Below are 141,063 nucleotides of genomic sequence, written 5' to 3' on the forward strand. Positions count from 1 at the left end.
GAAACATGCCATATCATCCACCCATCAGCAAGGAAACACCGGCCACAATTCCACGTGAGAGTGAGAGAGAAAGAAAGAGAGAAACTACAGAAAGAAAAGGCAAAGAGGAGAGGCATGCATGACTACTTCCATGTATGTTTGAACACGTTTAAGTAGCCGCTCCATAGTGTAGTGGTTTACACATTTGCCTAACAAGCAAAAAAATACACAAATTCCTTTGGGGTTGTGTGAGGTAGAGCATTTCCTGTAAACATTCCACAAAAAAGCATGTGGAGCTATCTGCTGTGAGCTCTTGTGAATATGATTAATAGAGTGGCTAAAAATGGCATTATTTTTTTCCTGCACATGTCTCAATAAAACTCTGCACCTATTTTCCATTTTGCTAACAAAATACAAAAAATTCTTCATTCACTATATATGAATATCTGATATTTTAATAATTCTATTTATAATTTTTCTGTTTTATATTGGTCTAATAGTAGCTCTGTTATTGTTGTCGAGATAGTTTACTTACTAAATAGTAAATACTTTTTTTTATTTAAATACTTTTAAAAAAAGTTTTAAAATCTAAATTGTCCATAGGTGTGAATGCGGGAGTGAATGTGAGTGCGAATGGTTGTCTGTCCCTGTGTGTTAGCCCTGCGACAGACTGGCGACCTGCCCAGGGCGTACCCTGCCTCTCGCCCTATGACAGCTGGGATAGGCTCCAGAGGATAAGCGGAAGCGAATGGATGGATGGATGCTTTATATATCAATGGACACTTTTATTACATTTTTATTGTTTATTATTGATAAAAATAACATATTTTTTAATATCTTCAGTATATTTATATATAGACTTTTTTTTAGATATTGTAATAATATATACAATCAATCAATTCAATGTGCAACTACCAGAGGTAAAACTCATTATCTGGATGCAGTATTTTTACTGTCAGATATCAATATACCTGAGAAACAAAAAACATCTGAGTACCAAATTAAAAGCCTCCACATTAACCGCGCACCTGAGAGTCTGAAATCAGGGGAAAAGCCCCCGGTCGAGCTACCTTGCAGACACGCGAGAGCGCGCCTAGTTGATAGAGAGCACCAGCCTTCACACAGCAAACCGACACAGTTCCAACTGCCCTCACCTAACCACGTGCCTCCGCTTAGAGCTTCTCCTTTACGTAGTTTTTGCGCGCGCAGTTTCCGGCTGTGAGAAGCGTCAGGTGAAGCGGAAGTGAAGTGAAGAGGCTTGTACTGCTTACCTGTCGTCAGTCAAACTGACAGAGAAGAAACAAGGGAAAAAAAGTAAGTTAAAGATAAAAAAGTAATTTAAGTACACAAGGAGTTGTTTTATGTGTGTGCCTGCTGTTTCCGGTCTGTTCTACCTGTCTGCTCTACCTGGATACCTACAGGGTTAGGTTTAGTAAAAGAAGACCAGTTTTACCAGGAAACGTTCTTACAGTTTAATGTTTACTCCCTTATAAACGGCAGTTTTATTTTTTCTGGCTCCCAAACTGAAGAGTAGGACCCCCCAGAGGGTCACGGGCAGAGGGATATGTGGGTTAAGGGAATAAATATTTGTTTATTAAAATATGTGTACACAAAAAAAAAAAAAAAAAACTTTACAAGACATCTGACAGTTTGTTCGGGTTTTTGTTTTTTTTTAAGATATTTTTCCATATATATATATATATATATATATATATATTTAATTAAACTTACATGCTGCCTATTTTGGCCTTGGCCATAGGGTTAGATTGGGTTGGGTAGGGTTGCTCATGTTGTGGAGAATCTGTGACATCTAATTAGTGTTAATGGGCTATCGTTAGCTGTTAATCAGCTGTGAGTGACTGCTTCTCTGTGCTGCTGGGTTTATGTTACGTCTGAAATTAATAAGATTAATTATACTAGTTTATTGCCATTGGACCTAGTCATATGTGACCAGAATCTTATGAAAAATAATCAGCACTTCGTTGTGGAGGTAACAGAAGCAAGAAATCTGTGCTAATTTCTAGCAAAAGCTCCTCATTTACATCTAAAACCTCTTTAAAGACAACCCAGCTCCTAAATAACTAAAACCTAAAGGACTTCTGCCAAAAATCTGACTGTTCTTATTAATGACTAACTAACCAAGACAAGTTAATCCTGTCTGATGACTATAGCATGGATCAAAACCATAAACCACTAGAAACTACTAAGAGGAACTCCATCATCAAGAACAGCCAGAGAACTGACCAAACCAAGAAACATTCCCAGCTTGACCATCATAACTGTGTTTTACTATCCTACATCAAACCATCGTGTTCACATTAAGCTATTTACCTTGTTGTTGTGAGCAGTTGTGATGTCATGCTCCTTGTATACCTACGCCCACTTGTGGTAACTGTAGCCTCTCTCATTGTATTAATCAAGCTAATCCACATACCTATCTCACTAGATAGGTTTGTGGATAAATGTTGCAATGACCATTATAAATAACACCAAAACTAAACTTAATTACAAAGCTGTTGTTTTGCTATTTTTTTTTTGTCAAGTATATCAAAAGTAATGCAGAACCTATTAAAATATGATAAATTTATCTATAACACGATCTAGTTCATGACACACATGGTGGAATTTAAGCTTCCTGTAAGCCATATACTAATCCAAGGTCTCAGAATTTTATGTTGGACTTCAGCTACATTTTCAAAATGCCATATTCCTGAGGGCATAGTAATAAATATTTTGATTAAAAATTTGAATGACATAGGTTAAATAGTTCTCTAGATATAGCTATTTAAAAAATAGCTCAATTGAAAGGCTTGAAAAGACTTGAAATTACCCCTTCAACGTTTTTATGAGCAAATCACAGGGAAATCACAGATCATCAGTTGACATGCAGTGACTTTGGAACCCTCCCTAGTGACCTATTTAGACATCCCTTTAACAAACTGTACCATCTTAAAGTCCAAAGGAACATTGTTGCAGGCATAAGGAACACCCATAGCCAACCAAAAAAACAATTAAAATCCTGTATAACCGCTCCAAAGATGAGTCAAACTTCTATGTAGATGATCACAGTCTAATTACCAGAACTTCTGACCAACAACTAGAACATAAAGGAATGTTTCAACCTCCTTAGACACTAATTAAACTTGCATGATTGACTAGAATTGTCTAAAAAGAGCAATAGAACTTCCATACACAGGTAGATTCTGTCTGAAAGATGGCTATAACTAACACCACCTCAGTGCTAGCCCTGTGGAGTCTAACTGAAGCCACTGGATTCACGTTCAGAATGGAGGATTGGGCGGTTTCTCGGAGTCAGTGTTTTCTCCATCAGTGCTGCAGGCTGTGATGGAGTCTAGGCGATGCTGCAGGAGCACTTGGCCATGTTGGCGTGTTGTTGGTCAGCGGCACGTTTGGATGTGCTGTTCAGGCTGTGTCATGTGTCAGGAATTTGCTGCTGCAGCAGGAGTGCATTTTAGCATGTCGGCAGACTGGTCACAGCTCTCTGACTCTCACTGCAGAGATTTCCTGGAAAGTCTTATGACATGTGACCTGAAGAAGAGTCATCTAATCTTAAAAATCAAATACAGAGAAAATGGGAAGAAAATTAATCTCTTACTGTTTTCAAAAGCAGAAATACAAATTCATTTTCTGGTATTAACTTTTAAAAATATATTTTTTAAATGTGAACACTGAGCTGCTGTTTTCAAATAAGAGTTCAAAGAATCCCCATGACTTGGTAGAGAATAAAACACGATCATAATGATATATGTGTGTGAATGATTCATTTAATTCTTTCTGGAAAAGAATGTAAAGGTCCTGCACCTGCAGACTTATGTGTCATATGTGTTATCATCTACAGGTTTAGACATCCATCAATTAATATTATGATAAATCATTAGAGGTGTGTGTGTGTGTGTGTGTGTGTGTGTGTGTGTGTGTGTTATACTATATATGAGAAAGATTCTATTTTCAGATATTTTGTTATATTTGTTTTCTCTGAGATAATTAAAACATTTTTGACTTTTTATTAATGTATTTAATATTTTAATTATATTTTATTTCATACTTAATATATTTTAGACTTTAATGTTTTAAGAGTAATAAGTTTTAAGACTTGTTTTAAATCTCTTTAAATACTAGAAAAAATTATTAATATTGTTTTTATTTAAATCTCTTTATATTTCAGATATGTTCTCTTTTTTTTTTGTCTGTGAACAAATTTAGTAGTTTAAAATTTATATATTTAAATAATAGACTTAATTTTGATATTGTGAAAATCACATTTTATAAATGTTACACACAAATGTAAAAATTAGAGGGTTTAACTACACAAATATTTATGTTCTAAAAAATTTGTTTGTATTGGCAAAAGTTTCTAAAAAACAAAATTTGCTTTTACCACTGCAGTTACAGAAGTTTTGTCTGTTTTCTATTTTAAGGTAAATAAATCCAAATATAGAAAGTAGGGGCAAAAAAATATTCAGTGCATTAATTGGGTAGTCCTCCTTAATGGAAATTTATTTGGATATGCACATAAGTGTTGCTGACATTACACTAATGGATTAGTTATTGGCCAGGAAGCTGCGTAAAAAGGGAATTCCTTTTATGTCACAGAAAAGCTCATATCTGTCCTTATTTCTTCTTGTTCTGGACTGAATGTTCCTCTTCAGCTCGTTTCAGCCGTGAGCAAAATGATTGTTTTTTTTTTTCTAATAAGTAAACATGTCCCTTAAAATAACGTGCCAGTTATCAGCATAAATGAGCTTTTGAGCCTCACAGTGAAAGCGTAATGGGAAGTTTGTTTGCTGCAGATGGAGATAAGATAAGATCAATTAAAGTGAACAGTGAGCTCATTGATGAATGTTACTCTTCGGTTTGTTGCCAGGATGATAACTTTTCAAGCTGTTGAGGAAGGTAGGGTGGAAGGGGGCAGCTTTGAATGAGCTGCTGATGCCTTTAATGAGCCATGTAATTTGGGTGTTTGCAGTGAGTAACCCAATCCCATCCAACCTGAAGTCTGAGGCCAAGAAAGCTGCCAAGATCCTGAGAGACTTCACCGAGATCTCCAGCAGAAATGGGCCAGACAAACTCATCCCCGGTAACAACCTGTCATATTGTCAGCTTTATATACTGAGGGCTAGTCCAGTGCTCTTTAAATACTTGGGTTTTCTAATTATTATTATTATTAACCTTTATTTAACCAGGAAAAGTCCCATTGAGATTAAAAACCTCTTTTGCAAGGGAGTCCTGGCCAAGAGGCGACAACACGTTGAAATTACAAAGTTACATACATATTATAAATAACAATTACATTTTAAAAACATTTTTCTCTGGCTCTCTCAATCTGGACTTAAAAGCATTTAATGAAATAAGATCTGCTATCTTCCAGTCTTTTTGCATCATGTTCCATGTGAAAGGGGCAGCATAAGTAAAAGCCCTCTTTCCCAGTTCAGTTCTGGCAAATGGAACATTGAGCAATAAAAGATCGCTTGAACGCAGGCTGTAAGAAACAGTACTTCTCCGTGTGAGCAGATCGCAAATGTAGGTGGGCATTTGTCCAAGCAGGGCCTTATAAATAAAGATGCACCAGTGAGCAAACCTCCTGGAGGACAACGAAGGCCATCCCACTCGAGCGTACAGATCACAATATATTTTAAAATGTGAAGTATTTTACTGTAGTGTAGCTAAAAGTGTGTACTCTACCATATTTTTGTTGTAGCTCACGTAATAGCTAAGGCTGAGGGTCTGGCCATCATCTCTGTCATCAAGGCAGGCTTCATGATCACAGCCAGAGGAGGCAGCGGAGTAGTAATCGCCAGGCTTCCTGACAAACGTAAGATCACCACTCCTTCCATGCTCTGTAAAGGTTTGGAATTTTGCACAGGCAACTGTCGGTGTGTTTCAAAAAATATAAACTTTAATTAAGAAGGCTGCTCAGGTAAGTCACCAGATGCCAAAATATGTGGAGACTTATGTTGTCTTTCTTTTTTTCATCTGTCAGATAGAACAAAGCCGTGCTCGATCAAGCCACAATTGTTTTGCTCCTTCCAACCAGCACTTCAGCCTCATTGACAAATAAAATGATTCACTCACAAGCATCAAACTCCAGTCCTGAGAAATTAAGCTATTCCAGAAAAAAAAATTAAATGCGATTGAGGCATCAGCAGTACTAGCATGGTGTTCCGCAAAGCACGATTCTGAGTCCTCTATTGTTTGTTTTTACTTGTGGATATAACAGTTTGTTTTTCTACACAAAATAAATATGGTTTTGCAAGCTTGTATTTGTCTGAAGGATATAAGCACCAAAAGTCTGGAGAAATTGAAGACATTTTACAACAGAATTTAACATTTTTACAGCTTGCTTCAAAAAGTAGATTTGGTTTTTATAGCTAATTCCCCCCTTTATACAATTTTAGTGCTGTGAATTATAAAATCACCAGTTTAAATTGTATAAAGGCTTAAAGTTCGCATTTTATGCCATTATGTTCTTTGAAAGATTGATAGTGGCACAGTGGCTGTAGCTACTAGCTGTCTGCTAGGCTTCATGTTAGCTAATTGGAGTCCAATTAAACCCTGGTCTATGTTTGTACTGTTGGCACCTTTTGGGGGCATTTCGAATCCAAATATCTGAGGAAAATTACTTGCTGTGCAGTACTACGAGGACAGTCCAAGAACTCTGTGCTTAAACTGTAGTGGAATTCTTGGAATTTATATGCTCTTATCTCTTAGCATGTGTCTGTGTGATGTAACAGTTGTACAAAGCAACTGAACTTCAAAAAAAAAAAAAGATTGTAATCAATTGTAGATGGCATTTTGACAGTAGTGTACTTTTGTTACCCTTCCAAGTAAAGTCTTTGTATGTTTGTAGAAACATGTTGCTTCTGGAATTTATCTGCATGATTGATCTGAGTGACTGAATTATTATTCCTCTGTTATTTGATTGTCACAAAGTATAAGATGAGTACACATTTTTTTTTGTGTTCTAGAAAGTCTGTACTCTTTATTAGTAAGGTAAAGAGAGTTCAACAGCAGAGGTGTCATGTTGGAGGAGGAAATAATAGCTGTTTTTTAATCATGGATTTAGCCGCAGTCTACGAAGCAATTCTTGTGATTTGCTGCTGTTTGCCTGTTGTCCTGTTTTTTCTTCTTATTTGGTTCAGTTTTTGCTGTTTTTGATCTTCCTGAGTCTCTCAATAATCCTTTTGTTGTTTTGTTTTGTCTTGTGACATTTTGGGCTCCTGCGGTTAAAAACCAGGCCTCCCTGCAGTGTTGGGAGTGTGCTGTAGTCATCTGACACACCGGCGGTGGCGGATGTTTGAGTTTGCCGTGGTGCCAGAACCCACCGAGGGTCACATGGGCCTTACTGAGTGGTGCCACCACCCCTGCTCTTCTTCTTCAGGCTCTTTTGTTGGTTTTCTGGATTTTCACATTAAAGGAGCAGTTCACCACATCTGAAAACACTGGCACCAGCAGTGTGAATAATCCATCCTGGCTTCAGCCATAAATATTATCCATGCTTGAGCTTTATTCTGTGTGTTTTTGTGTCTGCAGGCTGGTCAGCACCTTCAGCTATTGGCATCGCTGGTCTGGGTGGAGGCTTCGAAATCGGGGTGGAGGTATAATCCCAAATCTTATAATTTTATTTATTTGATTTCTGATTTGCGTTCCAAGACGAAACATTTGTATTTGTGTTGAATTTAGGGGTTCACAATAATTGCCATAAATGTATCAATAGTGTTTTTAAAGGTTGTGAATGCAGCGGTTTGCATCACTGAGATGTCAATTTGTCCTTTAATGCACCACATCCCTTTTTGGAAAGCAGAAGTAAAAGCTAATTTTCTGGTCCCCCCTCAGGTGTCAGACTTGGTGATCATCCTGAATTACCGGAGGGCCGTCGAAGCCTTCACAAAGGGTGGGAACTTGACGCTTGGCGGGAACGCCACTGTCGCCGTGGGACCTGTTGGAAGGTGAGTCTACTCCCCACCTCTCCTAACACAATCTGTCTGTCTGTCTTTTAATTGCCTTGAATGCTTTCTGTTTATGTAAATTACAGCTTAGGTTTGATTGTCCTATTCTGCTTAGAGATTTATGAGACATTTAATGACAGTTTGTGTTTTGAGGCCTGAAGCAGATAGCCAAACTGTCTGAGGTGGGGAAAAAAATCACCCGTGATTTACTTTAGAGGCCAATTAAGATGTTGAGGTTAATTTTAGAATAAGGTGGTTTCAGGGTGGGTTAACCGGTTTTGGTGCTCATGTATTGGCAGGTGTTTGTGGGCGTGGCGAGTTACATGTCAGTCGGTTCATTCTCAATAAATGTTACAGACAGACAACAAATGGTAGCCAGAGCTGAATTAGTTTGAAGAAGATGGTCAGTTGTTACAGTTAGTTTATGTGTGAGTGTATATGGTACTATGAAATTAGTCACATACACAGTGATTGAATAACCCGCAACCAGCTATAGTTTTACAGACACAGCAGGAAATAAACCTAAAGAAGACTGCAGGTCCTTGGAGAAACCAAGGACTGTGATTTTTATATATATATATATATATATATATATACACATTCCCCTATACTATGCTGGGGTTTTGTAGCCAGAAGTGGCCATCTTTGGATGAGAGATTGAAAAGCTAAGGTATCAACTAGCGCCAGCTAACTGTACTAGCAAGCTACATTACAGAGGTACAAACTGCTAAATAGTCATAACAGCCAATAAAAAGCTATAGCTTCACTCACAAAAGCTGGAACACAGATTTATTGGTCATTGAAGCAAGTTTTGCAGTTTTTTTTATTTTGCTATTTGATTGTGTTTTTTGTTTTTTTGGTTGTTGTTTTTTTGGGGGGGGGGGGGGGGTAGTTATGAACCAACTTGCAGCTTGGTTTGTTTGGTTTTTGTTTTTATTTATTTCTTGTTTGTTTTTGTTTTTTTTCATCCAGTAAAACAAATCTGTGCTTGGAAAAACATTTATTTATTTATTTTTGTGCAGAAAAAATGTTTTTAAAATTAAAAAGAGCATAGGACCCAGGATCATGTTCTGTGAAACATATCACTAGTGCTAATTAACCGGTCATTAGGTGTTAATGTTTTCAAATTCTGAAATTTTACTTGACCATTTAAACTTCACCTTTGCCAGTTTGATCAATAGAATAAATTCTGCTTGTTAGGAACGTGGAGGCTGATGTGGCTCTGCGGAGTACTGCAGCTGTGTACACCTACTGCAGGTCCAGAGGTTTGTTTGCAGGTATTTCTCTGGAGGGATCCTGCCTCATTGAACGCAAAGAAACCAACCGCAAGTATGGGGGAAAAAACACGAATCAATCTGCTGCATGTCAGAAGTTTAACTAGTTCTCTCTTTTCCAAACAAGTGCTTGTCTTTAATCCAGTAGTGTTGTTGCAGATTCTACTCCCAAGACATCCGCGCATCTGCCATTTTGAATGGTGATGTGGAACCGCCGTCAGAGTGCTATGACCTCTACCACATCCTAGATGTCTACACTGAGGCCTACACCACCGACTGGACAAGCAAGAACTTGCAAACTAGGGTACGCAAACCAAAAGCTTAACTCAAAAAGGAAAGGCAGCTATGTGTGAAGTGAGGATGGTTTCAAATGATGCCCTAAATAGTTTCCAGTGTGCTCACTAAAGGGTAGGTGAGTGCAGGCAGCTCAGTTCAGCACACAGATTTTTCTAATACAAAGCCATGCTGTTGGAATAGAGGCAGTATGCAGTTTAGCATCCATCTAAAATACCCTGACAATTACTGTGCTTTATTTTTTACATAGTGGTTCAATAGTGTATTGGTTTATGCATTTGCCTAACAAACAAACAATGGAGACACAAATTAAGTGTAGCTCAGTGACTGTTATACTGAATGTCATGTGATTTATTTTTTTTTAATTTATTTATTTTTTGCCTTTATCTAATATGCAGTACATAAAGTGTACATTTGTGTTTGTCTCCAGTCATCCGTTCGCCCAGCCAGACCACCAGCTCCGATCCAGTCAAAGCCACCAAGCTACTCCGAGGTGTCAGCAGCCAGTGCCGGTAAAGCTCAGAAATACAACTGTTCAGGTGCTATTAATTTATGGACGAAATTGTCTGTAATGGGGTGTGTGTCTGTGTGTTTTTGCATCTATGTGTCTGAGTACAGGAGCTGGAGTAAGGACTAAAAACACTCTCTACCCAAGTGTCTCTGTCTATAAATCTGAAACCTCAAGTGAGTTTTACATTAACTTTCATTATTTACTCCTTACCAGCTATTCTTTTTTTTTTTTTTTTTTTTTTTCTTTCATTGTCATTTTGTGAGGACCGCTGTGACTCCTTGAGCTCACTTTCAAACTCAGAGGCCTCTGACTTGGTTTTGTTGCCCATGTTAGTAACTGGTTTTGGGTCTGGAGAATTCAAATCAACCAATTAGTACAAACATATTTTTCTTTTCTTTGGGTTTTTGCTTGCATCTTATTATAGTCAGAATTTGTCATTTTTCTTTTTCTTTTTTTTTTATCCTTTTTGTTGTCATTTTGTTTTAAACCATTTTGCGTCCCATTTCAGGCAGATTTCCATGCCTTTTGTGGCCGTATTGTGTTTCTGTGGTCAGTTTGTGTCCCTTCATAATTGTTTAGCACGGCATTGTGGTTGTAATGGACGGCTTAACAACATCCTGGGGTTTTTTTGCTCGAGAAATGGTTAAACTGATGCAAAACAAAAAGAACAAAAGTTGTTCGTGCTCATTTTGTATCCCTTTTCTTTCAGTTTGTCAACTCTCCATGTGGTTGTTTAGCATCGTTTTCAGTCATTTTGTCTCCCATTTGTATTTACCTTGTTTTGTATCTCCATGTGGTCACATGGCACACCGTGTATTCAAGTCTGTTATTAACCCACGACCTTGATGCAGCCAGTACCAAAACCCATTAATAATCCTAGTGTTTTGTGTATGTACGTATGTGCGTGTGCATACTTCGGCGACACACACCTGTTCAAACAGGTACGTTGCGGGGACCTGACCCCTTTGTGTTGATAAAAGAGTCCTCCAAGGTAAATGATTAATTTTATGGTGAAGACGTGGTTTAAGGTCAGTGAGTCTTCAGCAAATTAATGTAAGTCAGTATGATTGCTTGTGCAGTGACATTAATATATTGTTATCAACTTTGGGGCTGCAGCTCTCTCTAGTGTTCACAGCACATATCTGCAACTTAAACTGCAGCGCTATTTATTTTAAATAAGTTCTTTATTTAAACACTAATGAATAAATTTTAATGGAGGAAGATGGAAAAAGAGCATTAGTCTTTCATATTTCTTGTTTGAGAACTTATTTTTATTAATGTTTTCACAGCTGTAGATTAATTTTCTCCAGATTCATTAGCCGTGACTCAAATTGATGTTTTGTTTCTCTTTCAGGTAAGTTTGCCTCCAGAAACTCTCAGATGAACGGTATGAATATTTGACACATCTCACACAAAAAATTAGTCTAGTTAACAAGAAAGTTGAGGTGCTGTGCAAAAGTTAAATAAAAGTCAAATGAAATGATCTGCAAATTTCATAAACCCATATTTTATTCACAATAAAGCATAAAAAACACATCAAATGTTTAAACTGGAAAAAAAAAAAAACATAAGCACATTTTATATTTGATGGCAGCACCTCTTCATTTAACAGTAGTCCATAAAACTAGGAATTGTGGCAATGTATTGCCTGGTAGAAGATTCTAGCTGCTCAGTAGTGCTGAGTCTTTTTTCCCCCCAAGGTTTAGCATTGTCTAGATAAAATGTGTAAAAATATATGTTGCTTTAAAACTTTTAGATACCTTCAGCACTGATGGTGCCTTTCCACATGTGCAAGTTGCCGGTTCCAAAGGCACTCATGTACCCCCATACCTCTTGGACTAAATAGTGATAAGGAGCCTGTTTATCAAAGTTCTCTTAAGTTCCCAGGTTGTAGTGCCCATATACTAGAATTTCAAGAATTTCAAATTTGGATTCGTCTGTCCACAAAACAGTTTTCTACTCTGCCTCGATCCCCTTTAATTTAACTTTGGTCTAGACAAGACATGGATTATGTTCAGATTTGTGGATGGCACAGTGAGTGTTCCTTAGTCCTTGCAGTGATTTCCATGACAGCACTGCCACCTGAGGGCCTGAAGATCATAGGCATCCAATATTGATTTTCAGCCTTGTCCCTTAATTTTTTCCCAGATTCTCTTAAGCTTTTGATGTTTTTATGTAATTTAGAGAATGAGATTTTCTCATGATCTAATTAGATGAAAAATGTGCCTCCAGCTGTTTTTTTTTTTTAGTAACCCTTACTATTTCTTTCGTAACTAATTCAAAAGTAGCTTTTTTTCATGAAATAGTAAAATGTCTCAGTTTCAACATCTGTTTTCTATGTGTTATTGTAAATAAATATTAATATTCTGAATTGTACAACATAAATATATCAGACCTATGTTAAACAGTGAATTTGCAGTAAATTAAATCTGCTTTTGTCAAATGTTTGTTTTGTTTCTGTTTTACTTTCTTTGTTTTTGTTAATTGTAGCTTGGGGATCATCAGAGGGTGGAGCCACTGGGCTGATGGTTGTCACAGCGACACATCCCTTTGCAGGGGAGCAGCCAGGTGACCTCAGCTTTGTTCCAGGCGACCGTATCACTGTCATCACGAAGACAGACTCCCAGTATGATTGGTGGGAGGGGCAACTGGAAGATGGTCGGGTTGGGATCTTTCCTGCAAACTTTGTTACATATTGATACTACTCTCTGGGTGTCTGACAGAAAAACATCTGAAAGAACCAATATTGGGTAAAATGAGTTTGGAACGTGGTTGTTCTGTTGGGCGTAAACACTCCACTGCATGAATATACTTGTAAATGAATTAATAATCCTTCGGTTTTTCACATAGTAAATGTAATATTGGAAATTTTGAAACATTTGTCAGACAAAATACATTTTGACATATTTCACAAAAATATTTTAACTGGCATTTTTAACCATTTCAAATGTTTCACATTTAATATTGAAGTACCACTGTTTGGTTGTTTCTTGGTACAAATTTGAATCACAAAAAGACAACCACTTGGATTAAATGAAATCAACTATTCCATTATTATTGTGATTATTAGTTTCATCATCATAATTATTATTATTTACATTTAGTTTGAAATTGATTGGGAACTTTAGGCTGGTTGCCTAAAGGCTGGCTGCCAACAGAAGCGTTTGTTTGTTTGTTTTTCTTTTAGTTTAGTTTAGTTTCTTTTATAGTTTAAAGTCTTGATATTTTAAGATCAGTGGCACCACCAAAACTGCTGTAAAGTCTAAAAATTGAACAAAAAGTTGAAATTTAACTGTCAGCTGCTGTGATCAGGGAACTTTAAGGGGCTGTAAATTTCAACACCAACTGTTAGGCACTTTCTTTAGCTCTTTAAGTCAATGTGTTACAATTATCGTGGAGATGGTTATACTGACTTTGCTGCACCCTTGTTCTTTTTTTTTCTGCATGTAAATATGGTTATGCATGATGTTGTAATAATGTTAAATGGAGCGGGTTACAAGGTGGATGAAGGAATTTTTAAGGAGTTTAATATATGCATATCAGTTTAAATATTTTGTTTTTCTTCACTTTGCACTTTTTTAAAATGACATTTAAAGTATGAGTTTAGGGATCTGCTAATGTTTTAATCTTAACAATGTCTTCAGATTAATAATTGTGGTGTGGGTGGGTATTCTTTTTGGGGGGGGGGGGGGGGGGGGCTTTTTCATAGCTGTAGTACAATGTACTGTTTGGATCCTTTGCAAATGTTAATAAACCTTATGTGTTCTAAAATATGCGCTTGTTTTTATGCAGAGAGAACAACAGAAATTTTTTTTAAAAAGCTAACTGGGCTGACATTTGAATATTTCCTGCTTAATCTCACAGAAAAACATTACATTACTGAAATCCCTCACATCATCACAAATAGTCACATTTATTTAAAGTCATTGTCAATGACATCAAAGTAAAAACAATATTTATTTTTTTTATCACAAACTTGTTTACAGTAATACAATAATTTTTACTATTATGATTTTGTTACTGTGTATAATAATACATAGTGTCATAGTGTCTGCTCCTGTTATGGTCAATTATATTATATTTGCACAAATTTATTTAAAAAAAACACATTTAAAGATTAACACCCACAACAAAGGCACAATACTGTAACATACCTGCAGTTGTTAAAAACATTTAATTACATCTGAAATCAACATTTTTGTTGTTTTTGTCTGTTTTTAGTTTTAAATCTAAGAGAAACTGATACTAGAGATGATGAAGATACTCTAAACCTACTTGTTACCCTTGTGGCTCCTTTAACATGAAACAGCTTTTTTATTTTTTATTTTAAACTTTATTGGCAGCTTCACATTTCAGCTGTTTGTTTCCACTTCATAACACCCTGCTTCTGTCTCTCTTTGTTTCTTTGAGAAAACTCCAAGCAAACCAAAATGTGTTCCTACAAAGCATGTGACATTCACATGTCTGGGACAGGACCAACAAATGAAACATGGGAAAATAGTGGCATCTCCTGGAATAGTGGATAACATAGAGAATATACTTGTAACAACAACTAGTTACTACAGTTTGTGTACTCAGCACATCTATGGTACTCAATGGCCCAATGGGATGCAGCAGAATCCATTAGTGGAAGCTCAAACCTGCATTTGTACACTTGGTAGTGTGGAACTAAGTATTGTCTTTTTGTGTATACAAGCATATATTTGTGGTCTTTGGCCATAAATATATTGTAAGTATCAAACTCAAAATCAGACAACATGTAAAACTGGGATAGTGGCAAAAAAAAGGACTGGAAACGCTACATAAAGCTAACAAAAAGAGAACAAGGAAACCACTAAATATGACCATTTTTCAAATATGTCCTTTTTTCCCCTTAATTGAGTACAAAAACAGGATAAGAATGAAATAAAGAGATGGATGAGTTTTTCTGGATGTTGTCATTTACAGTTTGTAACATTGTTAAAAGAGTCAGAGAAATCCCTGTAAAAACCAAATCTAAACGATTCTCATTAAATAGAGATTATGATTATGCACAGCACTGGCTCAAGCATACTTATTTCAAAACTCTAACTTAAAATGTCTTTTTACACTCATAAAACAATGAATGAACCCAAAACTGCTGATTAACAAACATAAAAGGAAATCAGCATTTGGTTCAATTTATTTTCACAATAATAAAAACGCAAAGTGGTAACAAATAGGAAAAAAAAACAGCATAAGAATAAAACACACTGCCTTTCAAGTCTTGGAAATCCTCCAACATCCTCTAAGAGGGAATAATTTCAACCTGCCGGCTGGTGTTTTCAAGGTATGAAGTTTCTCTAACATGAACTCATGTTTGTTTTTGGTCTAATTAATATCAAAGCAGTAACTGAAAGCTGCCGGCTGCATTCATATCAGCAGTGCTGAAATTGTGCTGTCTTTCTCCACAGGGAACGTTTCCACTTTGCTGGTTTGGCTGCTCACCAGTGTCCTGAAAAATCACACAGCAGGAGATGCTGTGAACGAGCCAGGCAACTCACATGTGATGTCATATATTTTATTTCTTTATATTTCTTTGTATTTTACAAATGTAGCTGTTTTTCTGAAAAACAAATGTACATCTCTGGGTTTTACAGCCATTATTACTGGTTTTTGTAAACTACTTAAAAAAATAATAACGTTAAAGAAAGTTATTGTCACCAAAACGACCAAAACTCACTCTGTCCTCCAGAGCGCATCCATGGCAGGTTGGTGGGGCTGTAGCTGCCTGTTGCAGTCCGCCACAGAGTCAGGAAGTGGGACACCACTGGTTTCCGGCAGCAGCAGGCACAGTCCACAGCATATGATTGGTCCACTGCTGTAGATAACCATAGCAGCCAAGGAGATTGCTCCGTCAGGGTTTGCGGGGACGAGGGTGTTGACCAGGCAACCGAGCCGGAAAGACAGGTTGACCAGTGATAAACAGCGTTGCCTGGATTTAAAAACAAAAAAATATATACTCTTATTGAACAATGGCTAGAGAAGATTTCTGCTATGCTGTTTAATTGCCCCGACATCTCAACATCTAATCTCAGATGAAAAGTAGCTCAAAAACCAATAGGACCAATTAAATTTGCAAGACTTCAATATCAGCTAGAAGATCATACATAAACAAATCGCTCAACTAAGTATTGGAAGTAAGAAGCAGATGGTGTGGAAATATATGCTTAATGAGAGTAAACCAACCTTACAACTTTTGCTTTCAAGTTAAATCATACCTCTATAGGCTAACTAATGTGTACAACTGGACGGGGTTTATGGTGCCCTTGGTTCACCATGCAACAAAAGAGAAGTTTCATACAGAAGATACATGTTGTTAAACTGATGTTTCGTTTCCAGAAACTGCTCGTCTGTGTACGTGAAAAAGATGATGGGTAGATTTCAGTTCACAACTATTTAGTAACCAAATTGCCAAAAAACAGAAAACTATAATCTGACTGATATTTTCGCTTTGGTAAGGACAACATCTGCCGTGGCTCATAACACAAACACTTTGTAACAGCAGAACCGGTTACCATCCTTGATCCATCCTTGGTCCAGGGGTCCAGTCCAGAGACTGCTTAGCTTAAGTGAAGTTTAGCAGACAGCTAGCAGTTACAGCTGTCTGTGTCTTTACCTACTTGTCAGTCAAAGAGGCCACGCCCCTATTTTTAAAAAACAGCAAATTTTTAATACAAGCGTTATAAGACATGTACCTCCACCCCCATAAGGCTGTTAGAAAGAGGTAAATTAAACAGGTTATAAACATGTTTATTTTGCAGTAAATCTGGACATTTTAAGTTTGAAGCCAGGCTCAAGTGAACATTAGAGGAATGTCTGCTTGTGGAAAACCTGCATTAAAGAGTGTTGTGTTGTTTTCTACCTGACCACAGTGGGGAACAGTTCAATGCTGTACAGAGTGGAGATAAAGATGGCAGCCAGGACGCAGAGTTTCCCCAACAGAGCCAGACTCATAACCAGCATCGGCGTACCTGCATCAGAGTACCAGTCTCAGAGATGGTGGTCAGATTTGATTGGAGGCTGCAAACTGCATATAGAATGATTCCACCTACTCCCACTAATGTTATGTTTTTTCTACCAATATTAAATACCAGTATTTTCTCCCACTAAAAATATTGATTAAATAGATTAAATAAATCGACTGCCTGGGACAAAGAGCAACTGTCATCAAGAGCTTTTAACACAGTCTCCTATTGTGGCGTTCAAGAATAGAATCCTAAGAACAGATGCTTTTCTAATGTTTTTATTTAATGTTGTGTTCATTTTAGTTTAATTTAATTTAATATTTAATGTCTCTTAAAAGTGATTATGAACTAACCTAAAATACTGAAAATGCGGAGGACTCACCATTGTACCTGGACAGGAGTAACGACACGAAGCAGGCAGCTCCACTGAGGAACAGAGCGAGCATGCTCATTGGCCGGCGTCCCAGACGAACCAATGGGACAAGCAAGCAGGGAGCTTCTGATAGCCCGGAAAAGAACTGGGCGGAGTAAACGCCAACACCGAATGAGCCGATGTTCAAACAAATTCCATAGTATGTCAAAGCTGATGCCGCACTGGAGGATGACAGGACATTTATTTATGTATTTATTCATTTATTTTATTATGTTTTTAATTTACCAATATTTTGTTTTGTGAATTTTAATTTTTGCATTTTTATTATTATTTATTTTCCTTTTATTTTATTTTCCTTTATTTTGTTTGATGGATTTGCATTTATTTTATTTATTTCACCTTATTTATTTATTTTATTGTATTTATTTTACCAGTATTTTGTTTTGTGAATTTTCTTCTTTTTTTATTTCACTTTCAACTTATTAATTAATTAATTAATTAATTAATTAATTTATCTATCAAGGTTTCCTCTGGACTTGTAAGTGAACACTTTAAACAATGATGAATTTTAAAACAAAACTGTGACAATGTTTCTGATTAAGGTTTGTTTGACATAAACCTGTAAAAGTTTAACTCAGCATATTGAAGGGGTTTTTTTGTTGCTCAAACTTAACCACAGTTTGGTTGTACTGCACACAGAGTATTACACTTCCTCCATTTTGTTTCACAGTTTTCCGTATAAATAGAAATTAGTAAATACAAATTTACCCTCAGCAGCCTTTTATCCATCAAACACTCACTCAAGTGTAGGACTTTTAATGATATCAGCTTAAGGTTCCTGTGTGCCTGGTGTTATAACTCACACAAACCAAAGCTCCCTGATGACGAAATGCTGTTACTTCACACCGGTTGTTTATGTATTATATAACCCTGTTACCTTTGGCCACAAACAAGAGGAGGCTCAGACTTATTGAGAACAGTCTATTCTCGTTCCTTAAACTCCCTTATTCCAGTTTTACAAATTATTCTGCATGCAATACTAAAAGATTCATCTATCTATCTATCTATCTATCTATCTATCTATCTATCTATCTATCTATCTATCTATCTATCCATCCATCCATCCATCCATCCATCCATCCATCCACACACATACATATATATATACAGTGGAACCCCGACTTACGAAATTAATTCGTTTCTTTTGTAAGTCAAAATTTTCGTAAGTCGAAGCACCTTTTTCCTTCGCCTTTTGAGTGAGGCGATGCTGGCTGAAGACAAAGTTCTTGGTGGAGGCTGAAGAAAGCATACGTTTGCATGCACACATACGTACGTGTACATGTAAATAACGGTATGGAATTTAATTCTAAACACTAAAAACTAAAACTTACATTTACGTTAATTAATGTACGTACAGTATGTACACTGTGCAATGATATTTTTTTTAACATTTTTTTAAACTCACTCATATTTATGCCTCATGCCGGCCCCATTATGAATGAACAAAATGCTAATTGCAAACAAAAAGCACACGAAATAGCGCACTGCAACAACAATACGTCTTTCACGTGGAACACATTTCGCAAACGGATTTCGTTACACGGGCATTTTGTCGTACCACGTTAATTGGTTAATTGCCTTCTATTATACAACTATATTACAAATAGTTAATAATTTTATCTCATATATTTAATATGAGATATAATTATCCAAATATTGTGACTTTAAATCTAATAATTTGATGTGAAAATATTCATATGTTTATTTATCTTTGTTATAAAGGGCTGTGTCCCATATGGAGCGTGTGCAGTAGGTACCTCACACAGCTCATGACAAACAATCGCATCAGGACAGTTGGGTGCTTCAAGTGGATTATGTCACTGGAGGCATGATCTCCAGTCACAGGGTCTTCTCTCTGAGCTTCGGTGGCTTTCTGCAAGTCTGACCAGGCGGAGTCCAACAGCTGCACACAAACACAGCTGGATTATTTTATATATGTTTATTCATATACACACATATATATTAGGGGTGCAACGATATTCGTATCGATATTGAACCGTTCGATACAGTGCTTTCGGTTCGGTACACATATGTATCGAACAATACAACATTTGTAATTTATTTTATCAATTTTCCTTCTGACGATGCTGTCTGTGTTGAGCGCTCAGTGAATCTGTGTTCGACTACTCCGCCTAGGCTGCACTGTCCAGCGCAGATCCACTGAGCGCTCAACACAGACAGCATCGTCAGAAGGAAGAGCGCAGGGCAAGCTAGCGAGACAGAAGTTAAGCTCTCCTTTTAACATGGACCTCCCCCACTCTCATTCAGATCTGGCGTTTGGAATTATTTTGGTTTTCATGTGACGTATGACCCTGAAGGTAAGCGAGTCATGGACTAAAGTAAAACAGTATGTTGGATGTGCCACGCAATGCTCAATTACATTGGTGTGAACTAGTATGTTAGCGCAGTTAGCTCGTTAACGTGTTGGCCGTCTAGCCCCATGCACGGGGCGATCGGCGGTAGCTCGTTAACGGAGATTTGCCGTGTTGTGGCGTTAAGGTCATTTCAACGAGATTAACCTGAAAGCACTAGTGGGAACACAACGAATATGACTGCACATTTACGCCGACATCATCCTAGTGCAAAGACAAAAACAACAAGCATGCTACTAACTTTAGCCGAGTCATTTAGACAGCTGTTAGCACATGATTCTCCTTATGCTGCTGAGAATATAGCCCAGAAGAAGCGGATAGTATAGCTTTTATTTTGGAAAGAGCCATTTCTCTGTAATAAACTCTCTTTTCCAAAGATGAGTGATTCCTCAATCAGATACAGGGCTTGCAATATCGCTAGCCCGACGTCCTAGCGATTTTTTTCAGACGGGCTACCAAAATTCTATCTCTTCCCTGCCCGTCGGGCTATTGTAGGAAAAATATGTGTCAATGCTTTTGCATTCTTTCAGAAATGTAGCTGGGTAATTATGTCATTGGCATCGGTGAGCCACTGTCAATATGTGACATATTGAAATCGCGTTTGAATTTGCGCTTGTTTTTTTGCTTTCACTTTGCAATCGTGCGAACTGTGTATAGAGAGCGACAGCACTGATCTGTGAGTGATGATAATTTGTGCACCAATTCCTCTGACATCGTCTTATTAATCGTTAGCTTACTATGGAAACATGACAAGTGAAATCTCCCGCAGCTTAAACATGTGAGAGGTTGATCGCGCAGAGAATCGCTGAGCTTATGTGAGTGCGTGTGTAAAAGCATTTCAGTTCTGCTGAGCCAAATAAGACAGGTCAGGGTATAGAAGTGACAGCCAAAGAAAAGCTTACCACAAAACGGAGAAGTTATGACAAATCAGACTATAAGGCAAAAAGAAAGTGCAGCTTTATGGTTTCATGGACAAAATAATTTCTGTGGCTGCAATATGACGAGCTAAATAACCAGGGCTGCACATAAGTGGTCCGCAGGTGTGCATTCGCTGTCAAAATAAAAAACATGCACAAGGGTTAGGGTTAAATTTAAAAACTGTACTTTTGAGTTAAAATATATATTTATAATTTTAATAAATGACAAATTAAAAATGCTTGAACATTTTTTTGTATCGAAAAAATATCGAACCGTGACACCAAAGTATCGAACCGAACCGTGAATTTTGTGTATCGTTGCACCCCTAATATATATATATATCCCACCTGATCCAGACTGAACCAGCTGTAAATTTTTGAATTTTAAGTTACTGTACAAAAATCACTGATTCGGTGGCTATCAGCTTGGAAGCACTTACAAATGATCCAGCTGTTGATTCAAAACTGTTTGTTTGTTTTTTGACCTAATGTTTGAAAGAAAAAACTCCCATGAGAACAATCGATTTGTTAGTCTGTGTTTCTGATGCCAACACATTCAAAAATGCTGATACAGGGAATGTTTTTCACCACACTGAATCCCCTGTTATGTAATAGCTGTGCCGAAAAGCAGCTGCAATTTTTTCCCCCCTGCATGAGTTTGGAGCCTGTTGTTTTTTGTAGTTTTCAGTAGAAAAATTCTTCAAATGTTTTCAGGGTTCAGCTAGTTTAACATCTGGACTCTTCGCTGCTGGAGTATGAGTACGATGTGGTTTTGTCTTCCTGAAGAAAGCAAGGCCTTTGCTCAAATAGGCATGTCTGAATGACAGCATGTTCAGGCTGTCATTCAGACAGCTGTCATGTGATACTAACACCCCCACCCACCCACTCACTCCCCTATCATCAGTGATTTAAACTGTGTGCTGATAATAAGCAGTATGGTCCCAGAAGACCATAATTTCCAAAGAGAATCTCAGATTCTGGTCAGACCAGAGGGTGGTTGTCAGGTCAGCCTCAATCCATCAAACAATGGTTTTAAGCAGTGTTCCTGCACATTAGTGCTACAAGACGTCATAGACACCAAAGCTCTACAGCCTTTTTACAGACCACAGATGACAGAATTCATAAACAGTGGTCGACCCCTCTCCAGTTTACCTCTGATAGAGTTAGTTTCCTTGAGATGTTCTTTTAAGAGCATCGTAAAGAGTGACGGCAGAAGTTTTAATGCACCTTTCTCATTACATAACCTTTCCATCTATTGTTGACCATTTTCCAACTTATTTTAGAAGACCATCTGTTTCTTTATATCTTGCAGTTAAACATTATCAAACTAACACAAAGAGGAGCTGGGTTATAATAAGGAATAATCCTACTTGTTAACACAAGACATTTATGATTTGAAATGAGGCAAATGTTTGTTTACCAGGTCCAAGCGCTGGTTATCTGCAGGGCTGTTGCTCCGGTAACGGTCCAGGATATCTGTCCTCTTCTTTAACAACAGCCATCGGGGAGACTCTGGGATTGAACTTGAAGGAGAAAAACTGTTATTGCTTCCTTTATTAACGGTCTAAATGAGGCTACCACAGGTGAACAGGTGTGTTGGCCTACAGGTAGAGTGGCAGACAAATGATCTGAGGCAGAGCCAGTGACAGGTGCAGACGTGTCCAGGTAGGGTTGAGCCAGGCCAAAGGAGCTCCACCCATTGTCCCCAGGCTGAAGCAGAATGGCAGGAAAGCCGGCGGCCACAGCCGAGAATCAGGGGGAGTCCACTCCACTGCTGCAACGCAAACAGTTTAAAACAGTCTACAATTTAAATTCTGCAGGTTTCAGTGCTATCTTCAATGTGAACTTGCTCTCCAAAGCTTCTAAGATTTATTAGAGTAGCTTTACCTGATTTATTATTTAAAAACTACCCTTCTTTATGTTATACTGAACCTTGCTGAAGCCCAACTGTTTTAGCTCCAGTCCCTAAATGCCCACTTCCTTCTGATTGGCCAACTTAAATATACATACATTTATCTCATAATTTAAAACTCATCTTTAGCACACAGCACTGTCAGATAACATGCATAAGGAAAAAGATAATAAATCTATAATAAAAAGTCTCCATAGAGTCATCTTTAAACATAATGACTTACCTTAGTTAGCTAAGGTAATTAGAGTTAGATAAAATTAACTGATAATAATAATAAACAATGAATAATAAACCAAATCTCTGTCTGTGTGTATTTGTTTCTTTGACCCACAACACCACTTACAAAATGTGATCATTTCAAAAAGAAAAGGTGTTAAAGGTACCCCTCCAAAAGTTGATTCTGTTCATCTGGACGTAGCATTTTGTGGGAGAAACGTTTCGTCACTCATCCAAGTGACTTCTTCAGTCTCAGCTGACTGCAGGTTTCCCCAAACTTATAAACAGTACATTTGCATAATGACTGAAACCAGCCCACTGAAGGAACAATGGGCTGGGAGGTCAGAACTGACAATAAATGCTGACGCAATGGATAGAAATATAATACAATAAATACAATAAATATTGAATTAGCTAAATTATAAGACCCTGAGTCTTCCTACACTTTGGGTCCATGACTTACTATGTAAAGGCTAGCTGCTAAATTAAATCAAAGCTGAAGGAATAGACTGCTTCCTCCAGTCTGCACATAACACTGTAGGGGTCAAAGGTTAGGAAGTTGCTGGAAGCAATCCTGCTTCATTAGGCCTCAACCTGGTCAAGATGGCTTTATCTGTAACACGTGCTTTTTATCAGCCTTATGTAAGTATGTCCCACCACGGTCCAATTAAAGTCACCATCCAGCCAGTGACCCAAAGCCCACTGAGGGCTGTCTGATAACGAACCACCTTCCAGCTCGCACAAAACACTGCAGGCTCCCCAACATACTTTGTGAGACACTTCTAAAAACATTTTGAAGTTGGATACTCATAGATTTAACTGACTTTCTTTAATTAACTTATTAATGGTCAGAAAATGTCCAATGAAGACCACAGCTCAATATAACGGGATGAAAGTAGATCTGTGATACGACATTTTAATCATGCTTTTAGGTTTCTTGTGTTACCTAAACTGAAGGCGCAGATGTTGATGCAGCAGCAGCAGATTCCAGTCAGGCAGCGAAGAATAAGGAAGAGGAGTGGTTGAGGAAAGACAGCAGGAACGAGGCCACACACGGCGTGCACGCACATGGAAATCAGCAGTACTGGACGCTTTCCGTACCTGCACAGAAACCATCAGCGAGATTTTTCTTGTTTGAAGATGAGTGATGACTAATGTTTATTTTAACTTAAACTTGACATATACACTACAAGTCAAAAGTTTGGACACACCTTCTAATTTTTTATGTTTTTTCTTTATTTTCATGACTATTTACATTGTAGATTCTCACTGAAGGCGTCAAACTATGAATAAACACGTATGGAATTATGTAGTGAACAAAGACGTGTGAAATAACTCAAAACATGTTTTATAGTTTAGATTCTTCAAAATAGCCAACCTTTGCTTTGATTACCGCTTTGCACACTCTTGGCATTCTCTTGATGAACTTCATGAGTTAGTCACCTGAAATGGTTTTCCAACAGTCTTGAAGGAGTTCCCAGAGATGCTGAGCATTTGTTGGCCCTTTTGCCTTCATTCTGCGGTCCACCTCATCCCATACCATCTCTATTGGGTTTAGATCAAGTGACTGTGGAGGCCATGCCAACTGGTGTAGCACTCCATCACTCTCTTCTTGGTCAAATAGCCCTTACACAGGTGCTGTTAACTTGTGATTTCTGAGGCTGGTGACTTGGATGAATTTAACCTCAGCAGCTTTCTTGGGGCGGTCCTCATGTAAGCCAGTTTCATTGTAGCGCTTGATGGCTTTTGCAAAGCACATTTAAAGTTTTAGCAAATTTTTGGACCCACTGACCTTTAGTAAGTGATGATAGACTGTTGTTTCGCTTTACTTAGCTGATTGGTTCTTACCATAATATGAATGCTAACAGTTGTCAAATTAGGCTGCCAGTTGTGTACCAACCTGACTTCTACACAACACTGATGGTACCAACCTCATTAAGAAGGCAATAAATTCCACAAATGAACCCTGACAAGGCACACCTGTGAAGTGTGACTACATCATGAAGCTTATTGACAGAAAGCCAAGGGTTTGCAGCGCTGTCAATAAAGCAAAGGGTAGCTACTTTGAGGAATCTAAAATATAAGGTCCAAACTTTTGACCAGTAGTGTATTACAGACTGTCAAGTGTTGTGTTGTACCGGTCAGATATGGCTCCTCCAAACAGAGATCCCAGCAGCAGACCAGTCATGAAGAGCATCTGACCATAAGACAACCAGTCTGTCCAACCACACACTGACTGACACACACACACACACACACACACACACACACACACACACACACACACACACACACACACACACACACAGGCAAATATAGATGTTCAAGTCCAGAATACACTCAGAGAACCAAAATATAAGATGCAATGAAACAAGTTTCACAAAGATTAACTTTTCTGTTTACAATGAGAGACATGACGTGTATGTGTAGCTGTGGGGGTTTATTAACTTGGCCATAATCAGTTTGGATGTGTTTGGATGTGTTTTACTAGTTGAATAAGAACTGAATCAAAAATCCTTTTATCCTGTTGAGACTTTTCAAAATAAACTGAATCACGTGGAAGATGCAGAATATTTACTGATGAAAAGCAAAAAAGAGCCGTCAGGTGCTAAAAAATAAACCTTAGACTCAAACGTTAGAACAGGCTTTTCCCCGCAGCACGCTGTGTAATAATACTCACAAAGAAAACGGCAGCCGTTAAAACTTATGTCTAAAATGTATAGTTTCATGCATCGGTTAAAACACTGGACTCTAGGTACACGACGCCCAGCTGGAAACACTTCACGCAAGTCGAGCTGCCCGAGATTCACAGAATTTACAGAGAATGTTAAATTTTTGTGATTTATATCGTTATCAGGACGATAAATGCCTTATCAGGATATGAGATTTTGGTCATATCGCACAGCCCTATTCAGCCGGGTTAGTAATCCGTGGTATGTTGGTCTGCTTTGGATTTCCGAGTGGGAAATGCAAGTTAAAGGGGCATTTCATAAAAAAAATTCCAATTGCAAACTCAGAATTTGTGACTTCTAACATATTCAGGAATGCACCTACATGCTGTACATTCCAAGATCTTCCTCTTCACCTAGAAAACTGCAGTGTTTTTCAGACCATTCTCTGTAAAGCCTAGAAATGGTTGAGGGGGAAAATCCCAGAAGAGCACAACACAACAACCACATTCAAATTCACTTAAATCACCCTTTCTTTTCGATTGTGATGCATAGTTTGGTGCTGGCCCAGCAAGTTGTCTGGACCATGTCTACATGCGTAAATGCATTGAGTTGCTGCCACTGGTTGATCAGAAATTTGCTTTAATAAGCAGTTGAACAGGTGCATTTGGAAGACGGAACTAGCAAATTTTTGATTCTGTGCTTGAAAAATACTGAAACCTTTCTTGGATTTCCTAGATAGAGGTCCAGACATGACTACAAATGTCTATAACGAGTTAAAAAGATTACAACACGTGCTTATGCTAAGCATGGCTAAATTCAGTTACGATTAATGACAGACGATTTACAGAAAATTAGCTTTTTTTACTTTACCCTCAGAAATGGTTCATTAACAGCTTCAAGTTGATCATTAACACCATGTTAATCTCTAGAGTTGCTGTTATGTAATGCAGATTACTGTCCAGTTAGCATGTTGGCTGAGACTTTAAACCGATCATTTAATGTTGAAACAATGTTTGGTGAAAGAGGCCCCAAGCTGGCCTTTCAGTGGTGTCAAAAACTGAAAGTTATATAACTAGAAAATCTAAAGTTTATTAATTGCACGTTTTTCATTTCATTACAGTTCATTTCTAATGTGTCTGAAACTATATTTAGGCCTACACTTTAAACCATGAGATAACTATAACAGTAAAGGGAATAAGAAACACGCACTTAAAAATATCCCCAGGTGTTGCACCATCACAGTATTCATGACTGTGTTACAACTTCAGACCTCTCAATGAAAATAATCTTCACTCACGTCTCGGATCCCGCTCTCTGTCCTCCAATCGGCGTCGTCCTTTAAAACCTTGCTGAGCGCTGATTGGTTTTCCTCCTTGTTCGGTGCCAACTTTTCAAGCCACGAAGCAAACGTGCCAGTATCATTGCCATGGCGACATGTCTCAGCGACCACAGCGGTGGTGAAAATGTCCAGAAAAAAGAGGAAAGCCGTGAAGAAGAAGATTAGAGCGAGGCGCCAGTAGACGGAGAGCTGCAGCGGGGACATGAGCGGGCCTGTCTGGTCTCCCACAAGCTGATTCATCCTGACCTTTACCATGCTGGAAACTTCAAAACTCACAACTTTGAACTCTTCAGGAGCTCCACATGTTGTTCCAGCAGACCTCTGAGCAGCGCGTGCCGGTCAGGTCTGAACAGCCGCTGCTGTCACAAGAAAGTGGTTGACCTGTCAAGCAGGAGGCGGCTTATATTCAGGGCCAACTTTATTACGCCTTCTTTTCTCCATAAGGCCCGACAGCGGGGACTATTTTCAGTACAGCGGTACAGCGACACCCGGAGGTCATGTGCGGTCCGGCACCAGGACCACCTGTACTGGAAAAGAGAAGGTACAGCCAGAGGCAATGAAAGAAAATAAATTAAGCTCTGCAGACAGTGGAGAAAATTACTGAAGAAGGAAATGAGGGGTTTTGTAAAAGTAAAGGAGGATATGGATGCTGGAGAAAAAAAGAACCAAGACAAGGGGTGATGTTTAAATAGAAAAAAGGATGATGAAAGATGGAGTTTAAATAAAAAGGGAAAGATGATGTAACACTTACTGTGGAGCATAAGACTGCTCCGTTCCAGTTTTAGTATTAACTCTTCAGTTAATGTCCGACACCCTGAGAGTCCACAGGTGAGGCATGTTGGATAGGCATCATAGATGTCATACCAGGCTGCTGATAGTTAATATTATCAGTATTTGACTAGCTGACCACAGGTCAAATGCAGCTTGCCAGCAATGGTGTTTAAGCATCTAGAGGCCCATTTAAAGAGCTAATGTGGCATCCTACACCCGAAACATGGCTGAGAAAATCTAATCGATATCAGCTCATGTTTTGAGAGGGATGCAGTTACCTAAAATAGCCTTTTACAACTCTAGTGCCTAAAAGCACCAAAGTTTAATTATACAAGCTTTAAGGGGTGTCCATGTAGAAACACGCAAGCAGCAATGCGTGGGGGGGGAAAATACATTTTTTCGTTTTTACTCTGTCATATATGATGATGTGAAAGCTCTACTCTCTTTTGTGTAGCTGCTGTAGAAGCTTTTTTATTCCCTGCATCGTCCACAGCTATGGAAAAGCGTGTGCTACACCTCCTGCGTTGTATTACAGATAACTTGTCAACAAATACGCCCACTTAAAAACAAATGTTCTCACACTTTTGTCATATTTACATTTATTTTTCAATAAGCACTTGTGAAATGCACAAAAAGTACCTGACCTTTGATTATGTAAACAAACATCATGAAAGACAAATTAGTTAGTTTTTTTTTTTGTTCATTCTGATTATTTTAACAGCATTTACTAACTCTCCTAACCTTGATAAAAACATAAAAGAGCAGAAAGGAGAGGAGTGTGTCAGCGTCCTGTTAGAGCATCTTTACTTCATCCAAATATGGTTGGTTGACTGGAAGAATATATCTGTTTAGTGCTCCAGAACCTCGAAAATTTATCTCTGTCAATGAGTTTCTAAAGTGCAGTTGTGGAGAAGCACCACAAGGTGGAGCTTCCTTTGTTATCGTTGAGATTTGTACACAGACATTGCTAGTTGTTTGGTTGCCAGTGGTTACCAAAGCCCACACGGAACAGAAAGCTTCTTAACACTGTAAATAAACCCAAAGTGTTCTGAAGGGTCTGCTTGAGGTGAATTTTGAAACATGAAAGACTATTGTTTAATTTAACACAACAGCAGGGTTCGATTCAAATTTGAAAACTAAGGCCATAAATGTGACAGGTATCAATGGTTTTCATAAATCGAGTAAATATACAGTTTATATCTCAGAAATAGAATAAAAACAAAACAGGCACAACAGAGGTGATGAATTCAAAGTCAGCTTGAACACAAGGAATAAGGGGCTACACTCCTGGTCCCTCCGAGTCCCATCATGTCTTGCTGCCACTGGCTTGGTGAACATTTGTTACCACGGTGGCCACAGCTGAGAGAGGTGTGGAGTACACGGACGCCATGCTCTGCAGACCAGTTACCAGGCAGCGCCAGCTGAAGCGTAGTGCTTTCCCCACATTCTGCAACAGACCAGAGAAGAAGAACATTAGTGCTTTAATTTTGTTTTTTCTGTACCCACCACGGGTATTAAGGTCAATTACAACTAGATTAAAAACTATCTTGTAATATACAGGAACTGTCTCTAGCATTGGTCTTTGTCAGCTTGGGCAGTTTTTTTTTTTTTTTTTTTAGCCACAGCTTGCCGTTGTTGAAGTTGTATAATGAGTAATACTAGTTTATGGTCATTTCCTGTTTTGTTGTACTCGTTATGCTAATGCAGATGCATATTGTTCATCAGCAAACATGTGCAAAGACCACTATGAGGGTAAAAGTTGCACCTTTTTTTTTTTTTAAATGTGTTGCCTACTGAAGCAAAATTAGTAGTGCTGAACCAAATATGTAAACAAAGCAGCTATTTATTTCATATTTACCCAGCACAACAAAGGCTCAGTTGTTGTGTTGGGTAAATACTAAAGGCGGTGGCTTTGTGACCTGTAGATTAGAATAGAGTTTATATATTTGGAATATGGATTTTACTGCAGGACTGACCAGCTACATGATGACATAACAGAAGTAGTGGCTGGAAATGTTTAGAAGGAGAGAAAGATACTGAGCGAGACAATTTGATGCAACATGTCGTTACATTTCAAGGAGGTGGATACCAGGTTAAGTTGCAAGGTTTATAGATTTAAGACAGGGGCAAAAATCCCCTTTATCTCTGCTATTGATAGAGAAGAACAGAACAGGCAAAAAAGGTTCGCGTCTGGTGAGAAAGGACAATGAACAAATGGGATTAAGAAAGGGAAGGGTGTGGAGCATAAGAACAGAAAGCTACTCTGTTCCAGTTTTAGTATCAACTCTTCAGTTATTACCAAACAACCTCAGCTCCGTAAACCATCATCATACTGAGTTGTTGTCTATTATTGTTTGACTGACAAACCACAGACCTACAGATTTATAAAAGAAGAACTTCATTTCAGCTGATGAGATATTTTCAAGTTATTTCTCTGCTTAACACTGGTAGTTCTCTTCCCATAGATGTCCATTACTTTATATTACAATGAAAAATTTGTCCCTAGTTTGTGAAAATGTTAAGGTTCAGAGGGTAAAACATTTTCCACAATATTTGAGATATATACATTTATAAATTTATCGAAATTGAAATTTTGTGGTTTTGCTGGGACGTCAACTTTCTGCTTTACTGTCTGCAAAATATAACAAACTTTCAGTTCAGTTCAATTCAATTTTATTCACATAGCGCCAAATCACAACCATTCTTGCCTGAAGGCACTTCATATTGTAAGGTAAACCCTAAAATAATACAGAGAAAAGCCCAACAATCAGATGACCCCCTATGAGCAAGCATGTGGCAACAGTGGGAAGGAAAAACTTTTTAATAGTAAGAAGCTTTAATTACACTGCTCATTGCAGCTTAACTAAGGGCTCACCTGACACAGCCCTAACTAAATGCTTTAGCAAAAAGTAACGTTTTAATCTAAATTATAAAAGTAGAGATAGTGTTTGTCTCCCAAATCCAAACTTAAAGATGGTTCCACAGAAGAGGGGCCGGAAAGCTGAAGGCTCTACTTTTAAATGCTCTACAAAGAACAATAAGCCTGCAGTCTGAGAGCAAAGTGCTCTATTTTGGTGATACCACGCTATGAGGTCATTAAGAGAAGATGGTGATTATTGAAGACCTTGTATGTGAGGAGCAGGATCTTGAACAGTAGTCTCAGTGCAGCATTTTGGATCTGTTGATAACTTCTCTGAGGTTTTGGGACATCCTGATAATAACGAATTACAGCTGTCTAGCCGAGAAGTAATAAATGCTTGAACTAGTTCTTTTATCACCAGGAGGCAACGTTTAACTTGTGAGATGTTTCCAGACATTAACAGTAACATTCTTTAATATTGGTGAAAAATGTCTTTTTAGCCTTACTCAAAGCCAGTGTAAAACACAGATAACCTCTGAGTTTGGTAATAAAGCGGAAGTGCCCTAAACCTGCATTCTGCATGGTAGCCACTAGGGGGTAACCACTGTAGTTGCAAAAAGATATAGAATAGAATGCCTTTATTGTCACTCTACAGATGTACAATGAGATACAGAGCATCTCCTACACAGTGCAAACATGTGGGAGAATAAAGGTGGTGAGATGCACAGTTTCTGCAGCTCTATATACATATGAACAGTATTTAGAAAAGAAAAAACATAAATAAAATGTATAAATATACAAATCTGGGAAAACAAAATAAAAAAGATAAATAAGTAAACAAATAGTGTTGTGTATTTACAGTGTAGGTTATTGCGTGTAAAATTAAGTATTGCACAGTGGTTATGGTAGTTGTGTAGTCTGTTTATAGAGGGAAGTCCTTGGGATGGGGGTGGTACTGTGTTGTCAGTGCGTGTGGGAGTTCAGGGTGATTATGGCTTTTGGGAAGAAACTATTTTTGAGTCTGTCTTTGAGTCTTTTGGTCCTTAAGAAATTCATATGCTCCTCGGCTCTGACCTCTATATCGTAAACACTTTCCTGCTGAGATAATGAACTAGGTCAATCCTTTCAGGTCCTATTTTGTCAATTTTGGTCATTCAAAGAATTTGAAAGGAGGATTTACCAGGATATGCTCACTGACTGTAATGTCATGAGTACAAAGTGGTAATAATGAAAGTACAGCCTGGCCCAACTTCAACTTCTTTAGATGGTTTTAGTAAATTTTGGAGAGTTTTAGACTCTTTTTAAATAAATAAAGAGGATGTGAAAATAATGAATCTAATGACTGCTTGTGGTCCTCTGCTTCAGTGTGGACTCAATAGTGTTATTTATCATTTCAACTCTTCATTCTGAGGCTGAATGAAGGTGTTTGTGATAGTAAAAGTTCTGTTTTACAACTTCCATGTTTGTCTGTTCTCAGAGGGATACAATCATCACAGCACATTATTTTGGGGGCCAAAGGCCAGAACTGTGTAGTGACGCTGAAAAGTCAATAATTAACTGCAGAGAGCTGAGACTAAACACCTTTGCACTGCAGGCAAACAACTCCATGTGTGGTTACTGCCTAAGCTACTTTGTATGATGTCATGTTTTATATAAACTCTTATATATCTTATAAATCTTAAATGTTAATCTTTAATTTTCTTTATTTTTATTTGTACCAGGCTTACTTTAATTCATTTATTCATTTTAAATTCAATTTATTTTGCGTATTCTTATGTACTTTATTTATATTGTACACAGTAGTGAGTAAATGTTTTGAGCCACCCTTCATTTTTTTTATATTTTACTAGGAAAATTGAAAATAGGTGCAGTAATTCATTGAAACATGTAAGTGCTCATGGAAACAGTATAAGAAGCAGAAATGGAGTTTGTACAATTCTAATGAGCTTCAAAGTCAATACTGGGGAGGCCAAACACTGTTAGTGTGTTTATCTCGGTCTCGGTCGTTGTGTCCTTGGGCAAGACACTTCACCCACCGCCTACTGGTGTTGGCCAGAAGGGCCGATGGCGCAATATGGCAGCCTCGCTTCTGTCAGTCTGCCCCAGGGCAGCTGTGGCTACAACTGTAGCTTGCCTCCACCAGTGTGTGAATGTGTGTGTGTGTGAATGGGTGGATGACTGGGTGTGTAAAGCGCTTTGGGATCCCTAGGCAGGACTAGTAAAAGCGCTATACAAATACAGGCCATTTACCATTTACCATTTATCTATCCAGGTATGCTGTTACTGCATTGCCAGTGTGTTTGGGATCATGGTCATGTTGAAAAAAAAAGCTATTGCCAATCACATGCTTTCCAGATGGTACTGCATGGTGGATCAAAGTCTGATACTAATACTAGCTCAAGAGTTCATAATTCCATCAATTTCGACAAAACCACTCTGCCACCACTGTCTGAAATTCATTCCCATGACAGCATAATATAGCAGTCATTTTTAAACTTGGCATTTAATATAATACAATTTTAATTCTCTTTTAATCTGGTATTGAATAATATTTTTGTTCATTTCCTTATTTATATATTTATTTAAAGATACATATTTGTTTTTTTTCCTTTTCTTTTTTGTTTTGTTTGATAGAAGTGATTTAATGAAATTTCAATTACAGTAATACATGTTGTTAATTTTAAATATAGGTTACAAAACTGGTAAAGGTTTCATATAACTCATTTAACTACCTATATCTGGTGAGCTGTTTTTTAGTTCTGTATTTTATTAAGTTAGATCGTTTATTTACATCATAATGCATCATGTTTTTATTTCTATGTAAACTATATGAACTATATGTATTTTCTGAATGTAATTGAACTTGATTGTACTTATTAGTCTTTAACAGTCTGTTCTAAGCCATGATTTCATCAACATGCCACTGCTGTGTAGAGGGATCTTTCATACACAGGTCAAAGGTCATGACTTCTTACCTTTCTGTACTTCTTGCATGTATTTTTCCTTTTCTTTTTCCTCGCCTCTTTCTTCCTCTTCTTCTCCTCTGCAGTCTCCTCTCTCTCTTCATCATCCTCAATCAGAGGTTCATATTTATCTGGCAGGACGCTGAAATAAACCTCCTTGCTGGTTTTCTGCAACTTTCTCCCCACTGAAGAAGCGTCTTCCTCCTCCCTCTCCTGTGCTCCCATCCCTTCCTCTCTGTCGTCTGACTTTCTTCTCCTGCTTTCGGGCAGGGAGACCTTTGGAGCAAGGAGGAGTCAAACTTTATTAGTGGCCCCAAGCTCAGCGCAGACAGGAAACTCTGAGCTTTGACATAAAATCAGGATTAGAAGAAGAATGTGGAGGTTCCTCAGTTTTGAGGCTGAAGTTATCTGAAGTTTTGTGCACAGCAGCGGTTCCTCCCTGTTTGCTTATCTGCTGTTTGTTTTAGGTCAACAAAAAAAAAAAACAGAACAAGAAAAACAGATGAAAGTGTAACATGGCTGAGAGGCAGATTTCTAAATGGGAAAATACTGGAAACACTCCTCTCCTTTGACTACGATGACCTGGATGACTGAGAACCTTCACAGACACACTGGAAACACTGACTTTTGTGAGTTTTATTTTAAGCAATTAAGTAAATAAATAAGAGGAAGGAAAAGGAAGAAAGCTCAAACAGCTGAGCGGACTTCAGTCGTTAGTTTGAAAAACACAAAACATTTCCACTTTATCTCAAAAGGAGATAAACTAAGTGCTCAAATTGAGTAGAAGAAAGTGCTTTATAGTAATCTCAGACAAAACAACTTTTATGGAATTGAAGTCTTAAAGGGAAAAAAAGGCAGATGTACTCAAACATTCATGAAGAACAAGCCCTCCTAGATACATGGACATCACTGTGCACTCTGAAAACCTTTAGCTTGGATCTAAAGAGCTTGGAAAGGAAAGCGTCTGGACTTCTTTACGTTTCTTGAAGACGTTTCACCTCTCATCCAAGAAGCTTCTTCAGTTCTAAGTGCAATTGGTGGAGAGTCCCAGATTTTAAGCCCTATGGGAGTGTCCACAAGAGGGTCATGGACCCCCTATAGATCCTCTACCTAAACACATGAGCCAAGGTGTGAAAGCAGGTTCTGGTCACAATCAGCCAAGGTTTCAGGTGAACCCATAGTGAAACCTAGTCCAACACTATCATTTATGTATTGAGATCTGGGACTCTCCACCGGTTGAGCTTAGAACTGAAGAAGCTTCTCGGATGAGAGGTGAAACATCTTCAAGAAAACTTAAAGAAGTCCAGACGCTTTTCTTTCCAAGCACCTTAGACTACGATGACTGAGTCCCTATACAAACTTTAGCTTGGATATTTCCTGCTTTAGTCTCGATGATAGACTGACCTGATGGAATATAACATGATGTATATTGTCAAATATCATAGCCATCGCACAATGTCAGTAACATTGTGCGATGGCTGCACAACTGCACAACTGAAATACTCGGGTAATATTCATGTTAACTTTTACTGTCTTAATTTTACTTCGGGCTGTAAAGCTTCAGTTATTATAAGTTAACCAATTCAAAATTTTGAGTTAGTTTCTAATCCATGCCAGCAATAAGCTATAGTCCAAATGATGGCACAGAATTTGTTTTGTATTGTTTGTTATGGTACCATTGGTACACGCTATATGGATTCTTTTCTGTTCTTTTTGAGTTACCTGGCTGCCGCTCCAGTCCTTCCTTTTTTTGAGTAAAAGAGGAGGCTGAGGGTGGAGCTAGTTTAAATGCAGAGGCCAATTGAATGGACTTAACCATCTGTTGTGACCACGCAGGGGGGGGAATAGGGTCATTCTTGTATTATGGTTAGCTATTATCTCTGTAGTTTTCACCTTTGGTGTATACAATAGTTCATTCAATTGCTATATAACTGGAGCTGTCTCTCAGTTAGGCAGGTCAGTTTGCAGAGTTATGGTTTGTAAAGTGGTTTTTAAGTAGAAGTTCTTAAGTTGTCCTCTTCTATGGGTCCACTTGGTTCCTAAAATAGCTCATTTTTGTCATTCTGAATTTTTGTAATGATTTTGTCCTTTCTGCAGAATAATAAAATCCTTTTTTTTATGATTACACCTGTATATTCTTTTCTGCTTGGTCTGCTTACACTGTATGTTGTGTTTCATGACTGACCTATTTCTTGCATAGTGTATACTGAATGTGACATATTGTGGTTAATTAGGTGAGTAAGTCTGATAAAGGTGAGAACGTGAGTGTGAATGGTTCTTTCTCTCTCTCTCTCTGTTAGCCCTGCATCAGCGACCTGTCCAGGCCTCTTGCTCTGTGGTAGCTAGACTTAGGTCCTCAGTGACCCTGATAAGGATAAGCGGAAGAGAATGAATGAATGGAAGTTTGATATTTTTCTAATCAACTGCATATAATTATTGTTTGTTACATCTTGGATTAAACATCATGCATATCTTTCCTTCTATATGTTTCCAGGTTTGTAGAGATATCATCCTTTATTTACTTGTTCTTGTAAGTTTTCTTTTTGTCTTTCTAGGCACTAATTTTCACATTTATGACAACACAGTGTGTATTACTCAGATTTATTGACCTGTGTAAGACATGGTTCTGATTGGATATTACTGTCACTGGTTGTTGTCATGTGACCTGTCACACAATGCTTTGGCATGACATGCCATTTCACACAACTTTGTGGTAACAGCTTGTAAATATTTTGGTCTTATATATTATTATATATTAAACCTGCTACATAAAGAATGGGTTGTCCCACTATGGTGTGGAAGACCAGTCTACATGGAATTTATTGCTGGTCACAGGTCAAGTACGATTTTTTGGTTTTATTCTTTTGACCTGACTTGTTGCTCTTGACATGTCTTGATTTATATCTTCACCTGGGACTTGTAGGTTTCAACAAGGAACTTTTTAGCCTTGACTCAGTATTTGATTTTGGGCTGACTTGCATATAACTCTGACTAACCCTAACCTAACCTAACTGTTGGTTTTGATGCTACGTTTGCATTCATACATGCACCTTTGTCTAGTCTTGTGTAGAAAAATCTCAGGTCTGCAGTGAATGTGTGAAAACAGCTTTTGGGATAACCTCTGACACAATAGTGAGGGTAAAACCTCACCAATGTGTCTGACACCTTGTTACTCAGGCTTATTATCATCCACTTATTTTTAGCATGTTCCTCTGATGTTGAAAAAGAGGACATTGATGTGAAGAGCTGTACTCACACAGAAAGCCTGCGGCCCCATGTGTTTACTTTTCTGCTTTGTCTCTTTGTTGTTCCCTGGTGTGGTAATAAGTGGAGCTCTACTGAGCATCAGAGGCCCAGAGGCAGAAGACTGACAGGATTAAGGAAGAAAAACAATATCCCAACATGCCTGAGCTTAAGTCTGGAGGTGCTCTCAAGTAAGACTCTTGGCTTTTCTTAGTTTGTGGGTTTATTAACTGACAGTAATTTAAAACACACACACAAACACATTTACATTTAAAATACCATATTGTACAGTCAAAGGACATAACAGAAAAAAGAAAAGCTACAGTTTGCAGAACGGATTGTAAAGCTTTCAATTCGATTTCAATTCAATTTAATTTATACACCTCAAGGCGACTGTTGTTGTGTCCACCAGAACACCCAAGGTGAAAGGTTGTCCTGGTGGAGTTTTCCTTTTCAGCTCATTTAGTGATTTAGAGATGGTTTTTATCAAATTAGGAGCATGCCTTGTGATTTTGTGAACAAGTAAGCCAGACACAGTTTAGCTGTTTTGGTTCAAGCCTTGTGTTGGTAAGTAGTGTGTAGCTCCAGAGGGCGATGGTCCAACAGTTCATGAAGCAGCCTGAGATCTTGACGACCTTTGACCCTGCATAAATAAAAAGAGGAAGTTAGAAAAGAAGGTGATACTTGTTATCACCAAAATGAGTGTGTTAACACAATGCAACAGTCTTCCAAGGAGTTGATGTCCCAGCAAATTCACTGCAAGGTGAGACCATGTAATGCTCAGACAAAGTGCAAAACACCCAAGAGCTACATTTCAGATTCTACAGGCCTCGGTTAGCATGTTAAATGTTTAAGTTCATGATAGTTTAATTAGAAAAAGGCTGAACAAGTTTGGCTTGTTTGGAAGGGTTGCCAGGAGAAGGTGTCTTTTCTCTAAAAAGAACATGGTAGCAGAGCTTAGGTTATCAAAGTTGCAACTAAATAAACCACAAGACTCCTGGAGAAATGTCTTTTGGACATGCAAGAGCAAAGTGGAGACATTTGACAATAGTGATTTGACATGATGAACTGGACTTGTTTTGCATCCACAGAACCAGGTCATTCACAGCTGATGCTTGGCTGAAATTGGGTCATGCAGCAGGGCAGTGATCCCAAGCACAGCTTCAAATCTACAACAGAATGGCTGAAAAAGAAAAGATTCAAGATGTCGCAATGGTCTGAGTCGAAGTCTAGATCTGAATCTGATTTAAATGTTGTGGTGGGACCTTAAGAGAGCCGTGCGTAAACAAATGCCCACAAGCTTCGATAACTGCATGAAGCACCATTGTAAAAAGCTGCAGTCATGATTGTGTTTCTTGATAATGATGTAAGAAATTGTTAAAGTTATACAGAAAATGATTACTGCGAATTGCTGCAGCTAAAGATGGCTCTTAGAGGTACTGAATCTTCAGGTGTAGATAGTTTTTCATAGGACTGCATAGATTCCACTAGAGCACTCATTAGATTGGCATTATGATAAGAAAAAGACCCCCAGTCAGATCGTAACTCCATATCACATGACCAATTGCCCCACGCCAGTCTCACCACTTTTTAAATTAGAATTATATTTGTAGTTGTAGGAAATCCCCTTTACAAACATAAATTTTTATATTCAATAACCAGCTGATATTTATAAATCATCATGGTAAATAATCAAGCTACAATGAGGCAGACCTAGTAGAAGGCTGTATGGGGCATATTAATTATCTATCATGACTCTGACTAGTGGCCTGCCAACTTCAAATATCTGTAGCTGTAAAGTGTGCAGTCTTTCATCTCCAAAAACATCCTGTAGAAACTTCACACAGCTCAGGTGCTGCCTGTAGACTTGGATTCTGAACAAGATGTCACTGTGTGTGTTCAAAAGATCAGCCTCCTGAGTAACATGGAACAAAGTAAAGACACATTTACAGATTCATGAAACAGACTAAAACCACAGTGTACCTACAGGAAGCTGAAATGAATCAAACTGATGGAAATCTAAAACACGAAGCCGATGATAAAACTCTAAATGACACCAATGGAAACTTGCTGAGCTCTGACCACACTCACACGGTGGCTATTTGAAATGTCATGTCACAGTGTGTTCACAAACGTGACGGCTCTTGACAGGAAGTGGCTGTCCGGTGTGTGTTTTTGTGTGTGTTTTGTGCTGCAGTGTGTGTGTGGAGTGATAACAGGAATTTGGTTTCTGTGGTTTTTATTCGCACAGCCTTTAGTTTCATATCTGTTCACTGACCTGAAACTCTGAGGCGACTGACTCTACAGGAACTGCACCTGACATTTTACTGACTGATCACTAAGATTACAGAAAGGGCCTGGTTAAAGATTTAAGTAAACTTTGAAAGCCCAAATCTTTACAAAAGGACTCTTTTCCATACTTGATTATAAAAAACCCCCACACACAAACAGAGAGAACTTTAGAGCAATTAAAAGACAGCATAGCTAACTCCAATAAAGTCCAGCTTAAAAGTCTAAATTAGTCCTAATTCTAGTCCCATGAAAACATCACAAATCCCTAATCAGGCTAAATACCAGTAAGTCCTGAGTCAATTCCCAAAGACACAAAAGATAAATTGGTATAAAATAAGTACTTGAATGAGGGTAGACGTCCTGCTACATTACTGTTTGATTTAGAGAAGTAAGGTTTAAAAGCTGAATTGTTAATTCTGAAAAACGGGTCAAACAAACTGCAGTCATCAATGTTAAAGCCCAATGTTTTAATCAACCCATTCATCCACCCTCATATCTTATTATGCCAACAACTGAACTGGTTCTTCTGTTTGAACTGATTTGTGTAATTCTGGAATATAAAGAATCACATTATCAGCATATAGCAATAGCTTAAGATGATCAGACTTGTTAATGTACTTATCTAACCAATAATATGTCTTGCTTTGCAGTTTATTTTACTAAGAGACCATCCAGAAGTGTCCCAGTTGTGATGAGTAAAGTAACATTCAAATAGATTTTAACACTTAGCGGATATCTGCGTATGTGTCTTGCTAGCATAAGCTAATAACGTATGACTTCACTTTCCTTAATGGGATCAAAGGGTTCACAATATGTTAAAGTTGGAATTTAAAAATTGGACTTTACAAACCAGTGGCAGACAGTCATTGGTTTGTCCATAAAGTTTAGGGGAATGAAAAGACTTCTGGGTCACAGCAGTCCATTTCAGTAACTCAGATATACTAAAAGGGCCACTACAGCTATGATAACCCTTCTGATTTAAATCATTAAAAAAAAAAAAAGACTTTTTGTTCCTTACATTTGTGTTGGGCAAAGAGACTGTCAGGCTAGTTGATGTCTTGGTGCTCAGACTCAGCTTCTTCTTCCAGAGATAATAAAACTCAACACACTCAGAGAGGGACTTTGTTTGAACCTGAGGATACAAACATCATGGAGATACATCATTACTTGTTACAGACAAACAGCAATTGTAATTTACAAAATTTGTCACTTTTGGTTCACCCACTGGTGGCACTGCAGAAAGACATTAACACTAGTTGGCAGGAACTCACAGTTTTCTGGATGCTACTGAAGTCTTTCTGATGGAGCTGCAGAGATTTCACCAGTGACCTTTTCTCTGCTGCACTCCAGCTCACACCTACAGTATAAATAGGGATATTAATTAAAATGTGCTGTGTTTTTTATATCTGTGAATTTCTGAGTCTGTGGTTAGATGGAACAACAGCTGACCTGTGTGGTGACGGTGGTTGTTGGGTTCAGGAGTCGATAGCAGCTTCTCTACCGTCAGCTGAAAGACATAATAAAGTGATGTCATTTTAGTCATGCCTGACATGGTAAGATTAAGTAGATTTTTATAGTCCCATTAATATTTTTGCTTTTTCAGATATACTTTTTTTAAATAGTTTTTTGGTTTGTGGATTTTGTCTTTTTGGTGTTATTTGAGTCTATTTGGGTCTTTTTTTGTGTGTTTGTTTTGTTTTGTTTTGTTTTACAGTAGCTGTTTGTGTCTTTAAGGTTGTTTTTGCCTCTTTTTGGTGTCCTTGTGGTGGATTTTGTCTGTTTTTTTGTCTCTTGTTTCTTGCCTCTTTGCAGTTGGATTATATGTCTTTGTTGTCACTTTTTTGTCTTAGTAACTGCTTTTTGTGGCTCTCTGATGTTTTTGTCTGTTTGTGGGGATTTTTTTTGTCATTTTGTAGGAGCTTTATGTATCTTGTGGTTGTTTTCTGTCTCGTGGTGTGGTTTTAATTATGTGTATGCGATCATGTTTGTGTCTTTGTGGTAGAATCTAGACTCTGGTGTCTTGTTGTATTTTGTGATTATTTCTATGACTTTGTTGACATTTTTGTGTATTTTTTATTTCTTTGTGGTCTTCTTGTTTCTTTGCAGGGTTTCCAATTACGTTGTTTCTTGTTCTTCCTGAGCATGTTTTATTTTCACCTTCATTGTGATGTTTTTTGAAGCTTTTAGGCTTTTGTTGTGTATCTGAGCATTTTGGTTCACCTGGTGCTGTAGAAAAAAAGGCCCATTCTGTAATCTATTCAGAATGTTGTATTTTTCATGTTAATATTCTAAACAATAATAACACATTTTTATGTAGCCCACACTGAAGAACCAAATAGTCAAAGAGATTTTACCAGAAAGTCTCCTTTGCACTCTGATAAGACTTGGAGAGTGTACTCTGCGCTGGCTCCACCCCCTGGGACCACGCTGGATCGAGCCATCATAAGCAGAGTTTCCACTGTTTGAAAAGTGGTTCCATTTCTAAGATTAGTTCCAAGATCATCTAAAAACAACAGCAAGATTTCTGTGCATTCTATGTGTTTGTGTACCTCTGTGCTGATTGACGGGACGCTCTAGATCATCCCATGGAGTCCACTGTAGCAGTGCATTGTGGGAGTCAGAGTGGGCATATTTTTGGTCTTGAAGCGGTGGGATCTCAGCTTGGAAGCCCCGCCCTAAATTGATCTGCCTGTGATACAGTACCAGGTTACCAGACGATCAGTAGATAGAACAATAACAAAGATCTTTTGGTAAGAAGCAAACATTACGTACGGCTTAACGATTCCTGATGTTAGTGTTCCAGGAGGAAGAAAGGCAGTCTCTTTGGCACCAAGGTCCCTGGCTCCATCTGCCAGTCAGATGCTAACTTTAGCATTGTGTCATGACAATCATCCAATCATACTGCTCATTGTTTGTTTTTTCATCGACTCAGGATGAGCGCGATGCTTTTGTTTTTATCGTAACTGTTGAGTGTTTGGAGGCTGAAATGGGCTAAAATTAGATGGTTATAGATTTCAGGTGCTCGTCAATGCGATTTTATGACTTACTGTGGAGCTGAACAGTCTGCACTCTCTGCTGCCTCCTGGTGGTAAGGGAGCAGTACAACCCTGGCCCCGCCCTCTGAGGACACAGCATGGGTGGAGGGGTGTAGTGACGGGTGCCTTTGTTAGGTGCAGAAGCAACTCTTTTTTCACCATCTTTAATGCCTTTGGCAGCATCTTCCTCATCTTGCGGGCGCATCAGGCTGCGGAAGAGTGCAGTGCTTCCAGTAGCTGGAGGGAGGCGGCTGCTTCTTGTCTGACCACCCCTACTTGCCTTTGACACACTTCGTGATTTCACTGGGACAGATACAGGCAGCACCATGGTGAATGGGCGCTGAACCGATGGGGCAGAGTCCTAAACAAATGTAACAAAGAAATTAATAAATAATCCATCCATCCATAAATATTAAAGACTTACTTTGTATTGTTTTGCATGAAGAGCCCACTAGGGGCAGCCTAGATGACAATGTATAGATGGCAGTGTGGGGACCTGACTCTCTTGTCCCGATAAAATAAATAATTAGATTTCAGAATTATGACTTGGTTAACTTGTTGGTATCTTTTCTATATATGATTTATAGATTTGATTTGTTTCATTTATTTTTTTTAGATGTTACTGAGGACCTTTTTCAAGCATGTAGATGATCTGAATCCACTGTGTGAACGCATGTGACCATTTAATGCTGGCAGGCTCCTGAAGTCACGCTTACACACCATACACAGCAGCCTGTGACACACATATTGGAATCATTGACATTAAAATGTATAAATAAAGATTTAAAACTATAAACATGCTTATTATTGATAGGGATTGGGGTTACCTGGTGTCAAGACTCTCAGCGGTATGCTCTTTTTGCATCTAAAAATTAACAGAAGAAAAATAAAACAACAGAATAAAGGTATGGTGACATTATTATTTATTTCTTGATTGTTTCTAGTTTTAAACACCTACTTTTTTAAAATTAACTTTATATTTTTTTATATAGTTGGTGTCTGTTACTTGACTGTTTTACCCATATTAGTTATAGAGATTTATTTACCTACTGTCTTCAGCAAATTGATATTTACTGTACATACTTCCATATTTACTATAATCTTTAATATAAATTAAATTAGCATAACAACATACCCAGTTCCAGTCTGCATGACTATCATCTCCTCCTTTCCCTCCTTTCCCTCCTCCACACTCCTCTGTCCAGTTCAGCCCAGTAGAGAGGCTCATAGACTGGGCAGCATTCCTGACATGCTGGCCCCGTCTTGGTGTGGACAAGCTGGTCTCAGACGTGCCAGCAGTGTGAAGTAGGCCTGTCAGGTTCTGCATCTGCTCTGTTTGGCTTGAGAGGAGGCGCTGGTGGTACTGACTTGGATCAGAGGTCTGATCACTGTTTATCTGGGTGTGAAAACCTGTTCTTTCCGTCCTGGGGTGCATTTGAGGACTGGGGCTGGAGACTGCTGGGGTTTGGGGGTAATGAGGACTTGGACCAGGAGTTGTGGGGCTACAGAAAGGCTGCGGAGCATTCAGGTAGCCATCCTGGAAAAACTGGGTGCTGGAGAAGTCTTCAGCCGGGTTGAGCTCTGTGGCACTCCACCCTCCCACAGAGAGCCTGTGGGGAGATGGATCAGCTTGATGGGCTCCTGCAGATATGGAGTCCAATGCGGCACACTGAAGTTGGGAAACGGTTGGCTCCAGGTGCCTCCAGCTGTCCTCACCTGGATTAGACGTGTCACTATGTGTGCACACACCACTGAAAAGAAGCGTTTGAGCATCGTAAGATCTATGTGTGTTCTCCAAGGAATCTTCATGTTGAGGTAAACCAGAACTGAACTGGTTCTGGTTCTGAAAATCCAGATGAGCTGAGGTTTGGTTCTGTTTTAGATCAGAAATAGAGAGAGGTTATTGATCAATCTGTGTTCAGGATGAGAGAAAATAGTTCCGTTTCTGTTTTCTTACCTGGTAGGAGAAACTGTTGCCATTAAGAAGGCAGGAAAGTTCAGAGTTGGATTCGCATTTGGCCCAGTTTGAATGATCCAAGTCTGGATCGGGATTCTGGCAGAAGAAGTTGTGCTGAGATGAGGAGAAGAGGTGAGGGGAGGATATCTGTGGCTGCAGTTCAGGATAAAGGGCGTGCTGAGTTGGGGAGAGGAGGTGAGGGGAGGTTATCAGTGGCTGTTGTTCAGGATGAGGGGATGTCACCTGAGCATGGGGTATAAGGTGGGGAGAGGTGACAGGAGGATAAGCAAACTGAGGGGAGGTCAGCTGGGGAGGAGGGAGGTGAGGGGATGGAGTCTGAGGGGAGTTTATCTGAGGCTGATGGAAGAAAGGGGAAGAGGATCCCTGCTGCTGGGGGAAGAGGTGAGGGGACGTAACCTGAAGATGAGGAAATCAATAAATGAGTAAATTGATGAGTAGAAGTTAGTAAGATGATTTTTTTAACAGTAATAATTATTATCTAAATAAGGAAAGAAAAAATAAAAATGATGACCTTGGCGTGTGGAGGATTTCCATGGTTCCTGAATGAGTGGGGGGAGGAGAGGGAAGGTGGGGTCTGGGAGGGGTGGTAGGTGATAGGAGGGGTAGATGATGAAGAATATGTCCAACAGTCAGACATGATGTCATGCGCATGCACACTTGTTTGACCTGAATGTGTGTGTGTTTCTGTGCATGATTGTGGTCAGTAGATGGTGCTTTATCTGGATGGCATCTTCATGAGAATCTGCAGTGATGCAATTGAAGCCTGGTTAGTGACACTCTGGGTTCTGTGCAGAGAATGAATGCAGATGTGTTCTTAGAAAAGATAAGGAAGAGGAAAATTTGCTTACTGTTTTGTGGAAAATCTCAAAAAACTCTATTAGCAAACTCTTTTGATGTCTATTTTTCTGTGAGTGTGTGTGGTCTTATTTTGAGAATATATAATAGAGGTTAAAAAAAAAGATTTAATTCATTTCTTTTGCTTTTTTTACATCTAGATTGTTGTTTATTAGTCACAATATCAATTGAAAACCTTTACTGTTACAGTAGATCTGAATCTGTCTTGATAGGGGTTGTCTGCTGAGTTTGAAATGCAGCTATACTAATGTTCAAAAGTTTTTGGTCAGAATGAAATGTTTCTGTCATTGAAATAAATTTTGAAGTCAAATAACATTAAGTTGAAGTGATAATGAATGATTAATGAGAGTTTGTGTAGGCACACAGACATACTAAAAACCAGATGTGGGGCAACATCTGGTTAGCCTTTATTTAACTGTAAAACAGTCACTGAAAACTGGGCAGTGTTTAGTTTAGTTCAAATTTAGACAAAGATTGATGTGTTTTTGGAGCCCTAATATAGCCTTGAATGTATGATTCCATCCCACAAAGCAAAAACATCAGGAGCAACAACTCAACAACTTTTAAACGTGAGAAGGCATTTCCTCTTTACACTAAAAAGATATCAAGAAAAGAGAAAGGTCTGCCCTTCCATCCATCTTCTTCTTAGTAATAAAGCCTTTCCACACAGTCCAATGCAGTCCTACTGTATTGCAGGTGGTCCTGGCTTACAGTTCCTGATAACTGGCTGACATGGAAGGAAGGAAGTTTATTTCTGATAAATTCTATTTTAAGTAAAGCACTCTTTGCCATATACCTAGAGCCAGTTTCTGGTATATGGGGTCTCATCCGGGATATTCAAACCAGTTGGTAAGGTTAGAGCTTTTGAACTTGCCAGTGGTCAACTTAGCTTGCATTTGCTGAAGCCTAAACTCATTTTAATTGTTTTTCTTGAGCGCCAAGATTGTGAGGAGTTTCACACAAGATGTTGTTGTCTTTGGATGATGACTTAAACTTGTTTTGTACCTTTGATGTTAGAACACAACATTAGTTCTCTATTTGTTTGTTTGTTTGTTTCTCTATTAGTTTGGATAAGCAATGCTAAGACCTTGCAAGATTAAAGTGGTTGAACTCTATAGGACCCATCAGGATAGTTTTTTACTTTAGCAGAGCAGAAAACATGGCTAGTTGAATCATTGGCTAAGTGCCCACCACAAGTATCCATGTAGGGGTTGAGATTTGTTGTGCCTTCACCTTTGCAACTTGTAGACTGTGGCTTATTTGTGTTACTTTACACCACTAACCCACGCAAGCAGACAAATCTTTTAACATTGTAACACCTCCACAAATTCCAACAAGAAAGTCCCCAGTTCATCAACAGATTCAAAGCCCTTGTAGCTGCAAGACATCATTTTCTAAGAGTCTTTACAACAACCTGAAAATGCCCACATAATATGACCACCTTGAGTGAAATTTGGTTCAAATCAGATGTACTAAACACAGCCCAATTTCCAATTACTTTTGGGCTGCACAAATGCTACCTAAATTTGGCACTGAAAACATCATCAGTAGAGGTCCAGTGCTTGGTGGGTATGTACACCCATTTAGATACTCCATGAACTCATTCATCTCTCCCAGAATGGATCTAATAATTTTTTCTGGGTGATATTCTGAGGACCTCAGAAAAAAATGTGACAACTTTGTTTTCCAGCACAAGCCTGATTTTATAGACGTGTATGAAAAATTAGTCTACAGCTCACTTGGTCTCTGAGCTTAGTGAACACTTTTCCAATGAGTTTATATGTCAGTCTTACTTTCAAGTCCACTCCATCAAGTCTTCTTTTCAGTATAATCAAACTTTAAGCTTACTTTGGAAATTATGGTCCAATTAGAATTGCATGTTTCAAGTGAAAATCCTTATTTCTAACTTCTTTGTTGTTATGGTATAGGGCACGTGTTGAGCATTTTAGCTGTTGCCGTCATCAGGTCACACTATAGCTTCCTAATTTTAACAAATATAGCTCTTGTTAAGAAATGCTGCCTCTTCAATGGCTGAAACCCTGTACGAAAAGAAAGTTAGCAGTCAGAAATAACTGTGTTTAAGCACTGTTAGTGTGCGTAGAAAGGCTCTGCTGACCTATACTGTGCAATGGAAGATTCAACTAAACTCAAAGTAGACCTGTCATTACTAAGTAGACCACACGGTGCCTATATGACTAAGTGTGAATGTGTGATAACACTTCTAAGAATTCACACCCAGAGATGATTAAAATTCATCCTTTCTTAAAGTGACACCTCCAAGTTTTACATGAAGGTCAACACCAACATTGTATTTCATTCTTTTTCTTCTGTTTTCACATCTGGATTTTAGTTTTTTTTTTAATGTTTTTTTTTTCAGAAAAGATAATGAAGCCTTTTAAAACATGTACATTTTTATATAGAGACAGAGAGTTTCCACCTTAACTGTAAACCTATGCATCATTTAGAGCGAAAACGTCTATGCTGAAAAGGTTAATGTGACTGATGCACAACAGTAAATATTACAAACGAACAAACGGAAAGTAAAAATCAAGAAGAATGACAGCAAACATTTTGTTTGAAATGCAAAAATGAGCGCTCACCTGAAACATCATCCACTCAGACTGACTGACTCTGACCGTGTGTGTGTGTATGTGTGTGTCAGGATGTGGTCACACTCTCTTCCTCTCTTTGGTCGATTCTTCATACTCTGCGCTTCTTCCTCATGATTACGAGTTTAGAGGCCCGAGGAGACCAACGCGTTCAAAGAAGGAAATGTAAGACACAAAAACTATCAAATGAGAATCTTAAAGAGCGCAAAATATGTGAATAAATGAAGATTTTTCAATCTTAATGCTGACTGAATCGATGTGGTTAACAACTTTATTCTATTACAACAAAGTGGGTAAAATAATTTTATAATCTCAGCAGATGTTGCTGCAGATGTTCGAAACACTTTGTTTTTTGGCGGCTTTGTTGACCATGTTGGTGCTTCCTGAAACGTCTGAGTCCAGATTAAAGAAAGACAGTAAAACTGCACAGATTATTCTAATCTGAAGTTTACTTTGAGAATAATCAAGCACTCAGAACATTTATATTTATATTTTTGCATATGCAATTTTTGTTAATAATGGCATTTAAAAAAAAATATACACGTATATATAGTTCTGTGTTATAAAACAAGACCTCAGTTGTCTGTATTCTACTATCTACGTCTGTGTTAATTAGAGTTAAAGCACATAAAGTACATTTTAATTCGGGAAAATGAAGATAATAAATAAACAGAATACTAAACTTTCGGTGGAACTGTTGTCAGCTATGTTGCAGTGCAGCACGGCCGCTTTCTCAGTGAAGGACTGAGTTCAAGTCAAGTCTCAGGAAAGGCGGAAATACATAAATCTGAACGCTTTGTATTTCCAAAATAAAAGCAGTTATTCAGCTTCTTTCTGTCAGCAATTTTTAAGTGATAGAACATCACGTATAAACACATTTATAAAAGTTTTTTTTTTTAAAGAAATTAGATTTAGATTTCGTAACTATATTAGTTTCCTTGCTACCCTTTTGACAGTTTGTGGCAAGGCTTTTTTTTTTCGCAGTAGGATGCGAAGTCCTTTGTCTTAGTTTTTTGTTACGTGATAAAAGTCAGTCAGATCAAAACTTTCATTTCATAAATGCATTAGTTACATTCAAGTTAGTATTTTCTCTTAATAAAATGTTAAACAGACATAAGTGGAATTTGTGTTCAATTCATGTCTAAACCTGTTAGACCTAATTTTGCTTAATATCTGAGTGTTCCTTAGTTTTACTCTGCGTTTTGTTCTCATTTAGTCGACTAAGAAATTAGTTGCCAGGAACTTCCCTAATATTAAATTATGGAGGACATGCAAATTCATAACCAGTTAAATGAATTATTTTGTGATTGTGTTTTTTTCCTCGTTGTCACAGATATTTAAATTTGTAATTATTGTTTTAAGTTATATATTTATTTATTCAGTTATTTATTTACTATTATTATATATCAATTATGTATTTTTAATTAGTTTTTGTTATGATTATTCATATTGTTTGTTGTTTATTTCGTTGTTCTTGTTGTTTAAGGATAAAACCAAATATATACTGTGACAATAAAATAAGGTGTATAAAAATCTGTGTAAGGCTTTGCGTAGTTTTACTTTGAAAGTTCGAAGCGGAAGTTGGTTGCAGTTCGTGTCCGTACCAGGAGCTCATCTCCGGTCCGGGTCTGCGGAGACCAGCATCCGCTTTCAATCCCGGTAAGCACGGTCTGTGAGTGGCTGTTTGTGCACGTGAAATGACTTACAGCTGCAGCTCGCGTTTTAAAAACAGCGCGAGGAGTTAGTGGTAAGCTAACAGCTACAGGACGTTCGGAGAAGCAGGGGTCTGTGTCGTCAGACGTTACGTTGTACGTCGTGAACGTGGTGCAGTTTAAAAAACAATGATACAAAGTGTCTGTTTATGTTGCTGCTTCTGGTCCTTTATGGTTTTTGTCATTAAAATAACTTTGTTTCCAAATTTAAAAGGAAATGTCTCAAAGTTATTAAAGAAAAAGGTTTAAGAGCTCAATTTCTGCCAAATGACAAGGTTCAAACAGTTAATCAATTACCAGAAATATATTTCATATTCCTTTTCTGAGTAAAATATAAAAAATATTGAGATATTAGTGAAATGTTACAGATGATAGCTATTTTAAGCTAAGTGAGTTTTCCATCAGTTTTTTTATTTTTTGTCCTTCCACCTGAAACGTTGACAATAATATCTATGATGGAAAAAGTGCACACACAAAAAGACAAATTCATTTCCTGTTGCTTTTATTTTGACATTTTAGATGTTCCTGACCTCCTGACATGAAGTGATGTCAGAAAGCACAATGATGTCACAGATCAAAAGGACGTTTTCTCTTTTAAACCAGCGAGCCTGCTCCAGATCCAGCTCCAGCTTCTTCACAGACTCTGACAGTGCAGGATTGGTCCTCCAGTCTCACTCCACCGATGTGTACCAGAATCTGGCTCTGGAGGACTGGATTGACGCCAACGTAGAACTGCAGGGGCGTGGCATCTTGCTGCTATGGAGGAATCGGCCCGCCGTTGTCATCGGGCGCCACCAGAACCCTTGGACCGAGTGCAACCTGCCGGTCATGAGGAGAGCGGGCATCCCTCTGGCTCGCAGGCGGAGCGGCGGTGGGACGGTCTTCCATGACCTGGGCAACCTCAACCTGACCTTTTTCACTTCCAAGAAGGCGTACGATCGGCAGAGGAACCTGAAGGTGGTCACAGACACACTGAGGCGCCTCCGGCCCGGACTGGACGTCCAGGCCACCGACAGGTTTGACATCTTACTAAACGGACGATACAAGATCTCAGGTACGAGGCTAGAGGGAGTGAATCAAAGCACAAGAAAGCAAAAAAGGGAAGAAGATTAATTAATTACAGTAGAAATAAAAGACATACAGACTAATTAATGATAAATGATTTTGAAACCCCTGGTCTACTGTAATCAACACTTCATTGGCAGCACCCAATGGTGGTGGTTATTACAGTGTAGAGAGCTGGAGGGTCTAAAGTCTTCATGTTTGCCTGATGAGCAATAAATAAAGATTATTTATTCCTTCATATTTTTTTATATCTGTTTTTAAATGTTGTTTTAATATATTTTTCTTTATCTGCTCTCAGACTATTAAACACACCGACTCTGCAGCTGGATTAATAAAAACTAAAAGTAGATGTTTCCATGTTTCTGATTGGTCACATGCTGCTAGCTCTTCCTCTTTCATAGCAAATTCAGAATCCAGAATTGTTACTGTGTTTGTTACTGTTCATGTTTGTTGCCTATTCTCTGTTTATTTTTGTGTAGCTTTGATGTTTACATTCATGTTTCTGATTTTTATTTTTTTTTATTTGTTATTTTGTTTACTTTCAGGCACCGCATCCAGACTGAGCAGGAAGTCGTCGTACCATCACTGCACACTGCTTCACTCTGCCGATCGCTCCGCCCTCTCCTCTGTGCTCCGCCCTTCCTGCCCCGGCATCCAAAGCAATGCCACTCCCAGCGTCCCCTCGCCTGTTGCCAACCTCCTAGACCATGCCCCCTCCCTGCAATGGGAGGAGCTCCTGGGTGCTCTGGTGCAGCAGTATAACACAGGTACGGTCTTCCTGCACCCCAAAGGATACGCTCTGTCTGTATTCAAACGTTTCTGCTTTATTTATTTTTGTCTTGTTTCAGAGTTTGGCCTGCACTCTGCGTTGACCGTCATAGACCCAACTAACGAGTCCATGTTTCCTGGTGTCGGTGAGATGGAGATGGAGCTGCGGAGCTGGGACTGGACATTTGGGAAGACGCCTAAGTTCACCATGGAGACGCAGCTGGAGCTGACGAATGAGCAGCCGCCCGCTCGCTGCTCTGCTCGCTTGCAAATGGAGGTGAAGAACGGGCAAATCGAGAGCTGCCACTTGGACGTCCCTGTGGAGTGGGTCCCCGTGCGGCTAAGCAGCGAGCTAAGCAGTGTGCTGATTGGAGAGAGGTTCTGTCCACATCGAGCCGCCGCTGCCTTCAGCGCACTGCTACGCTCAGAGAGCGGGGCAACGCACACACGACTGCACCGCCTGTGTGATGCCATGCTCACTGTGATGGGCTGAGACGAGGCAAATATGAAACACAAGTGAGAGGCTGCAGGCCACATTACAGCCGGTTAAAACCTTAGAAATGGAGGAGATGTCTGTATGTCTGATGGGCAGATCATCTGAGCCAAAAAACTAATCAATTAATAAAGGAAATGATCGTCACAGCTGAGAGGTTTTCCTGGAACAGACATTTACGGACATCTGAGTTTTCATTTTTTACCCTCTTGAGTGAACAGAGCTGCTTTTTCACTTCATTTGAAATGCTTGAAAGGAGCTGCTGTAATTTAGTCACAGCTGTGAAAACTGTTCATGAAAATTCACACAGGTTATTATTTTCTATATTTTATTTGGTAAAATACAAAAACAACTACAACAAAAATACAAAAACTCATATGTTATTATCGCCTTCATTTTTCTCATCAGCTAATGCTTTTTTCTTTATAAATGCATAAAACTACATTTGAAAAGGTTTTCATACAGCAAAACAAGATCTAAAAGAGGCCTAAACATTTAACTTTAACATAACTTTAGTATTTAACATCTAAATATTTAGACGAAAACACAATTGTTTTAGGAAATTCACAAAAACAATAAATCAAACAGTTTTTAAGCACACAAATCAAAACATACAGGTAAAAATGAATTTACTGTAACCTTCTCCGTTAACTTTAATTATTTTATTATTATTATTTTATTAAGCATGTACTGTAAAATAACACCTAACTCTCCCGATAAATGTGCCAGCACTGTTATCGTATATATTCATTTTCTTAATTAAATATTTAAATGCAAGTTGATGTGTATACTGTCGGGTAAAAATCAGCCTAAAACACCATATCATTACATGTATTTGAACCAATATCAATTCAAGCACAAAAATATGATCAGACTTTCAAAATAAAAGTCTGTGGGACAAAGTTAATAATGATGAAAAGCATGTGGCTGAAGGAAACGAATGTATCATCAATAATACAGTTTTATTGTAAGTCGTCAGACCGAAGGCGTACAACGCATGCGCAAAAGTACCGATTCAGCCACGCGTGCTGACCAATCACTGGAGGGGAATATAACAGGAGGTGTCACTCTGACAATTTCTCCGTGAACAGACGGTCACGTGATATCATTATTTAGGAGAGAAGCAGGTATTAAATAAAATAATAAGATAAGCAATAGAAACTGATAATAGCGTAATTAAATCTTTGTTGTATGGAGAGGAATGGCATTTATACATCACTTTTATTCGCCACTTTAAGTATTTAGACGTTTTGACATTTTCCAACTTTGATAGTAAAAGTTAATTAAATCATCAACTGTGGAAAATAAACCCAAACTCTTGTGGAAATGTGTCACTAGGGTGACCATATTTTGATTTCCAAAAAAGAGGACACTTGGCCCAGACATGGAGAACTTACTGTTTGCTTAAAGAAAACTTTAACATATTTAAACGATGCCTTCTCTGTGCGGTTAATAAAAGGTGAAATAAAAAATGTCATATAAGCTTTTACAAGTCAACAAGTGCAAAAAGAGGACGGTTGGTCACCCTAGGATGTATGGCATTAGAGGTGGAGGAGCGGAGTGGCCCCTCCTCGCGGACAATAGGAGATCTTTGCCCGCTGTGAGTCGTCGTGTGCGTCGGCCAACACAGAGCAAAGTAAGCGGAGACCTGAAGCTTCAAGATGGGGAAGAAACAGAAGAAATCCGGAGAGGACAGGTAGGGAGCGCACCGGCTACCGATAAACATCACTGGTCCGCACTGACACCGAGCCCCATCGGGGCTCTCCCGGCCCGTGAACACCCCCAGACTGGCCCGTTTTCCCGCTGCTTACACTGTTAGCTTAATGGCTAGCCATGCTAGCGGATGCTAACCACGAGTCTGTGAGGGAGTGAGGCAGCGAAGCTTTAAACAGCCTGAATGTGGCTTAAGGAGAATTACAGAACAGCAGGCGGGCTGACACGGGCGAATCCGGGTTACCCTAGGCCTGGGTGGGCCTCCCGCCGCCAGCTGCGGGGCTCACGGGAGCCACATGTGTCCGCGTTAGCCGCCTCAGAGCCGGCTGCTCTAAGAGGCGGCCTGCAGTTGCTGTAACGGAGACACATCACCTGTGAGCAAAGACCTGCTCGATGACGCAAGCCTGGCTGAATCACCTGAGCCGCTGCGGTCACGGCTATCCCCAGGTACAGCACAGATGTGCTGCTGTTGCTCCTTTATTGACGAGTAAACTCTAAAACGTGATTATAGTAAATATAAACAGAGCAGGCAGGTACAGACACGCCACAGTCTGGGAGCGATCACCTGCTTGTGAAAGGAAAGTTTGATCGGGTTTTGGTACGCTGATGAACCCGATCACCTAATCTTTCATTTATAATCAATACTAATAATGCACTAATAATAGTCGAGAGGCTTCAAACTAGTTTTAACCCTCCATGGACACCGTTGCACGAGAAACGCTCTGATCAGATTAAACGGCTCAGGGAGGGAAACACACTAATTAGCTGAAATAAACATTTAACTCAAATATAGATATAACGGGAGTGATGATGCAAACACTGACGTCACAGATGGAGCATGAAACTCCTGCCAGATGTTGGGTTTTAATATTATTGTTTTCTGTGTTAAAGCGTATTGAGGTAGTAATGCCGCTTCTAGCAAAAACTTATATTAAATTCATTTGTAGTTTCTTGTCTGCTGATTTTTACTGTCTGTCTGTGTTTTTGAACTTCTCCTTACACCTTTGCAGGTTTTATGTTTGTTTGTTTCGTTTTATTTGTTTGTGTTTCGTCTTTGTTTATGACTCTTTACTCGCTATTTGTGCACGTTACCATTATTTTTTTATACTTCATTTTTTCTAGTTTTTCCTTAAAGTTTCTCGTCATAACTTTTTCCATTTTTCTTCATTCTTGAGGAGGTTTTTTTTTTCTTTATTTTAAACTTTGCATTTAACGTTTGGTTCCTTTGTAATTTTTGTTTTACCTTTTTGTGCATCTGTGCATCTTTTTCTGCACACTTTGTCTCTTTATGAACTCTCTTCTAAGGTTTTCCCTCACAACATATTAACAGTCTGTGTGCAGCTTTTTGAGGCCTACTCAGTAATCCAAATGTGCCTCCAGCTCACTTTGTAGATGAATTTAAACTTTGAAAGTTTGATCTAAAATGCCAGAAAATCTCAGATGTAATTGATAAATCAGCGGTTTGCTGTTGCCATACTTCATCTTCAGTTTCACAGAGCAGATTAGATGTCTTCTTTTGTGAGTCTGAAGCCAGATGATATTTGATCTACAGTGACTTGAGGGAACGCAATCCGTGGTTACAGCACTGCTGTCGCTCTGTGCTCGCTGTGCCTCAGAGGGCTGATGGGAAATGAAAGGAAATGAGGAGTCAGCAGCTCTTCACATTCACATTCTTCTGACACAAAGAGAAACACAGTCTAACTCGGTCTCCTCTCGCAGCCCGTGTTCTCAGTGTCTGACCAGGTTTTAGTCGGGTGTCACTCTCGTGCTCTGACCGTTTTTCAAATCTGTGCTCAGTGCCAAAGATGACATCGACGCTCTGGCGGCGGAGATCGAAGGAGCCGGAGCTTCCAAAGAGCCAAAGGGAAAGAAGAAGAAGAAAGCAGGGAAGAAAGATGACTTTGAGTGAGACATTCTTCCTGATCGTTTTTATTTTAATCAAGCTTACTGCTTTGAAATTTCCTAAAACAGTTCTTTCCTCCTCTTCCAGTGAGGATGACATCATGAAGGAGCTCGAGGAGTTATCGCTCGAGAGCACAGGAGGAAAGGGGAAGGTAAACGCATCCGAGGGGCACTTCAGCTAAAAAATGCTTTTTCAGTCAGAGAGATTGAAGATTTGTTCTGATACAAAGAATCTCTCTCTGTGCAGAAAACAGACATCACAGAAGAAGTAGAGAGTTTCGAGCCCCCTAAACCGGAGAAGAAGAAGACCAGAAAAGGAAAGAAGGGCGGAGCCAGCCCCGAGGATGAGGAGGGTGATGATGCTGAAGGTCATGTTGATGGAGAAAGGAATGGAGAACAAAAGGAGAAGAAGAAGGTGAAATAATGAACATAAACGTCATATCATAGAAATAAGAGCACAGACTCTTTAGAAAGTGTCTAAATTTCTATTCTTTGCTCCTCCAGGCCCCACCTCCTACTCCTGCTTCAGAATCTGACGATGACAGCAGCTCACAGTCTCGCCTGAAGACCAAAGGAGGAAAGAAAGGAGGCAAAAAACCTTCAGTGTCCGACGAGGAGGAGGACCAGGACAAAGGTATGAGGAAAGGAGAAGAAGGAGGCAGTGTTGGAAAGGATGACTCCGAAGACGATGAGGAGTTCACCTCCAGGAGAGACAAGAAGAAGAAGAAAGGGAAGCCTTTGAAGGCCGAGAGCGAAGACGAGGAGGAGCAGCAGCAGGAGGACGATGGTACCTTCAAAATCAAGACGGCTGCACAGAAGAAAGCAGAGAAGAAGGAGAGGGAGAGGAAAAAGAAAGAGGAGGAGAGGATGAAGCAGAAGAAGCAGAAGGAGAAGGAGGGCAGCGTGGAGCCAAAGAAAGAGCCAGAGAAGAAGACTGAGTCCGCGCCTCCACAAAATGCGCCTCCTGCAGCAGTGTTGGAAGAACAGGAAGGGGCAGAGCCAGCAGCAGAGGGTAAGTTATTATCAGGAAAAACAAGAAATCGTGTGATGCCATTCAGTGTGACGGGTTTCTTCTCCTTCTGCAGAGGAGCCGGAGGGCGACAAAAAGAAGAAAGACAAGAAGAAGAAGAAAGGAGAGAAAGACAAGGATGAAGACAAGAAGAAGAAGGGACCTAGCAAGGCCACAGTGAAGGCCATGCAGGAGGCCCTGGCCAAGATGAAGGAGGTGGGGCATTGTGGGAGACGTAGTCATGGAGATCATGATGGGATGGGTGCTTGATATCTGAAAATGATTAAACTGTTTTTGCAGGAGGAGGAGCGAGCCAAGAAAGAGGAGGAGGAGCGGCAGAGGAGGCTGGAGGAGCTGGAGAAGGAGAGGCAGGAAAAGGTAAAACACAAAGCTCCACCACCTCCTTCTTGTTCTTCTTCACTTTTGTCTTTCCTGTCGTCTCATCGCGAATCGCTGTGGCATCGGTTTTGCTGCCCTTGTAGGAGCGTCTGGAGCAGGAGCGCAAGGAGAAGAAGAAGCAGAAGGAGAAGGAGAGGAAGGAGCGCCTGAAGAAGGAGGGGAAGCTGCTGACGAAGGCCCAGAAGGAAGCTCGAGCTCGTGCTGAGGCCACGCTCATGTTGCTGCAGGCTCAGGGTGGGTGCTATGAGCAGGACAGACTGGGAGGGGCGCTAAGGAGGGTTACAGAAGTATAATGCAGTCATTCCAGTACAGTCAGCTCTGTACAGCTAATATGATTCTGTGTGTGCAGGTGTTGATGTGCCATCCAGAGACAAAGAGGTGCAAAAGAAGAAACCTGTTTATGGAGACAAGAGGAGGAAGAAGCCCACCACCCAGACTCCTGAAGGTACAGCGCTGCTGCTCGCACCAGCCGAGAGACGCTACAGTCCTCCTGCTGGTCATATAATAAAAATAATTTTGTCATTCCCCTTCCCAGAAACATCAGAAGTGACCTCGCCGACTTCAGAGACTCCAGAGCCAGTTGCAATGGAAACAGAGGCTGAGGCACCGCCTGCAGAACCAGGTAAGAGCTGCAGGTGTGAAGTGGAGGTATCAGGGTGGTGTTTTATTGCGCTGAACAGAAGTTAACTTGTTTCTGTTCTGTCTCTGTGTTTAGAGGTGAAGCCAGAAGCTGCTGTGGATAACTGGGAGGCCATTGCCAGTGACGAGGAGAAAGGTGAGAGCCTTGGTCACCTGAAATGATTAGATTCTTTCCTCTGTTTTCACATCTAATAAAGAAGGGGAGAAAAACACTGCAGGGAAAAAAAGACAGTTTCACCTCCAGTCAGAGGGTCGGTGGTTCGATTCCCAGCCTTTTGAGTTAAAATGTCCGTGGCAGGATATACTGAAGTCCAAAAAGCAGCTGTAGCATGTGTGACTGTTGGCTTTGAGGGAACTAAATTCTTTATATGTTGCTTTTATTTCATGAATAAAAAGAAAGGAAAATGGGGCTCAGCAGGACACGACGAGAAGCAGGTACTGAAACTGTGCTGTGCAGGCAAATGCTTGTTTTAGTACCCGAAAGGCATGGCTTAGATTTGTGCTTGTTTTAGTACCAACTAGGCATGTCACATATGTGTTTCTTAAACATCAAAGTAGGTCTAAGCTTGGTGTGTGTTAGGTGTGCCCTTTTGGTATCACAAAGCATGTGCAAGCTGTTTTATAGTATGGGTTAGGCATGTGTGATGTTTTTCAGTAGCAAAAATGGTCGTACTAAAACAGGCTCTTTTGGTAGAGACTTAGTATCCCCCCTTTTTGTGTGTGTGTGTTGTTTTTTTGGGTTTTTTTGGAAAGGCTAGACTAATTGTGTGTTTTTTCCTACTTATGGCTAGACTAAGCCTGAGGTGTTTTGGTATTGAATAGACTTGGAGAGAATCGTGTATACTTTTATCAGCACTTACTGATTGAGGTGTTTCTGTTTGGTACTGACCAGACTTAGACAAGTTCTTTCTGCTCATTACCAACTAACCGAGGCAAGTACTGTTGTTTGGTACTGATTAAACTAAGGATGTACTTTCATTGGCACAGACTAGCCTTCTTTATTTTTTTGTTTGTTTTTAGGTACTGACTAGACTGAGAGTTCTTTTATTTTTATGCACTAGGCTTGTTGGACTTAAGACTTTCAATATTAAAAACATACAGTGGGGCAAAAAAGTATTTAGTCAGCCACCGATTGTGCAAGTTCCCCCACTTAAAATGATGACAGAGGTCAGTAATTTGCACCAGAGGTACACTTCAACTGTGAGAGACAGAATGTGAAAAAAAAATCCATGAATCCACATGGTAGGATTTGTAAAGAATTTATTCGTAAATCAGGGTGGAAAATAAGTATTTGGTCACCTCAAACAAGGAAAATCTCTGGCTCTCACAGACCTGTAACGTCTTCTGTAAGAAGCTTTTCTGTCCCCCACTCGTTACCTGTATGAATGGCACCTGTTTGAACTCATCATCTGTATAAAAGACACCTGTCCACAGCCTCAAACAGTCAGACTCCAAACTCCGCCATGGCCAAGACCAAAGAGCTTTCGAAGGACACCAGGAAAAGTATTGTAGACCTGCACCAGACTGGGAAGAGTGAATCTACAATAGGCAAGCAGCTTGGTGTGAAAAAATCAACTGTGGGAGCAATCATCAGAAAATGGAAGACATACAAGACCACTGATAATCTCCCTCGATCTGGGGCTCCACGCAAGATCTCATCCCGTGGGGTCAAAATGATCATGAGAACGGTGAGCAAAGATCCCAGAACCACACGGGGGGACCTGGTGAATGACCTGCAGAGAGCTGGGACCAAAGTAACAAAGGTCACCATCAGTAACACACTACAACGGCAGGGAATCAAATCCCGCAGTGCCAGACGTGTTCCGCTGCTGAAGCCAGTGCATGTCCAGGCCCGTCTGAAGTTTGCCAGAGAGCACATGGATGATACAGCAGAGGATTGGGAGAATGTCATGTGGTCAGATGAAACCAAAGTAGAACTTTTTGGTATAAACTCAACTCGTCGTGTTTGGAAGAAGAAGAATACTGAGTTGCATCCCAAGAACACCATACCTACTGTGAAGCATGGGGGTGGAAACATCATGCTATGGGGCTGTTTTTCTGCCAAGGGGACAGGACGACTGATCCGTGTTAAGGACAGAATGAATGGGGCCATGTATCGTGAGATTTTGAGCCAAAACCTCCTTCCATCAGTGAGAACTTTGAAGATGAAACGAGGCTGGGTCTTCCAACATGACAATGATCCAAAACACACCGCCCGGGCAACAAAGGAGTGGCTCCGTAAGAAGCATTTGAAAGTCCTGGAGTGGCCTAGCCAGTCTCCAGACTTCAACCCCATAGAAAATCTGTGGCGGGAGTTGAAAGTCTGTGTTGCTCGGCGACAGCCCCAAAACATCACTGCTCTCGAGAAGATCTGCATGGAGGAATGGGCCAAAATACCAGCTACTGTGTGTGCAAACCTGGTAAAGACCTATAGTAAACGTTTGACCTCTGTTATTGCCAACAAAGGTTATGTTACAAAGTATTGAGTTGTATTTTTGTTATTGACCAAATACTTATTTTCCACCCTGATTTACGAATAAATTCTTTACAAATCCTACCATGTGAATTCATGGATTTTTTTCTCACATTCTGTCTCTCACAGTTGAAGTGTACCTCTGGTGCAAATTACTGACCTCTGTCATCATTTTAGGTGGGGGAACTTGCACAATCGGTGGCTGACTAAATACTTTTTTGCCCCACTGTATGGGCAAGGCCTGTGTTGTTGTTTTTTTTTTTGGGGGGGGGGGGGGGGGGGCGTTTGCTGGCATTGACTAGTCACGTGATGGTAGAGCTCGGTCTGTTTCACTATGACAACATTCATTTTAGACAAACATGTTAAATTTAAGACAAAACCGAACTGAAGCATTAAATGTTATAGCAGTAGAATTAAAACTTCCATCTGTCACCTTTCAGAGCTGAAAAAAGTCCACATTGAGGTGAAGGAGGACATTGCTGCTCCTCAGCCTGCTGCTAGTGAGGATGAAGAGGAGGAGGAAGAAGAGGATGAGGATGATGATGACGAGGAGGAAGATGAAGACGATGAGGACAGTGAGGAAGAAGCTGAAGTGGAGAAGCCAACGGTCGCAAGCCAGGGTAAGAGGAGGGCGCCGAGCGAGGATGAAAGCAGCGAGAGCGAGGACGATGATGGCAGGACGAAAGAGGAGCGACTGTACGACCGCGCCAAGAGGAGGATAGAGGTGAGAGACACTGCAAAATCAGGGGGAGTGACAGGATCTCTCTCTATACCCATCTCTGACTGACAGGTTCTGTTTGTCTCCTTAGAAACGCCGAGCGGAGAACATGAAGAACATCGACTTGGAAACGCTGAGGGCACCAGTGGTGTGTGTGCTCGGACACGTCGACACCGGCAAGACCAAGATCCTGGACAAGGTGACGTTTACTCTCTGCTTACAGAATTTTTACCAACTGTTACTGACGTTACGTTTACTTATTGTTGTTTGTTTTGTTGTTTGCGTGCAGCTCCGACACACCCACGTTCAGGATGGCGAGGCCGGAGGAATCACTCAGCAGATCGGCGCCACAAACGTCCCGAAGGAGACCATCGAGGAGCAGACAAAGATGGCTAAAAACGTATGCCATTTCACTCTGAACGATGAATAAACTGTGTTTATGGTTACTGTGTATTAACCCCTGTGATGTTTGTGCAGTTCAACAAAGAAAGCATCAAAATCCCTGGCATGCTGATCATCGACACACCTGGACACGAGTCCTTTAGGTAACGCCCGTCTCTCCTGACTTGCCTGTCTCACTCACCTGATTCTGTCTGTCACTAACTGACCTCTCTCTCTGCAGTAACCTGAGGAACAGAGGCAGTTCACTGTGCGACATCGCCATCCTGGTGGTGGACATCATGCACGGCTTGGAGCCTCAGACGCTGGAGTCCATCAACCTGCTGAAGGAGAAGAAGTGCCCCTTCATCGTTGCCCTCAACAAGGTCTGCCAGCTCCTCGACATCAGCCTCACCTTTTTCTTCTTCTCTTGCAAATTTTCTGAGATTGATTTTTTTAAATTTTTTTTTTATTGCCGTTACCAGATCGACCGCCTCTACGACTGGAAGAAGAGTCCAGAAACCGATGTCGTGGCTACACTAAAGAAGCAGAAGAAGAACACAAAAGACGAGTTTGACGAAAGAGCCAAGGCCATCATTGTGGAGTTCGCACAACAGGTGTTGAGCATTACATCATCATTTATCATCCAATCACAGCACAACAATGAGAAATACTTATTCATTATGGTCATTGTGCCATTTACTTCCATTCAATTTCAGATGATAACAGTCCAATAGCAAGTTTTTCTAATGTTTCATTAAAGAGCGTGAGTTAGACAAGAAAATACATAATGTACTTAGTATCTATTTTGTATTTATGTATATACTGTATGTAATATATACTCACTACTTATATTTAATTATAAGTAGGATAATATTCTAATCAAAATGTTATTCAAATGGGTAAAACAAAAGATTTTTACTGTTTTTATTCAACAAAATAAGCTTCTCAGCAAGTTTTATTATATTATAAAGTCTCCCTAAAAAGTTCAGAAGCTGCATTATATAGTAATCTTTTTCACAGTCTGAAATAACATTTTGTAGTTTAGAGCATCCAGCATTGAGGCTTGAGGAACACCAAAGACGACATCAAGCTCAGTTTCCCTGAACTTTGTTTTCTGTGTGCTGTTTGTCCTCAGGGTCTTAACGCCGCCTTGTTTTATGAGAATAAGGACCCCCGTACATTTGTATCGTTGGTTCCTACGTCAGCCCACAGTGGTGATGGTATGGGGAACCTCATCGCCCTATTGGTCGAGCTCACCCAAACAATGTTGGCCCGGCGGTTAGCGCACTGTGACGAGCTGCGAGCTCAGGTCATGGAGGTGAGTTCAATTTTATCTGTTGTCTCTACTTTTTCCATTCCTCCACCGTCCAGACACTAACTTCATGTGATCTTTGTGTGTTTAGGTAAAAGCGCTGCCCGGTATGGGAACAACGATAGATGTCATCCTGATTAACGGTCGTCTGCGGGAAGGAGAGACCATCATCGTACCAGGGGTGGAAGGGCCCATCGTCACGCAGATCAGGGGGTTGTTGCTGCCACCTCCACTGAAGGAACTCCGAGTGAAGGTAAACATGTCTAAAATTTTGTTAGAGCAGCTTTTAAACATGTATCTGGCTCAGATGTAGCGGGAAGATTTTTTACTATAATGGCTTTGAGTTAAATTACTCATGGTGTTTAAAGCAGTCAGTTCAACAAAAAGAGCTGCTTGTATCTGTTTCATGCAGCTTCCCTCACGTGTATATGAGGGAGGTGACTGTAGTTAATTATTTAGCAGATAACGATTTGTGTGACACTTTCCCAGACAAAGCGCTTTATATTAAAAGCATTAAAAAAGGAATTTAAGTAACACAGTCAACGTTTAAAAAATAAATAAATAAATAAAAACTGGGGAAAAATGTCGGCTTTAGAAAAGATGTGTGGTTCGACTGGGTCATTTTTATGAAGGGCCTGCTTTGTCCTTATTTGATTTATTCCTCAGATTTAGGACTTTTTATTTTTATTTCTTTGTTTTCATTGACCAGTACAAACCATGAATAGAATGTGGATTCCTTTGATATATGATGATGGGGCTCCCCCTGCTGGCACATTATACATTTGTTTCTCCGCATTTGTTCAGTCTTTGTGTGATTATTTTTCATATTTGATATAAAACTAAACGCACAAAAAATTGTTTGGCGTTCGTAAAAGATTTTTCTTTAAAACTAAAAACAAAAACTTAACGCTGATTTAAAAACGTTATCCTGTACAGACTAATCCTAAATAAAATTGCCCACAATAATAGTTGTTATATTTTCCTCTAAATCTAAAAGATTGAGGAATGAGAAGACTTTACTTTGAATTTTCTAAAATGATGCTTTTAAAGTGAGTTATATGGTGAGTTTTACTAATGGGGTCACATTAACTCATGCAAAATGCACACTTTTGTTATGAAATGGTTTTTAATGACTGCATACACACACGTCATATGTCAGATTAGGTCACACAGTCTTTGCCTTTACTGCGGAAGACCAACTATACACACTGTTGTTGTTTTTCCAAGTGCATCAAATCCCTCTCATTGAAGGCTTGTTCATCTAAGTCAGCCTGCGGCCTTTTCCTGTCAGAAATAAGACTGTGCTGTAAATTTCCAGCAGAGCTTTGTTTATTCTCTCACATTGAGAGTTTTAATCACTTTTAATTATTTATTTAAACAAAAAATGAAAGAGAAGAAAGAAAAACAAGAGCGGCCGAAGCTCGAGGATTTCATTATGGAGCTCTAACTTCTTGTACATATGCATTGTTTTTCAGCATAAACATGTGTTTTTGACATTTGTCTAAAAAAAAAAAAAAAGACAAGTCAAGTATGTTCTGCAATCCAAAAAACCATCCTGGTTTTAATTGTTTTTACACTTCATTGTTCTTATTAATGTTTTTAAGCACTCAGGTTTACCAAACTCAGCATGAGGGACTATGTGTGAAGAAACAAGATCAAGCTTTAGTGGTGGTGAATGATGGAGAAGTGCACTTTATCATTAGACATGAATTCACTTCTACTCATAGGCTACGTCCACACCAGCCCGGATAGATTTGAAAACGGCGTTTTTATCTGAAAAAGCGTTTTCAGTTGTTTTCACAGAGTTGTGCGTCCACATTGAAACGCCCGAACACGCTTACTGTACTGTACTGCGCATGCTGTACTGCGCATGCGTGAAGCGCAAGAAGATTCGACCTGCCTCATTTCTGTCTGCCGTTTCTTTACTTTCTGGTTCTTTGAAACGTTGCAGCAGAATGTTGAGTTTTTTAAATGGACTAACAATGAGGTGGAGTTGTTGCTGCGAGTAACACAAAAGTACAAAGTTGCAAAAGCGAGTGAGAGTTAAAGAATTTGAAGAAAAGCCATCTGGAGCATGTACAGACTGATATTAATCTTTAATAGGGCTGTCAAGATTCAGAGCAAACAAAACAACTGCTGTATAATGCCCTCCGCTATCTTAGCGTAATTGGTCACATGACTAAAATGTGTCATCATTTTCGAAAAGGCTCCGGGTTCGCTGTCCACACTGCGACGCCAAAAGGGCGTTTTCAAATGTTCCGCTTTGGAGAGCATTTTCAAAATATTTGAAAATGCCGTGTGGACGGGAGGACAAAACTGAGAAGAAAAGATGCATTTTCATGGCCATAGTCTCTGCTTTTTGGACTTCATAAATGTGGTTGACGTGTTGATTGGTTGTCGTGTGCAGAACCAGTACGAGAAGCACAAGGAAGTGTCGACGGCTCAGGGAGTGAAGATTCTGGGGAAAGACTTGGAGAAGACGTTGGCCGGGCTCCCCCTGCTGGTGGCTCACAAGGATGACGAGATCCCCGTCCTAAGGGTAACAGTGCTTTTCCCTTTAGTCCAAGTTAAACTCCAAGACTAGGACTGAACTGGTCCTGTAAGACTCCCGGTTTGCTTACACGTGCTGGTTTTCAGGATGAACTGGTGCGAGAGCTTAAGCAGACTCTGAGCTCCATCAAACTGGAGGAGAAAGGTGTTTACGTCCAGGCATCGACGCTGGGATCGCTGGAGGCTCTGCTCGAGTTCTTGCGGACATCCAAAGTCCCTGTAAGTACCTGACAGTACAGCTGAGAGCTCTTATTTTGAAAATCTACAGGAAGTAGAAACTAACAGTCCTTGACCTTTGAACTCTGTGTGTGTGTCCCTGCAGTACGCTGGCATTAACATTGGCCCAGTTCATAAGAAGGATGTGATGAAGGCGTCAACCATGTTGGAGCACGACCCGCAGTACGTCACAGTATAAACACACACTCAGCCAAAATGAACACAAGTTAGTTAGTGCAGAAACACTGTAGAATCTGCACCCACAAATATCTGGCTAATTTTAATTTAAAAATATTTGGGACAACTATTAAAATATTTTATGATCCAAAAAAAAAAATCTGAATACATTTCACAGACGTCCTTGTATCTCTGTTGAAATTAGTACTGGTGGAGCACTGGTGTAGAACCTGTAGATGTGACAGAGTTTTGGGGGGTTGGTGTTGGCAGGTACGCTGTGATCCTGGCCTTCGATGTGAAGGTGGAGCGGGAGAGTCAGGAGATGGCTGACAGTCTGGGAGTTCGCATCTTCTCTGCTGAAATCATCTACCACCTATTTGATGCTTTCACCAAGTACAGAGAAGACTACAAGAAGGCCAAACAGGATGAGTTTAGGTAAGAAAAGCTCACGTTTGTGTTAATTGTTCAGATTTCTTTGGGTGTTTTTGACTTTTTATTGACTGGAATAACAAGCAACATACTATAACATAGTGAAAAACTCTAATTAAATAGTTGATGGAGTCCAAAAGGCTTTTATTTGTCCATTGCAGCTAATAAGCCTTTTTTGTATATATGCAAATATATGATGGTGTCCTTTCACAGAATAACTTCTGTTTAACTAACCCTGTGTTTTGTTATGTGTTTTTAATGATCTATAATACATTTGTAGATGATTCTATTTGTTATTATTGGTTGTAAAAGTCAGTTTATATGCAGATGATGCTCTTGATTTATTTTCACATTCTTCCAGCGTGCCGCTGAAAATGGAGCAGATCAGTGTGATAATTAGGCTTCAGTAACAATGTGACTGTGATCGATTAATTTAACTTATGGGTTGTTCGAAGGTTAATGTGTTTTTTATCTGTGTCATCAGGCATGTTGCCGTGTTCCCAGTGAAGCTGCGAGTTCTTCCTCAGTTCATCTTTAACTCCCGAGATCCCATCGTGATGGGGGTCACAGTGGAGGCTGGAGTCCTGAAACAGGGAACGCCCCTCTGCGTCCCCAGCAAAGCGGTAAGACCCGCTTACAGTCTCTGTGGATGTTTGTGTGAATTATAAAATGAACTGTAAACTAACCCTTTGTGTTCACATGTCAGTTTGTGGACATCGGTGTGGTCACCAGCATCGAGATAAATCACAAGCCCGTTGACAGTGCGAAGAAGGGCCAGGAGATCTGCATCAAGATTGAGCCAATCCCAGGAGAGTCGCCAAAAATGTACGGGCGCCATTTTGAAGCCACAGACATCATCGTCAGCAAGGTGAGGACACGCCCTTAAAGGAGGAACAGAAGAACGTTAGACGAGAGGCTTCACAAAAATCACAATTACCGTGAACACTGCTGTTCACTCCGCCGCTAAAAGGTCGATTTCAGTCAGTGTCCAGGTAGCAGTGTTAGGAAGAGGAGACAGAAAAGCAAGGAAGAAATAACGAGCCTAAATAGAGGCTAAATAAGGGGAAAGAAGGAGAGGAAGGGTAAGAATATCTTCGTGTCTTTCGAGTTAGTCAGGCCAAGAATTTCATGTAGTCTTTCTGTTTTCTGTACAACAAAAGCAGAGACGTCCAGACAGTGAAATAAAACCTGGTGCTGTTTTTCAACTGTGTTTAAACTAGTTTTACGTTGTGTTCACTTTAATTTCTGTTTGGTTTTACTGTCAAAAAATGGTTGTAGCAGCAGGCAAACTTAAATGTGGGCTCAGAGCTTTTAGAGCAAAGAATGAAAGGCTGTTTCTGGTTATTTTAACAACCTCTTTGTTTTTGTTTCAGATCACACGGGCGTCCATCGACGCTCTGAAGAACTGGTTCAGAGACGAGATGCAGAAATCTGATTGGCAGTTGATCATGGAGCTGAAGAAGACCTTTGAGATCATCTGAGGGACCTGAACTACAAAGACACACACTCGCTCTTCCTCCATTAGACGACAAGGCAGCGGCAGCGACCAACGGAGGAACAAAGAGAAAAAATTGAAAAGAGAAAAAAAAGCAGATAAAAGACGTGACAGTGTTTTTCTGTGAGAAACGAACAGTTTTTTCCACTGTTGTAAACAGTGATAGTTTAGACATAATACACACACACACGCACACACACACACAGTATTCCAACGTGCCTGTTCTTCAGCATCAACGTTTTTGGTTTTTTTTCCTTCTTGTTGTCTGCTCTGATATGTGGCTGCTGCTTCGTATCCCAGGCTCCGCCCCTTCTTACCCAGACTGAGGCTCACGAGCTTAATGAGGCTGATGTGCCACCTGAACAGGTGCATTGTGGGATTGTGCTGTGCAGCGCCAGGCCTCAAAAGGGAAACAGTTTTTCTGTTTCTTCTTTCAGCATCAGTGAGGACGGCGCCGACTTTACAGACATTGAAGAGTTGACTTTCTCTTTGCTGTCCTGCTCGGCGGCCATGTTGGGAGGCCAGGGTGGCGTGGGATGGTGGGGTGAATGACAGATTTTAAACTGTTTTTGCTGCAACTGCTGATGTAATAAATTCCCATGATTCTGACGAAACATGCAGAGTTTTCGGTTCATGTGTGCCACAAACACTAAAGATACAAATCTGTCTATATGGAAGTCTGCTGATGCCAAAATAAAGTAATTAAAAATAATTATTAGAATTAAAAATACTGTTGTTTTCCTTTCAAAATGATGCTGTATTGTTTGCAGAACATTCTTAATATAAGTGTACAAGTTTGATACGTGGGACTTTTCTGATCGTATATTCTAACTAATGGTTAAAAAGTTGCATGAAGGCTGGTGTACATCCTACTTCAGTGGTCTTTATCTTGGAGTGGACGCTTAATTAGTACCAGTGGTGTCGGAACTAACTCAGTGCTAGCTAACTAAAAGCAGCTGATCTTTATCAGGTATTGAAATTATTGTTGCACTGTTTTGTGTTTTATGTGTGATTGTTTTCACTGTAGATGGTGACTTATTAGCCTCACAAGTGGTCAGAGGATTGAATGGTTGAAAACATTTACAATCTTGTGCTGCTAGCCAAGCAGTCACATTTCCAGTGAGTTACTGAGGGTTTATGCTTCAGCAGGAAATGTACATTGTAGCGATGTCATAACTGGGAACCCCTCTGAAACCTCATGGTATAACCTGATGTGCACCTTCCTGAAAATGTAACTATACACCTGTTCAGTGCCGTCTGTCTTCTTTGCATTTCCTTTTTTTTTTTTTTTTACTGCAGTTTTTGAATTGATCAGTGAGAGGATCAATCATTCTCCAGCATATAGAGTAACAATTATAGCATCAAAATAAGGATTCAAAACTGTCAAATTCCTGGAGAGCAATTGCTGAAACTTGAAATGAAGGTGAGGGAATGAAAATAAAAATATCTACCTCTGAAGGAAAAACTGACCATAACAAAGACAAAGCACCCAGGAGGGGAAAAAAGTCCCTGCATTTTATTTGTTTCAGCTGCCACCGCATATAAAACACCCAGAGATGACCAAAAGAATTAACACATAATGAACCAATGGAAGCATGAATGCTTGTAACAGGGCAGGCCACCATGTCTAAATCAGGGCTCGTCCTGTTCAATTAAAACACTTCTAATGTTGTACTCTTAAACAAGTAAGTGTGCTAATGAAAGAATCAAAATTAATGTTTACAATCTATTTATAATAGGCACACACAGACACAAACATCCATTCCCACCCTCATGCTCCGCAGCAGCAGGGAGGCCCCACACTCCAGACCGCAGTCGGACGGCCAACTCCTCCTCCTAGCCCCCCCGCTCCAGCAGGTCGCAGAGAATGGGGGTGAGAGAAGACTCCAAACCTCCCTCCACCCGCTCATTGTAGTGTTGATGCATGTGTGTTCTAAGGTGCATTTAAAACCCAGGAGGGCATGGAGCTACCTGCCAGAGAGCAGCAGGTAAGCGCATGGTCCCTCCTGCTAGCCCTCAATGTCTACGTGTATTTAAAATTGAGAGGTGGGCAACGATGCCAGGGGTGGGGTGTACACCCTGATGGTAATTTGGACTCCGTGTATCGTGCCCACCCCCAAGATCCTATATGTATGTGTAATGAGAGTGTGAGTAATGTGAATGTCTAAGTTGTGGGATAAAATTGAGGCAGAGGCAGCCAGAAGGGGACGGGGGGGGGGTAGCCTCCTCTGCACCCTGGTGACATACCCCTACTCCAAGGTCCTGCATGTGTGGGTGGTTGTGGTGGAGCGGGAAGAGGGAGGCAGCTGGAGATGGGGAGGGAAGGAAGGGAGGGGCAAGTGACCCCTCCCTTCCTTCCCTGACCCCAGTAGGCACCCCCATACTCCGCGACCCGCCAGGGAAAGGGGGCCCAGGCCCATCCAGACCGGGAAAACTGGAAAAACTGTTGCCTGCTCTGATGAGACACGCTGCTGTGAGATTCAGATGGCAGGGTTAGAATTTGAGCAATATGGAAGCATGGATCCGTCCTTCCTTATATCAAAGGTTCAGACTGGTGGTGGTATAATGGCATGGGGTTATTTCCTTGGCACTTTTTCTAAACACCACAGCCTACGTGAATATTTTTTGCTGACCATCCCTGTATGGCTTCTTCCAGCATGATAGCACAAAGCTCAAATCATCTCAAACTGGTTTCTTGAACACGACAAGGACTTCATTCTACTTAAATGGCCTCTACAACCATCAGAGCATCTTTGGGATGTGTTGGAACGGGAGATTTGCATCATGGATGAACAGTTCACCACATTATCAATAAATGAAGCATCAGGTGCTGTTGTGACTATAACTTACTGTTCAATCATGATCAACTGTATTGGCAAATATCAAAATATGGTCATGCATAAATAATATGGAAACACAGCAGAAGGAAAAAAAGACAAAATAACTTACATTTAAGTCAGATTAGTTTATTTATATAGCTCTGTATCACAAAATACAAATCTGTACAGCCAACAAAAGCCTCCATCCTTAGACTCTTGATTTCGACGAAGAATAGGAAATAACACCTCAAAAGGAAACATGGAGGAAAACTTGACTGATTGGTGGGGGCACCCAACCACAGGGCAATATTTGGGGTCTGACGAGTATCTCGTGTTGGTTCATTTGGGACATCATAACAACATAACACACAGTAGCCATTTTCTCTTGAGACCCCTCGGGTCATTAGGTTTTAAATTAGGGCAGCAAACAGTAAGTTTGTTGTTTGCATGAGAAGACATATCTCAGTCTAAAAGTTGAGTAGTTAGAGCTTTTATGTATTAAAGTAATTGTGTTTTATGCTTAATTTCTCAACATTTTTATGTTACAAAATAAAATCTCTGGAAATAAAAAAAAATGTTAACTTACCATAAAAGTTTCTACACGTGACTGAGGTGGAAACTTTGTGCAGCTATAATGAGATTTTCAAACATTGCTGATCTCACTTCATTTGCATTTTTAATGCTATACATTCCCCTAAACCTGTCTTTTAAAGTGCTTTAAGATTAGCAAAGGTAAAGCGAGTAACAGTAGATTTTTTGTGTCCACTGTTAACACTGGACATTGCTTAAAAGGTTTTTTAAAAATAAGTTTGACTTCATTGTCTACTTTACTTAAAAGATTCAATTCTATGATGAATCAGCAGCGGGAATGAAAAGTCCGTGGAGGTCCATGTGGACAGTGGTGGGGATGGAGGCTCGGGCGATCTCCTTAAACGTTTTGGCATCGAGCACGAGCATGAACGGAGAAATGCTGGGATCCGCAGAAACAATGGATGACAGGATGACTCCTGGATAAGGAAAAGATACAATGGAAATACACATTTTGCTCTATGCACATCAACCATTATTGTGGTTTCTAAATATATAAGTTTGTGTGCTTGACAGCGTAGCTCTCACCATCATCTTCCTCCACAGCTCCGGGAGATGCGACGAACACTGGCTCTGAAGGATAGCAGTCTTTCTGCACCCATTCAACGTGTTTCCTTTCAACAATGTCAAACTTGGCGATCTGTTGGGTCATAGTGTTAAAGTAGCAGACCTCAACAACCTTAGAATAGATCATCCTAATTTTGGTTCAGGCATTCACTGTCCTCACAGATTTGAGTATTCAGCACCATACTAGGCCAACAGTAACTGACATTTTCACTTTATTTGTTTGAAAATGCTGACTGAATGATTTAGTTTGATTAGTCTAAGATTAAGATTAAGATTGTTCATCCTCATATGTGCATCTGTGGAAGTTATAGTGCATAAAATACAGCCAGCGTCGTAGTTGTTTCTAGCACTTGAAGATACCTATTGTCGTTTTCATGTAAAGAAACAGAATTTGCGTTACTGACTGATATTCAATTAAATTTTCCTACAAAACTTACAAAACTTTACCCAAAGCTGCCCCCACCCCCATCCCCCTGTTTCCGATGTTGAAATGGAGGCCTGGACCATAATTAATCCATGAAATTGGGTACATTTAAATTGGAGGGACCTTGCTTTAATTCATTTGAATGCTTATTAAAATGTTTTGCTTGTCTTGTCCTGCTTGCATATAGGTCATTTAAGGCTGGAAGAAGGAGCTGGTTAATGCTTTGTCTCTGGCTTTGCATTTTACGCAAGTTGATCTTAAGGGAATCCTACTTAAAAACAAAATCCAGACCATTATTTTTTCAGGCGTAAAACTGGTCAAACTCAGGACTTTGGGGTTCATGTCTTAGACTAGCTGCTTCATTATTACCATGAAATTTCATTTTCAGATGCTTTATGGATGCATTTTGACAATTTAAAAGCTTGATTATTTGAAATGAGCTTCCTCCAAGTGACAACTGAGCTCACCTCCAGAAAGAGTGGGGAGCTTGGATGCCCACATTAAAAGGAACTAATTGAGGTGGTTTAGTCATGCATCCTGGGCAAAAAAGCTTCTAGGTGCATGCCCAACTTGGAATAGACCAGCAGGCAGAACCAGGTCGTGCTGGAGAGAATATTTCTCTCAGCTGGTGTGGAAAAAGCTTGATATTCCCCCTAGGAAGGATGAAGGTAGTGGCCAGTAGAGCGAGAGCTCAACTGCTTAGACTCCTACCCTTATGACCCAGGCCCCAATAAGAAGCAGAAGATAGAAGGATAAATGTTTAGGAAAAAAATCACATTTGGTGTCCAATGTTAACTACATGGAAATGTGGTTCATGTATGTATAATTGTTCACCCCAAAAGCAATCAAAAGCGATTTAATAAATCGATAATCAATAATGTTGCTTCACCTTGTTGGGATGAGGAGACCACTCTAGCCTGGACCCATAGAAATATCTGTACTTTTTAGCGTTGAATTTGTAGTTGATCCCAGGCAGCTCCAAACCTTCAAGAGGAATCAGACTCGTTAGGTGGATCAGACAGCGTTTAATGACAGTCACTTTGTGGATGACTAACCTATAAAAAGGGTGTCTGGCTGACAATAGATTGATCCGTCCTCCTGCAAAATTGCCTGAGCCGTTGTGTCAGTCAGAGTCACCAGATTAGATCCCCTGGGAGACTCCTGAAGAGCAGGTACATTGTTATTTATTGATGAAATAGAATGTAAGTGTGAGTGAATCTTCACTAAATACTAACTATACCTTGTTGATGTTGAGCGGAATAACAAATCTTTGGCAGGATGGTGGGGAGAAGCTCTTATGGCTCTGGATGAAGTTGCTAGTCTCTTTTTTGATGTTCTCCAGGTAGAACATGTTGTACAGGTTGCTGTCCTTGTAGCTGATCAGGTCAAACACCACATGGCCGTCATCCTCATAGGCGTTGATGTGGTGAAAAACCACCAGGGCATCGGCATGAAAACATGTGGAGATTTCCTTTCCTGTTTTTCTATTGATGATATGAAAAAAAGTCTGGAAAAGAAAACAGGTAACAGTATTACGGAAAACCTCAAATACCTGTTATAACCAGAAATGTACTAATCCATTGTTTTTTGGTTTCTTGGGAGACTTCAAATCAGCAATGAGCAATTTCTTGTTGTGGAAAATTTAAATCAGAGTCTAGTTTTACATAATAAGTAAATCCAGCAAAATAGAAAATGACAAACTCGGTATTTGCAGTATCGCTTCTATTCTGTGTTATTTCATATCTTAAGATGATTTAAATTTGTATAAATAATTTTATACTATGTTAGTGGTGCTTTTGTGCAGCGTACTTTTGTAGTACACTGTTGCCTGTTCTATTTTTGATGGCAGTGCATGCAATTATTTGGTTGGTTTCCTGGCATTTGTTCAGGCTAGAATAGATCTGCAAAAAGAAGATCTGCAATTTTTGGTACTTCACCACTGGCTTCATTTTTCAGCCCAGACGTTTCTGCTTGGTTTTAAGGAGGCAGCATGCTTTAACAGAGTGATGGTATGTAACATTTCATGTTTTTCAATTTGTTCTGGTGCCCACAGTGGCACAGAGAACCAACATTGCACCTTAAACTACAAATGTGAAGGGCCAAGGAGAGAGCCAGGTGGAATCCCACAAATAATCAGTATATACTGTCGGTGTAGTTTTTCTCCAATGTTCCTCTAAGCTGCGCGCATTCGCAATTGCGCACTGCTGACACGGTCTCTGCGCACAGAAAATCTGCATTGCGCACCAAAAAAAAAAAAAATCTACCTGAATTGAAATTAAAATTAAGACTAACAATTCTGTTTTGCAGTGTTAGTCAGTGAGTGACTGGCTGCTCCCCTATGGGATTACAACAATGCCACCTTATCCCATAGTCCAGCCAATAATGCGATTTACATTCATATGCAGCTAATCAACGTTGTTGACAGGCTATGACAGCGTCCTTATGTGCGACACCGGTGTTTTAGCGAGCAAAGCGGCGTGGCTGATGTGGAGTGAAGCCACGTTAATGACAACATGTACAACAATTGGAGATGTGAGCAGGACAGACGGAGAAAGTGTGGACTTTACACCAGTTTTTAAATCGTGTTGATAGGCCACGTAAAATCAGAGTTATGATAAAAGTATATGCAATGTTTGGTTTTCTTCCTGAATACTGTCGTTGTTTATATTTACTGTGGGAAGAAACAGTAAAAACAGCGTTTTATAAGTAAAACGCTCAAAAGCACTCTCCGCCTGTGAGCAAAAACAAAACCAAAAAAACCCACCCTTTCCTGTTGGTGGAAAAATGTACCATGTCACCAATCAAAAAAATAATATGGCAACATGGCATTTATTGTTTAGGAAGGGGGAAGTTTTAGGAGTGACGGCGGTGTTTTGATATGTGAGATATTTGTGACGTTTAGCGCAAATCTTGTGTAGTTAGTGTGTAGTGTAGTTTTTGTTGTGTGTGTCAGAACAATGAGGCGACTGCTGAATGTTACAGGTGATACAGGAGTGATACATCTCCTGTTGTCAGGCCTGCAGGTATCAGGCTGTTTTTCTCCTTTAGCTCATAGTGGACAGAAATTATTTTTGGAGTGGCACAAATAATTTCCCAGATAGCAAGGAAACATTGAAACAATGTTGAGTCAATATCAGGCTGTGTCATTGAATCAACGTTGAAGTGTGACGTTGACCTAACGTCACTCTTGCACCCTTTTTTAACGTTGAAACAACGTCAGGTTTTGATGTTGAATCAATGTTGAAACCTGACGTTGATTCAACGTTATATTTTCTAATACTGCTGACATTGAAACAATGTCAGATTCTGATATTGAAACACTGTTGAGCTATGGTGTTGATTTTCCACCTCTTTCGCATATTTGCTTTTTATTAAAACAACAGTTAAATCATGACTGGAAATCTACCTTTCTTTATAGGTATTTTAACAAATACTAAACTACTGCATGTTTCCATCAATACTTCAACCACCTAAACACATAATTGTACTTATTCCTTAAATTGGACACCCTTTATAAAAAAAAAACCCAAATGTCTCACAATGTATCATGTCAATATTAATATCCTAAAATAAGAAAGCATTGCATGTGATGTAAGAGAGAAAAAAAATAAACAAAAAAAGGTCAATAGGCATGTTTCGTTTGCTAAATACTTTATTAAAAGACAGTTTCCTATTTACGTTTATATGATTCACAGAAGTTTGTAATTTTTTGCATGATGTGCGTCCTGCACCACCCAAATGATCTGGGGCGTATCGGAGCCATTTCTGCACTGCTTGTGCAAAGACAAAGTCGGACATAGAGTTTGCCCCTAACTGCTGCGTCAGGCTCCAATCAAGGCAAAGCGTCTCACCTATAGACACATTTTAAGAGATGGAATTAGCGTGTCTCATGTCTTAAATGTGTATGCAAGTGCTTGTGTGTTTAACCAACAGGCCGTTGTTATGTATTTAAATCACATCTGACAGCTATTACACTTTATAGTTACAAAGTGTACATAACCTTTATATACTTACCATTGCCTTATTTGCCTCTTGTGATTGAAGAGCTGGCTCTGCATTGTTTAGCTCCTCAATGTTGTGCAAGGGCAAATCCAGAGGCAGTACCCCAGCATCTACCGATTCATTGCAGCCGGTATTGCGGATGGCTCTGACCTCCTCACGGAGTTCGTTAACAGCTCTCGTCAGGTCTGACAGAAAAAGATAATTTTTTTTAAGTATTTAAGAATACAGACAACTTATCAAAAGTTTCCTTGTGTCACACACAGATATGTACAAAGACACTAGACAGTATTTTATTACCTGGTATTTTCACTCGAGGGGCCTGGGGAAACCATTTCTTTGTGGGCTGCTCATCCTCTGAGTCACTATATGTGTACAGGGGATTTGGTCTAAAGAAAAAAAGTTGAAAACGGTCATAAGTAATTACAAATGTGCTTTTGGAATATTTTTTCCTAAAGTTACAGTTTGATTTATAACAACACACACAGGAAACGGAGATGTGCAAGAAGGTACAGTATACACGGAATTTTTTGAAGTGCACAAGTGTATACGGCTTTGCATTTATAAAAAGTTTACAAGCTTCCACTTTTTGGACTATATTATGTGGTGATATTGCAGTATGCAAGCACCAAAGATATGTATAAAAGACAAGATCATAAATTCTTAGCAATCAAAGATATGTTTGTGAAATAAAAAAAAAAACTTGTTATTGTTACATTTATACAACACCAATCCAGATGATACCCACCATGGCTTATTAGAAGTCGGACTGGTGCATAGGTGAGCCATGTTGCACCAGGATGAACTCTCCTCTTTACTGCGTCGTGGATCCTGAATGTGTCTCACGGAGGATATGGAGGCCATGACAATTTCTCCCCATTTATCCATGATCTAGGGACTATTTCTGTACCACCAGTGCTAAACTGCACAATGCACCAGTCTTTCATTTTTATCTTTTTTTTAATTTGGAGTCCTTTTTTGCCCTGTCTAGGATAAACAGGAAACAGATAATTACAATATATTTCATAGTCACTACAAAACTTGATCTATTGATTGAACTAAATAATAAATAATAGCTTAAAATGTATATAGGCAACAATTACAAGCAAACCCGTATATGTAAGCATTTAAACACTGAAGATAATAACATTAACAGTATTTTGTCTAAGTCTGCCATTGTAGGAATTCATGGCACCGAGACAAAAACTTGGCGCACAGTGTGGCGTCAAAATAGGCGCACACCTTTGACGCTGCGTTTTCTCCGTCTTCCTCGTCCACACGTAAATGCTAAACGCAGTTTACGTGTGGACAAAAGGTGCAAACGCAAGTTAGGTGAGCGTGCAGCGTAAAGTTTGAATTGAGTGCGAATCGAAGCGGGTGCTCTCCAATCATTAAAAGTAACAAAGTCATTGAACACATTTATACAGTTACCTTTACGTTTATCAATCATATATCACAGATTTACAATTTTTTGTAGTACTATGCTAAAAAGCAACTACAGAGCGAAAGTCTGGGTCAAGCGCCGAGGCGACGGCAAGAACAAAGGAACCCTCGAAGCGTTAAAGCTAGCTTTGTAAGGGAATATAACGGAAAAGTATGAAACGAAAATGTTTTCTTTGTTGATAGACTTTGTTTGCAGTGCAATTTACTTGTTGCCGGATTGTAAGATGAAAGTAGACACAATTTCGGGCTCCCACATTTTATCCGAAACTTTACATTAACAATTTTTTTTTTTTTTTTTTTTACTGTTATCCAAATGCGACCGTGGAAATAACGAATAGAACAAAAGTCATTCATTCTTACCTTATACTAATCGTGGTGCAGGCCAGTGCAGTGCATGAACTGATGCCTTCTCCGGTCAATTCCGCTGAGAGTAAATCTAATGTCCCGCTCTACTGTACAAGACAATGGTTACCTGGAGGGATGTACCAATGTGATAGGGGTGCTGCGGAATAGTCCAAGTGGTAGCAGCTTTAATTTCCCGCTCAACCATAAATCGATGGTTTTTCAACGTGATTGTTGTCACCTTGTCAACTATAAATAGATCAACAATCAACGATGACAGAACAACAGTGAATCAATGTTATTTCAATGTCAGTGTAAGGTTTCATCAGTATTTCAATGTTGTTTCAACATTGGTTTAGTGTTGACATTTCAATCCTGACGATTCTGATGGTTCAGATGGAAAATCAACATCTGTTCAATGTCTCCTTGCTATCTGGGTTGTGTGGCATCAAATTTGATGCAGAACAGCTGATTGTTCTGTAAATAGTTTGAAATGTTTATTTAAAAAACCGCCTTGGCTGCATTTTTAGGTAAACAGCTGCAAAAACCTTTGTTGTTTGCAAAACTCAGTTACTTTTTTGAAAACAACTATATAATTAATTGCCCAACATTGGTCATTATACACTGTATTTTGCAGACAGAGTTACAGGACTCTCTCCCAGACCACAGACTCATACTTATAATACAAGTCAGAGCTTTATAAAGAAAAGAAAGTTGTATTTTCAAAACTGGAGTTCAAGTTATTTTTAACTAGTGGTGTAACGGATCACGGTTGATCCATAATCCGAACCGATCCCACTCCACGGTTCGACACGCACGTGATATGAAGATTCGAAAAAGAAGGAAAAAAAGTATGTGTATGGTGTGGGTGGTCAGTCTGTCAAGCCATAGTTATGATCAGTGCTAGCGGTCCAGGTGGAGGAGCAGAGGAGTTTGCGGCATTTAAGCAGCCCTTTGCTGCCCAATCCGACCAGGCTAAAGCTATTACAAAAGCTACTGGGGTGTTTAGCTGCAGACGGGAGGTCATATTCCCTCGTGCAAAACAAGGGGTTTAAACTATGATGAACATGCTTGAGCCACGCTATGATGTCCCGTTGCGCGTCCACTTCAGTGACAAGATCGTACCGTAATTATTTTAATAAACCATGTGTGACCACAGTGCACACGTCTGCTGTTGCTCACAGTGGTCCAAGGGACCGCTCAGGGAGTTAGTGTGTTCGTTTAGACACATGAAAAATTAGAGGGAACATTGTTTTTCTCTGAGTAGATTTTTTCTTAATAGCTTAAATGACAACTTATATATAATTTCACTATTAGGAGTTGATAAAAATGTGGAAGACTTACCATATCATCTTGATCAAATTTGAGGCAGCCTCCCCAGTTGACCCCCCTGAAGTAGGCAGTGGCAAGTTTGACAATATCCAGTTTGAAAGGTTGCTCCACAAACACAATGTAGTTCTCAGTCATGCCAAAGCTGTGGAAGTAGCTTGGAAAAAGTGAGGAGCGAAAAGGGACTGAACAGATCTGCTGCACTTTCCTCAGCGCTGACTTTTTGTGATTTTTATCTGAAACAGTCAACACAGTGTTGTAAGCTTCACTTTAATTGCTTGTTACTCTGTTCACTTGTCTTCATTTCTTGATTTTAAAAAGGGAGAACCAATAATTTAAAAATCATTAATGAAGTAAATGAAAGTAAATGAAGCAAATGAAAATAAAGTGAGCTACTGTGACACACACTTTGTAAATGATAGTGTAACAGTTCATATCAACTGTCTTCTTTGAGAGGTCTGATTGTGGTGTCATAAATCAATTAAACCTAAGTTGTAATCAAATGAATACGTGGCTCATGGAGCACACAATGGCAAATAAGTAACTTTACTGCTGTGCGTAGGTTTACTATATTCTCAGAATGATATCTAATTACTGCTAAATAATTTATCTTGAGGATTTAAAGTTTAGGAACAGAAATAAACAGGACAGAATGAATTACTGCAGACACCTGAGGCATCAGCTGGGACTTTGAAGATCATATATTTTGGCTGGCCAAAACCAATAATAGCAGTCCCCATATTGTACGTATTGCCCTCCTCATCGTAGTGTGGATGAGCCGTTGCTAGGTTCAAGGCAATGTGGTTCCTGTAGTTTTTCTGAAATTAATACAGGGCAGTACATTTGAGGAAGGACAAATCTTTCACAGAGATGCTTGTTGCCATTATATCCAACTGTGGTGCTAAACGAAACTCATATAGTTACTCTTTACCTTTGGGTATTCAACAGTGGACCATTTAACGAAAACCTGAACCTTTTTAAAATGTTCCCAGGCAGAATGTGCAGACTAACTTACCCTGCCGATAGTTTCCAGGGTGTCAGGGTCAATCTGATTTATGTAGTTGACCTCGGAGGAAGCGTAGTAGTCCTGACCATAACGAATTATGTTGATCAAGTTGTTGTCAGTAAAGTCAGAAATGACATTCTGGAGGTGTGTGAATGCCCTGGTGAGAGAGCGTGGAAGGGTTTTTTGGGGCACACAGCTGAAATAATTCAGTATTGGTATACATTCCTAAGAAAACAAATATCCAATCAACCAAACGTCTTTAGGTAATGGTTATGCAAGTAAACCTCTTACTAACCCAGAGAATTGCATTTTGCACTTTCATGAACTGATGAATTGAAGCAGATATTCTGATTAAAAAAAATAAACATCAGAAAAACCTCAAGTGTCTTGGTTAGTCTGTCCCAGTTTACTTAAAGTGGTCTGTACATATCTGAAATCATCAAACCCCAAATGGACCAATAACACAAGACTTGTAAGGTTTGATTCAGATTTCTATTTTCATCCATCCGTCCATCAGTCCATCCATCCATTTAGCTCTTGTTGTATGCTAGGTAAACTAACACAGAACTGTGATATCCATCCATGATAAATTGAAGCAGAGACTTTAGATGTACTACACTATTCGGTTCCAGATTTAAAATCTCTTATGTCTACTAAACATAGAAAGCTAGAGTGGACAAAAGCTGAATGGGCTGAACTTGAGCTTTTTAAGTCTGTTCTGGACTGAAACTAGAAAGATCTGAAATCTGAGTATTATATATTCTGTAAGATCATGATCTGGATGGGCTTTACCTGGAGAAGATGTTTTTGCAAGGATCAGGGTAGATCATGGTGCCAAACTCAGAGACAACAATCTTGTTTGCCTTGATGTTCCTCTTATAGGTGTCGCTCTTCAGAAACTTACTTCTGTAAGTCACCTCACCTGAAATAGCAATATCAGAACATTGAACATATTCAGCAGTTACATGGACAACTGACAGTCAACAGTTAAATGATGCTGAAGGTTTATCAAAGTCTGACCATTGCTGAAGGTGAAGCTGTGGATGAGCGACAAGCCGTCAAACCAGTGGTTGTACTCAGAGTTACCTACAGAGAAAAGCCCAGGCCCGTTCCTCAGCAGGGTGCCCTGCAGCCAGGAAGGGACAGATCCTGCAGGTCAAAGGTTACAAACACCACTGTTAATGGGCTTTAAATCCATTCTTAACACAGAAGCTTTGTGACAGCAATCTAACCAAAAGGTCCATTGTGGAGTTGTGGAACTTTTTTATCTTACTACACATTTGGGGTTTGGATTACTGTGAAGTGATCAAAAGGTTGTAAACTCCTAACTTGAAATTTTAATGGACGTTAGGCTAAGAAAGAACTGTTAACCTGAAGAGCTCAGTAAAAATAAGTGATAGAGGGCCACAATCCTAATTTCAGTGATAACTGAAGCAAAGTCAGATCCACCAGAAATTAATTTATGCAAAATTAAAGCCCCATGTGTCCTTTAAATATCTCCATAAATCCATGTTTTAAAGATACCACAGTCATGATTCTTATATATAAAATGGGAAAATGGTTCTGGTTAAGGTATTGATATAAAGGAACATTTGTATTGAAGAATTTTCACTGTGAGGTAATTTTGGAGGATAATGAAATGTAACTACTAATAAACTACTCCATGATTATAATCATTAAATGGTCAGCAACTCCAGTGCCACACAACAGGTAAATAATAATAATAATAATAATAATAATAATAATAAATACAGAGCTTATGACTTGAGTCATCCATTCAGTCTGACACATGCAAAGCACATACAACAAACATCTACTCAGGATTTCCTCTATATGACCAATAAAAGCTGCAAAGTTTCTAATTTAACATAAACAAAACATAACAACAAATGAACATTATAACTCTGGAGGCAGATGCTAGAAAATACTTTATTCTACAGAGACTTAAACCTACACTTGCAACAAGTGGAGGTTCAAGTCTTCAGAGTTTGGCACTGCTCCCTGTTTGCTATGCATTTATCGGTGTCACATTCTACTTGCTGCAATAGAATATGTTGGTAATGTCAGCAGACAGTCTATTTAAGCCTATTCTAACCTTTTGAGCTGTGTGTTTTCTTTTTGTTTGTTCAGGTGGAAACCTTCCAAAAGAGCAAGCTGAATTTATTAATGACTCTTTAAACCAACAGACTCAACATTTTACAAACTCTTTAATGGTTCAAACTCACCTTTCACTTCGGTTTTCACTGGCTCTGGAGTTTCACATCCATTTCTTGAAATAATTGACTGCATGCTTTTCTTCCTGAGCTACAAGCCTCCCAGAGTGCACTGCTCCGATTGAGTCCCACCTCTGATTGAAAACACAGACAGCAGCTGACTACGTGATACTTGCAGGCTTCAGGAAACATAAGTGCAGCTGATTATGTAAGTAAGCTGGAATGGACTTTACTGGGCTTTTCATAATAAAAGTCTGCCTGTTGGCTTACTTCAAGCACCATTTAGATGTTAATAACTGGGCTTATGTTGTCCACAGCTACATTACATTCATCAAATCAGACAAATCAAAAGAACTAAAACATAATTTTTAACTATATTTTACATTTTTATTTAATTTGATCTATAGGCTCTGTCACTTTTTTGTTTTTACACAAAATTCAATTGAAACAACATATTTTTTTTAATTTAAAAATCCAAACTTATTTGAATGTTTTATACTATCACTGCATCTCTAAACTGTCTTATTGCCAATTTTTCTTTTGCATTGTAGCTGGATGAATCTTTAAGCTCAGGTCTGATTGATAATCTGTAAGCCAGTGATAAGAATTCTCATTATCTAAATATGAACTGTAAATTGCTGTGTTGTTCAATAGTTATGTCTAGCTTTATAGCTAGAAATATATATTTCACTTTTACAGTTTACTAAGAGGCATGACTTTGACTAACAGCAAACATTTGGATCTTTTTGGTTTAGAAACAATAATTGTTTACAGTTGATTACAGCATTGGGTGCTAATTAAATCATTGCAGCACTAATCATCATAATCCAGCTGAAACACATTTTGACTTTGTACACTATAAAAAGTCCAACACATCCTGTTTATCACCTCCACCTGCGTGTAATGTAAAGTAACAGATGTAATCTAAATCAGTTTACAACTTTACAAATGCTCTTATCGGGATATTTCTCCAGGTCAGAGTGTGTCCTGGCACTGTGTCCTAGAAATTACTCAACCTAGAATAATACATCATAGTCTAACACCTATTAGAAGCTTTGACTCAGCATTTGATTGTTATATAATGAATGACACGATTTAATCCAATCTACTTAGATTCTTTATTTACCTTTTTTTTCTCCTTTACATCTGTTAAATAGCTACTTTGCAGATTAAAATATTCATTCAAAATCAGAACCTCATCTTTTGGTATATAAACATCATTACAGTGATGTAATGTAGAAATGTTTTGCATATAGACCCTACTTTCACAGATGCATCAGCTGTGGACCAATACCTAGATTTGAATAAACAATTTGGCTGAAATTGATGGCAAGTCATCGGTTAGTTGAACCTCAGATTCAGGGGTTCCTGCAGGACCATTGGGTATCTGGCTTGCTGTTGTAAGCTTTGGTCTCTGTACAACTGCAATGAAAGCTTCATCTCCATCGCTTGCTATAAGGCCTATTTGTTCCTGGTAGACAGTGAACAGTCAAGGTATGGAGGGTGTCACATTTTCAGATTCTTATCTTTGCGTTTTGTGGAGGATGTAGGTCTGCTGTCTTCAACAAACAACGACTTCCACTGGGTCGATGTACTGGGATGGTAGCAGCTGACTGTAAAGTTGTTGAGTTACGAATCAGCACCTCCAACTCTGAATTCATTGTTTTCAACTGGAAAAGAGTGCAGTGTCTCTTCAAGTTGTGAGTGAGAAGTATCTCAGGTCTGTTCATGAGTGAGAGGAGAGCGCAGTGAGATATTGACAGACTGGTTACTGTACCAGTCTGTTGTGGTAAAGAGACCAAGATACCTCTTATGTGATTTTTATTTTAGCATGTCCAACTGGGAGTAGACCACAGGTAAGACCAAAGACATACTGTAGAGATTACATCTCTCAGAGGGTGGCTGGAGAAAGTCTGAGATAGGCCACCATCCATTTTCTGCCAAAGCAGATGCTGATACTTTGGTCCTGCTTTTTTAATTTATTATTTGTTGTTAGTTATTCAGCCTTTGCATCAGAACAAGAAATTAAAAATAATATTTATAATTACTTACAATGTAAATAGAGAGTAACTTCTCACTCACACACCAATGTCTGACTTTCTTATGGCTACATCAGGGGTGTCCAAACTTTTTTTCACTGAGGGCCACATACATAAAAATATAGGAGGGGCTGGGCCACTTAATAGAAATTAGGTATATAACCTTAACTTTAGTGTTAGAAAGTTAGAATAATCACTTAAAAGTGGTCAAATGTTATATTGTTGAATATAATTAAAGACAAAACTGCCTTCACCACAGCTTTCCATAAATGGATCTTTATTGATTTATTCATAAAAAGCTTTGGTAGCTCATTCTCAGAACAGCAGCCTCAGATTTCTTCTTAGACAGAAGATTTACAGAACAGAGAAAAAACAAGGGGAAAATTGTCACAGATTTGCAAACCCCAAAAAACGTTGAAGCTGTTTGCGGTTTGGGGGTGTGGGCCACTCCAAAACCGCTTTGACCTTTCCAGGATCCGGTCTCAAGTTCCCCTGCTCAATTATGAATCCAAGGAAAGAAACAGTGGTTACATGAAACTCACACTTCTCTGCTTTGACAAAAAGGCGGTTTTGCAACAATCTTTGTAACACCAGTTTGACATGTCTTTCGTGCTCTGACACTGACCTGGAGAAGATGAATAGAATAGAATAGAATAGAATAGCCTTTATTGTCATTGTACAGACTACAACTAAATTGGAGTGCCACTCCCTTGGTGCAAGTTTCAATAATAAATAAATGTAAAATATACAAAGTACAAAAAAAAAAAACAATCGTAAGTACTCAAACAATAGTATGTACAATATATACAGGATAGCAGCATAATATAATGACAGTGACGGTATGGAATAGGTTCAATTGTTTTTGTGCTTATTTACTACGGTGATAGCTCTGGGAAAGAAGCTATCCCTGAATCTGTTTGTCCTGGTTTTATGTGACCTGTACCGTCGGCCTGACGGTAATAGTTCAAACAGTTGGTTGCTGGGGTGAGAGTGGTCATTGATGATATTGCCAGCTCTGCTGAGGTACCGAGAGTTTGCAGTGACCTCCAGGCTGGGCAGAGAGCAGCCAGTGATCTTCTGGGCTGTGTTGATGACCCTCTGCAGTACTTTCCTGTCTGCAGCTGAGCACCCTGCATACCATGTTGTTATGCCGTACGTTAGGATGCTCTCTATGGTGGCTCTGTAAAATGTCACCAGCAGCCTCTCCTCCAGGTTGTTCCTCCTGAGCACTCTCAGAAAGTGGAGACGCTGCTGGGCCTTTTTAACCACCGCCGTAGTATTTGCAGTCCAGGAGAGGTCATCAGATATCTGCACGCCCAGAAACCTCATGGAGTGTACCCTCTCCACACAGCTCCCGTGAATGTAAAGTGGGGCCGGGTCTGCTCTGCCCTTCCTGAAGTCCAAGATAAGTTCTTTAGTTTTCGTGGTGTTCAGTTGGAGGTTGTTAACTGAACACCACTCAGTCAGTCTGTTGACCTCATCTCTGTAGTCCGACTCATCCCCCCTTGAGATGAGTCCAACCACTGTGGTGTCATCCGCGAACTTTATGATAGTGTTTGAGAGATGGGTAGGGGAGCAGTCGGATGTGTAGAGCGTAAACAGGAGGGGACTCAAAACACATCCTTGTGGAGACCCGGTGCTGAGTGTGATGGTGCTGGACAGGTGGGGGCCGAGTCTGACAGACTGTGGTCTATTTGTCAGGAAGACCTTGATCCAGAGGCAGATGGGGGTGGAGAGTCCCAGGTGAGACAGTTTCTAGACCAGGATCTCCGGGATGATATGATTGAATGCTGAGCTGAAGTCCAGAAAGAGCATTCTCACATAGCTTCCTCGGTGCTCCAGGTGACTCAGCGCAGTGTGGAGCGCTATGGTGATAGCGTCCTCGGTGGATCGATTTGTCCTGTAGGCAAATTGGTGGGGGTCCAGCGTGGGAGGCAGACCGGCCCTGATGTGCTGACAGACCAGTCTCTCAAAACACTTCATCACTACAGGCGTAAGTGCAACAGGCCTGTAGTCATTTGGGCTGACCACAGCTGTCTTCTTGGCGATGGGGATGATGGTGGAGGTTTTGAGGCAGGGCGGGACGGTGTTTGATGACAAGGAAAGGTTGAAGATTTTAGTGAAGACTCCGGTCAGTTCGTCAGCACATGCTCTGAGAACCTTTCCATGTATTCCATCAGGACCTGCCGCCTTCCTGGGATTCACTGACCTTAGAACACACCTCACTTGATGCTCCCTGAGTGTTAGTGTGCCAGTGCTGGGGGCGGGTGGAAGTGGTGTGGCAGCTGAGGGCCTGGTCGTCTCAAAGCGGGCGAAGAAACTGTTTAGATCCTCAGCCAGTGAGGTATCAGTCCTAGATGTTGCCTGGTTATTGCTTCTGTAGTTGGTAATGTGATTGATCCCCTGCCACATTTTTCTGGGGTCGTTGTCAGCAAAGTGATCTTCAATCCTCCTCCTATAGGCAGCCTTAGCTTTCCTGATGCCTCTACTCAGGTCTGCCCTGGCCGCCCTATACGCAGCCCTGTCCCCTGACTTGAAGGCAGTGTTGCGGCTTTTTAGGAGGGATTGCACTTGGGATGAGTATATCGTCTAGGTAGACGAAAATAAAGTGGTTGAGGAAGTCTCTGAGGACGTCATTCACGAGGGCTTGGAAGACTGCCGGTGCATTTGTTAATCTAAAAGGCATGACAAGATATTCAAAATGTCCCAGATGGGTGTTGAAGGCAGTCTTCCACTCATCCCGTGCCCTAATGTGAACCAAATGGTAAGCACTCCGGAGGTCAAGTTTACTGAACATTTTCATCCCGTGGAGAAGCTCAAACGCCGAGGTCAGCAGGGGCAGCGGGTATTTATTCTTGACAGTGATTGCATTCAAGCCCTGATAGTCAACGCATGGCCGGAGGGACTTGTCCTTCTTGTCCACGAAGAAAAATCCCGATGCCAAGGGAGAGGTCGATGGCCGAATGATTCCTGCAGCCAGTGCGTCAGTAATGTACTCCTCCATGGCTTCTCTTTCTGGCTGTGACAGGCTATAGAGTCGGCTAGTAGGCAACGGAGCTCCTGGTAACAAGTCAATGGCACAATCATAAGGCCGGTGTGGGGGAAGAGAACGGGCGCGATCCTTACTAAACACCTCCGTTAGACACACAGCCCGCCTGCCAATCAATCAGTGGGTTATGCTGCAACAGCCATGGATAGCCCAGAACCAGAGGCGTCAGCGGAGCTTTGAAAACAAACAGACTGATTAATTCAGTGTGATTTCCAGACAAACACAGGGTGACTGGTTCAGAAACATGGGTGACATCAGGCAAACGCTGTCCGTTCAGAGATGAGGCTCAAAGAGCATGGGGCAGAGGTTCAATAGTTAGGCCCAGTTTCTTAGCGAGTGATGCATCAATAAAACTCTGTTCGGCCCCTGAGTCTATCAAAGCCTTGAGTGAGTGAGTAGTGGTGTGAGCAGTGAGCTTAGCTGGTAACAAAAGATGAGGGGAATGAGAGATGTTTATTTCGCCCACCAGTACCCCCGTTTCTACTGGCGGGCACGCCCTTTAGCTCGTGCGGGGCAAACGGCGATGAAATGTCCGTGACGGCCGCAGTATAAACACTCACCAGCCATGAAACGGCGCTGCGTTTCCGTTGGTGTAAGCCGGGCACGTCCAATGTGCATCGGCTCCGCCTCGCCGGGGCTCACATCCATCGAGGCCGGCTGTTGTGGTGAAGCAGCACTACCGGCAAAAATCCCAACACTGGGAGCACTCTGGGAAACTGAGTGTCACGTCCCACGGCGCATTCGCAGGCGCTCGTCAACATGAATGCACAGGGACATTAATGAGCTGAGAGATGATGGTAATTCCCTCGTCATGAGCTCATCCTTCAAATCCTCCGCAATATTGTTGAGCAGAACCTCCTTTACTGCCTCTTCTCTCCACCCGGTTTCTACAGCGAGAATGCGGAAGTCAACTGAGAAGTCAGCCATAGTGCGTTTACCTTGTTTCAGATTTAGTAGACGCTGTGCAGCAGCAGAGGGCCCGCCATCCCTTTCAAACACGCTTTTGAATTCAGTCAGGAAGTCGAGGTAGGAGATATTCGGCAAGGTTTTCAATAGTGCCTGAGCCCACTGGAGCGCGCGGTCTCGTAACAGCTGAACAAAGAAAGCAATCCAGGCACCGTCGCTGGCATACGTCCTGTTCTGCTGGCGGAAAAACAGGGAGACTTGGGCAAGAAAACCCGAACATTTCTCCAGCTCACCTGTAAACGGCTCGGGGCTTGGCATCGTCCTCCCCGGGGCCTCTAGCCAGGCAGCGGGAGGGTCGGGGGGTGCAGCAGCGGCCTGGGGACTTGGAGATGGAGAGGGACTTACACGCGGAGATGGGTTTACGCTCGGAGAGGGCGAGCTTACCAGGGGTGTGCGCTGGGCGAGAGCCTGTGTAAGGGCGGAGAGCTCTTTATTGATATGGTGGAGCATCTTCTCGTGCCGCTTCCTGAGTGAGGAGAGCCCGTTGAACAGGGTCAGAATCCGCTGAGTCCATAGTGGCTGGATCGTTCTGTCACAGATTAGTAGGCAGAGGACTCACTCGCAGGACTCTGAAGTTTAGAGAGAAGGTGAGGGTTTATTTGCAATGTGACACCAAGTGAGAATATATACATATATTCAGTGGAACAGATAACACGGGGCTCCAGGGAGTAGGGCGGGGTCCGAAGGGAAGGTCCAAGACGGGGGTACACACACGCTCTTCTTCCACTTGATCCATAACTCACTCAAAATGTCCACACCAAAAAGCTCACTCACACACATCCACAGAAATCCAGACGGCAGGGAAGACGGGCAGGGAGTCTAGAAGGCCTGTACACAGAGGAAAAAAAAACAATGTCAGGAGGAAACTCTAGGAGATCAGAGGAACACTTTCATAGGCTAAGCTACACTGACGCTTGGTAGCGTGACGATCCAGCGAGGAAGCAGCCTCTCTTGCCATCTTAAGTAGTCTGCCAGGATCAGTGTGAATGAGCCACAGGTGTGTGTTCATGGTGGGTTCAGAGGCGGGGAATCAAGGTCCAGTTCCGCCCTGGTGGGAGAGGTTAAGATAAAAAATACACACACACCACGACCTCTCCAGATCTTGAGAACCATGACAAAAATGGGACGGGTACATTTCAAGCTTGTTATTTTAGTTATTAGACTTAGCAACACACCTATTAACGTTCGTTTGAAACGATTATCAACATTAACAGACTGAATTGGACCTAATAACAGGAGTCCATATAATTTTAGTAAATTATTCTGGTGAGTATCAGCTGCGCTGGGTATGTAAATCAGGCCATCCAGCTGCGGTGCTGATCGTACGCCACTTGTGCCAAAAATCCGGACAAATGTCACTTGATCAAGGAGCAGATCTGCATCAGATGAGATCAGCTGACTCTGCGTGTGCGTGCGCTGTGCACAGCGGTGTGTTAACAAGAAAAACGCATATAAGAAAGTGGTGTGCATTATTGATATTTGAAGCATGTGTACCTGCACGTGCATGCTTATTAACACATGGGTACTGTTGAATATATTTTTTTACTCACCTAAAGCGCTCGTGCTCTCGTCCACTCCCCGCAAAAAAAGTTAGCAGCTGTGCGGTGTCTGTGGCATTGGTGCTCTCATTGCATGCGATGGAGTAAAAATCAAAAGTACAGCTTTATCAGACAGTTGCAGTTTAATGTTGGCTGACGAGTCTTCGATGCGTCGCACAACTGGATTTCTGGACACGCTGACGTTGTTCAAGTCCTGCACTTTTTCCGCGCACATTATTTCGGTGACTTTAACGAGGCCGTGTTTTATGAGGTCTCCATCTGAAAAAGGCTTGCCATGTCTTGCCATGAGTTGGGCGACCTCATAGCTGGCTATTGTAGCCTTTTCCTGGACAATTTGAGCACGAAAAAGATACTGTTGCTGACCCTGCAGGAGAGCTACCCTTTGCTTTAATTTCTGCTCTCTCCAGTGTCGGATGCATAGGCCTGATGTTTGGTTTCATAATGAGCTCGTACATTATACTCTTTCATAACTGCCACAGTTTCAGATCAAACAGACACACGTCCCCTTGAATTCTTTGAAGAAATATTCACTCTCCCACCGTGTCTGAAATTTTCTGCATTCACTTTCTACCTTTCGCTTCTTTGGTTCTGCTATGTTTAGTAACTTGGGGGTAAATTTCTTCTGTGATTGTCCTTTTTGGTGGAGCACCTGCCTTGATCAACAGAAGCTCCCCCTGGTGTTAAAACTAAGAAGTGCAATACACTCCAGCAAAAGTTGAAGCGCGGCCATATTCTATTCTATTTATAAAATTACTTGCGGGCAAGGGCGTAGATTTGGTTTTGGCATTGGTGGGGACGGATGATTCAACCACCGAACCCTGCCCTGTTTCCCCCCCCCCCCCTTTTTTTTTGTCTTTGCTTCTTGATAATAAAAAAAAGGAGAAATATACTTGCCTACATATGCTATTCTACATGCTTTTAAACCATTTAAAATTACAATTCTTTTTTTTTTTTTAATTAATTAAAAAAAAAAAATTACAATTCATAGTTTTATATGTGAATTGTATAATGTTAAATTGCTTAAGTATTTTAGACTTTAGTTTACTTCAGCCATATTCCATATAAATCAGGTATCATACAAAAATAAAAATAGAGTCATGACAATAAAAGAATATGACTTAAGAAATTAACAACATTAGTTCAGTTACAGTACACCAACATCTCTTATACATTAGCACTAAGGGAACACTGAATGACCTGGTGGTTTTTGTCCATAAAACTACTCATCTAAGATTACCACAAAGTAAAAGATCTCTCAGCAAAATTATGCAACATCTTAGGCACTATTGCTCCTATCAACTCAGTGAGCTGGGATTTTTTATTCTAAACATGAACTACTGTTACAGCAACAGACACGGACTATTGGTGTCAACTCAATGTCCGCTATGTGAAGGAGCCAAACACATGCCTGCTCCTCTCACTAACTGAGATAAACTGCTGGCATATTGGTTTTACATCTATACTGTCCAGTGTCTCCTGGTGGACATACAGCAGCATTGTTTAGTCTCATTTGAGTCACTGTTGACCTTACCCATGTTTTTAGTCTTCTGAGAGCACTGAAGCTTCTTCCAGCATCAGTACATGCGTTTTATCCTCAGATTAAAATTATTACTATGTGCTTGATGTGCCTCACCTTTGGCCCTGGCTCTTCCCCTCTGACTGCACTAGGACATATTGCCACATGATAAAATAACACATTGATTCGTGCCATATAAAAAGTGAGACGTGTCAATTCAGATTCTTTGTCAAACAAACACTAATGAATCAATTTACACCAGCAGCCTAACAATTGTTAATAATTATTTAGTTGTTGTAGAGACCCACCCTTTGGCACATCCCAGCACACCCACTCACTTCACCAGATGCACCTTGTTTAGTTCTCTCACCTTTGATTGGGTGTGGTGCTTGTCCTCGATTGCACTCACCTGTCACACATTATATGTCACACATTATATAAGGACTGCATTCACTTTTGGCTCACTCTTTCTTCACTTCCACACGGGGCGGCAGCTGAGCTGTGGCAGTCCATGTGTGTCTTTGTTTCCTTCCTTCTTTGCCTTATTTATTTGAGAATAAAAGGAGAACCCTGAGAATAATTCTGAATTAGATGGCTGCTTTTTCTTATTCTAACCGGATGAGCCCATGATGCTGATTGCTTAAGCCCTGAATCTTCCTTCCTTCAAAACATGGTCCTCCGAGCTGGAGCAGTGTTAGCGTCATGGATTCAAAGCAGCCATTGACTGAAGGTTTGAGAAGATCCAGTCGTGATAGTCGACCTCCTGCCTACCTGCAGCAGTATGACGTTCAGTATCCTGGAGATAGAAGAGCTACATGTGAGACAGAGAGCCAAACCGAATGCCAGCATAGTGACAAAGACACACATGGGCCGCAGGATCCTGTCGGAGAGTCAGAAAGACAACCAGAGACATCCCCTGTTCCTTTACCCACCAACCAAGATGAGGTCATGAAGGAACTCCTGACGACAATGAGGGAGATTAGGCAATTTATGGTTCAATCATCTCCTTCCCATTCTCGTAGCTCCAGATCTTCAATTCGCACAGTCTCATCTGATGGAATCAAATCTTCTGTATGCAGTTTACGAGCCAGTCCTCAAACACATCAACAACATGAGCAGCTCCCAGTGATTGATACAGCAACCTGTCAATCACCCTTCCAGCCCCCGCAGATTAGCCGTCAGTCTGGCATAGTTACAGCTGCCAGCCCTCCTTTACCTAATTCAACAATACTAGATGCTGCTATCCCTTCAACTGGTTTGCCTAGACCAGTCCTTGCTACAGAAGATGAGACTCCCTTTGATTTCCTGGCCTTATCACGGCAGGATCCCCACCAGATCTCATGTGTTCAACCTGCTGCTCCTTTAGCTGAAGACCCTGTTCAACCTCTCATCCGCATATCTGACCACAAGCATTGCCCTCCTCTAGAGCAGCAACCAGCTACATCCAATGCCTCATATGAACAGAAACCTTTGATACCCGGTACTGCTAGCTCAGGTCACTCCTCTAGCACGAGAACACATGTATATAAGCTTGAAGGTCCTTCGTTTCCAGACCTTAGTAGAGAAGACGAAATGCAATACAGGATGTTACGGATGGCCCTTACAAACCTTCTTGATCCTCATGAGACAGAGCACTTCAAATATCATGTCCTTCTTGATCACCTCAAAGTAGACCAAGCTAAACGATTAGCTCTTGCCTTTTCCTACACTCCTGACCCATACACTCAAGCCATCAAAGCCCTTGATGAGCGTTATGGGCAACCAAGACAGCTGGCATTGAAAAAGCTAAAGAATATACTGGAACTGCCTCCTATCAGAGCAGGTGATGGTCAGAGTCTTGATAATTTTGCTCTTCGTGTACAGGCTTTAGTTGGGTTGCTTAGCACTATGGGAGAACAAGGACGTGCAGAACTAGATTGTGGCTCCCATGTCGATCGCTTGTTAGCGAAGTTGCCTGCAGAGCATTTCAGTCGCTTCAAACGGCATGTTTACAGGGAACAGGGAGAAATGACGTATACCTTACCTTTGTTCTCATCCTGGTTGCAAATGGAATCCAAGTGTCAACCAAGGAAGGCCAGTCCTGTTTCATCCTTCAACCAGCCACGACCTGCCCGTAAGTACACCTCTCCACTTACAACAATATTACATGGGGCAAATACATCTGATGATCCTGTGCAGGCAGCACAACCGATCATAACTAAGGCAACATGTGCATATTGCCGCTCACCTGAACACCACATTAGTAAGTGTCCCGAGTTCATTCAGAAGACAAAGGATGAGAAAATAAACTGGATAAAAGCAAACAAACGGTGTTGACCAAGATACAGCCAGAGGTTGGCCATAAGATAGACTTCTCCTCTTCAGCTGCCCAAAAAAAGGCTCTCAATCAAAACATAAACAGACCATCTGTAGTGACAGGGAAAAGGAGCCGTCCTCAAAACAGAAAACTCCCACCTGCTACTGTGGAGGAGTTGTCACTGCTATTGGATACTTTGCTGGAACACAGTAAAGCTGTGGGTCGTGGGAATGACCCATAATGTTTTATCTAGGGGTCTAGATTTATGCCTGTAGTGCACTGCTGTGTAAATAATTTGCATTTACTGAATATGTACTGACTGAGTCCCACTGTTCAAAAGTTGAATAAAGAAACAAACTAATTTTTGCCTCTTTTTTTTAAATTTATTTTTTATTAAAACCACCTTATAGAACATCACATCAGTTACAGTGTAGAATCCATATCATTTATAGTTTACAAATGACAAAATGTTTACATAAAATCATGACAGTGTTCACCCACTACTAACATTACTTTATTTACTGTATCTTTTGAAAAAATACAGCAATTTTAACAGCACAAGACTTAAGAATATTTAACAGGAGCAGGTTTCATTTTTCCCTGGTTTTATTATCACACTGTTCACCAAACGCAGCAAACCTTCACCATCTTATCCAGGAGGGTCACCTCTTCACCCTCACATGGAAGAAGTAATCTGATTGGCATGGTGGTATGTTTGAAGCAGGTCCCTTGTGTAGCGCTGGAACCCAGTCACGATGTTTCATCCATTTCATAGGCTGGTTTACTGCAATAATGCCAAATAATTAGCAACTCTATAAATAGAAGGTAGTTCTGCAAAATTACTCAGTAGGATGTTTGTTCTAATTTGCTATGACCTCAGAGCGCATAGAAAATAAAACTAATAGGCTATAAAGAGTGATATGAACATATTTAGAACTTACCGGAATGAAAATGTCTGGAGCACCAACAGATATCTGGAGATGGAAGAGAACTGGATATCAGCTCGTCTCACAGCTGCTATCCAGACTCAATGCTGGGCTCAGATCTACCCCCCGGCCCAATCCCTTTTTGTCCCCCATAAACCCCCCACCAGAGCGGCCAAAGGTTCGCCATCGAGCCCTGTGGTGATGTGTGGGTGTTCATGTGCTAATGGGGTTTTGCCAGTAGGGGGCGCTGTATTTGAGAGGGCTCATGAATGCCTCTATAAAAGAAGACTGATTTGTGAATGAGATAATAAAAATGTTTGGAGCAGACGCTCGCAAAACACAAGTGGATACTGTGTAATTATTCAAAGCTATACGAAGACAACACATGGTACCAGGAGTAAAAGTGGGAGAGCGGAAGCGATAGTAGCTCAAAGTTCTGTTTGAGATGGAAAGTTTGAAGCCTCCGGAAGGACTGAAACTGGTGGGGAATGTGGACAGCAACTGGCGGTGTTTTAAGCAGCAGTTTGAGCTGTACATGGCTGCCATGGGACTGGACTCTAACCCGATGCCAGGAAAATTGCATTGCTGCTCACGGTAGCTGGTCCTCAAGCCATTGAAGTCTTCAACACGTTTGAGTTTGAGGAAGTTGGTGACAGGAATAAGTATGACAGAGTGATTGAAAAGTTTGATGCCCACTGTTCACCACAGAAGAACACAGTATATGAAAGGTATGTTTTCCGATCTCGGATGCAGCAACCAGAAGAGACTTTTGATTGCTTTGTGACTGATTTGAAGCTGAAGGCACAGTCATGTGATTTTGGAGAGCTGAAAGATTCTATGGTTCGTGATCAAATTGTGTATGGGATCCATGATAAACTGACTAGAGAACGGCTGCTCAGAGATTCCAAGTTAACTCTGGATGAAGCAGAAAGACTGTGTCATGCAAGTGAGTTAGCCCTGCAGCATGCAAAGACATTTAATGAGACGAGCGTCGCTGCAGTACATGATAGTGCAAGAATAGCTGTGGTTAAGAAGAAAATGAGGACGAATATGTCACAGAAGCCCAGCAAAGAGGATACAGTGTACTCCTGTAAGCGATGTGGTAGCAGACATGAACCTAGACAGTGTCCAGCTTATGGCAAAAGATGTTTGAAATGCGATGGAAAAAATCATTTTGCCAAACATTGTCTGTCGAAAGCCAAACCCAAATCAGTGCATGTAGTTGAAGAGACTGACTTAAGCGAGACTTTCTTTGTGGGCATAGTGTCACTTGAGGATGTAAAAAGTGAGCATAATGAAGCAGAGGACAGTGAGCGATGCTCAGATTATGAAGACACATGGATTGTTTCACTCCCAATACAAGGAGCTTTGGTGGCACTAAGGATTGATACAGGTGCGCAGGCGAACCTAATCAGCATGACAGAGATCCATGCCATGAAACCAAAGCCCAAAATAATAAAGAAAAGAGTACCTCTAAAAGACTACAATGGAAAGTATATTGAGAGCAGTGGTCAATGCAGGCTTAAAGTGACAATAAAACATAAAGATTATGATGTATTGTTTAATGTTGTTCCAGAAGGTCGTGAATCACTGCTGGGTGGCGTGACATCCAAAAGATTGAACCTAGTAGAAAGAGTGTATCACATCAGCTGTCCAGAAACAGAAAGTGGACAGCGAGGAGCAGTTGACTCCATTGTACAGCATTATGAGGATATCTTCAAAGGTTTGGGATGTCTACCATGCAATTACAGTATCCAGCTGAAAGAGGATGCAAAGCCAGTGATCCATGCACCACGTAGAGTCCCAGCTCCACTGAAGGACCGTTTAAAGAAAGAACTTAACAGGATGTTACAGTTGCAGGTCATTACAAAAGTGGAAGAACCGACTGCGTGGGTAAACTCAATGGTGTGTGTGGATAAAAGGAATAAAAACAATGATTTGAGAATATGCATGGACCCTGGCGATTTAAATCAAGCCATAAAACGTGAGCACTACCAGATACCAAAGCGTGAAGAGGTTGCAAGTGAAATGGCAGGCGCCAAATACTTTTCAAAGCTAGATGCAGCACAGGGTTTTTGGCAAATAAAGCTGGATGAGAAAAGTTCAAAATACTGTACTTTCAATACACCTTTTGGCAGGTATAGATTCCTCAGAATGCCATTTGGCATAATCTCAGCATCTGAGATTTTTCATCGTGCCATGGACAACATGTTAGAGGGTTTACAAGGTGTTCGCTGTTATGTTGATGATGTGGTTATATGGGGCTCCACCCTACAGGAACATAATGAAAGACTGATGAAGGTGCTGCAGCGGATGAGGGAGAATGGATTAAAGTTAAATCGTGACAAGTGTAATTTTGGTGTGAAGGAAATAACATTTCTGGGAGACAAATTCTCTGCTGGAGGTATTGAGCCAGATGAACGAAAAGTGAAAGCCATCGCAACAATGCCACGCCCGACAGATAAGAGAGGTGTGCTCAGAGTGATGGGAATGATAAACTTTGTAGGAAAATTCATACCTAACTTGTCAGTGAGAACATCAGCACTAAGGGAGTTACTTCGTGATTCCATCCATCCATCCATCCATCCATCTTCATCCGCTTATCCGAGGTCGGGTCGCGGGGGTAGCAGCCTAAGCAAAGAGGTCCAGACCTCCCTCTCCCCAGCCACCTCCTCCAGCTTGTCCGGGGGAATACCAAGGCGTTCCCAGGCCAGCCGAGAGATATAATCTCTCCAGCGTGTCCTGGGTCTGCCCCGGGGCCTCCTCCCGGTGGGACATGCCTGGAACACCTCGCCCAGGAGGCGCCCAGGGGGCATCCTTGCCAGATGCCCGAACCACCTCAGCTGGCTCCTTTCGATGTGGAGCAGCAGCTGCTCTACTCTAAGCTCTACTTCGTGATTCCATAGAATTTAAATGGTCAGCGAGGCATGAACAAGAATGGAATGATTTAAAAACCACACTGACAACGCGCCCAGTGCTTGCATATTATGATCCAACTAAGAGTCTGAAAATCTCAACAGATGCCTCAAAGGATGAGCTTGGAGCTGTTTTACTTCAAGCTGAAGAGGGGAGTTGGAAACCAGTTGCTTATGCTTCTAGATCCATGACTAAGTCTGAAACCAGATATGCTCAGATTGAGAAAGAATGTCTCGGACTGGCATATGGACTTGATATTTTTCACTGTTATGTTTATGGTCTTCCTACCTTTACAGTTGAGACAGATCATCGTCCTTTGGTGTCAATCATTAAGAAACATCTGAACGAGATGTCGCCGAGGATTCAACGTCTCATGATGAAACTGCAAAGGTACAGCTTTGACTTGATATACACACCAGGAAAGCATTTAGCTTTAGCGGATGCACTGTCGCGAGCATCAGAGGTGTGTCACGCAAGCTCCACTGAGAAAGAAGTAGACGATCATGTTAATATGATAGTGGAGTCTCTGCCAGTGTCTGACGCAAAGATAAAACAAATATGCGAGCTGCAGACAGGGAGCTGCAAACGGTGATGGAAAATATCCAAGGAGACTGGCCCAAAGGGTCTTGTTCAAAGTATTATCATGTTAGATCGGAGCTCAATGTGGTAGATGGACTGCTGTTGAGAGGCAATAGGATTGTGATACCACATAGTCTGAGACAGCTGATACTTCAAAGAATACATGAGGGACATCTGGGAATAGAAAAGTGTAAAAGGAGAGCTAGAGACACTGTGTACTGGCCTGGCATTAATAAAGACATTGAGACCATGGTCGGAAAGTGTGAAACATGTAACAAGTTTCAGAGCGGACAGGCAAGAGAACCCATGATGATTCCTGAACTTCCTACAGCGCCTTGGAGGAAAGTCGGAACAGATTTATTTCATTTTAATGGGAAAGACTATCTGTTGGTGATAGATTATTACTCTAACTTTCCTGAGATTGCTCTGCTTACAAGTACAGCTGCTAATAATGTGATCACACATGTGAAGTCTATCTTTTCCAGGCACGGAATACCTGAAACTGTCATTAGTGACAATGGTCCTTGCTATAATTGCAAAGAATGGCAGAATTTCGCAAGAGAATACGGCTTTAAACATGTCACATCAAGTCCTCAACATCCACAGGCAAATGGCAAGGCTGAAAAAGGAGTGCATATCATCAAGCAGCTTCTGAAGAAGGCTACAGACAGTCGATCAGATCCTTATTTAGCTATGCTGAGCTACAGGACTGCTCCTCTTGACTGTGGTTTATCCCCTGCAGAATTGCTGATGAATCGTAAGCTACACACAACTTTGCCCTGCTATGCAGAAAGCAAGCAGAGTGAAGAAATTATAAAAAAGCAGGAGCATCTGAAATGGAAGCAAAAACTGCAATATGACAAGGGAACAAGAGCACTTGGATTGCTTGCAAAGGATGATGTAGTGAGAATCCAAGATCAGAATGCATGGAGCAGGAAAGCCATTGTTCTTCAGGAAGCAGGTCCGAGATCATATGACGTAAGAACTGAAGAAGGTCATGTGTTCAGAAGGAACCGTCGTAACTTGCTGAAGACTAAAGAGACATTTCAGGAGGAACAATATGGTGAGGAAGATGAAAATGTTGATGTGTCACATGCAGAGATAGTGTCTGGTTTAAAACCACTGGATGGACATGAGCATGTGGAGAAAAGTGCAGTTGTTTCAGAACCTGTATTGAGGAGGTCAGAGCGTAAGGTCAAAAGACCAGTTAGGCTTAATCTGTAAAGCTACGACTGGATTTGTTTTTATCTTATATTCTGATGGTATTGAAAAAAAAATATATTGATGTAAAACAATTATGTGTATATGTTGATTCGTGGGACCTATGTTGTCAGAGAAAAGGGGATGTGGTGATGTGTGGGTGTTCATGTGCTAATGGGGTTTTGCCAGTAGGGGGCGCTGTATTTGAGAGGGCTCATGAATGCCTCTATAAAAGAAGACTGATTTGTGAATGAGATAATAAAAATGTTTGGAGCAGACGCTCGCAAAACACAAGTGGATACTGTGTAATTATTCAAAGCTATACGAAGACAACACAAGCCCCACCCTCAACAGAGCAATCGAAGTCACATTGCTCAGCCTCGCCCCCCTTAGTTCCTCCTTACCACCTTCATGCTCTGTCTCCGAAGTCTGATGTGTGATGTGTGGAGGGTCCGGGCTGCGAGGATTATGGCAGTGGTGACTTTTCCCAGGAGAAGCTGGAACCCTGTTTACTAGAAGGTTTTAAAATTTCTGTACTTTTAGGTGACAGAAGGAGACATGTGGCCTGGTCAAAACACAGAGAGCTGCACTCTAAAAGATCTTTAAATATAGTAAACATACCTTGTGTGCCACAGACTGCTCCCAAACACGAGGGGACAAGTAATGCCTCTAAAACACTTAAGTTGGCTTTATTAAACGTTAGATCTTTAGCTGGGAAAACATTTTTAATTAATGATTTAATCACTGAGCACAGCCTTGATTTTATGTTTTTAACTGAAACTTGGTTGGACCAAAATAACAGTGGAGCTGTTCTCATCGAGACGACCCCTCCTAACTACAGTTTTATCAGTGAGGCCAGGGTGAGCAGGAGAGGAGGAGGGGTTGCTGTCCTATTTAATGAATCATTTCAATGTAAGCAGCTATCCCCTGGAAGTTTTCAGTCTTTTGAATATGTGGCTTTACAGCTGAAGGCCCCATCCAAAGTTGTTTCTTAATGTTTACAGGCCTCCCAAATACTGCACAGACTTTTTTAATGACCTCAGTGAACTGCTGTCTGTGATCTGTGTTGATTTCGACTGTGTAATTATTGTTGGGGATTTTAACATCCATGTGGACAACCCTCAGGACAAAGGGACTAAAGACCTGAGTAACACTCTGGGCAACTTTGGGCTGACTCAGCATGTAACAGAGGCCACACATAATAGAGGACACACTCTTGACCTACTGATCTCCAAGAGCCTGAGCATTTCAAACCTTACTGTGTCTGATGTGGGCCTGTCTGATCATTACTGTGTTTTCTTTGAAAGTAAAATCTCAGCCCACACAAATATATCAACAGCAGTGATCACAAAACGGTGTATAACTGAAGACAGTAGTGAGATCTTTAACCAGGTCTTCCCATTAACACCTGACCTGTCCAGAGGTTCAGTCAATGAGCTCGTCAATAGTTTCAATTTAAAAATGTTAAATGTAATGGATACAATTGCTCCCATTAAGGTGAAGGTTATCTCTGGAAGGAAAAAGTCTCCATGGAGAAACTCCACACTAGTTTAAAATGAAAAAAGAGAGTGTAGGAAAGCTGAGCGCAGATGGAGAAAAACAAACCTCCAGGTTCACTATGACATCTATAAAGAGAAACTTCACAATTATAATTTACAACTGAGGAGTGCAAGGAGGTCCTACTTCTCTGACATCATCACTAAAAACAGCCATAATGCTCGGGTCTTATTTTCTACAGTTGACAGGCTAACAAACCCTCCTGTGCCAGTGCCAGCTGAACTTCATTCAACCATGGCCTGCAATGACTTTGCCAAATTCTTCACAGACAAAATCCAAAAGATTAGACAAGCAATTGGTACATCAACAGCAGATCCAGGATATGTACTGTGTCCACCGAAAAACAGTTTAAACACCATAAAACAGTTTCACCCTATTAACAGCAAAGACCTGGATGACATCTTAGGTCAACTGAACTCCTCCTCCTGCTGTTTAGATGTCCTGCCAACAAGTTTTTTCAAAAAGGTCCCAAAGACTTTGGAGTCAGACCTGTTACAGATCGTCAACTTTTCTTTAATGTCAAGTGTGTTTCCAGAATCACTAAAAACTGCTGTAATAAAACCTATACTGAACAAGGACAATCTTGACAAGACACAAATGAACAACTACAGGTAAGATCATTGAAAAAGCAGTTTCTCAACAGCTCAATTACTTCTTAAAACAGAATAACTGCTACGATGCCTTCCAGTCAGGTTGTAGACACAACCACAGCACTGAAACCTCTCTGACCAAAGTGTTCAATGACATATGTCTGAATACAGACAGTGGAAAAATGTCAGTCTTAGTTTTACTGGATCTCAGTGCAGCATTTGATACAGTTGACCACAACATATTACTCAAACGACTGGAGAACTGGGCAGGTCTTTCAGGAACTGTACTAAACTGGTTCAAAACATACTTAGAAAACAGGAAATACTTTGTATCAATAGGTAACTTCACATCCGAGCAGACAAGTATCACATGTGGAGTTCCCCAAGGTTCCATCTTGGGACCCCCTCTGTTTAACATCTACATGCTCCCACTGGCACAGATTATAAAGAACAACAAAATAAACTATCATAGCTATGCAGATGACACACAAATATATATCACAATGTCACCAGGAGACCAAGGCCCTGTACAGGCTCTTGGTAAATGCATTGAGGAAATCAATGACTGGTTGTGCCACAATTTTCTCCAGCTAAACAAAAACAAAACTGAGGTAATAGTCTTTGGCGCCAAAGAAAAACGATTACAGGTCACCAGAGAACTTCAATCTATACATCTAAAAACCACAAACCAGGCGAGAAATTTGGGTGTAGTGATGGATGCAGACCTAAACTTAGAAAAACACATTAAGACAATAACAAAGTCAGCTTACTATCACCTCAAAAATATTTCGAGGATAAAAGATCTGATGTCTCAACAGGACCTGGAAAAACTAGTCCATGCATTCATCTTTAGTAGGCTTGATTACTGTAACAGCATCTTTACAGGTCTACCTAAAAAAAAAAATCAGTCAGACAACTACAGCTCATTCAGAACTCTGCTGCTCGAGTCCTCACTAAGATCAAAAAAGTGGACCACATCAGTCCAGCTCTGAGGTCTTTACACTGGCTGCCTGTCCGTCAGAGGATAGACTTTAAAGTTCTGATGCTGGTCTATAAAGCTCTGAATGGTTTAGGACCAAAATACATCAGTGACCTCCTGACCCAGTATGAACCATCCAGATCCCTCAGGTCATCTGGATCCGGTCTTTTATCAGTTCCCAGAGTCAGAACCAGACACGGAGAAGCTGCATTCAGCTTTTATGCTCCTTATATCTGGAACAAACTCCCAGAAAGCCTCAGATCAGCTGAAACACTCAGTTTATTTAAATCCAGGTTGAAGACTCACCTGTTCTCAGCTGCATTTGAATAAAGCACCAAATCCACACTTTAAGCTTAAATTTCAAAACTTACATTTAACTACTGATTTTATATACTGTTCTGATTTTATCTGTTTTGATTTTTTTTTTTTTTACATACTGTTATGTTTGTTTGTTTGCTTGTTTGTTATTTAGTTTGTTTGTTTGCTTGTTTTAATCAATTTTAAATCATGCTTTTTATTTGTTTTTGTTTCCAATGTCTCTGTAAACCACTTTGAACCACCTTGTTGTTGAATTGTGCTATACAAATAAACTTGCCTTGCCTTGCCTAGACGCCTTTGTTTGGTAACATCGATACACGAGCTGCTCATGTTGCTTCCAGGTTGGGAAAGAATGAAAAGATAAACCATTTTCAAGCTTATTCTCTTGCCGGTCGTGTGATCGAACATTGCAGCCGACCACACAGCAAATACGAACCATGGCTGTTGTGTGTGACTTCGCTCCCTTTTCACTTGCGCTAGACCCCCAAAATGGCGGATCGGGCCAAAATCCTTTCCACGCCCACCCCCGTGACATCACACTCCAAAGCCCTATAGCGAGCCGGAGGCAAGGCTCACTAGAGCCCGTGAGAACACCGGACTCCCGGCAAATCGTTTTCAAACCCACCGCTGTCTTTCGCTGACTGTAGAAAACAGTCAATGGTCAGTACCACTAGGATGAAATTATTGTGTCACTAACATTTTAACGTTAGACATATAATTTTAACAGCCTCTGTAAACTAATAACCTGGCTTGCTCGAGGCTGCCGCTTTCTCTGATAGTTTCAATCAAAATTAGAAATGCTACTCTGGGAGACTGAGATAACTAATAGTGCTGCCTGTTGTGCAGTTAGTTTCCAAAACACGTTATTCATGGTTGCATACAGTTTTAGACTGATGTGGGCCAAAGCCTAGCATAGCCTGTAACGTTATTGTGACGGACACATTTTATGAGTGAACTTGACTTTAAGCGACTGACAGGTTTCTTTGAAAAAAACTTTCTTATATCCAGGATCTTCCTTTTTGCTGCCATCCTCCTCTCCTCCTCGCAGCGCAGGTTTGCCGCTGCTAAAACTAAACAGAGCTCCCTGAAAGGCACAGCCAATCACATTGGCCAGATTTGTCACATGACGTAGGACTCCAGTAGAGAACGTAATTCAACTCTTTCTGCACCGCTGGGTGAATGAGACGTTGACAGTTGTTTTTCTTTACTCGCAGAGATCAAATTATTGGTGGGGACAATTCAATAATCGCTGGATATTGATGGGGACACGTCCCTTCCGTCTATGCCAAATCTACGCCCTTGCTTGCGGGCCAATTAAAAATGGACCGCGGCCGGAGTTTGGACACCCCTGGGCTACATCCATTTTTTATATGCAAAATATAAATGGTTATAATGTATAAATGTAGTAATTGATCCATGTATTAAAAAAAAAAAAGAAGTCCAGATGAAGAAGCCACATACAGACTGTTTTGGATGAAAAATGACGTTTATTACAAACACAGAGAGCTGTTAGCAGTCAGTTAGCAGCTGTTAGTTCTGTACAAATAACACTGGTTGATTGGTTAGTTGAGTTTGCCAGTCGGCAACAAGGCTGGGTCTCAAACAGCACCCTATGCCTTTGTAGTGTACTATTTTTCATCCTAAACCTTAGTACACTACCTTTCACCTCAAACCATTCATAGTGCACTGATTTCTAAGCTGTGTGCTATTTCCAAACTTATAACACCTCTATAGTGCACAGTTATCCATCTTAAACCTTTAATCATGGTCCACATTTTATTTTAAGCTTTACTTTGTAGCACCTTCATTGTGAAATACTTTTAACTTTCAAACTCTTCATAATGCACAGCTTTCCACCTGTTGGAGTTCCTTTTGAAATGCTCGGCAATCAAATCGAAACCCTTCTGGTGCACTCCGAGTTCCAAAGTTGTGACCTTGCTCATGTTTTAAGCATTTTGAACACTATAATAATTTTTTTTTTTTTTTTTTTGCATTGACAGTTATCACACTGACACAAAATCCTTTGCCAGCTCTGTAAAAGGACCAAAGTGGCATCTGTTTTTAAGGGTCATTCACCTGACGAATGTCATGTTGATGTTAAGTAGCTTGAAGGTCTTTAAGGACTCGATATTAACTTATATTTTAGACAGTCATAATTTGTGTTTGCATGTTTATGTGAAGAAGTGGATGTTGGTATTTATAATGACTATTACAAGACATTAACACTGTCTTTTTCTGCTTTTTCACTACAAACTTGGACATTTGTGTAATTTGTTTCCAGTTTCCTGAAAAGGCCTGCTGCTGTTTAGCTGCAAATTAACAAGTATTTTGAAGAAACCAGTTTATCCCCAATTATAAAGGAAAAAGAGTAACTAATCATCATATTCAACATTTTAATAATAATAATAGTAAAAGAAAATTCAGTATCAGGGAGTATGAGAAATAGTTTGTATACTGACATCTGTTTCCTTAAAAAGATGAGAAACAGTAGATTGGTCACACTATACTGTTTTGTTTTACTGTTTCTCTTGTGAGAAATCAGCACTATAGTGTTTTATCAGTCTAAAATACTAAAGAAAAGAATTTACACTGCTGAACGGAAGCTCAGATACAGCAGGGATAACCGCTAGCAAGGATGTTTGTTTTTTTTAGAGAACAGTTTATTAACTATTTATTAATAAACAGTTTATTAACTATTTTTCAGCCAGTATACAACAAGCAGACAGGAACGCTTCCCTTCATAATTACAGCCACGAATTACAAACTGTTCAACAAATGTGATAAAATGTTGTGTAATTTGCAGCTAAACGTTAGATTTTTAATATAATATTTAAGAGATTTAACACAAAATTACCCAGTAAAGTAAATGTTGCCAAACAGCGTAATATTTAACCCAAAGTACCATCTTGAACCAGAAAGTTATGGACAATCTGATGTCCACCATTCAGCTTAGAAAAATATTTGAAACAGACTGAATCAAAGCTATGCTGCCAAACATAGTTTGACATTTAGTAGAAAGCCAGGTTTGCAGTAGCTGGGACAAAAAGTCTAATGAATGTCATAGTCAAGTGCCATCGGTGTGTGTTGCCCTTTAAGAAAACATTAGGTTTCCTTCAAGTCTGTCTTAATATACTAGTCCCAATCACATTCCATATGCACATTAAGAGAAGCTTTAGTAACATATTTTCCTTTGAAACCTGCACAGGAATCAGGTGTTTCTTGGTTTCTGTTGTAGCTTTTTTTTTTTTTTTTTTTTTTTTTTTTTAAAACCAAAAAAGTTCCCAAACAAATTTAATAATCTGGAAATGCTACAAGCTACCTATTTCATTGGGCATTTATTGTTTACAAATGCAAATACAGTTTAAACAGCTAAATCATAGATGGTTAATAGTTTTGAGATTTGTATTCTGTATTTGATTTCTTGATCCTTAAAAAATTATCCAGAAAGGACAGACTGAGCTTAAGCTATATGCGTATATCACCATATGTTGATGATGTGATTCTGTTTTATTACCAAATTACACAAATCACTTCAAACCCACCCTAAAGGTCCAGCTAAGTGACTTCAAAATAACTAAGGTGAAACCTTGCAGACAGCTACACTATAGTCACCTGTCACTCAACAAGGCCCCACCCCTAATAACGCAAACATTAAGCCTTAATGCAGTTTAAACATGTGAGTTATGAACTAAATTCAGCCCCATACAGTTGTTACAAAGGGGGAAACTAGACCAAAACTGTTTTCTGTAGCAGGCTGAAGTTGGACATTTTAACATGGGAGACTAAGTATAGGGACTCATTTTTGCAGCATCAAGTGGACATTAGAGGAACTGAAAGTTTTGTTAGTGTTATTATAATTCTGCTAACAGAAACCAGAAAGCTGTTGCCAACAGGTTGTACATTTTTAGATCAGTTTAAAGAAGTTATATTAAGATAGACTTGAAAGAACTCAAACTTTTCCTTTAACACCAGTTAAATCATTCATAGTTTGCTTCATAGCTCACTATCCTCCACCCTAACCGCTCTTTAGTGCACCTGACAGGCTGCGCAGCTCCTTAAGGACCGGGGTGTTGTCTGAGAATGGCACCAGAGAAACAGAGAGAGAGAGAGAGGTAGAGAGAGAGAGAGACAGATAGAGAGAGACAGGTAGAGAGCGTGCTGAAGGTTACAGCTTCGGTTTTAGTAGAAACAGACAGTCACAGTAGGTTGGGCTGCTGAGAGACAGACCGGTTCAGTGTCCACAGTACATAGAGTAGCAGTTGGACGTCTGGTCTATATACAGGAACGAGAAATGCATAATCAGAATATCAAACTAACCAAAGCTGAGGCCACCTTGTTGACTGGAGAAAGACAGAGAAGGGGCGGGGCAGGAGGAGGGCGGCAGCAGCTCTGGTTTGCTATAAAAACCAACCAAACGAATAAACAAACAAAAAATGGTGTCACCGCAAACACAACGATTCGTCATGGCAACGCTACACCGGGACACCACCTAACTGTCGGTGGAAAAACACACACACACATAGGACGGCGTTACTAACACACGCACACACACGCTCTCCCTCGCTCTCATGCACACGCACGCAGTTATTAATATGACAAACATTTTCTCTCATTTTTTTTCTCTCTATTAAGGTGAAAAACAGATTCTATTATTCTTAATTATCTTCATAGTAATCTTCATCTGCATCTTCATCATAGCATTGGTGTGTGTATGAAGTGTGTGTGTGTGTGTGTCCTCAGTCTCTTTATACACACTATTAACAGAACGACGCGTAGAGAACTCAGTTCTGATTGGCTGATAGGTCTTTTTGCCTCTTCTCGTCCAGGAGGCTTTCATTTATTTATTTTTTTGACTGTCTTTTCTTCCTGGAGTCCCCGTCTGGATGGTGGTGATGATGACTGTAATGATGGTCATATGACCTCCCTTCCACTGACCCACGGAGAACAGTTTGTGAAGTCATAAGAGTGGGTTATTGGTTGCTTGGACCCTGACGGCAGCGTCTGATAGAACGAGGTGAAGAGCTGTGTTCTGGCTGAATGTTAAAGCACCAGGAATGAGGGAGGATACTAACAGTACCTGCTGCTGGGAGAGTGTATGTGTGTGTGTGTTTAAAGTCTAAAATGCTGAACAGTAATCAGGGTCTGAAACATGTCAGGAAACCTTCAGAGCATAAATGATGGCAGTGTCTACCTCTCCAGTTCCTAACCCTCTGATGGGTCATAGCACTGTTACATAAAGAGACAACAATGGAAAAAAATGTTAAGGTAGAGATTACTTTGTGAAAGAGAAAACTCTGAGCTGGTCCTGAAATCTGAGCAGGATGCCTGTTGAACTCCTCACCTTTGGGTTTTTTTTTAAGCCTAACTGAGGATGGACACCAAACTCTCTGGAGAGATTTGTTGTCTGTCGTAGGAAAACCTCAGGAGGCCCCCAATAAGAACTGGACCAGCCGAGATTAGTCCATTGACTCTGGAGTCTCTTGACACCATTGACAGTCAAAATGGAGGGAAATGTTACTACTGCTATTTGTGCTGTTTTGCTGAATCGATATGGTTCAACTTTATTACTGAAGAAAGTGATGGAGTCGGTTATGCTTTGGAAGGAAACAGTTTTCCTTATAGTTTCAAACACCGCAATCCACTCACTGTATTTGCATGAGAAACACGCGGCAAATCTTTGCTTTCCATTTGGATTGAGTTCACCACAAAGACCCACTTATATCCCCCACATGTTAACAAGATCCTGAGATTCTACATCAATCAACTACAACTCAAACACTATCTGTCCTTTTCTATTCATAGCCAACTGTGAATAGTGACCAAAGAGAGACCAAGGACCAATATTGGATACGAGGATTCAAGCAGAAGAAATTATAATAGCCCGAAGGGTCTGGACTGGATCAGGATCTTGGTCTTTTGGGACAGGCTCAAAGTAGAGCATCTATTCCACAATGAAAGGATCCACTTGTGGTTCATACATCCAACTAGGATCCCTGTTAAACACCTTCTAGGTGAGGTGTTTAGCAAGTTCAACCTTGCTACCTCTCTGGAGGTGATGCCTGAGGATATTAAGGTCTAGTTTATTCTGCTTAGTCTACTGCTATTGACTGAGAACAATCTTTAGGCATAATCACACCATTCTGGACTTCAAATAAGCTGCAATCAACTTTTTACAAAGATTGTTAGAAATTTTGAGTTAAAACCAAACAACCAACTAGAACACTAATTACACTTTAATTTGTTGATGTCAGGCAAGTATGCTCCAGCTCCACTGTTACACACTTTGAGGATCCATGAAGTTGCTATGGAGGGTTGCCCCTTGGACCCAGATGTAATATTAAGGATATTCTGCAATGCTTAAAACTTTCACATAATTCCTAATGATTGTTTCTGAAAAATCTCATCAGGTGAGAAAATGAGAAAGTGGAGGAGACATATTTTTGTCCAAAGTGTCAGACACGCAGACATTGCCATCGTCATGTTTACCTTTTTGCTGCACAAATATTTCCCAACATGCTTTTGACCCATTTTGCATTTAGTATTTGGAGTGCTGTCATTGTGTTTGTGTATGTACTAATAGTAAACCAGATTCTGACCCTGCTGCCAGTGTGTGTTTGTTCATGTGTAAATGTCAGTGTGTGTTGAGCACGCTGCGTGGCACCCAGCCCTCGGCGGCTGGCGAATCGCTGTTGGCCGGCCGATAGACCAGACTCTGACCCTGCTGGTTGGACGCCAGAATCTGAACCTTCTCCCCCCGAAACACAGAGATCTCATCCTCCCGCACCGCCACGAAGTCCTGCAGCACCAGAACCAGTTCCTGAAGGGTCAAAGGTCATATGGTCTGATGTAAGAAAGTTTTTCAAGAACTTATGGTACACAAGGAAAGTGAAAGGAGGGATTCAAACCTGATCTTCCTGTTCACTGTCAGGAGGGGGCTGAGTTGCGTGACCGTTGGGAGTTGGCGGTGCAGATGGCGGCCTTCCTGATGACAGTGGCCGTGTCACAGAGATCACGCCCTCCTTCCTCTGATACTCAATAGGAGACTGGAGAGCTGTGGGCACAGATTAGATGCAGCATGGATATGCATGAGCTGTTTCAGTGAGATTTAAGGTGATTCATAGAGATCTAGGAATGTTGGAGGGTTGTTCACAAAAATGATACTTTTGATTGATTCAAGGAGTTTTCAAGGAGGTTGTAAGGAAGACATTTTTGGGAAATTTGGAAATTGGATTCATTTGGCATTAAACAAAGATTGAACAGCTTGCAGAGGATTTGAGACTTCGAAAGGTATTCTAAGATTTCAAGGGTGACTTAAGGGGGGTTTACGTTAACACAAGCCCAACGTTACTAACATAACAGAGATGTTTAAGGGTGGTTTGGGGAAATTAAGGCTATTTAAATATGGTTTAAAGATATTTAGGGTAAAACAAAAAGTATTTGAGGAATATGAGAAAGATAATAAAAGATGTTCCATTGAGATTCAGTAGCATTTCAGTTGAATAAGAGATTTCAAAATCAGTGGTGATCCAATGACAATGAAAGGGAATTTTCCAAGGAGAATTAAGGATATTTTAGGACAGGTAACATAATGGATATTTCAGATATTTCAGGAATGTTTTTGACAAGGTTTTTACCTGACAGGAAGTTGTTCTGGGCATCCAGCAGGGAAGCAATGGTCTCTACCCAGGTCATCTTTATGCTGGCAGAAGATGCTTGGAGCGTGAAGCGCTCCGCCGACCCACGAGACCACAACACAAACTTACAGGGATCACCGTCCACGCTGTCCTGCATTGCCAGATAACTCACCTGAACACAAACAATAACACAATTACTCCTAATTCAGACCTCAAGACGGTGTCGAGTCTAAACAGTGCTGACCAGTCTGACCTTTATGCTGTTCTTGAACTGGTATCCTGGGTTGTTGGAGCCTTTGCGCAGCAGTTCGCTAAAGATGATGATCTGCTCGAACAGAAAAACTCTGCGCTCTTTGCTGCGAGACAGAACGCCTCCGTCCTGCTCCCAAACACAGAAAGTCTCCTGCTGCAGCAGCTTCCCCTGAGACGTTAGCTTTCCCTGGAAAGCACGAGGAGGTGAGTGAAGAAAGAAAGACCGATGGATAAGAGTCCAGGTACCCTGCAGCAAACTTTACATTTCCAGGAAATCAGCAAAAGTAAATTGTGTACATGCCTCATATATGTCATTGTTAATTGTTTGTATTGTGCTTTCTACACACATTTCTAATTTTTTTGAATTAATATGTGCCTGAAACAGGTAAATTGCACACAAACTACTTGAGAAGCTGTTGTTGTAGAGCTCGGTAGCAGCACCCACAACAACATTATTATGCCGTGTGTGCTGTTATCAATGTAATATGGTGTTCCTCTGGGTTCTGTTCATTGTCCTTCATCTCTGCGTGGCTCAGTTCTGCTTTTTGTCCATTTTGTGTTAGTAGACCAAAATGGAAACTTAAAATTTGAAATATTATCAAATTTCTTTCAGAGCTTTCAGTGTTAATTAGCATGAAATCAATTATGTTACTATGTTGTCCTAGTGACAACAAATTGCTAACAAAACAAATCAGCCGGACAGGTGGACAGACAGGTGTACCTCGTATCCCTGCAGGCGTCCCAGGTTCATCATGTCATTGCAGCGTTTTGGAACCAATGACATCAGCTCCACCGCTTTCTGTACACAGACCACACACACAGTTACTAAATATTACAAAAGTTTGTGTTAGTCCTCAGGGCGATGATTCACCATCTCGTGTAAATCATTTATAACGATCTTCACTATGCCAGAAGCAGCAGCAGCTCTTTGCTGTCTCCTGCTAGTTGGTTATGAGACAGAAACAGCTGTCTGCTGAAGAACAAAACTCATGTGTTTGTTGTCTTTTAGAGTTTTTTTTTACAACTCTTAGCAAAGCTTAAAAAATAAATATCTATTTTTTACAAAAAATTTATCAAAGTTTAAAGGTCACAAGAATTTGAATGAAAATATAATAAATTCAGTAAATAAACTGTTTCCCAGAATGCAGATCCTTTGTGCCTTTGTGTATTATCAGAACAGTTTGTGGCACAACACAACTGTTTTTATATTATCAAACTAAAACTGATCAATAACAAAAAACACGAACAAAGCTGTGGTTCAGTTGTTTGATGTTTTTGAAAGTTTATGAGATGATTTACAGAAAAGGAAAGCAAAGAAAAAACTTACCTCAATCTCCTCACAGTCCAGCCCTGCCTTCGACGTATACTTGAGGAAATCCTGATGAACAAACAGAAAAAATATAAGTGTTTGAATTTCAGCCAAAGTCATAGTGTGTCCTTAAAGTGTAACATCAGAAAATATCTTAAAATACACGCTGGTATGATGAACTGATGAGTTTATCTCTGATTTCTCACAAAAAGCTCTACCCAAAAGTACAAAATTTATGCCATTACAAGGAAGGCTGTCATTGTAAACCAATCAGAGCGCACAGGTAATAACTGTTAAGGGAGTTAATAAAACAACCCACACATTTCTTGCCTGAGTTGAGTCCGAAATAATACTAATACTAAACCATGTCAAATCGTGGCTAATTTCAAAGACAACATTAGAATGAGTCAATTCAAGTCTTGAGGTCGGCTCCAACTCAAAAACAACAAATCCCAAGTTGCATCCCGAGTTGTGTCCTGAATCAAGTCCCTCAATAAAAGTTAAAAACTCCACCTGACCGAAGTTCTAATCCAAGCCTGGAACAAGAGCCAATAGGTCTGTGCGATATGATCAAAATCTCATATCCCGATAGAAGACATTTCTCATCCCGATAACGATATAATTCACAAAATAGTGCATTTTCTGTAAATTCTGTGAATCTCTGGCACTCGACGCGTTTTCAGCTGGGCGTCCTGTACCTGGAGTGGAGTGTTTTGACCGATGCATGAAACTATATTTATTTTTAGTTGTATTTTAAGTTGTATAAGTTGTATTACATGACATGTTGCGAGGAAAAGCCTTTTCTAACGTTTGAGTCTAAGGTTTATTTTGAGCACCTGACGGCTCTTTTTTGCTTCTCATCTGTAAACTCTCTTCATACTTTTTCATGTAATTCTTGCACTGGTAGAAGAAAAAATTCACACTAGTGAAATTTAATTTCTTTATCCGATATATTTTGCCCTGAGAGCCAACCAGTCTATAATCAAGATCAGCACCTCCGGTCAAATTCCAAATTTATCTTGGTTTTTAGTTTTATGCCATATTTGTCAGGGAAAATACACAAACCCTAATAACCCTAATAATAAAAGAACCTCTGTACCACATTTAGCTACTGGGTAATTGTCTTCTATGGTCTCTGGGCAGATGCATTTTTAAGCAGGATATAAAATACCCAAACTTACTCCACAGATACCAGCAATTCCATTGTAACATTCAGGTTCCACCAAAAATGCATTAAATATATTTTAAAATCAATGTTTCATTTAAGCAGTTAGTGTAAACACAAATCATGTTGACAGGTTCTTCACAGACCTTGAGCAGCAGCTGGTATTTGGTGATTCTCTGGATTGGTTTGATCAGATAATCACTGATGGACATCCTGCAGCTGATCTCATGCTGGATTTCCTACAGACAGACAGGCAGAGACAGAGATAGAAGGTCTGGTTCAGTTTCAGTTTTTGGCTGATTTTTACTATTGTAAGGTCCATTCAAGAACGTGCATTTTAGGAAAGCCTGCTCTTTCGATTTTTTTCCCCCTTTTTTAACTTTTAAGATAGTAATGTTTAAAAAAATCAGGAAAGGAAAAATAAAAGAAACTATTACGGGTTGATTTGATTATTTGTTTATGGCCTTGTGAACTGAAAACAACTTTCCATTGATGTGGATAATAAAGTTATTCGATTCTATTCTATAAGATAATCATTAAAAAAAAAACAACAGAAAAGAATAGCCAAGTATAGAAATGAGAAAAAAAAAGAAAAGCGACGCATTACCTCGAAATAGGTCTCGTACTCAATGACGATGAACTCTGACCTCGGCTTATTCTGACAGTAAACCACATACATGTGTAGACGACGCTCCTGTAAAAAACAAGAAAGTAAAAAAGAAATAGTTGTATTAGGTCTTCAACACATCCTGAGTCAAGTCCCAAGCAAATAACAAGAAGTCCTGAGTTCTGTGATAACTCAAATCCTATGTGCAGACAACAACTCGAGCCAAGTTCAACCTCAGGAGCAAGTCATGAATTTAGAATTGAGCCCCATGTTGTTGTAGCTTCTGAGTTATTCAGCTCATGCTAGACCTTGACTCTCACCAGGTACTGGAACACAAACTTGTTTGGGACCAGCGAGGAGGTTCCCTCTAAGGCAGAAGGGAACAGGAACACACAGACGTAAACAAAGCTCTTAGAACATGTGGTTATCCTAACTGGGCCTTCATCAAATCAGTGAAAATGCAGAGGAAAGAATGCCAGACACCAACTAGGGAGAAACAGAATGACAACAACTTTTTCTGTTCCTGTATCATGTTTATTGGAAATTTTCTCCAAGCATGGCATCCCAGTGCACTTCAGACGTAGTAAATCTAGCAGACAAAAACTGGCTCATTGCAAGGACAAAACTCCTAAAAGCAAGATGAACATCATGGTATGCAGTGCAGTGCAGCGAGGAGGGCCTGGACCCTTTTATAGAAGAAACCAAACAGCCACTCTATAAATGTATGGTACAACATGGAGGAGTCATCTCAACAGGAAAAGACTCACCTGCATTTATAAAACATTGGTCACTCTTTCCAGGAAACCACTTTGGACTAGGAAGACATGTTCCCAGGCACGTCAACCCCCCGCTCACTTCAGTAGGTCACTGATGGTTTGAGGCAAGGTCTCACAGTGGTTTCAGTGGTAACCCCAGATCATGGTAATGATCCACATCTTTGTTCACATCTTAGATCATGTGAATATTCAAATAATCAATTGTGGGTCTAAGCCAGGACAAACAAGTCAAGTCCTAATGCAGGGACAAGCTGAGTCTTAAGTTGACAATTGAGTGAAACTTTGAACAAAGTTCTAAGCTAAGCCATAAAAAGTAATGAGCCAAGTCCTATTTGAATCCTGATTCCTATATCTTGAGACAAAAATAAATAAATTGAGCCCTGAATCTAGTTCTAAATGAAGCCCAAAGTCAAGACAAATGAGTTCTGAGTTGAGTCCCTGAGGTCTCAGGTCAGAGCCATGCTATATATTCTGTTTTGAACAAGTCATTTTGTTTGTAGAACTCACATGTCTGATGAAGAGGTCTGCGAGCAGGTCATGATTCTGAATACAACGCTCTAACTCCACCAGGAAGAAGCTGAAACAGAAAAACACCCAGTGAGCATCTTTGTGTATATAATGAAGTGTGTTTGTTCACGTGTGCATTTGTGGCACGGACTCGCGGTGCCAGTCGTAGATCTGCTGGATATTGCCGAAGACAATCTTGTCTTTTCCTCTCATCTCCTCTGGAATCCCTCTGACCTCCAGCCGGGACATGAAGCCCTGAGAAACGTCAGCAGAGAACATGTCGTACGTTTAGATTGACATTTGTAGAGTCTTTTGGGTGGAGCGTCAGTAGGTCCTTTCTTTCAGTGTGATGTTTGTGTCTCACCTCAACTATCACTCCCAGATCTTTTACATAGTCCTTCTCTGATTGGACCATCTCATTAACGACAAACCTGCACACAGAACCACAAAATTCATGTCTCCTTAAAAATGCATTCAAAACTTGGACTTTGTAATAAATTTGGGTTTGTCTTACATGCGTCCTCTTAGTGCTTTGTTTCTCTGCTCCGTGTCTGATTCATTTGATCCCTGATCTGAGTCTAGAGCCTGAAGAAATAGAAAAGGCTGAAATTAAAAGAGTTCTGTGTAACCTCAGAAAACTGTAATCTTTTATTGATGACAAGAAAACAGCGTGAATACTGTACACAGTTTGAAAGCTGAAGGCACCGCCTTGTACTTTTAAATACACTAGGAATCACAAGCAAGCCAGTAATCTGATAGTGTTCTATTGAGGCGATACGTTACTATGAGATCTTTCAGATAAGATGGGGCCTGATCAGTCAAGACCTTATATGTGACGAGAAAGATTTTTAAATATAATTGTGGATACAACAGAGAGCCAATGAAGAGAAGCCATTACAGGAGAAATATGGTCTCACAGTTTTCTTGCTGCAACATTGTGGATAAAATGAAGTCTTTTCAGGGATCTTTTAGGACAGCCTGATAATAATTGCAATAGTCCATCATAGAGGTAACACATATTGAACTAGTTGTTCAGCATCACTCTGAGACAGGATGTTTAGAAATGTAGAAATACAGCAAGAAAAAAAAACAGTCCGACATCTCTTACAGTGTGCCTTTACGGACATATCGGGTCAAGATTCCTAACAGGAAGCCATGGTAATGCCATCCAGAGTCAGTATCTGCTTAGACACCATGCTTCCAAGGTTTTTAAGACCAAGTTCAGTAACCTCCATTTTTCCAAATTTGGATAAAGGAATTATATGCCATGGAGGCTTTCAGGCCTTGAAGACATGCCTGTAGTTTAATTAATTGATTTGTGTCAACTAGTTTCATAGGTACCTACAGCTGGGTATCAACTCCAACAACGAAAATGTATGCTGTTTCCTAATAATATTACCTGTATGTATACAATGAAAAGTACTGATCCCAACACAAGAACCTACAGAACTCCATGAGTAACTCTCTTTAGTAACACGAAGAAACTGAAATGTACCAGATAGATATGACTCAAACCAGTGCAGGGTATTTATGTAACTATGAGGTCCACTGGCAGGAGACATATGAGGATCACTAGTATCTTCCACTAGTGCTCTATCTGTGCTGCATGCAACTCTGAATCAGGACTGAAAACTCTTCAAATAAACCACTCTTCTGTATAAAAACATTTAGTTTATTTTTGTAGTTATTCAAAAAGTTTTCTGAAGAGGTTTTTTACCTCGTGACTAAAGCAGCAAATACAATATTAAGAAATTTATGCCACATTCATCTTCAGCCATTAAACATTTCTAGCTTTAAACAGAGCCACTCTTACCTCAGGATTGTTAGGGTCTTTGATGATCTGCATTGGGGGTGGTAGAGGGGTGTGGCTTTCTTCCTCTGGCTCCTCCTCCCCACCACTATGCCCTGCCTCCTCCTTCCTCGCCTTCTACATAATTTAAGAAGCAATTAGTTTATGTTATCATTATTACTATTTTGTGTCTTTAACCCATTATTTGGATGGGTGTCTACACACCATTTGCGCATTTCCTGTGAGGGGTGTGGTCATCTCTGTCCTGTTGTCCCGCCTCCTCGTCCTGATTGGCGGTTTCTTCTGTCCATCGGCTTTTCCCTGACTCAGCCTCCGCACCGGACTAGTCAACCAGCGCTGCAGCAACAGTTAATGTAGTTACCGTTATTGATGCCACTGAGTATTGTATCACCAAGGCTACGGTTCATACAGCTGGTACAAATGGGACTAAAAACTCAGGAGTCCAGAGTTACCTGTGATACGAGCTTCATCAATGTCACCCAGCACGTTACAAATGTGGTCATCTGGTTTTAAACTACATTTTAGTTCATAGTGTGCTGATAGGATGTGCTGAGAACTGCATGAATCCAGTCCAAGTTTAAAATATGAAGAGCAATTTGTGGAGATTTTCTTGATCTACAGAAGGTTTTCCACTATCTGTTTTTTAAAAGAGCTTCTCTTAACTATTTAAAACACAACCTTAAAATAAATTTTGGCTCTTCACCAACAATTTTACTTATCTTTTATATATTTTTTAACACTCATTTATGCACAAAACAAGATTCAGCTATGATTACACATCAACACTCATACAATTTAGACACAATGATAAAAACTGAGGAAACATTTCCTGTGAGCTAATGCTTCCAAATTTAATAATCCATTACATTTAAAGGGGAGCTATTTAAAGTTACAGTATCAAATGCTCATTTTAACCAAAGTTTCAGATTTCATGTAATGATGTGAACATATGCAAAAGTAAATATTATGAACCCAGAGCTCAATTCTTATGACTGCTCTGAATGCTGTGTTTCCAAAATGACACCTTGGCAGCTCTGGATGCTGCCCCCTCAGCAAGTTTTCAGAAAGACGCCCAAGTAGAAGTAAAAAAGTTTGTGGACTGATGGGAGACAGAAGCTAAAGCAGACTGTCTGAGACACAAATGAACTGCTTTTCTAAGACAAAGAAGGATTATTTTTAGCTGTGAATAATGCAAAGCCACTGGAGTGGAGTCCTAGAATAAAAACAAACACAATAACTCCTCTTTAGTATTTTTGACCATAAACCACAGCATTAACAAATCACAACAAACACACAAAGTGCATATCTGCATTTCCCTTTGAGAATACCAGAGAACCCACAATTAAGATAACTAAAGCCCTCCTCAAGCCGCTTTATGTTAACACATTTGACCCAAATTCTCCCATTTCAGTTCACAGCGAGCTGTTACCTTTAGAGTGTTCCCGGTTCCAGAGCCGCTCCGCTTCGCCCCCGGTGAGCCCACAGCGCCTCCTGCTGGAGCCCCTCCCACTCCAAACACTGTGGGAGAGGTGGCACCTGAGAGAAGAAAAGGCAGGGAGGGGTCAGAGGTGAGTTTTAGTGCTGTCTTTTCTGAGTGCAATGGGTGCTCAGAGTTATTACTGTGGTCTCACTTTGGCTAGTAGTCTGAGTCTGGAGGCCTGAACTTTCAGAGCTGTACAAACTCGACTCTGCAGACACAAAGAAAAACAGATTATCAGTCGAGCAGGGCGATATGACCAAAAATATTTATCACGATATACATTTGAAAATTTGTGATAATGATATAACTGACGATATAATTGACACTAGACAAAATACTTTACAACTCCACAACTTTATTAGTGGAAAAAAAAATCAATGTATTTTCACTAAACCAAGCAGCTGTTTTTTATGTGCATTAAAGTTATATATAAAAAACAATCAGTGAAAATGCAAATTCCTTGCTGACAGTTTAACCAAAAGGCGTTTTACCCATATTCTATCGCAATATTTCATTTTCTTATCGTAGCCCAACATTATACCAGTATTACCGTGAACGGTGTGCTATAGCCCAGCCCTAATTATCAGACTGTTAACTCAGCAAAAAAGCATGCACACCAGTCATGAAAGATAGTTGGTTTCTTTGAAGTAAGGAGGTATGAGGGACTTACTGATAGCTAGTTACCCTAGCTTAATTTAATTTTAATAGAATCTTTCGTTTAAACCTGAAGTTTAAAGTGATTCACAAGTAAAACCCTAAACCACACAGAAAAGTGAGCAAAATAACAAAAAGGCACAGAGACAGGACTCACAAAGAACCTGACGAATGAATGAATAAACTATTAGCATAAAACTACAAACACAAACAAAAAAATCTCAAAAATTACAACTACAGGCTGTAAAAAAAATCAAGTGCATTACAATATGATTTTGAAAACAGATCAATAAAATAATATTACATGTAAATATATGTGAGCATCTATGACTTAAAAGTTAATGCTTAACTTGTGAAAGTACAAAAACCTGCAAAATAAACAATAAATAAATATACAAACTGAGATTAAAAGAATCCAGTATGTTCAGCACACATGAAATAATGAATAAAAGTGATTAAAGATAACTCCATTAATAACAATTAATACATGCAGACACACTGATTATGATAGATTAGAACTGATATTTATTTTAATGACTTAAAATCAGGAGTAGAGTAGGTGTGTGGTATATTTAGATATACGCTGCCTTATTTGACCTCAGACAAGTTGTTACAACACTTTGCAGCCAGCAGAGCCCACTGACGGCAGCGTTTTACCTCAGAACAATTGAACTCCTGCTGCCTCCGCTTCGGTGAACCACTAAATAACAGTATTTAGTGCAAGTAGTTCTGACACATGAGATCTACTGGAATCAATATTTTACTGTAGAAAGAAGAGTTTGGGCACAAAGACTTCTTTGAGGGTGTTGTTTGAAGTTTTTCCTTTAGTTTATGTTTGAATGAGAATAATTAAATATTCAAAACGACCCTGGTGGAATTTTCCTTTCATAACTAAGAAGCAGCTTCATGTAGTTATCTTGCATTGTGTCTAAGACTAAAGTTTATTTAATTCTTACGTAATGGGACAATGTTCACTACATTTACTGTACCCCAAACTAAAGTCAATAGTTAATTATTTCTTTTTTATGGCCGTCACTGAGAGCAGACAACCTTCTGATGACATTTTTCAAGACTTCCCGTCAGTGTTTCCATGTTCTGATTCATGCACGTGTATCAGATAATAACAGCAGCCCACGTCAGGAGGTTGGTGGTGTCGGGGCAAATCATTTCAGATTTTCAGAGACCCGAGTTCGAATCATACACACAACAGATTTTTACAAATAATTTGTATTTTTGCAAGAATGTTATTTTGTTACATGTAACAAAATGTAAAATGTTACTTTTTAATGGAATCTGGTCAAATGAAATACATTCAGGTTACACTGAGCACATTTTCCTTAAAGAGTGAGCATTTGAATAAATAAATATTTGACTGATTTTGTGTATTTCAGTTGTGTTTTACCCAGAATTATTTTTTTTAAAGGTGTTATTACTTAAAAATATGACTTTCAGTCAGGTTTAGGCATTACAAACTCCTGTGTTGGATTTACAAAAAAACCCCGCTTGTTTGGGCTAAAATACAACTTCCAGATCTTTAAAGCTTTATTTCTTTGTTGCCGTGGTGATGCTTACCCGCTCTTTCTGGACAAAATCCACGCTTTTGACATTAAACTAGGTTTCTTATTGAAAGGTGACAATCGTCTCCATGCACACAAAATAAAAGACTTGAATCTGACAAATGGTTGAATGTTGCCCCTCGGCAAGCTTCCAGAAGTCCACCAATCAGAAGAAAGTGTGGAAGGGCGACATCAAAGATATAGGAACAGAAACATCTTGTTCTGGCACATCCTGATCAACAGTTTTGACCATACATTAGGAAACTTTGCTCAGTCAAAATTATATTAACCTGGCAGGTGTGGATGGAAACAGGCATTCATTTGCTTTTTCTCTCAAATTTGGTTTTATGTTGATGAAACTCTGCTGATTTCCTAACATTCATGTGGATTTAGTCTCAGTGTAAAATCATGCTTTACAAACTGTGACTGTCTGACATTTTTGTTGTTTGCCAGCTGAAAACAACAGCAAGAGATTCTTATTACGGACAGACCTCTGCTGATTATTGTGGATATGAATATGGCTGCTTAAAACTCAAACAAATCCACCAGTTAGTCAGTCTGATTATTGTAAAATAATCACTGAAGGACACACACACACGCACACCTACTGTCTGCACTGTGTTACTTTGTGTGTGTGTGAGGTCTTTCATACAAAAAAGGAAAACCTGCGTGTCCTGTTCACAACACACACACACATGCATATTCACACATCGTTCACATTCTTGCAGCGCTGTTTGCTGTAAAGGCGCGCACACACACACACACACACACACACACACACACACACACACACACACACACACACACCTATTACTTATTAACCATTGCACACCCATATATTTTCTCCAACACCCGTCACTCTCTCTCTCTTTCTGTCTCTCTCTGACTCTCTCAGTGTGAACCCACCTCGCTCGTCCTCTCGCTCGTGCACAATCCATTCCCAAATGCCCGAACAATCCCAGCATGCACCTCTGCCCCGCCGCATGCTTCCACATCAGTCCATTCAGAGAGATATTAAGAAAGAGGCAGACTGACTGACAGAGGTGTTTCTCTGCTCTCAGCTGAATGACACTAAACAAGAGTCAGAGGTCTGGGGGGTGGAGCCACAGCATCTAAACCCACAGAGGGTGGGTTTAGATGCTGTGGGGGAGTGGCTTATAGAGTAATAGTAATAATAAACTAACACAAGTCAATTACAATGATAAATGTAATAAAATAAATAACCTATGAATGAAAAGAAAAAACCTTAAAATAATTTAAAATAATAAGCGAAGTAATAATAAAATGGTAGAGTAATAAAAGTACTACATAAAATCAAGTGAAGTATAAACAAAGTGAGAAAAAACACTACATAAAATGAATAAAATATAATAATAATAAAACCAAATTAAAAAATTATAAAAAATGTTTTTTTACAATAGGTAAAATGATATGAAAAATAAAACAAGTTTATTTGGAACAAAATATAAAATAAAACTCCATAAAACACAAAACAAAGCATGAATAAAAATAAACACGACTGCTAAAAAGGAGTTTATTTTTAACTAAAGCTTCTATTGTTTGTAACGAGGAAGAACACCCAGCGGGTCGCCACACACACACACACACACACACACACACACACACACACACACACACACACACACACACACACACACACACACACACACACACACACACACACACACACAGTCAGGATGATAAACTGTAGATTCCTGTCTGTGTGAAACTCCTTCAGGTCAATGTTTAACCGTGTGTGTGTGTGGGTGTGTGTGTGGGTGTGTGTGTGTGTGTGTGTGTGTGTGTGTGTGTGTGTGTGTGTGTGTGTGTGCGCATTTCAAACACCTTGCCAAACCAGATTACAGATTAAAGTTGGGAAAAAGTTGCCACACAGGTCGAGGCCACACTCAGTGCTGTGGTCACTTTTCTGTTTCCACTGAAACTACATAGGCATTTTTGTTCTGTGTCATGTTACTCATAGTAAAAACGATTAAAAAGGCAATACGTGTTACTTGACATGACAAGTCTGTTTCTTGTTTTGTTATGTATTGAAACTTGTGTGAAGTATGTTAGCTGCTTGGATTCATTTATTTTCCTTCTGTGGAGTACTACTTATGTTGAGAGAGTTGAAGACACACATATTTCTGTATTACACCTTCTTCCAGCTGTTTATTAGATTTATAGTGTGCAAATTACATATTAATGCAATTTGCACTGCTCTCTGGCACAATGACAGTTTTACTTTTCATTAATTTTTAACTTAAACTAATTTTATTTTGTTGTTTTCTTTGGGGTTTTTTTTTTTTTTTGGTATCTGTAAAACAGTAAAAGGCCCCACTATGCATCTGTGGTACTTTTATTTTTATTCATTGTAGACTCCATCAATAAAGCTACAATAGATGACTAGTCACTCCTGTTACAATGAAGTCTGTGTGTTGGCTAATCGTAAAAAATCTACACAGCCTGTGTTTGTTGTCTGATGACGAAATTCACGAAATTATAACACACTTATTAGAGAATACAGTGAATTTTCAAAATAAAATGTTCAGTACAGTGTCCCCTAGAGACAAAGCACGTATAAACTCCAAAACACGTACAAACTCCAAAACACGTACAAACTCCAAAACACAACGGAAGTGCTCCAGGGGCCCGTTCTTCGTACCTCGCTAAGTAGGTTAGCCGGATTAGATTGTTGACGATTTCGCCTGATCCTGGATCAGTCGGTTCCCCGAAGCTCATCCGGGACTTGCTGTCATAGCAACAGAGCCGTAAGCGTAAACCTGCTCGGGAGCAGGTTTACTTTATGTAAACAGGATTAGATCGCGGCCACGCAGGTATGTCCGCTTCATTTATACGAAAGCAACAGCGATATTTTTCCACTGTTTCACCATAAATAAATATTATCAATGTAACTAAAGATAATGCAGCACTTGATCCTTTTATTGATGTCACACAGATACATACAGGTCATTTCCTAAAAAAGGGAAATGAACTATTAACATTCTATTACATGTATGTGATTATTACAGATGTAATTCATATTTCAGAGTAGTAATAGTAAATTACTTTGTGTAATCAAGATGAGAGACCACGGCTATAAAAGCGAAGGTGGATTTGGGAAGCCTGTCGCAGCCATGTCTTGTCCGTATACGCGACCAACCCATTGCGGAAGGTGCAAGATTGATAAGGAGAGTCCTCAGAATTCAGCGTATATTGCGGGATAGACAGGATCCTTTAGCTCAGCGCGACAGTGTGCTCATAGAGAGATATCGATATTCCCGTGAGGGTATTATTCACTTAACCAACTTGTTGACGAGGGGGTGCAGGACCACCACCTGTCTTTTTTTCCTCTGCCCTTTTCTTGGTTGCTGTTATGAACAAACTAACAGAGTATTACAGGCCAGTATTACCTTGCCAAGAGACGCAAAGCAATCTAAGAGATAAATATTACCATTCTGTAGAATACTCCTGTATTCCACTTTTACTTGTTCCCATGTTCTTGTGGGTCCTGTTGTGGCTCTAATGTGAAAGGGGATATAATATAACATATTATAATATAATATAATGCCATATGATATTGGACAATATAGTGTCATATGATAGATCTACCCTACCGCCTACTGGTGTTGGCCAGAGGGGCCGATGGCGCGATATGGCAGCCTGGCTACAACCGTAGCTGCCTCCACCAGTGTGTGAATGTGGGAGTGAATGAATAGTGGTATCGTAAAGCGCTTTGGGTGCCTTGGAAAGCGCTATATAAATCCAATCCATTATTATTATTATTATTATTAAATTACCTACGAGTTTGATTTGTCAGCAACTTTCTGCCAGCCCTCTCTCCTTGCTTTTGCAGCCTTTGCAGTGTTCCCTTGCGTTTTAATTAAACTCTGAAACTCCTGAAATCCCTCACTCATGAGTTCTTGCTCTGCTGCCGGAAAATACCGAGCACGCCCCTTCGACATTTTCGCCGACCAATCAGCGGGTTGCCGATCAATGTTTCTACTATCGATGCGTAGCCCCTTTTACGACACCCAGTGATGTCACATTCCTGCGTCCAGCTGTAGTAATCGTCAACAGCAGGTGTGTTCGGGGAACCGGATTAGCGAGCTCACGGTTAGCGTGATGATTTGATCTTGGATGTGTCATTTGATCTTGGATGTAGTAAGCGACGTACGAAGAACGGGCCCCAGGACGCTAGGGGCAGTGTTTTGGAGTTTTGCAAAAAAAAGGCAAGTTTGTTGCAAACACATGGAGTTGGATACCGGCAGAAAACACCAGCAAGGATAGAACAACCACGCTTTATAAGAAAGGTAATGTGAAAACTGTTGTTTGTTTCATTTGTTTTTAATTACTATGAACTAGAGATGGCACGATACCACTTTTGTATGTCCGATACCGATACCGATATCATAAATTTGGATATCTGCCGATTCCGATATGAGTGTATTTTTTTAATCAATAAAACAGTTTTTTTTAATATCTTTCAGCTTTTTGTATAGGTTCATACTCAAGTTAAAAAAAACAAAACACTAAAGTTATTCTGTTATACCTGTATGCAAAAAATACACTGCACCCAAAATATTTCATAGTCAGGTTAATGTTCATATTTGCAATTTAGGTAAAAATGTTCTTTAAATATTTACATTTAAAAGAAAAAGGGGCTAATCAAACATCCTAAATTTGTCTTATTTAGATCAAAAAGATGGAAATATTTCATTGCAGACTTGTGTGATGATCAGAGTTATGATTAACAGTTCAGTTTCCCAGAAGCTTATAGCCAAAGCTGCATTTTGAGATGTTTCCTCATTACTGTGGACCATCTCCTTGAAGCTCATAAAGCTGTGATGTTAATGTGAAGCGGCAGAGTCTGACAGACACAAAGCGCATTTAATTTTTCATGCTCAGCTATGGGACAAGCACTCAAGGACTCAAGTGTGTTTACAACTTTACAAACATGGATTTAAATATTTAGGTGGCACAGAGAGAGAGCGAGGATGTGGGACACATACAGCGTGAGGATGTTTAAAATTGCCTCTGGCTAAACAGGAAGTGACATCGAGCAAACAAGGGATGTGCTGCAGCAGTTTAAAAATGACCACGCTGTTGTTTTAGAAGGTATGTTTTCTCAGGAATCACTTTTTTAGATTTTTTTCCTGCAAATAGCAGTTAGAGCATCATTAATATCTGTGATTACAGTCAGGTCCCTTTGGGGCTGATGGGAACACAGGCAATAAGTTCTCTGGGTACTCACCCCTCCCGGCGCTCACAGTGGAGGAGTTAGAGGTGGAGGTGATGGTGGTAGAGGATGAGTTGCAGGAGGAGGAGGTGGTGGTGCTTGTAGAAGAGGTGCTGGAGGATGTGGTGGAGGCTGGGAGCAGTCCCTCCATATCGGCTGCACTGTGGGAGTGCGACAGGCAGAGGGTGCTCATGGGCAGTAGACCCTCCTGTGAGGAAACACAGCAGCGATGTTAGAGGGATGGTTGAGCATCAGAAAAACAAGGAAACCCTCTCACACACTTTAACGGTACTTATGGCTATAAGTTCTTGCCTTTGTTACACGTGGGGACCTTCATTGTATTTGTCACTTATGGGGATATTTGTTGCTAATCTGCTTAACAGCCCCCTTTGACTCAGTGAGTGTGTCACTGGTTTTAATGGTTAGATAGAAATCTGAGGTTCTTGTGTCTGAGATCATTCATTACATCAGTTGTCCAACCCATCATATAAAATAATCTGCTAATTTTCTAAGCTCAACCGGTTTGTTTCTTTCATCTAAAGTCCCTCAGTAAAAATCTGACTTTTACTGGCACACGATACTTTGGATCTATTAGTAGACCCTTTAGTGCTTTTCTCATTCCCTCAGCTGCTCTGGACCACAGCAGGGAACTTAATCCGGAAACTTTAAAGCTTTCTTACCAACTTCCTTTAATCCAAAAGGGACATTAAAAAGATCAGAACTTCTTAATGTATAACTTGAAGTAGAAAGAATTTTTTTAAAAAAAGAAAAGAAAAATGTTTCAGACCACAAGGACAGTCAAAGTTAATATGTTTAAAGATAAATTGGCATCATAGAAACAGATATCTTCTATCAGGAAGTCAAGTTTTCCAAACGCTGTGAAACAATGTGTAAGAAAAAAGTATGAATATAATTCTGCAGAGATAAATATTTTAATTCTGTTTTATTTATATAGCACCAAATCACAGCAACAGTTGCCTCAAGGTGCTTAATATTGCAAGGCAAAGACAATAATACAGGGAAAATCCCAATAATCAGACAACTCCCTATGAGTACGCACTTGGCAACAGTGGGAAGGAAAAACTCTGTTTTAACAGGAAGAAACCTCCAGCAGAACGAGGCTCAGGGAGGGGTGGCCATCTGTCACAACTGGTGGGGGTTGGTGGGGCAAGACAGGAAGTTTTGCTACATGTGGGGACATTTAGTTTGTTTATTATTTGCTGGGATGTTTTGTTTTGTCTTCTGGATGCTAATTACCTGTTGAGGTGTTTGATCTGTGGTTCTGACCAGACACCACCCGGGCCGATCTGCTGAGCGCTCCACCAGCTCCACCGTCTGACCGCAGCGAACACTGATCTCTCCCGGTCCTCCGGCAGAGAAATCCAACAACACCACGACTAACTCGCAGCCTCCTGACAGCTGCACGCAGACAGGTAGGACAGATTATTTACAGGCGGAAGGTGTCACCGCCGTGTTGTTAAACGATAATAACAGCATCATTAGCATCAGTGCTCCAAGCTCTGAGAGAAGCAGACATTCATTCGCACTCAGTATGCAGAGAGGTGTCTCCTGGAGTCCATGACCTCACTCCCATGCAGCTCACTGGGAGCGTACAACCTCTATTTCTCCAAATGATAAAACCAGGAAAATTCAGAATAAAGTGAGGGAGCAGTCTGAGATATGACTTTATTCCCTGCAGACGGCTAAAAATAAGACTTAACGTGTTTCAAGCTGCAAGGCAGGAATGAGTTCCAGATTACAAAGACACTAAATACAATATAAACTATTAATAAAGAACAAAGTCTCAGATAACTTCAAGACTATGAGCTATGCCTATAAAGTTCAACAGTGTGGAGATGTTTGTCTTGATGCATGCTCAAACATCCAGGTGAGGAAATCCCAGAATGCTGATTCTGTTCATCTGAAAAAGGGTCAACTTTCTTTTCTCCTGAGAGCTAATAAGCTGCTTCTATATCTACGTAATCTATGGTCAATATGCAAACATATAGAAACATGGATCAAGCTTTTCTGGCTTCTCAGCCAACCAAAAAGCCGTCTGTTGGGTTTAAATGACTCGAACTGAGAGCTGATGAGTGAAAGTCACTTCAATTCAGCAGAAACATGACCAAACCACAAACCATGAAAGCCTCTCATATCATCCAAAAACAGCCTTTCTCTGATTGGCCCAGAGAGCAGCATAAAACATCATGTGATCTGGTCACCGTGGTTACCGCTGACTGTGAGCTCCAACACGTGGGCTGCAGCTGGAAGAGAAAACACTTGTAGCGTCCGCAGGGAATGAGACGGGTGTTCCCCAAAAAATCCAACACAGATGTGAATAGATGTGTGCGTTCAGGGAGGAAGCAAAGGTCTGTCAGAAAGGTCAGAGGTCGCTGTGTCAACTGTCACAGTGATCTCAAAGACTGACAGAGAGCCCAAAAAGTTGGACAGGACAGACGGATATATTTCCAATAAGGAACTAGGTTGCAGTACTCATATTATTTTATTCACACGTATACTGGTATTTATTAATTAATTAATTAATTGACATTCATTTAATTAGCTATAAAACAGGGATTTTTCAGAAATTTTCTAAATACTTTTATGTTATTTTATCTTTAAACATGAAAAAAAACTTTTCAGATAATTAATTTTTATATTTAATTTTTATTTTGTAAAAATTTAATTTTTAATTTTATCTTTTCTAAAACTGTAAAATTGTATTTTTTATCCAAAGATTTATTTTAAAATAAAAGGTTTATTTAAAATACTAATTTAAAAGTAGTGTTTTCAATGTTAACTTTGTGTATAACATAATATTTTGATTATAATTTACATTTTTTATCTTTATTGAAATAGTTGTATATAATTGTTTTAATATATCTAAAATGTTTATTTTGCATTTTTTTTCTGACATCTTATTAAGATTTACCTTTTTGGTGGATTTTATTTTTCATGAACATTTAATTTTTTTCTAGTAATCTTCTGAATACTCATATTCAGCACGATATATCATATCGTGCTGAACATTGTAAGGATAAATTCATGAAAATGCAGAAATGTTCCTTACTTAAATGTTTTCTTGCTCTGATGGATCAATTTAGACTCGTTATTATTGTCGCCACTTACATGCTGTCCCTTTAACTCCTCACAGTGACAAAAAAGTGTATTTTTTCTTTTTCACCGTGTTATAGTCACCAACGCAGTAAAAAATAAAGTCGTCCACCTTCCTCTCTTAACTGTCTCACAAATCAGAGCACAAGCCAGCAGGGTCAGAGTTTCCAAGGTCAGAGGTCACTGCCACTGGCCCCACTAATGAGAAGCGGGTAAAATAAATGAAACGTACCTCATCAGGAGAGCAGAGCAGTGAAAGTTTCTTGAAGGAGTCCGACCATGAATAGTGGAAACTCCCTCAAGCACACCAAAAACACACACCCAGCCAGCTGCAGCAGCAGTGAGGTCATACGACTGCTCGACACACCCTCTCACAGCGTGTCTGTGAGTGTGCGTGCGACTGTGTGTGTGTGTGTGTTACCTTGTCGCTGTCTGCGGTGTTTTGTGACGTTCGGGAGGCGATGGAGACGGTGTCGGGTTGACTGCTGGCATCACCCAGACTGTCTGCGTCCTCGCTCGTCTCCCTGAAACAAACAAAAACATTCGGGTTGTGTTCTAGGGTTCAAAATACTCTCACAGGTCAAAAGTATGTGGACGCTACGTGCGATCTTTTAATCTAGTTTGTTTTCCTCGTCAGTCTGCGCTTCTTATTTCTTCTACTATAAGTCTGAAGCACTTTTTCCTTTATTGACTAAGACATCAACTATTTTCTTCCTCTTGGGTAGGAAAAGTCAGGAAATGATATAAAAGGTCTGTTAACATTTCTAAAAGCTTAAGAGGTTGTCCATGACTTTCCTGATTTATCCAACCAACAGCTCAAACCCAGGAGTAATAAAGGTTTCAGATTTAACTGGCTATGTTTAAAACGTTCGGTCACTTTTATGTAAGGGCTCCTGTAATTTTAAAGTAATAAGGACATTTCCTGCTTGCTTCATAAACACAATTGGAAAAAACCTTTGACCCGATCCAACATGAGAAACTTATGAATATCCTTCATGAGCTGGGACTTCGTGGATGCCACATTCGATTGATTGGAAACCTGTAATGGTTTCAGAGACCAGGTGTACTCCAAGTGGAAGTAAACTTAAGTCTGACACAAACAGTTTTTATATATTAAGCACATAAATCTTAATAGCAGAAATAAAATAAGTGCTTTCTCACTGGAGTTTGGAGTTCAAATATTAGCAGCACTGAGAATTAGGGCTGTCGATATAACAGGTCAGGAGTCAGTATTACTGTTTAAAGGCCATCTGTGTGAGCTGACCTGCGGTTGATGCTGCGCTGTCGCCCCAGCGTGGGGTTGGGGGTCTTGGGGAGGGGGATGGGCTCCCTAAGTGCCCCCCGCAAGTGACCCCGCCTCTCCTGGATCACCTGCCGAATGCTACGAACCCACTCCTGCTTCAGCTCCAAAGATGATGCCTAAAAGTAAACAAAAAGAAGGATTATTCCTTAGATCGAACCATCACTGTATGAATGTTTACTCACTCATTCATTGACAGGAGCACACACCTTTAGGACTGTCTTGTTGTCTGAGGTTGGCGTTCGTCCAACCCACAGTGCAAACTTACAGGGGTCGCCCTCTATGTGCTCTGTTACACCGAGCTCAGAGGTCTGAGACAGAGACAAGAAGTAAGAGAAACTTTGTACAATATCTTCAGCCAAATTAGTTCCATTTGTACTTTTTTGATTTGAACGGAGCAAAGCTGGACGTTGTCCTTACCCTCAGCCTGCTCTTGTAGATGTATTTGGTCCGTCCAGATGAGTCTTTGATCTCCTTGCTGAAGATGAGTGACAACTCGAACAGGAAGAGGTGTCGGTCCCGCCCCTTTCTGATCAAAGACTTCGGCTCCCAAACCAGGAAGGAGTCCTGCAGCAGGAGCTCGCCCTGAACATCCAGACCATCCTCCACACCTGCAAGATACAAGACAGTGAGGAGCCTCCAAGACATTTCTGTCAAGTTTTGCTTTTAGTTTTAACCTTTTAAAGTTTATACATTACTTTACAAAAGTCTTGAGCGACTCCCCGTTGCTTTTTACTTACTAAAATGTGAAATAGGTGCAGTGATTTATTTGAACATGTCGAAACACACATGCAAATACAGCTTTTACTATTTTAACGAGCTTGAAAGTCAATATTTGGTGTGACCACCTTTATTCTCCAGCACAGACTGAACTCTCTTAGGCAGCTTTCTTGTCATTTCTTTAAGTCGTCTTCAGGAATAGGCTTCCTGAAGGACATTCAAAGCTCTTCTTTGGATGTTTCAGCCTTTCGTTCTGTTCTCTGTCAACATGATCCCACACTACTTCAATAATGTTGAAGTCCAGGCTCTGGGGAGGCCAATCTATTAATTAATTATTAATTAATTTCCTATCTGGGTCAGAATCTGATGGTATTTTCTGTGTTGATAATTTATCAATTTTAGCACTATCTCCAACACCACTGGCTCCAAACCATGACAGAGCCTCTACCGTGTTTTACAGATGACTGTAAACTGTTTTACCTCTCTGCTGCCAAACCGTGTTATCTTTTGGTGTTTTTCACAGATTCAGCTAAAGAAATGAGAGCAGATGTGGTTTTTTAACAAAGTGTTTAAAGACATAATTTAAAATTGGCTCTCTGCTAAGTTGTCACATGAGTTTGGTGCATTTTATGCTTGAATGATTCAAAGGTCACTGTTAAGTGTCTTAGCAAAGAAGAAATTCTTCTGAAAAGCCAGGTGAGACCTTCAGAAAGCCTGGAAAACTATTGATTAAGACCACTTAAAAATAACACAAGAAAGCTTCACTTCCTGGAAGCAGAATATAAAGAAATGAGGGGTGGCTCCTTGACAGTACTGTATGAAGTTCTTCATTAGATAACGACCGGAACAATTCATAATATGTCCTGACTTCATGTGAAAAATATTCTGTGTCACCTTCCAGCATGCTAACGTGCATAGCATCGTTTGCTCTCTTTGGGACGCTCAGCATCACATCCAGGCCTTCCTTTATCTCGCCTTTTCCCTCCTCACAGCACGCTAGCAGCTCCTGCATCACATTAACACATATACAGGTTCATCAGTGTTTTCCCTGGAAAATGAAGTGCTGAACTCTGTGAGAAATCTTCACAGTGATAAAAAGATGTTTGAGTTTTATATTATAATGGTTTGTGGGTGATTTTAATATTTTTTAAAAAGCTGCAAAGGAAGTTGTATAAAAGAGTAGCGCATTTCTCCATGTTTAAAATATATGATTGCAGATATTTTAGAGAATTAAGCCCAAACCTGCCCCCCAAAAAAGCCAGATATTCCCACAAACCTGCCAAAAAACAAAGAGCATGTCGCCATAAATACGCTAAGAAATAAACAAAATATCTCCTTATAACTGCCAAAAAACAAACAAACAACCAAGATGTCCTCATATGCCTGCCAGAAACAGTCATATGTCCCAATAAAGGCACCAAAAACAGGCCAAATATCCCCAGAAACCCGCCAGCAAGATGTTCTCCAAAGCTCACCAAAAAACAAGCAAGATGTTGCCATAAACCCACCAAACAAACAAGCCAAATATCTCAATAGACCTGTTCAAAAAGAAAAACACAATGTCCCCATAATCCCCCCCCCCCCCCCCCCCCCAAACACACACACACACACACTGAGACAATTAGAGGTCAAGTGAGGAGTCATTTCCTCATAGACTTCCATAGAATCAGCCTTAGTTTTACAACAGAAGTCACCTCCCTCATGGCCATCAGCAAAAAATAGGGCAACCCTGCAGAAGCTTCACTTTGTATATTTCTTCACTGCTCTGGTTTGAAGTATTAAAGAGTTTGAAAAACAGTTAAAACATCACCCTGAACAGACAAAGTGGCAACATAAAGAAATGAAGCTCAGTCTAAAGGGGGTTACGTGTTCGGCACCTTCAGCCTCCTGCTGCTGCTGAGTTACAACAAAGTTTTCAAACTGACACGAAGCGCTTTTCATTCATTATTCCAGGCACACACGCTGTGTCCTCTGGGCTCCATATAAAGTATTCGGGATTGAAAGCTGTGCTCAGAAAAAATCCTCTGAGGCGCCGTGTTTTCCAAACAGCCAGAGGGATGAAACATTTCCGAGGCTTCCTCTAAATTTAACAGCCTTCTAAACAAAAACAGTTTGGAGCTCTGTGGGAAACACTTCGTTCTCGTGTGTTTTGAATGTGGGGGAAACGTAAAAGAAATTCAGGGCGTACCTTGAGCAGCAGCTGGTATTTGGTGATCCTCTGAACAGGCTTGATGAGAGCCGAAGAGATAGAGTTTGCTAGACCGTGTCTTCTCTGGACCTCCTGTACACACAAAATAAAATGTTAGAGATCATATAAAAGATCATTAATCAAGCTTTAAAGCAGTCCAATAAAATTCAAACCACATTTGTTGGTGACTCACACTTTGTTTTATGGTCCCATAAGCTCTTTTTTATCTTCTTGGTTATGTTTCCTATGGTTGCACTTATTTTTATTTATTTCTCTTATATTAGTATTACAGGGGAAACTGAACCTAGTAAATAGGAAACTGTACTGTAAACTCAAGAACTGATGTTTTGGGAGCTTGAAAAGTGGATTTGTTAAATTCCAAACACATCATGAAATAGCACAAACTTGGCCTATTTTTGCAGTTTTCTTTGGACCACAGTTAGCCTTGACTGGTGACCAGTTCAAGGTGAGTCTGGTTGTCTCAGTTCAACCACAGGTCCATGTTATTTGGGCCAGAAGTCACATGTGTTGTGGCATTTGGACGATAGATGGCTAAAAAACATTTAGCAGTGCTGTAATTTAGCCACAAATAGCCCAATGTGTATGCTATCTGTGATTTAAACATGGTTTCTAACAGTGTGTTACAGATGTGTCCTATGTTCATCCATCAATATCAGAATAAAGAACCAGACAAAAGTTGTAATGCTGTTTTATTTGTTCAACTCTTACAGTTTACAGTAGGCTAGATCACTCAAAGATGCTGAGGTTGATGACTTTTGTGGTGGAAACCCAGATATGCTAAACCAAATTTCCAGTTCCTTGTTTATTCGTTACTTAATTTAAGCCTCTAATTAGTCACTGGAGACTGGATGTCCATAAACTGAATTCATGTCAGGCTGTCGAGATGGTTCTCTGGATGGTGAAAATCTTGGATAATTTGCGTGTCCTTCCATCTGTGTTAATCTATTAACTTCCACCAGCTTGCTGGTGAACATTTTAGCAGTAGTGCTGGGTTGTGTTTTAGAAACATGCACGAAGGTGTTAAATGTCAAATCAAGTCTCTTACAGGGATTTTGGCCTTGGAGTTCTTCTATTGTAAGATTTCCATTCAGCAAGAAGGAATTCTTCATAAAGAAGGGTAGATGTGAAACTAACTCTAAAGACGCCGCCTGGATAATATTAGGAGGTTAACAAATGCTTTTACCAACATTTTTCCAAGATCTTTTTCTGTGATCCGGCTTTTCACGGGAAACTGTATCTAGGGAAATCTAGACCATTTAGCTTTTCTTCTTTCTGTTGGCTCAGTGTCTAAACCTCATAGTCAAACATGGTGACTGACTGATGGAGTGTACTTCTGGTGTGATGGAACTAATCTCTGGGTTGGTTGATACTTTGTTTTGTCTCTTGGGGAACGGTAATGACAAAACTGCTAGAATCACAGATATCTGAATGTTGGGCTCTAAATGAGACAACTGATCCCAGGTAGATCTTATTTTTTTCCACAGTGAATTGAGGGACCTTGGTTTCGCCAGCTTAGTTTACATTTCTGTGGCATTAGGTGTCACATTCACAAATTTCCAACCTCAAAGTTTCAAAGTCTGCTGAAGAAGATGAAGCTGCCAGGTTTTGCTTGACATGAGTCCAGAAAACACAGGAAAGCCGTAAACATAGCTGTGTTTTAGTGAAATCCAAACTTTCATTGATGAAACTCTTATATATTTAAAAAATAATATTTGGAATGAAGATAAATAAAGTGCTACCCAACTAAACTACTGGCTAATATTAAGTTGTTAAGTTGATGTTTGTGGTGTTTGAAAAAGACCTCAAAGAACGCCACGCCATGTTGTTGGATGAGTAAACTGGAGTCTGGTTTGTTCCTGCAGTACGTCACGTACATGTGGAACTTATCAGCCTGATAGGGAAATAAACACAGATTAATCATTAGCTCTGTAGGTTTAAAATAAATAATCAACCTGACATCTAAAAAAAAAGAATTATACCCAGGTGACAAAGCAGTGTCCAACATCCTCAGGAAGCTGTTCATAGTTTTCCAGCTCCTTCAGGAAAATACTGCAAAAACACAGAGAAAATATTAATTTTCTCTAAATGCATTTTAATATTCTTTTAATCACAGTTATGGACCTATGATATCTAAACATGTAGTTTGGAGATGTTTAAAACTCATAGATGTCCTGGATGTTTCCTAATGTAATACATCCATTAGAATATTGCAGTGTTATCGCACATTTAGCAGGATATTTAGTGGTACCTGTTGTGGAACTCGTAGATATCCTGGATGTTTCCAAACACAATATCGTCCTTGTTTACAAGGCCAGGCGGGACGTCCTCTGAGCCGCTCGTCATCTCCCACAGGTATGTCTGCAGCAGGTAATCGTATTAACAGCAGAAAGTACAATTTAGTATTATGTAGTACTGTGTTGCGTCACATCCAGTAATCAGAACCCACGAATTCTGAAAATATACCTCAATACACTCCTGCAGATCTCTGACATAGACTCTTTCTGTCTGAAGGAGCTCAGCCATGATGTACCTGAGGACACACACAGGTGTTATCAGAGTACTGCAGTAGTACTGCTACCAGTAATATCTATACTAATATCAGTAATATCAGAGTACTCACTCTTTCTTGCGGGCGGAACGTCTCTTCTCATCACTGACTTGGTGGCTCGGATCGGACAGGTTGACTTCGGGGTCGGAGTCTGACAGACTGTTGGGGATCAGCTCGAGCTCCAAGTCCTTATTATCCTGAGAGGAAAACTATACAAAGTAAACTCACTAAAACACACATACATTTATATTTATTTTTAATATACATTTTCTAAATCTGAATAATCATAGAAGTACAGCAACAGATCTGCCTTCTAATTTCACACATTTGCAGCTTGTATGTTGCTAATAATTCAAAAAGCTGCATTTGTATCATATAGTCCTTCAAATTATTCAATCATAACCTGTTTTACATGGAAATAAACTTTAAATGCAAAGGTTCACACATAAGTAAATATTGATGTGTTTATTGCAAAAACACTAAGAATCACATCTCACTCACTCACATGTTTTCGCTTTCAAATGTGGAGAGTTCCTGCTCCACAGTCAGTACTTGTGTCGTTTACCTGCGAGCAGCCTCCCAGTGCCGTCTCCAGCAGGTGCCGGTACTGCCCCATCCTGACGGTGAAGTCCCGGTAGCGTTTGTCAACCGTAGAAACACAACGACGGAGCTCAGTGCGGTGGGCGTGGCCTTTAGCCAGCATGCTCTCGGCCAGCTGTATTAGCAGGTGAACCTTTTCCTGCGTATGCTGACAGAAACAAGGTCATAGTTTAGTTAAATTCAACCTCACAACAACATGTGGCTTGCTAGCACTTTTCCTGATTTTAATCATATTCAGGACACAAAATGGAGCTGGGAAATACTTTAATATCCATAAAATGGTTTGATTTTCTGAATTTTGTTGGGTTGTTCTACATCTCTCGTGGTCTCTTTGTAGCTGTTCAGTATCTCCTTGATCACAATACGTCTCTTAGCGGTTGTTTTGCATCTCATAATGGCCTTTTGTTTCTCTTTAAGGGATTTTCTGGCATCTTTCTCTGTGCACAAACAATCAACGCTGAAGAGTAAAGTGCTCACCTATTAAGACTTAGTCTGCATTATGAGAGCATATGGTTTCTTTGACTGACAGGTGGACTGGTACACAGATGGCCTTAGTTCATAGCTGTTTACTGCTCTGCTTTTGTGAGTATCAAACAAAATATTAACAGTCTTTTCAAACAGATGCTTTGGCTAGAGGGTCATTGGCCCCTCAGCGTGTGCATCATAAGGCTGCTGAGCAATCCAAACATGAGCTCAGACTACATTAACTAATTAATTATCTTACTAGGAAGTACTGTTCATAGAAAGTGATAAAATATGATATACATTTCAATAAACTATGGAAAAAAACACACCTTGGCAGAAATGCAGAACTCCCTGTGTTGGATCTGCAGTTCTTGCGTCTCAGCCACTGTCGCCCCAGGTGATGTGTGTGTGGCCAGGTAGTGGTCCCCTGACTGTTGTAGCCAATCCAGAGCCTACAACAAAAGGACACATTAGACAGATGTCCGTTAATAACTCAAAGTCAGCATTTCCAAAATATGATGCGAACACCCAGAGAGTATGCGAGACTTTTCATGCAACACAATTACTGTGTTAACTGATTAGTATTTTGACCTACTCAACAGAAAACTGAAAAATGTATCATGCTGGACAAAACAACAGCACAATGTTTCAAATGGAAAAATATTTAATTTACTATCATGTAAGATTGAAAAAGGAAGCAACTTTGTATGCTTGAGAATCCAAGTTGTTTGATACAGTAGCTTGTCTGTTGGAACAGACCACATGAGCCAGCTGTCAGTGGTCATAATGTTATGTTACACCCGATCAGTGTATATGATTTGCTGATTTTGTTGTTAATGAGCATGAATAACAGTGCTAATAATTTAGCAGACCGCATCTACCTGCTGAGCGTGACTCTGGAACATCAGATACTGCTGGCATTGATCCAGTCTACGTTTCTTTAAAGTCCAGAAATGAAGAACTCTGTTTTCTCTCTGGAGGAGCTCACTGAGGATACCTGAGTGCACAGACACATCTGGGTAAGTCAAATTACCACTATAGTTTGCCATTAAGTGTGGTGTTCCTCAAGAAGTGATCCCAGCTCCACTGTAATTCTGTATTTACACCAACAAATGCTTGAATATTTCTCATGTATATATTTTTGTTCACCTTTGACCTGTTGCTCGGGCACCCTGGAGTGCCCAGTGACCTCTGCAACCCCTGTTACCCCGGAGACGGTGACACTGTGGCCAGAGATGGTCGCCATGGTGACACTGTTACGGTGAATGTACTTGAGGAAAACTTCGGCGTTCCGTCTGGCCAGAGTGCAGGCCTGTCGATGACCAACACCACAGACATTATGAGAAAAAGACATGGCACTCGAATAAGCCCGAATATATCTATGATCGATCATTACTGCCGACAGTTTCAGCATTGTGGGAGGCTTGGCTCACTCCATCCAAAATCAAACTTTATTACCAGGTTTAGTAAAGTTTAACTTGCCATTTTCTCCACAAGCACTTACAAATAATTGCTCAAATAGTTACCAAGATGCATGCCAAGTAGAAAGACTTGATTAGGGAAGTACTTTGATAACACTTGTACGATTGGCCCAGATCGTACAACTTTCATAAATGCTCTGGTCAAAATAAACAAACTCATGCTGGATGTTTTGGGACTGCTAAATTTAATACAATGAGAACTTTCCATGAACATTGAACAAGAAAACTGTTCAAAATAAATAAATGTATTCAACTTTATTCAAGTATCCTATTAATAGGATATGTCACTAAAGCCTGACCATGACCGATTACAGCAGCTGATTGGACTCGTTTTCAGCGTAAAATATTAGCAATGCTCAGCTTCTATTTTGGAGTTTGTGGTGGTTTTCCAGAGCTCCTCACCTTCAGAAACGCCTCCTTCTGTTCCATGTGTTTGCTGATGAGTGGCACCAGTTGCTCTGGCTGTCTTTCTCCTCCTGCACACCAGTCCTCCTCCCTGCGGTACTCCTGCTCCAGACTCTCCAGGACACCACACACCTGGAAACAGGCAGGTACACACTTGAAAAAACACAGTATACTACGAATTTCCGGCTGACTGTAGTTTAAATTTTAAATATTTGCACAACCTAAAAAGTTAGTTTGTAAAAACAATGTGTTCTATAGTTAAATTATTACAATTATTTTTCATTTAAGATAATTATAATATATTACGAGTTTGCTAACCACTCAGTTAAGTGCTTGGCACCGTTTATTTATCAGACGCAGTTACAGTCTCTCGTTACCTGCTGTGACGTCCTGTAGAAGGCAGCAGATGCGTTAACTAATTTAAGTCTGTCTTCAATCCTCAGCATCAGAGTCTGCCAGTGTAGCGCCACCGTCTGGGCACAAGACCTCACTGCATCTGGGTCATAATGACCTGACCTAAGGAGGAAAGCGCAGATGTCAGTTGTTAAACAGACTAATGGCTGGCCTTCCTGAAGAAATGTAACATTTTCATCATTTAACGTTAAATAATGAAAATGAATATTATAAAAATGATTCTTTTACAGTTTGGGAAATGTGAGCTCTCTCTAACACAGAACACCAGAAGGTGACAGATGATCAAAGCTTTTGCTTTGATTGATTCATTTCCGGAAATATTGTGAAGTATAATATAATTTTATGAATTACAATAACAGTTAGCAGTACATACATGGGGTTATGTAACTTTTTCATCTGCCGTCCATGACCTTCCATCTATCCACTGCTCCTCAACCCCTCATGAACTCGTTTGTCATTATAATGTCAACCTTCATAACCTTCTTAACATATTTGCTCCCCTTAAACATCGAACTGTCTCATTTTCCCGTTCAGCTCCATGGTTTACCTCCGACCTGCGTCACCTTAAAGCTAAAGGACGCCAACTCGAACGTCTATTCAAGAAAACCGGACTTACTGTACATAAAGAAATGCACAATGATCATGTTTTGTTCTATAAGGACTGCATTGCCTCAGCCAAATCTGCTTACTACTCTGGTTTAATTAGTTCTAATGAAGGTAACTCCAGGTCCCTCTATTCATTGTTCAGTAAAATTACAAAACCTCCAGACACATTCCCCTCCCAGATGTATTCTGTTGATTTTTGCAATTCTCTTATCTCTTTTTTCACTTGTAAAATCTCAGACATTCACCGTCAACTTAACTCTTTAGGAGCTCCTGACTCTGAAGTAGACTTCCTGGTTACCCCACTGTCTTCCTGTCAGCTATTTTCAAGCTTTACTCTTCCCTCCATAACTGATGTATCTAATCTCATTAAAAAATCTAAGCCATCCACCTGTCAACTTGACCCTCTCCCTACTGTGTTAGTTAAAGCCTGTCTTCCCTCTTTAGCACCTCTCATAACCAATATTATTCATTCCTCCCTGAACACTGGGATTGTTCCTGAAGCACTGAAAAAGGCTTCTGTTATTCCAACTCTCAAAAAGCCTGGTGCAGACCCCAATAACTTTGATAATCTTCGCCCTATATCAAATCTCCCCTTTATTTCAAAAATTCTTGAAAAAGTTGTCGCCGCCCAGCTTCATTCACATCTCAATGACCATAATCTCTATGAACAATTTCAATCTGGTTTCCGCCCCAATCATAGCACAGAAACTGCTCTGTTAAGGATTACCAATGACCTTCTGATGGCAGCTGATTCTGGTCTCCTATCCATTCTCATCCTTCTTGATCTTAGTGCGGCGTTTGATACCATTTCTCACAATATTCTCCTGAACCGGTTAGCTTCCATTGGTATTAGTCATACCCCACTTACCTGGTTTACCTCCTATCTCTCAGACCGCACTCAGTTTATCCAACCTAAATCCCATTCTTCAGCTCTCTATCCTGTTTCTGCTGGTGTGCCCCAGGGTTCAGTATTGGGGCCTCTTTTATTCATTATTTATATGCTTCCTCTTGGTTATATATTCCGAAAATATAATATAAATTTTCACTGTTATGCCGATGACACCCAGCTCTACCTTTCTTCTAAACCCAATTCATCCCTCCCACCTACCTCCCTCTCAGACTGTCTTATTGAGATTAGATCCTGGTTCTCCTCCAATTTCCTCAAACTTAACAGTAATAAAACTGAAGTTTTACTTGTTGGTACACCATCTGTCTTAACCAAATCCCACAGCTTTTCCATTAACGTTGAAAATTCTCCCACCCTTCCCTCCCCTCAGGTTAAGAGTTTGGGTGTCATACTTGATAATACTCTTTCATTCCAGTCTCACATTAATTACATAACACGGTCTGCTTACTTCCATTTACGTAATATTCACCGACTCCGTCCCTTCCTTACTCCCCATGCTGCTGCCATCCTTGTCCATAGTCTGATTACTGTAATTCCCTCCTATTTGGTCTCCCTAAAAGGTCCCTTCATAAACTCCAACTTCTTCAAAATTCTGCAGCTCGGGTCATAACTTGCACTCCGTTAAGTGCTCATATTACCCCAGTTCTTCAGCAGCTTCACTGGTTGCCCATAGAAGCCAGGATAAATTTTAAAATCTTACTTCTTGCATACAAGTGTATCCATAAATCTGCTCCTTCATATTTGTGTGACCTGCTCCATATCACCACTGTTTCCCGCACTCTCAGATCATCATCTGCTATTCATCTTACTGCTCCGTCCTCACGCCTTATTACTATGGGGAACAGAGCTTTCAGTCGCTCTGCTCCTCGGCTCTGGAACTCTCTTCCCCCTGCACTAAGAAATATTGACTCCCTCTCCGTATTTAAGACACAGCTCAAAACACATCTGTTTAAACTGGCTTACTCGCTTTAATGCTGATTTTATCTGTTGTCACGCTCTGTTTTGTAATTTTAACTTATTTTATGTATTTTATGACTATTGTTCCTTTTATTAATTGTGTTTTTTGTAAGGTGACCTTGGGTTTCTGAAAGGCGCCCTCAAATAAAATGTATTATTATTATTATTATTATTATTTGTACAAAGGGTTACTATGTACTTG

At 40.1% G+C, this 141,063-nt stretch overlaps 8 protein-coding genes and 2 long non-coding RNA genes across 19 annotated transcripts in view; 3 read left to right on the plus strand and 7 right to left on the minus strand.

Moving 5' to 3' along the window:
- Positions 1 to 1,048: 1,048 nt before the first annotated feature.
- sh3yl1 (SH3 and SYLF domain containing 1) lies at positions 1,049 to 13,796 on the plus strand. Of its 3 annotated transcripts, XM_026157546.2 has the most exons (11): positions 1,053 to 1,293; positions 4,967 to 5,077; positions 5,699 to 5,812; positions 7,531 to 7,595; positions 7,834 to 7,946; positions 9,147 to 9,275; positions 9,380 to 9,524; positions 9,945 to 10,026; positions 10,133 to 10,198; positions 11,380 to 11,412; positions 12,516 to 13,796. In XM_026157546.2, coding segments are annotated over exons 1-11 (1,068 nt in total). In that variant the 5' UTR covers positions 1,053 to 1,292; the 3' UTR covers positions 12,725 to 13,796. The 3 variants fall into 3 exon arrangements, with proteins under 3 accessions (XP_080153694.1, XP_080153693.1, XP_026013331.1); XM_080297568.1 differs by lacking the exon at positions 10,133 to 10,198 and having other exon boundaries at positions 1,049 to 1,293; positions 9,945 to 10,053; XM_080297567.1 differs by lacking the exon at positions 11,380 to 11,412 and having other exon boundaries at positions 1,050 to 1,293.
- Positions 13,797 to 13,963: 167 nt separating this feature from the next.
- On the minus strand, positions 13,964 to 27,127 carry LOC113015529 (solute carrier family 22 member 6). The gene is made up of 10 exons (XM_026157525.2): positions 26,831 to 27,127; positions 25,000 to 25,097; positions 23,808 to 23,962; positions 22,339 to 22,507; positions 22,154 to 22,256; positions 19,202 to 19,347; positions 17,394 to 17,605; positions 16,909 to 17,017; positions 15,727 to 15,978; positions 13,964 to 15,498 (listed from the first exon to the last, which is right to left on the minus strand). Exons 1-10 carry the CDS (start codon positions 27,125 to 27,127, stop codon positions 15,417 to 15,419), a joined length of 1,623 nt encoding a protein of 540 aa, XP_026013310.2. The 3' UTR covers positions 13,964 to 15,416.
- A 149-nt stretch (positions 27,128 to 27,276) lies between these two features.
- Positions 27,277 to 51,665, plus strand: lipt1 (lipoyltransferase 1). Of its 6 annotated transcripts, none has more exons than XM_026157543.2 (5): positions 27,277 to 27,413; positions 36,795 to 36,900; positions 49,710 to 50,244; positions 50,801 to 51,022; positions 51,104 to 51,665. In XM_026157543.2, the coding sequence occupies exons 3-5, from the start codon at positions 49,737 to 49,739 to the stop codon at positions 51,514 to 51,516; spliced, it is 1,143 nt and encodes a 380-aa protein (XP_026013328.1). In that variant the 5' UTR covers positions 27,277 to 27,413; positions 36,795 to 36,900; positions 49,710 to 49,736; the 3' UTR covers positions 51,517 to 51,665. The 6 variants fall into 6 exon arrangements, with proteins under 6 accessions (XP_026013328.1, XP_080153691.1, XP_080153692.1 ...); XM_080297565.1 differs by lacking the exon at positions 27,277 to 27,413 and adding an exon at positions 33,814 to 34,095; XM_080297566.1 differs by lacking the exons at positions 27,277 to 27,413; positions 36,795 to 36,900 and adding an exon at positions 47,537 to 47,643.
- Positions 28,226 to 35,220, minus strand: LOC113015555 (required for drug-induced death protein 1). Its single transcript, XM_026157565.2, has 3 exons — positions 35,189 to 35,220; positions 33,479 to 33,742; positions 28,226 to 29,090 (listed from the first exon to the last, which is right to left on the minus strand). The coding sequence occupies exons 2-3, from the start codon at positions 33,689 to 33,691 to the stop codon at positions 28,950 to 28,952; spliced, it is 354 nt and encodes a 117-aa protein (XP_026013350.1). The 5' UTR covers positions 33,692 to 33,742; positions 35,189 to 35,220; the 3' UTR covers positions 28,226 to 28,949.
- Positions 36,915 to 47,609, minus strand: LOC113015519 (uncharacterized). Of its 2 annotated transcripts, none has more exons than XM_026157510.2 (14): positions 47,470 to 47,609; positions 44,526 to 44,756; positions 43,994 to 44,410; positions 43,172 to 43,909; positions 42,864 to 42,901; positions 42,667 to 42,769; positions 42,049 to 42,397; positions 41,774 to 41,849; positions 41,551 to 41,690; positions 41,356 to 41,459; positions 40,451 to 40,508; positions 40,273 to 40,358; positions 40,020 to 40,133; positions 36,915 to 37,352 (listed from the first exon to the last, which is right to left on the minus strand). In XM_026157510.2, exons 2-14 carry the CDS (start codon positions 44,649 to 44,651, stop codon positions 37,317 to 37,319), a joined length of 2,385 nt encoding a protein of 794 aa, XP_026013295.1. In that variant the 5' UTR covers positions 44,652 to 44,756; positions 47,470 to 47,609; the 3' UTR covers positions 36,915 to 37,316. The 2 variants fall into 2 exon arrangements, with proteins under 2 accessions (XP_026013295.1, XP_026013296.1); XM_026157511.2 differs by having other exon boundaries at positions 44,526 to 44,799; positions 47,470 to 47,507.
- A 1,389-nt stretch (positions 51,666 to 53,054) lies between the features above and the next one.
- eif5b (eukaryotic translation initiation factor 5B) lies at positions 53,055 to 67,657 on the plus strand. 2 transcript variants are annotated; one of them, XM_026157566.2, is made up of 27 exons: positions 53,055 to 53,212; positions 55,027 to 55,134; positions 55,220 to 55,283; positions 55,379 to 55,546; positions 55,636 to 56,143; positions 56,217 to 56,356; positions 56,441 to 56,518; positions 56,623 to 56,773; positions 56,889 to 56,984; positions 57,075 to 57,161; positions 57,255 to 57,314; positions 57,575 to 57,613; positions 60,092 to 60,375; positions 60,461 to 60,568; positions 60,659 to 60,769; positions 60,847 to 60,914; positions 60,992 to 61,133; positions 61,233 to 61,364; positions 61,886 to 62,068; positions 62,154 to 62,315; positions 64,470 to 64,601; positions 64,700 to 64,831; positions 64,935 to 65,011; positions 65,276 to 65,440; positions 65,919 to 66,057; positions 66,141 to 66,302; positions 66,808 to 67,657. In XM_026157566.2, the coding sequence occupies exons 1-27, from the start codon at positions 53,178 to 53,180 to the stop codon at positions 66,913 to 66,915; spliced, it is 3,639 nt and encodes a 1,212-aa protein (XP_026013351.2). In that variant the 5' UTR covers positions 53,055 to 53,177; the 3' UTR covers positions 66,916 to 67,657. The 2 variants fall into 2 exon arrangements, with proteins under 2 accessions (XP_026013351.2, XP_080153682.1); XM_080297556.1 differs by lacking the exon at positions 57,575 to 57,613.
- Positions 67,658 to 69,879: 2,222 nt separating this feature from the next.
- bco1l (beta-carotene oxygenase 1, like) lies at positions 69,880 to 81,811 on the minus strand. Its single transcript, XM_026157527.2, has 11 exons — positions 81,672 to 81,811; positions 80,467 to 80,595; positions 80,239 to 80,368; positions 79,456 to 79,603; positions 79,111 to 79,258; positions 78,456 to 78,676; positions 72,568 to 72,834; positions 72,383 to 72,488; positions 72,217 to 72,311; positions 70,865 to 70,976; positions 69,880 to 70,755 (listed from the first exon to the last, which is right to left on the minus strand). Exons 1-11 carry the CDS (start codon positions 81,733 to 81,735, stop codon positions 70,595 to 70,597), a joined length of 1,581 nt encoding a protein of 526 aa, XP_026013312.2. The 5' UTR covers positions 81,736 to 81,811; the 3' UTR covers positions 69,880 to 70,594.
- On the minus strand, positions 72,848 to 77,422 carry LOC145419286 (uncharacterized). Its single transcript, XR_013905375.1, has 5 exons — positions 77,130 to 77,422; positions 76,075 to 76,313; positions 75,627 to 75,715; positions 75,342 to 75,514; positions 72,848 to 75,178 (listed from the first exon to the last, which is right to left on the minus strand). It is a non-coding gene; the product is annotated as an uncharacterized LOC145419286 (long non-coding RNA).
- Positions 81,812 to 93,445: 11,634 nt separating the features above from the next.
- On the minus strand, positions 93,446 to 94,128 carry LOC145424455 (uncharacterized). Its single transcript, XR_013905538.1, has 2 exons — positions 94,026 to 94,128; positions 93,446 to 93,868 (listed from the first exon to the last, which is right to left on the minus strand). It is a non-coding gene; the product is annotated as an uncharacterized LOC145424455 (long non-coding RNA).
- A 9,488-nt stretch (positions 94,129 to 103,616) lies between these two features.
- Positions 103,617 to 141,063, minus strand: part of LOC113015504 (kalirin-like) — a 58,408-nt gene continuing 20,961 nt past the window's right edge. Inside the window, exons 23-57 of the mRNA XM_026157489.2 lie at positions 138,355 to 138,493; positions 137,975 to 138,109; positions 137,241 to 137,403; positions 136,973 to 137,088; positions 136,421 to 136,543; positions 135,592 to 135,774; positions 135,099 to 135,223; positions 134,942 to 135,008; positions 134,727 to 134,836; positions 134,458 to 134,527; positions 134,280 to 134,369; positions 132,458 to 132,550; positions 131,164 to 131,275; positions 129,970 to 130,160; positions 129,759 to 129,860; positions 129,514 to 129,668; positions 128,671 to 128,773; positions 126,393 to 126,554; positions 125,151 to 125,343; positions 117,841 to 117,897; positions 117,639 to 117,745; positions 116,414 to 116,545; positions 116,213 to 116,326; positions 114,914 to 114,984; positions 114,764 to 114,830; positions 114,551 to 114,654; positions 114,400 to 114,469; positions 113,117 to 113,203; positions 112,656 to 112,748; positions 111,363 to 111,413; positions 110,757 to 110,834; positions 110,037 to 110,222; positions 109,784 to 109,955; positions 109,055 to 109,200; positions 103,617 to 108,966 (exon numbers count right to left, since the gene is read on the minus strand). Coding sequence (XP_026013274.2) covers positions 108,781 to 108,966; positions 109,055 to 109,200; positions 109,784 to 109,955; positions 110,037 to 110,222; positions 110,757 to 110,834; positions 111,363 to 111,413; positions 112,656 to 112,748; positions 113,117 to 113,203; positions 114,400 to 114,469; positions 114,551 to 114,654; positions 114,764 to 114,830; positions 114,914 to 114,984; positions 116,213 to 116,326; positions 116,414 to 116,545; positions 117,639 to 117,745; positions 117,841 to 117,897; positions 125,151 to 125,343; positions 126,393 to 126,554; positions 128,671 to 128,773; positions 129,514 to 129,668; positions 129,759 to 129,860; positions 129,970 to 130,160; positions 131,164 to 131,275; positions 132,458 to 132,550; positions 134,280 to 134,369; positions 134,458 to 134,527; positions 134,727 to 134,836; positions 134,942 to 135,008; positions 135,099 to 135,223; positions 135,592 to 135,774; positions 136,421 to 136,543; positions 136,973 to 137,088; positions 137,241 to 137,403; positions 137,975 to 138,109; positions 138,355 to 138,493 — 4,153 coding nt within the window. The 3' untranslated portion in view covers positions 103,617 to 108,780. The remainder of the gene's footprint in view (positions 108,967 to 109,054; positions 109,201 to 109,783; positions 109,956 to 110,036; positions 110,223 to 110,756; positions 110,835 to 111,362; positions 111,414 to 112,655; positions 112,749 to 113,116; positions 113,204 to 114,399; positions 114,470 to 114,550; positions 114,655 to 114,763; positions 114,831 to 114,913; positions 114,985 to 116,212; positions 116,327 to 116,413; positions 116,546 to 117,638; positions 117,746 to 117,840; positions 117,898 to 125,150; positions 125,344 to 126,392; positions 126,555 to 128,670; positions 128,774 to 129,513; positions 129,669 to 129,758; positions 129,861 to 129,969; positions 130,161 to 131,163; positions 131,276 to 132,457; positions 132,551 to 134,279; positions 134,370 to 134,457; positions 134,528 to 134,726; positions 134,837 to 134,941; positions 135,009 to 135,098; positions 135,224 to 135,591; positions 135,775 to 136,420; positions 136,544 to 136,972; positions 137,089 to 137,240; positions 137,404 to 137,974; positions 138,110 to 138,354; positions 138,494 to 141,063) is intronic.

Source organism: Astatotilapia calliptera, chromosome 23, assembly GCF_964374335.1.
Source record: "Astatotilapia calliptera chromosome 23, fAstCal68.1, whole genome shotgun sequence".
Classification (NCBI taxonomy): domain Eukaryota; kingdom Metazoa; phylum Chordata; class Actinopteri; order Cichliformes; family Cichlidae; genus Astatotilapia; species Astatotilapia calliptera.

Coding starts and splice junctions, on each gene's coding strand:
- sh3yl1 (XM_026157546.2), top strand. Junction 7,596..7,833: donor GCTTCGAAATCGGGGTGGAG/GTATAATCCCAA, acceptor GTCCCCCCTCAG/GTGTCAGACTTGGTGATCAT. Junction 7,947..9,146: donor GCCGTGGGACCTGTTGGAAG/GTGAGTCTACTC, acceptor TCTGCTTGTTAG/GAACGTGGAGGCTGATGTGG.
- lipt1 (XM_026157543.2), top strand. CDS start 49,737: ATGTCAGAAAGCACAATGATGTCACAGATCAAAAGGACGTTTTCTCTT. Junction 50,245..50,800: donor CGGACGATACAAGATCTCAG/GTACGAGGCTAG, acceptor GTTTACTTTCAG/GCACCGCATCCAGACTGAGC. Junction 51,023..51,103: donor GGTGCAGCAGTATAACACAG/GTACGGTCTTCC, acceptor GTCTTGTTTCAG/AGTTTGGCCTGCACTCTGCG.
- eif5b (XM_026157566.2), top strand. CDS start 53,178: ATGGGGAAGAAACAGAAGAAATCCGGAGAGGACAG. Junction 62,069..62,153: donor TGCGAGCTCAGGTCATGGAG/GTGAGTTCAATT, acceptor TTGTGTGTTTAG/GTAAAAGCGCTGCCCGGTAT. Junction 65,441..65,918: donor GCCAAACAGGATGAGTTTAG/GTAAGAAAAGCT, acceptor CTGTGTCATCAG/GCATGTTGCCGTGTTCCCAG.
- LOC113015519 (XM_026157510.2), bottom strand. CDS start 44,651: ATGTCTGACTGTTGGACATATTCTTCATCATCTACCCCTCCTATCACC. Junction 43,910..43,993: donor GCAACAGTTTCTCCTACCAG/GTAAGAAAACAG, acceptor GATCTAAAACAG/AACCAAACCTCAGCTCATCT. Junction 40,359..40,450: donor CAACCACCGTCACCACACAG/GTCAGCTGTTGT, acceptor TTTATACTGTAG/GTGTGAGCTGGAGTGCAGCA.
- LOC113015529 (XM_026157525.2), bottom strand. CDS start 27,127: ATGGTAAAGGTCAGGATGAATCAGCTTGTGGGAGACCAGACAGGCCCG. Junction 22,257..22,338: donor ATTTGTCTGCCACTCTACCT/GTAGGCCAACAC, acceptor TTCTCCTTCAAG/TTCAATCCCAGAGTCTCCCC. Junction 15,979..16,908: donor CTGTTCCCCACTGTGGTCAG/GTAGAAAACAAC, acceptor TTTTAAATCCAG/GCAACGCTGTTTATCACTGG.
- bco1l (XM_026157527.2), bottom strand. CDS start 81,735: ATGCAGTCAATTATTTCAAGAAATGGATGTGAAACTCCAGAGCCAGTG. Junction 80,596..81,671: donor AGTGAAAACCGAAGTGAAAG/GTGAGTTTGAAC, acceptor TTTGACCTGCAG/GATCTGTCCCTTCCTGGCTG. Junction 72,835..78,455: donor AATTTGATCAAGATGATATG/GTAAGTCTTCCA, acceptor TTTCTTTTCCAG/ACTTTTTTTCATATCATCAA.
- LOC113015555 (XM_026157565.2), bottom strand. CDS start 33,691: ATGGGAGCACAGGAGAGGGAGGAGGAAGACGCTTCTTCAGTGGGGAGA. Junction 29,091..33,478: donor CATGCAAGAAGTACAGAAAG/GTAAGAAGTCAT, acceptor GGTCTGTTGCAG/AATGTGGGGAAAGCACTACG.